This window comes from Pantherophis guttatus, chromosome 1, assembly GCF_059756535.1.
Source record: "Pantherophis guttatus breed Tessera chromosome 1, ASM5975653v1, whole genome shotgun sequence".
In the NCBI taxonomy this organism is placed as follows: domain Eukaryota; kingdom Metazoa; phylum Chordata; class Lepidosauria; order Squamata; family Colubridae; genus Pantherophis; species Pantherophis guttatus.
Window position 1 is genome coordinate 10190854 of NC_142063.1, and position 104897 is coordinate 10295750.

At 45.9% G+C, this 104897-nt stretch overlaps 1 protein-coding gene and 2 non-coding genes across 7 annotated transcripts; 1 reads left to right on the plus strand and 2 right to left on the minus strand.

The window, feature by feature from the left end:
* Positions 1–1614: 1614 nt before the first annotated feature.
* DPP9 (dipeptidyl peptidase 9) lies at positions 1615–82512 on the minus strand. Of its 5 annotated transcripts, XM_087895230.1 has the most exons (27): positions 82224–82485; positions 78950–79039; positions 67097–67353; positions 65387–65499; positions 64462–64635; positions 63013–63181; positions 59535–59648; positions 58275–58403; positions 56628–56689; positions 55386–55486; positions 54022–54199; positions 52775–52940; positions 48453–48532; positions 47009–47161; positions 44862–44997; positions 39732–39877; positions 38474–38620; positions 35867–36019; positions 31070–31212; positions 26539–26660; positions 15624–15754; positions 14705–14827; positions 12658–12816; positions 10063–10287; positions 5687–5855; positions 2889–3003; positions 1615–1952 (listed from the first exon to the last, which is right to left on the minus strand). In XM_087895230.1, the coding sequence occupies exons 2-27, from the start codon at positions 79003–79005 to the stop codon at positions 1853–1855; spliced, it is 3621 nt and encodes a 1206-aa protein (XP_087751356.1). In that variant the 5' UTR covers positions 79006–79039; positions 82224–82485; the 3' UTR covers positions 1615–1852. The 5 variants fall into 5 exon arrangements, with proteins under 5 accessions (XP_087751356.1, XP_087751327.1, XP_060537590.2 ...); XM_060681607.2 differs by lacking the exons at positions 1615–1952; positions 2889–3003; positions 5687–5855; ... (2 more) ...; positions 14705–14827; positions 15624–15754 and adding an exon at positions 24485–26129 and having other exon boundaries at positions 26549–26660; positions 82224–82512; XM_087895116.1 differs by lacking the exons at positions 1615–1952; positions 2889–3003; positions 5687–5855; ... (3 more) ...; positions 15624–15754; positions 82224–82485 and adding exons at positions 24485–26129; positions 81788–82142 and having other exon boundaries at positions 26549–26660.
* Positions 82513–83268: 756 nt separating this feature from the next.
* Positions 83269–83340, plus strand: TRNAG-UCC (transfer RNA glycine (anticodon UCC)). The gene has a single exon. It is a non-coding gene; the product is annotated as a tRNA-Gly (tRNA).
* Positions 83341–83760: 420 nt separating this feature from the next.
* Positions 83761–83833, minus strand: TRNAV-CAC (transfer RNA valine (anticodon CAC)). The gene has a single exon. It is a non-coding gene; the product is annotated as a tRNA-Val (tRNA).
* Positions 83834–104897: the final 21064 nt, after the last annotated feature.

A 104897-nucleotide genomic window follows, 5' to 3' on the forward strand; every position in this document is an offset into this window, starting at 1 on the left:
GACCAATAAAAAATTCTATTTTGTTCTGTTCTGTTCTGTGTTCTGTTCTGTTCCGTTCCACTCCATTATTCTGTTCTGTTCTGTTTTGTTCTGTGTTCTGTGTTCTGTTCCGTTCCACTCCATTATTCTATTCTGTTCTGTTCCACTCCATTATTCTATTCTGTTCTGTTCTGCGTTCTGCGTTCTGTTCCGTTCCATTCCATTATTCTATTCTGTTCTGTTCTGCGTTCTGCATTCTGTTCCATTCCACTCCATTATTCTGTTCTGTTTTGTTCTGTGTTCTGTTCCATTCCACTCCATTATTCTATTCTGTTCCGTTCTGTGTTCTGTTCTGTTCTGTTCCATTCCTTTCCACTCCACTCCATTATCCTATCCTATCCTATCCTATCCTATCCTATCCTATCCTATCCTATCCTATCCTATTTCAGTATTCTATTCTATTCCATTCCATTCCATTCCATTCCATTCCATTCCATTCCATTCCATTCCATTCCTTCTATTCTATTCCATTCCATTCCATTCCATTCCATTCCATTCCTTCTATTCTATTCTATTCTATTCTATTCTATTCTATTCTATTCTATTCTATTCTATTCTATTCCATTCCATTCCATTCCATTCCATTCCATTCCTTCTATTCTATTCCATTCCATTCCATTCCATTCCATTCCTTCTATTCTATTCCATTCCATTCCATTCCATTCCATTCCTTTGAGACAACTATGACCTGGATGACTGAGACTCCACACAGACATTTTGCCTAAATTAAGATAATTAACAATCAACCAGTGGAACAACTTTCCTCCAGAAGTTCTGGGTGCCCCCATCACTGGAGAGTTTTAAGAAGAGACTGGACAGCCACTTCGGAATGGTATAAGGTCTCCTGTTTGAGCAGGAGATTGGACTGGAAGACCTCTGAGACTCCTTCCAGCTCTGTGATTCTATAAGCTGGTTTATCTAAAAGTCATACAAATATCAGGAACAATGCTATTGGCATGATCTGCATCCTTATTCTAAAAGAGGACAACCCTAAAAAAGGGGTTTTTTTTGCCAAATATCACCTTCTCGGACTGCAACATTAGTTAAGTTTTAATTGGGTTTTAATTGAACTGTTTTAAATTGGGCCAGTTATGTAATTCTTTTAATAATTTTAAATTTTGTATTGGTATGTGTTTTAGTTCTGGCTGTGCACCGCCCTGAGTCCACTAGGAGAAGGGCGGTATACAAACTGAATAAAATAAATAAATAAATAAAATAAGTGTGAAAAATGGTCATAAGTGACTTTTTTTAGTGCCTTTGAACGGTCACTAAACGAAGGGTTGTAAGTCAAGGACTATCTATACTATATATAAACAGGGAGCAAATCCCACACTCACTAGTACTGATGATGTTGCCTAGCTGGGTCACGAAACGTCTGGAAGAAAACCACCAAGTTGAACGAGCACCAAGGACCACACAGTTCAACCCTGAGCTACAAATATTCTCTTCTATTGGTACTCACACTTATGTAAAAAAAAGAGAGAAAGAAAGAGGGGGGGGGAGGGAGGGAGAGGGAGAGAGATGGGGGGGGGGGAATAAAGGAAAGATGTAGGAATCACACCATTAGGCACTGGATAAGCTCAAGAGAACATTTATTAAAACTTGCGTACTGCAGACCACTCATCATAAGATCCAGGAAGCTGTTAACAACAGCCGAGCACTCTTCACACCGTAGAGAAACTAGGATCGGAAACCAGGAAGAAATAAACTTTTAACCCAATCTGGAGCGACGATGCCGGCAAAAGGAGAGCTCAGTTGGAAAGGTTGAAACTCCGAAGCGGAGAAGATTTGGGGTGAACCAATGCTGGATCCATTACATAATTGGATAACAAGCTTGATTGGCTACACCACAATGGTTATCATATCCTTTCACCAATCGCATGTAGCCCTGCTCGCCCCACTTCTCGGTCCAGCTGGGAAAGAGGAGAAAGGGAGATTAATAGGTGGATAGTTGATGGTGCACGGCAAAAGCTATGGCTCTTTGTGAGAAATTCTGTTTATATAAAGCACCACCAGAACAAAGAGTACAATCACCATGTGCTTTACTGCTCAACTATATAACTATAACAGGACACAGGAAACTCTACTTAGAACAAAAGAGCATACAGTTTATACCATAGAGCCAAACTTGTAAATACTGCCATCTACTGGCTGAATACTACCGCAGTTGCATAAAAATACATTCCAACAATGAATTCCAACACTCTTGAACCGATCAAGAGGTTCTACTGTATCCCTTCTACAGCTGCCCCGGAATCTCCTTGGTGCTGAGGTTGAACTGCTTTTTTTTAAAAAAAAAATATCTGCACGAAATAAAAATTGTGCAATGGATGTAATTCACATATAAGAGAGGGAGTTTGATCAACTTAAGGCCCCAGGCTAGAAAGTAAGAGATTGGGAGTTCTAGTCCTACCTTAGGCATGAAAGCTGGCTGGGTGATCTTGGGCCAATCACCAGGAGACACTGAGTTCTAGTGTGGCCTTAGGTATAAAACAGCTAGTGATCTTGGGCCAATCATCAGGAGACAGTGAGTTCTAGTCCTGGCTTAGGTATGAAAGCCAAGTGGGTGACTTTGGTCCAATCACCAGGAGATGGTGAGTTCTAGTCCCACTTTAGGCATGAAAGCCAGATGTCAGACTCTGGGCCAATCACCAGGAGACGGGGAGTTCTTAGGCATAAAAAGCCAGCTGAGCCAATCTTCCCAAGGCTGAGAAACCCTGATCTAACAAATAGCCCCTCATTCTTTCTTATCTAAACCAGATGATAAGATAAATGAGATTTAACTTTGACCCAGGAATTGATTTTCGATGCCCTTCCTCTTCATCCTGTGCCGTATCCTCTTAAATCACCTGTTCTTTAGGATCCAATAATTTGTGGTCTTGTTATCCTCCTGCTCAGCGCCGTAGCCCACAGCCAGCATGGCGTGGTTGACGTGATGGGTGCACCAACTGCTTGCAAAGATACCTGGGCAGAAAAGAACAGAGGAGAGAGAGAGAGAGAGAGAGAGAAAGAGAGAGAGAGAGGACTCTCAGAAACCATTAGTAGGCAGTCTTTTGAAGACATAATTCACTGTCTGTGTTCAGCAAAAGAAACATGGGCTGATCTTCAGCAGGCTAGCCTTGTTTTAATAATTTGACTTTATCATTGAGGGGTCTTTGGTGCTCTCTGACCTTGGTGGTTTTCTTGCACATTTCATGACCCAGCTAGGTAACATCATCAGTGCTAGAAGGGAGTGGGTTTTGCTCTCTGTTTATTAACAGTATAGAAGTGCTTTGCCCTGTCAGCGTTGGTGGGAGTGTTCTTGGTGATTCTTTGATTAGATAGATTAGACAGACAGACAGACAGACAGACAGACAGACAGACACTTGGATGGATGGATGGATGGATGGGGATAGATAGACAGACAGACAGACAGACACTTGGATGGATGGATGGATGGATGGATGGATGGATGGATGGGGATAGATAGACAGACAGACAGACAGATAATAGATGAATGGCTAGATAGATAGGTAGATAAATGACAGACAGATGGATGGATGGATGGATGGATGGATGGATGGATGGATGGATGGAGATAGGTAGGTAGGTAGGTAGGCAGGCAGGCAGGCAGGCAGGCAGACAGAATTGGATGGATGGATGGATGGATGGATGGACAGATAGATAGAATTGGATGGATGGATGGATAGATGGATAGATAGATAGATAGATAGATAGATAGATAGATAGATAGATAGATATGAATGGATAGATATGAATGGATAGAATGAAGCCTGAGTGGTGTAGGAGGCTAATGCCTCCTACTAAGGCAGCATTTAACATCCAGCTGCCTGCAATTACTGCGAGTTCAATTCTCAGCAGGCTCAAGGTTGACTCAGCCTTCCATCCTTTCTAAGGTAGGTGAAATGAGGACCCAGTTTGTGGGGGCAATAAGCTGACTTTGTAAAAATATACAAAAGTATGAAGGCTATTGCTTAACGCATTGTAAGCCGCCCTGAGTCTCCGGAGAAGGGCTGCATATAAATCAAATTAAAAAAAAAAATAGATGGATAGGTAGATAGATGACAGACAGATGATGGATGGATGGATGGATGGATGGAGATAGATGATAGACAGACAGATAGACAGGCAGGCAGGCAGGCATGCAGGCAGGCAGACAGATAGAAAGATAGACAGACTAAAGAAATACACTACCTTATATTGCATATATTGACTGCAGCACGTATTGTATACGCACAATATTGGAAGAAGGAAACACTACCAACGGAAGAGGATTTAATTAAAAAAATTCTAGAATGTGCAGAATTAGATAAATTAACTAAAGAAATGAAGGGGAAAAGAAGAATCAAAGTATTGTAAGGTTTGGAGTAGATGGTATGAATGGTTGAAACATAAGGAAATAAGTTAAATGAATGAAGAAAGAAGGGGGAAAATGTGTATGATCTTTTGTTAGTAAAGAAGAAATGATATAAAGTAGAAAATGAACGTCAAATAAGTTTATACTTAAATATTTGTAAATATTGATGTATAGAAAGAGCAGACCGCTGGGTATAGCTGAAAAGAAAAGTGATATTTTTCTTTTTTGTGTTATTTTTTGTTGTATGCATGTTTGATTTTTAATGTGTTTTTAATGTGTTTAAAATAAAAAACTTTTTTTAAAAAAAAAAAGAAGAAAGATAGACAGACTGACTGACAGATGTGAGACTCTTGGTGCTCTCTGAGCTTAATAAAATGAATAAAATAAATAAATAATGGTTTTCTTGCAGACGTTTCATGAGCCAACTAGGTAACATCATCAGTGTTGGAAGGGAGTGTTAATATGCAAGTGCTTTGTCCTGTCCTTGTTGGTGGGAGTGTTCTCAACGGTTCCTTGATTAGGCTGTTGTTTACCATTTGATTGTTTGTCTGAATCTGTTTTGCCACTAGTATATAAACAGAGAGCAAACCCCACTCCCTTGTAGCACTGATGATGTTACCTAATTGGGTCATAAAATGTCTGCAAGAAAACAACTAGCGGTATGTAAATATAAGCAGGGAGCAAACCTCGCTCCCTTCTAGAACTGAAGATTTTACCCAAGCCCAATAGAGGTCGTCCTTGTTCAGCCAGCAAAACTGGCACCAGTGACTTGGTCATTAAGCGGAGCAGTCGCTCAATGAAAGCATCCTGTGCTCCCGATCCGACTTTCTTTTGCTTTACGGAGCTATAAAGCCCTTCAAGACAACGATGGCTCACAAAGTGACTTTTTCATGAGCGTCGTAACTGTGAACTGTCTGGGGCAGTCACTAAATGAGGACTGCCCTTATTTAGCCCCGAAATCTATCTTACAGCAATCACACACTCCCCAGCAAGGGTGTCAAATTTCAATTTCATTGAGGGCTGCATTAGGGCTGTGGTTGACCTCAGGGGGGCGGGGGCAGGTGTGGTCAACTGGGCAGGTATGGCTGACTGGGTGGGTGTGGCCGAGTGGGTGGGCGTGGCCAGCTTGACACCACGCCCCAAACTGTTGGCATGTTTCCTCTTCGCATTGGGTAGACCAGGACGGCCACATGGGACGGATACGATCACATCGCAGCCCAAATCCGGCCCGTTGGCCTTCAGTTTGACACCCCTGCTCTACAGATTCCCAATTACCTCAGTTCTCCTTACCCGACTTATAGAAATGGAACTGGAAACTGTGAGCGTCCACAGCCAAGGATATTGGTCCCATCGTGGCTACCGCTTGCTCCAGAGCCGTCTCGTTCTCTGGCGGAATCATCACTAAGGACGTGCAGTTGCCCACCCGAGTTTCCGGGTTGTAGTGACAGTTGAACTCGTCCTGCAGAGATGGGATAAGAAGATGCAGGGAAAATTTAGCAGCCCCCTTTTCAGACCGACAACTAGAACCTTGGTGGTGCAGCGGACTAAAGTGCTGTTAAAGTAGCACTTAGCTGCCAGCTGCCTGCAATTACTGCGAGTTCGAATCTCACCAGGCTCAAGGTTGACTCAGCCTTCCATCCTTTTGAGGTAGGTAAAATGAGGACACGGATTGTGGGGGCAATAAGCTGACTTTGTATAAAAAAGAACACCGCTCAGGGGGGGCCAAAAAGCCCTACTAAGCAGGAATATACAAAAGTATGAAGGCTATTGCTTAATGCATTGTAAGCCGCCCTGAGTCTCCGGATAAGGGCGGCATATAAATTGAACCAATAAATAAATAAATAGAACACAGAATCGTAAGGACTGGAAGGGACCTTGGAGGTCTTCTAGTCCAACCCCCTGCTCAGACAGAAGACTCATATACCATTCTTGGACAAATGGCTCTCCAAACTCTTCTTAAAAACCTCCAGTGATGAAGTACCCACAACGTCCTCTCCTGAGCAGTGTCTCTCAACCTCAACAACTAGACTGCGTTGTTTCTCTGTACCATATATGTGGGTATATATGCATAATTTTGTATGTATTTATTTATTTTATCATGTTTATGGAGTGTATATTGGAGGTGGTGACCAGGGGTGGGTTCTAAAATTTTTTACTACTGGTTCAGTGGGCATGGCTTATTTTGTGGGCGTGGCTTGATGGTCATGTGACAGTGGGCGTGGCTTGATGGTCATGTGACTGGGTAGGCGTGGTCAACTCAATGTCACTCACGTCAAGGGGAGTCATAGTTTTTTGACCACGCCCCTTGTTCCTTCCTCTCAGGCCCAGTTTTGACTCAGTCGGTCGGAGAGAAACATCTCTAGCAGATCTGGCTTTCAGCCATTGTCTGTTCGATTATCTCAGAGTCACTGTGAGTTTTTTGACCAAACAATTCTTTACGATTTAACAGAAGTACTGGTCTACCAGGCTTTTAACTGCTTGCAGAGCCGTACCGGTCTACCCATTTGTTTTTTGAGCATTCCAATCTACCCATCTGTTTTTGGAGCGCACTGGTCTACCATCACACTGCCTTTTACCACTGATCAGCTGCAGGGCAGTCCTTTGAAGCGCCGTAGCAAGAGTTTAAACAGTTTTTTGCCGCTCTACCACCACCAAGAGCATCGGAAACCGCTTTCAGGCAGCTTGGCCTCAATTTATTTATTTATTATTTATTTATTAATCAAATTTCTATACCGCCCTACTCCCGAAGGACTCAGGGCGGTGAACAGCCAAGATAAAATACAGATAATCCAAATATTAAAAAAGTTCCTTAAAATTATTAAATATTTCGGCCGAAACACAGATTAAAACACCCAATTTATAAAATCACAAATTAAAAAATTTAAAAAATTTAAAAGATGGGAGTTAGGCCAGGCCAGCTTGCTGAAATAGAAAAGTTTTGAGAGCACGACGAAACGTGCGCAGGTCCGGGATCTTCCGTATCTCTGGGGGGAGCTCGTTCCAGATGGTAGGTGCCCCCACAGAGAAGGCTCTCCCCCTGGGGGCCGCCAGTCGACACTGTTTGGCCGACGGCACCCTGAGGAGCCCCTCTCTATGGGAGCGTACTGGTCGGTGAGAGGCTATTGGTAGCAGAAGGCGGTCTCGTAGATACCCCGGTCCGATGCCATGGAGCGCTCTAAAGGTGGTAACCAAAACCTTGAAGCGCACCCGGAAGACCACCGGGAGCCAGTGCAGCTCGCGCAGGAGGGGGGGTCACATGGGAGCGCCATGTTGCTCCCATAACCACCCGCGCGGCCGCATTCTGGACCAGCTGGAGCCTCCGGGTGCTCCTCAAGGGGAGCCCCATGTAGAGAGCATTGCAGTAGTCCAAGCGGGAAGTAACGAGAGCATGAGTGACCGTATTTAATGAGTCCCGATCCAGAAAGGGACGCAACTGGCGAATCAGGCGGACCTGATAAAAAGTCCCCCTGGCCACGGCCGTCATGTGCTCTTCTAAAGACAGCCGTGAGTCCAGGAGGACACCCAAGTTGCGAACCCTCTCCGTGGGGGCCAGTGACTCGCCCCCAATAGTCAGCGATGGCACCAACTGACTATATCGGGATGTCGGAAACCACAGCCACTCGGTCTTGGATGGGTTGAGCCTGAGTCTGTTTCTCCCCATCCAGATCCGCACGGCCTCCAGGCACCGGGACATCACTTCAAGGGCGTCATTGGGGTGGTCCGGGGTGGAGATGTACAGCTGAGTATCATCAGCGTACTGGTGGTACTTCACCCCGAAACCATGGATGATCTCACCCAGCGGCTTCACATAAATGTTGAACAGAAGGGGCGAGAGGACCAACCCTTGTGGCACCCCACATACAAGGGGCCTCGGGGTCGACCTCTGCCCCCCTGTCAACACAGACTGTGACCGGTCAGAGAGAAAGGAGGAGAACCACCGTAGAACGGTGCCCCCCACCCCTAACTCCTCTAGCCGGTGCAGCATGATACCATGGTCGATGGTATCAAAAGCCGCTGAGAGGTCTAATAGGACCAGGACAGAGGAACAGCCCCTGTCCCGAGCCCTCTAGAGATCATCAACCAATGCGACCAATGCCGTTTCCGTGCTGTACCCAGGCCTGAAGCCCGACTGGAATGGATCCAGATACGACGATTCATCCAGGTACTGGGGGAGCTGTCGCGCTACCACACTCTCAACAACCTTCGCAACGAAGCGAAGGTTGGAGACTGGACGATAATTTGCCAACGCTGCCGGGTCCAGGGAAGGTTTCTTGAGGAGAGGCCTCACCACCGCCTCTTTCAAGGCGGCAGGGAAGACACCCTCACTCAAGGAAGCATTTATAATCCCCTGGAGCCAGCCTTGTGTAACCTCCCGAGAGGCCAGCACCAACCAGGAGGGACACGGATCCAGTAAACATGCCAATCTACCACCACTGAGCGGTTTACAAGGAGCAGATCGGTTCTAGCCGATCAGTTGGGAGGCTTCTTGGCTTCTCAATTTAAAGCGACAGTGTCTTCTTTTTTCTCTCTCTCTCTCTTCTTTGTCAAGTGAGCCCTGATTGTTCCTTTCTAGCCAATCAGCTGGGACTCGGGAGGCAGCGAATAGATTGGGGGCAGGGCCAGGCAGAAGTGGTATTTACCGGTTCTCCGAACTACTCAAAATTTCCTCTACTGGTTCGCAAGAACCGGGGAGAACCGGTAGCAACCCACCACTGGTGGTGACCCTTTGAGAGCTGTATGCAATGAAATTTCATTGTAATGTATGCCGATGAGTGTACATTCACAGTGACAATAAAGTTATTCTAAGTCTAAGTCAACTTTAAGATATGTGGACTTCAACTCCCAGAATTCTCTAGCCTACTTTTCTCTGAAACACCAGAAGGCCGGACAAGAAGCAACAGATGGAAAGTAATCACGGAGGGATAATAAAATACAAGTAGTCCTCGACCTACGACTCCAAATTTCTGTTGCTAAGTGGGACATTTGTTAAGTCAATTTTGCCCCATTCAGGCCACATTTGTTAAGTGAATCGCTGCAGTTGTTAAGTTGGTAACATGTTTGTTAAGTGAATCTGGCTTCCCCATTGACTTTGCTCGTCAGAAAGTTACAAAAGGGGATCACACTGCAACCGTCATAAGTATGAGTCAGTTGCCAAGTGTCTGAATTTTGATCACATGACCATGGGGTTGGCGCAATGGTCGTAAATGTGAACCAACGGTCCTAAGTCACTTTTTTCAGTGCCGTTGTAACTTTGAATGGTCACGAAATGAACTGTTGCAAGGGGAGGAGATCCTGTAAAGTATGATCTCTTAGCAAAAAAGATCATCGGCAAAAATGGCCAGTAAATAGAGGAATAATAACCACAAACAGAGAGCTCCAAAATGCAAGGGCTGTACAATCTTGGGCCGTGCTTGGTAGTCTCAAAACTTGGTTCTTTCCTTACAGACATTTCATGACCCAACTAGGTAACATCATCAGTGCTGGAAAGGAGTGGGCTTCTCCCTTCTAGCACTGATGATGTTACCTAGTATGTAATGAGATGTCTGCAAGAAAAGCACCAAGCTCAGAGAGCACCCAGGACCCCACAGTTCAACTCTGAGCAACAAATAGTCTCTTCCATCCATATTTTATGCCTTGCCCGCATCCGCCTCGTTTCCCTCTCTCACCTTCTCCTGGTAAGGATAATCCTGCTCCGAATTGATGCCTCCGTTTTGCCGAACGTACTCAAAGGCGTGGCTGATGTAGCCCCCATGACAGCCCTTGTTGCCCAGCTTCCAGGAGCAATCCATGAGGTTCTGCTCGCTCAGGGACACCAGCTTGCCGGTCTTCTTGAAGAGCAGCCCTTCCAGAGCCCCCGTGGCACTGAAGGCCCAGCAGGAGCCACAATGTCCCTGTGGAGAAAAGCAAGAGGCTTGGAGGAGCTCCAAGGAGGACCAGGAGGCCGAAGCTGGCTGGCTGGGTTCCATATTGAATTGAGGAAGAGGAGGAGCAGGAGGAAGAGAGAGATGGAGATAGAGAAAGAAAAGGAGAAGGAAAATGAAGAGAAGGTAGAAGGGGAAGGGGGAGGAGGAGGAGGAGGAAGAGAAGAGGAGGAGGAGGAGGAGGGGAAGGAGTGGTAGAGAGGAAGAGAAATGGAGGAGGAGGAGGAGGAGAAATGGAGAAGGAGGAAGAGAGAAGAAGGGGAAGGGGAAGGAAGGAGGAGGAGAAATGGAGGAGGAGGAGGAGGGGGACAAGGAGGAGGAGGTCAGCAGAAGGAGAGGGAGGAGAATTGGAGAAGGAGAGAAGGGGAAGGGGAAGAAATGGAGGAGGAGGAGAAATGGAGGAGGAGAAGGAGGAGAAGAGAAGGGGAAGAAGAAGGGAAAGGGGAAGGTGTGGTAAAGAGGAAGGAGGAGGAGAAATGGAAGAGGAGGAGAAATGGAGAAGGAGAAGGAGGGGAAGAGAAGGGGGAAAGGGGAAGGTGTGGTAAAGAGGGAGGAGGAGGAGAAGAAGAAGAGAAGGGGAAGAAGAAGGGAAAGGGGAAGGTGTGGTAAAGAGGAAGGAGGAGGAGAAATGGAGGAGGAGGAGGGGGACAAGGAGAAGGAGGTTAGCAGAAGGAGTGGGAGGAGAAAAAGAAAGAGGAGGAAGAGATAGGTAAGGAGAAGAAAGAGGACAAGAAGAAGGAGAAGACAGGAAGAAAGTGAAGAGAAGAAGAAACAAAAAGGAAGATGAAGATGATCCCCAAAAGCTAGCCTGTATGTATCCAAGTTTGCAACCTAAGTGTTGGAGATGCGAATGTGATGATGCCACGTATTATCATATATGGTGGACGTGTAAAAAAATTAAGGCATTTTGGATAAAAATATGGTGGATTATCCAAAATATTCTCAAAAAGAAGATAAAATTTACTCCACAGTTCTTTTTGTTAGGTATAATTACAGATTGTACTGTTATAGAGACTAAGTTGATTTTAAATTTAATAACAGCAGCCAAACTCTTGGTGGCGCAGTACTGGAAGAAGGAAGACTTGCCTACTATTGAAGAATGGACGCTAAAAGTAGTAAACTTGGCAGAGATGGCTAAAATCTCAGCATATTTGAAGGACCATTCAAACGAAAGATATATATCGGAATGGAGAAGATGGATTGACTATATTCAAAACAAATATCGGACTAAAAAGTTCCAAATAGCTTATGAATGAAACCAATATTTTCTTTTTGAATTATGTTTTGTTAGTTGAAAGGGGAGTTAAAGAGCAAGAGGGAGTTTGGGAACTACAGAAAATTAGCATATTTTAGTTTATGTTTGTTAAATGTTACACCCTGTATTTGCTCTGGGAAGTCCAGGGTGGGGAGGGGGATTGGAGGGAAAGGGGGGAGGAGGGATGGGAAAAATTGCTGTAATACTTGTTAAAACTTTTTAATAAAAAAAAAAGGAAGATGAAGAGAAAAAGGAGGGGATAAGGAGGAGAGAAGGAGAAGGAGAAGAAGGAAGAGGAGGATCAGAGAAAGAGGAGAAGAAAGAGAAGGAGGACATCAAGAAGAAGAAGATAGGAAGAAGGAGAAGATAGGAAGAAAGTGAAGAGAGAGGAAGAAAGAAAAAGGAAGGTGAAGGTGAAGAGAAGAGGGAGAAGGAGGAGAGAAGGAGAAGGAGAAGAAGGAAGAGAAGGATCGGAGAAAGAGGAGAAGAAAGAGAAGGAGGACATCAAGAAGGAGAAGATAGGAAGAAGGAGAAGATAGGAAAAAGGAGAAGAGAGAGGAAGAAAGAAAAAGGAAGGTGAAGGTGAAGAGAAGAGGGAGAAGGAGGAGAGAAGGAGAAGGTGAAGAAGGAAGAGAAGGATCGGAGAAAGAGGAGAAGAAAGAGAAGGAGGACATCAAGAAGGAGAAGATAGGAAGAAGGAGAAGAGAGAGGAAGAAAGAAAAAGGAAGGTGAAGGTGAAGAGAAGAGGGAGAAGGAGGAGAGAAGGAGAAGGTGAAGAAGGAAGAGAAGGATCGGAGAAAGAGGAGAAGAAAGAGAAGGAGGACATCAAGAAGGAGAAGATAGGAAGAAGGAGAAAGATAGGAAGAAAGTGAAGAGAGAGGAAGAAAGAAAAAGGAAGGTGAAGGTGAAGAGAAGAGGGAGGAGGAGGAGAGAAGGAGAAGAAGGAAGAGAAGCTGGTTTTCTTGGTCCCATATCATTGCAGGAGGAGGAGGAGGAGGAGGAGGAAGAGGAGGATATTTTAGGTATGCAGGTAAATGTGGAAAAAAGAAAAATTCTAGCTGGACTGCAAAATCTCCAGGACTCACCTGATTTTTTACAGGAGTAACGTAACCCTGCGTACGCCAGTCCACCTGCTTGGGTGTCTCCTCCGTGGCTGATTCTTGGAAGTAAGCGTCACCCTCTTCGTACTGCTCGGCTTGATTGGGCTGGAAACGGTTCAGCATCTGGTTAAACTCCTCATCTGTCTGGAGAAGAAATCAGGAATTTCGTCTCCCGCTTGTGAGCCTTAAACTTTTCAGCAGGACAGCAGAGCAAGCCGCAGGAGAAACCGAGGCAGAGAAGGTGCAGATGGAAATTGGAGCTACTTGTAAGGTTGTCATCGAAGGGAGGCCAACGTCTGTAGCCCTCTAGAGCACCGTTTCTCATTCTTGGCAACTTTAAGGTAGGTGGACTTCAACTCCCAGAATTCCCCAGCCAGCATTTCTGGACTTCAACTCCCAGAATTCCCCAGCCAGCATCTGTGGACTTCAACTCCCAGAATTCCCCAGCCAGCATTTCTGGACTTCAACTCCCAGAATTCCCCAGCCAGCATCTGTGGACTTCAACTCCCAGAATTCCCCAGCCAGCATCTGTTAATTTCAACTCCCAGAATTCCCCAGCCAGCATCTGTGGATCTCAATTCCCAGAATCCCCCAGCCAGCATTTCTGGACTTCAACTCCCAGAATTCCCCAGCCAGCTTCTGTTAACTTCAACTCCCAGAATTCCCCAGCCAGCATCTGTTAATTTCAACTCCCAGAATCCCCCAGTCAGCAAGCGCCACTATGAGTTCTAGCTCTAACTGTATTGTCAGGTTACATTAACAGAATCTTACAAAACTTAAAAGTAGTCCTTGACTTACAACCATTCGTTCAGTGACCATTTGAAGTTGTAACTGCACTGCAAAAAGTGACTTACGATCGTTTCTCACACTTACGACTTGCAGCATGCCCATGGTCACATGATTTAAATTTGGGTGCTTGGCAACTGGCTTATATTTATGACGGTCGCAGTGTCCCAGGGTCACGTGATGACAAGCAAAGTCAACGGGGAAGCCAGATTCGCTTAACAACCGGGTTACTAACTTGACAACTGCGGTGATTCACTTAACAACTGTGTGGCACAAAAGGTTGTAAAATAGGGCAAAACTCATTGAACAGATGTCTCACTTTGCCACAGAAATTTGGGGCTCCATTGTGGTTGTAAGGCGAGGACTACCTTTACTTTGGCGACCCAATGTGAAGAGAGGACTCATTGGAGAAGATCCCGATGTTGGGAAAGACGGAAGGCAAAAGAGAAGGGGACGGCAGAGGATGAGATGGCTGGATAGAGTCATCGACACAACCAACGTGAATTTGGCAAAATTTGGGAGACAATGGAGGACAGAGGGACCTGGTGTGCTGTCGTCCATGGGGGTCACAAAGATCAGACACAACTGAGCAACTGAACCAGTGGTGGAATTCAGCCGGTTCGGGCTGGTTTGGGTGAAGCGGTTATTTAAATTGCTGGCTGGCCCCGCCCCTCCACACCCCGCCCCTTCTAGGAGTTCTCAAGCGCCCCGTTTTGGCTCCCAATAAGTGCAGGGATGCCTAGTAGGCCAGGGGTGAAATCCAATTTTTTTTACTACCGGTTCTGTGGGCGTGGCTTGTTGGGCGTAGTGTGGTGTGGCTTAATGAGTGTGGCTTGATGGGCGTGGCATTCCCTCCCCACTCCTGAGGGAAGGATATTGCAAAATCTCCATTCCCAACCCACTCTGGGGCCAGCCAGAGGTAGCATTTACCGGTTCTCTGAACTACTCAAAATTTCCGCTACCAGTTCTCCAGAACCTGTCAGAACCTGCTGGATTTCACCCCTGTAGTAGGCCCAAAATTGAGTGTGGGGGGTGTAGTGCGCCCCCCGCCCCCCCCCGTGGCCCATTCTTGCTCCTGGGGGGGTGCAGGAGACCGAGTGCTGCTTGTCACACACTCCTGGCCACGCCCATCATGGCCACGCCCACCCAGCCGGTCATTAGGACAAAGAACCGGTTGTTAAATGATTCGAAACCCACCACTGAACTGAAATGCAACCCCCACCCCTTCCAGAGTTGGCCTGTTTACCAGATCACCCAAGTGGTTCATGGCCAGTTGGAAACTGTGTTTGCCGCGAGCGGCTTCCAAATTGTGCTGTTCAATTCTCCACAGGTTCTTCTCCCAGACCGTCCGACGAAAAGCTTCTTCCTCCTGTAACGACACAAAGGACCCGTCACAAACTGAGACAAGCCCAAGATCGCCCCAAGGAAAAAAAAAACCCCCAAATTTAAAGAACATTTTAATTTAAGCTTCGTTTCAGGGAGACACCAGGATCCAGCAGCCTGATAAAAGGAGCAATAACAGATCTCGAGACAGGTAGTCCTCGACTTACGACCACAATTGAGCCCGTCATTTTTGTTGCTAAGCGAGACAGTTGTTAAGTGTTAAGTTTTGCCCCATTTTACAGCCTTTCTGGCCATAGTTGTTAAGTGAATCAAGGCAGTTGTTAAGTTAGTAACGAGGTTATTAAGGAGAATCTGGCTTCCCCATTGACTTTGCTGGCTAGAAGGCCACAAAAAGGGACCACATGACCCCGGGACAGGGCAACCGTCATACATATGAGCCAGTTGCCAAGCGTCTGAATTTGATCATGTGTCCACGAGGATGCTGCAACGGTCATAAGTGTGAAAAGTTGACATCCACCCATCTTAAAGCATGCTAACTGGGGAACTCTGGGAGCTGAAGTCCACCCATCTTAAAGCCTGCTGACTGGGGAATTCTGGGAATTGAAGTCCACCCATCTTAAAGCATGCTGACTGGGGAATTCTGGGAATTGAAGTCCACCCATCTTAAAGCATGCTGACTGGGGAATTCTGGGAGTTGAAGTCCACCTATCTCAAAGCTGCCGAAGTTGAGAACCCTTGATGTAACCTTACAATACAGTAGAATTAGGTTTTCTGTGCAGCCTTCCCACCTGGACTACCTTGCAAGGCTCACACAAACTCACCTCCAGGTAGTCCTTGGTGTGTGTTTCTTTCCATCCCTTCCATGCTCCTTCTAGGGCCAGATCTACGGGGCTGCAGGACACCTTCAGGAAGACCAGCGTCGTCACGGTGAGCCGAAAAAATGACAACATGTCTCTGTCTTGGTGGAAATGAAGATATCCTGAGGGTTAAGGATGCTCAAAGCTGGGGACCCTTTGTCCCCTGTGATTTTATCCACCCCCTCAATTGATTGATTTCTCTTCTGAATAGAAAACTTTGCATTTGTACCAGTTAAATTTCAGTCTGTTGTTTTATAGGTGGTACCTGACTCAATAGTAGTAACCGTAAAAGGCGAAAGATTTATACGATCTGAAGAGAAACCAGAGTTCCCTATAAGGAGAATACATATAAAATGCTGTATAGATGGCACCTCCCTCCGGCTAGATTATCGAAGATGTTCCCGAGAACCTCCCCGGTTTGTTGGAAATGCAAGGCTGCTCTGGGAACTTATTTTCATACTTGGTGGACCTGTCCCAGAGCAAGAGAAGATTGGGATAGAATCCAAAAATGGATTTTTGAAATCATAGGGTGTAGGATAAAATTGAACCCGGAAACGTTTTTATTAGGCATGAAACCAGATAATTTAAATAAATTTAATTGGTATCTTGCTCTCCACATCATCATTGCAACCAGGATCGTGTTTGCTCAAGAATGGAAATCCAAAAATATACCATCGGAGGCTATGTTAATCACAAAGATCATGGGTTGTGCAGAGGCAGACAAACTTACTGGTCTCTTATGAGATAGACAAGAATCAGGGATGTATATGAATTGGGACCGGTGGTATGCTTGGCTGCAAGAAAGAAATCTTAAGAAGTATGTAAAATAATAATCTCAATATGATTGTGGGTAAATATTTATAGGAATATTGTATGGTAGTTGGGAATTCTCTCTCCTGGATATGCCTTCTATTTTGATGATTTTGTCTTAATGTATTATGTTACTCTCTGCAATTCTATCCATATTGCTATATTTTTCTTTTGTATTTTTTAAATAATTTTCAATAAAAATTTAAATAAAAAAAAATAGTAGTAACTGTGAGGGGGATCTTGGAATCCTAATGGGCAACCATTTAAATATGAGTCAGCCGTGTGCAGCAGCTGCCGAAAAAGCCAACACAGTTCTGGGCTGCATCAACAGGGGGATAGAATCCAGATCATGTGAAGTGTTAATACCACTTTATAAAGCCTTGGTAAAGCCACACTTGGAATAATGCATTCACTTTTGGTTGCCATGATGTAAAAAAAAACATTGAGACTCTAGAAAGAGTGCAGAGAAGAGCAATAAAGATGATTAGGGGACTGGAGGATAAAACATATGAAGAACGGTTGCAGGAACTGGGTATGTCTAGTTTAATGGAAAGAAGGACTAGGGGAGACATGATAGCAGTCTTCCAATATCTCAGGGGTTGCCACAAAGAAGAGGGGGGTCAACTTATTCTCCAAAGCACCTGAGGGCAGGAGAAGAAACAATGGATGGAAACTAATAGAGGAGAGAGAAGCAACCTGGAATTAAGGAGAAACTTCCTGACAGTGAGAAACAATTAACCAGTGGAGTGCTTTTACAGCCCTCCCTAAGCAGTTTACAGAGTCAGCCTCTGGCCCCCGACAATCTGGGTCCTCATTTTACCCACCTCAGAAGGACAGAAGGCTGAGTCAACTTTGAGCCGGTGAGACTTGAACTGCCAAACTGCAGGCAGCTGGCAGTCCGCAGAAGTAGCCTGCAGTACTGCACTCTAACCACTGCGCTAGCATGGCTCCCCTGCTTCAGGGTGTGGTCGGGGCAATTGAACATTTACTGGCTGGATGCCCTTCCTGACGCCTACGTGGAGTGTGCAGAAGTTACCATACTTTTCGGAGTATAAGACACAGTCTCCTTCCCCCAAAAGAGGGTGGAAATGTCGGTGCTTCTTATACATCGAATATGGCCATTTTTGGCCTCCCGAAATCCTGCCTCGCGTGTCCCGTTTTTGGCAAAAACGGGATGCACTGATGGTTTGGGATGCCTGTTCCTGGGGGCTGGGAAGGGCGAAAATGGCACGCGTGGTGGGTTTGGGAGGCCAAAAATAGGCCTGTTTTTCAAGAAAACAGGGCACACAGAGAGTTTGGGAGGCCTGCAGAATGCTCCTGGGGGCCGAGGAGTGCAAAAACGGGATGCGTGGGGGGTTCAGGAGGCCAAAAATGGGCCCATTTTTCGTAAAAACGGGATGCGCAGAAGGTTTGGGAGGCCTGCAGAGTGCTCCTGGGGGCCCGGGGAGGGCAAAAACCAGACGCGTGGAGGCCAAAAACTTTTTTTTTTTCTTGTTTTCCTCTTCAAAATCTTGGTACGTCTTATCTCGGGTACATCTTATCGTCCGAAAAATACAGTGTTTTTCTTTTTGTGCCCTGAAAGAGAAACTCCTCTTGCTGCCTAGGATCAAACTCTCAACCTTCCGAGTAGGAGCTGAGAGTCCTCACCTCTAGGCCACCATGCCACTCTATTGTTACTTTACAATAAAGTAGAATTAATTAATCAGTCTGCGCAAGACTTCATAAGTCTAGCAAGCCCATTCTGGCTCCCTTCCCATTGGTGGCTGTTTCTGTACTTCTGCTCCCCTATACACAGCCACACCCCACACGCATACACACCCACACACAAACGTGAGTGCACCCGCGTGCACAGAGGAAGCAAACCTTGCCTCATCGAGATTGCAGCATTTCTGGGAAAACTAGAAGAGAACCTTTCTGCAAAACATCCCGTTTCCAAAAGTTATGCCGTTTAAAAATAAATACAGGGTTAGTGATTGAGGAGAATTTAGGATTTAGGTTGCAGGAATGTTTTTTTCCAAATCCACCCACCCCTTCCCCAAGGGGTCTTCATGCTGTGTCCATCGCTACACCTTTTTACAATATTTTGGGCAGTGACGACTTCTTGATTTTTGCAGCTAAGATTTTGCAGCCACACCATATGCCAGGGGTGGGCAACTGTGGCCCTTTTACACCCTGTGGACTTCAACTCCCAGAATTCCTGAGACAGGCAAGCTTGGCTGTCTCAGGAATTCTGGGAGTTGAAGTCCACAGGTGTGTAAAAGGGCCACAGTTGCCCACCCCTGCCATATGCGATTCATTAATTCCGGGTCTCGTCCTTTTGAGTCCTTCGTCCGACTTCGACAACTCGTCTTCTTCTCACGTTCTGTGTTCCTTCTTCATTCACAGGACTCTAATCTGGGGAAAAGCCCCATCTACTTTCATAAAGAAATACCACTACCCCACCACCCCATTCTGCCATTTTTCCAGTTTGGCAGTTCGAGTCTCACCGGCTCAAGGTGGACTCAGGCTTCCATCCTTCGGAGGTGGCTAAAATGAGGAGCCAGATTGTTTGGGGGCAAGAGGCTGACTCTGTAAAGCGCTCGGAGAGGGTTGTAAAAACACTGTAAAAGCGGTATATACAGTAAGTCTAAATGCTCTTAATGTGAATGATGTAGGAATAGTACAGAGTCAGCTATATGAACACTGAAGGACCCTCTTTACTCGCATTATTATAAGAAAGAAATGTGCTTGTTTAGAGATTACACTAAATCAGCTAAATTCCATTCTTGGTAATATATATTTTCTGAGGGGCCTAGCTGTCAAGGATGCAAGGACATCCATATGAAACAAAAGTTACTTATTATCCAAAACAGCCATGAATCTACGCATCAGCAATCACAGAACTGAGGAAGGTTGTTTAGCTAAGATAATCTTACGAACTAGAAAATAACGAAGGAATTTAGTAATTAGAAAGTGTCAATTATAATGTAACAAATGTATGTTAACCATATATGGAAAACTGCTGTGCTCACAAAATCCTTTGCCTTGGAGATGTATAAAAGCAGTTGTATCAGAGCTCTTCTGAGTTCAGAATTGCAGATACAAATCTGATTCTGAAACTGCGCAATAAACTGTCTCTGGCTGACCAGGAATGTTGTTTAGTCTCTGGTCTCATCATTCCATAACACTCTTGCTATCTTCCTATCAATTTATAATAGAATAACAGGGTTGGAAGGGACCTTGGAGGTCTTCTAGTCCAACCCCCTGCTCAGGCAGGAGATCCTATCCTATTTCAGACAAATGGCTGTCCAGTCTCTTCTTAAAAACCTCCAATATTGGAGCACCCACAATTTCTGAAGGAAAGCTATTCCACTGGTTAATTGTTTTTCACTGTCAGGAAGTTTCTCCTTAATTCCAGGTTGCTTCTCTCTCCTCGATTAGTTTCCATCCATTGTTTTTTCTCCTGCCTTCAGGTGTTTTGGAGAATAGGTTGACCCCCCTCTTCTTTGTGGCAGCCCCTCAAATAATGGAAGACTGCTATCATGTCTCCCCTAGTCCTTCTTTTCCTCAAACTAGACACACCCAATTCCAGCAACCATTCTTCATATGTTTTAGCCTCCAGTCCCCTAATCCTCTTTGTTGCTCTTCTCTGCACTCTTTCCAGAGACTCCACATCTTTTTTACATCATGGCGACCAAAACTGGATGCCGTATTCCAAGTGTGGCCTTATCAAGGCATTATAAAGTGATATTAAGACTTCACGTGATCTTGATTCTATCCCTCTGTTAATGCAGCCTAGGACCGTGTTAGCTTTTCTGACAGCTGCAGCTGCCAAAAAAACTGATAATTAAGTTATAACTCTTAAAACTTATACAGTCCGCACCAACAACAATCTACACAGCTGCCTCTCCTCACGTGTCTATTGGACCACATAAAAGGTGTGTGCAGTGGTGGGATTCAAGCAATTTAACAACCGGTTCTCTGCCCTAATGATTTCATCCAACAACCAGTTTGTGAAACTGCTCAGAAAGTTAACAACCGGTTCTCCCGAAGTGATGCGAACTGGCTGAATCCCACCACTGTGTGTGTGTGTGTGTTTGTCTGTGATCAAATGAGATGACATGAAAGGGGCACAAGCATCTTAGGCACATGACCAAGATATTCCTGGCTGCAGGATGGTGAAGCGGAGCTTCCAGAGGCTGGGGCAGTCTACCTTAAAAAAACAACCACCAAGCATTCCCTAGGATCTTGAGTGCAGCTCCCTGTTTTAATGGGCGATGGCTGACATTCCCCTTACCAAAACGGGAGTTCTATCCCCGATTTATGACCTGTTTCTCCCAACTGCACTTACCAATTTCCCGCAGAAAAGGCTAGGAAAAGAGATGCCTCCTGCCTTGCCCGTCTCTCTGCAACGGCAAAAGTTCTCAGATCTCTTGAACCTTCTCTTCCCCCCCAGTTTCCTTTCACTGGCCCTGCCTCCACCTGCTGGGTTTTGCAAAGCCACAATTTTGTCACGCGAGCCCAGCTTCTACATAGCCCCCAGCAGTAGCCCTCCAGTGCAACAGAGGATGTGGTTTCCTTGCGGTGATCCGGAACTCGGTGCTTGATAACTCAAGTTATCTCGTGAGGTTCGAAGAAGAGAAGTAGGTACAAGTGCATGAAAAATAGTACAGTCGTGGCCAAAATTGTGGAAACCTTTTGGGAAAAGCGTATTTTCTAAAACTAGCTAATAACACCACTTTTTTTTTTTTTTTTTTTAGAGTAGTAACCATAAAATTATGCATCAATGGAAAGATAATTTAATCAAGAATGTAATGCAAAAACTTTTATGAAGGATTTGCTATTAGAATAGCAGTTACAGTAGAAAGAAGAAAGGTTGAAACGCGTAGAAAAAAATGAGATATACAAAAATTATTACCGTAGAAAAAAACAAGATACACAAAAATGATCCCCATGCCAGTTAATACTTAGTTGGGTAACCTTTAGCATGAATTACGGCCTTACGACGTCTTCCCATGGAGTGAACCAGGTCTTTTAGTTTTGCAGCTGTTATCATGTGAAACCAAGATTGAATGATGGCTTCTATTAACTGGGTTTCATTGCTGGGTCGCTTCTGACTAACAAGTTTCTTTAGTCGGCTCCCTAGATTTTCAATTGGGTTAAGGCAGTGGTGAAATCTAAAATGTGTTACTACCGGTTCTGTGGGCACAGCTTGGTGGGGGTGGGGGTAATGTGACTGAGTGGGCGTGGCCAACTTTTTTCTTTTTACTTTTAAAACCATTTTTTCTACAACCTCTTCAGCCGAAGAGGTTGTAAAAAAATGCTTTTAAAAGCCTCTGACGATCCCAGCTGAGTTGCCTGATCGTCAGAGGCTTTTTTTTCTTTTAACATTTTTTCAACCAGAGGTTGTAGAAAAAATGCTTTTAAAAATAATAAAAAAAAAGCTTGATGATCACGCGGCTCAGCTGGGCATTGGGGGGGGGCATGGATTTTTGCTACCGGTTCTCCGAATCACCCACTGCCATCGCTACCAGATCACCCAGGGATGAAATGCTCCCGGTTCAGACCGGATCAGGCGATCCAGTCCGAACCGGGAGCATTTCACCCCTGGGTTAAGATCTGGGCTATTCCCAGGCCATTCCAGCAGCAGAATATGATTATTTTGAAAATCCCTCCAAAAATGGTGTTATTAGCTATCAAACCTCAAAAAATACACTTTTCCCAAAAGGTTTCCACAATTTTGGCCACCACTGTAAATGCACGGGACCGGGAAGAGAACTTCCCTAGGGGTGCAGGGGAAAAGGATGAGGGATCCTTTCCGGCAGTGAAAAAAGGTCAAGGTAATTTTCGGAAACGATGCTTCCGACACAGAGCAGAGCAAACGCCGCTGAGCTCTCGGTCATTCCAGTTCTGAACACCTCCTCAAATCTACACCCCACTTTAGAAGAGACAGGGAGAAGCTGTCAGACAGAAGAGATGAGATAACTTGCTCATTTTTTAAGAGCTCTAGATAGTCAATCAGAATCAGAATAGAGCTGGAAAGGACCTGGGAGGTCATCTAGTCCAGCCCCGTTCAAGCAGGAGACCCTACACCATTTCAGACAAGTGAAGGTTTTAAAAACCTTCAGTGATGGAGCATGAACTTCTGGAGGCGGGTAGTTTCACTGGTTAATTGTTCTGTTAGGAAGATTCTCAATTCCAGGTTGCTTCTCTCCTTTGTTAGTTTCCATCTGTTGTTTCTTGTCCTGCCCTCGGATGCTTTGGAGAATAATGGACCCCCCTCTTCTCGGTGGCAGCCCCTCAAATACCGGGAGACTGCTCTCATGTCCCCTAGTTCTCGACTTACGACATTTGAGCCCAACATTTCCATGGCTGAGCGAGACAAGTTGCTAAGTGATTTTGCTCCATTTTAAAACCACCTTTCTTGCCACGGTCGTTAAGTGCATTAAGTGCAGCCGTTAAGCGAGTTAACAGGGTTCTTAAAATGAATCTGGCTTTCCCCACTGACTTTGTTGGTCGGGAGGTCGCAAAAGGAGATGATGTGACTCCGGGACATTGCAACCGTCATAAATATGAGCCGGTAGTCAAGGGTCTGAATTTTGATCGTGGGGACGCTGCAAGGAAGGGTCGTAAGTGTGAAAAATGGCCATAAGTCACTTTTTTTCAGCGCTGTTGTGAACTTTGGTTATTGAATGTATGTGAGTCGAAGACCACAACTCAACAACAGAAATGTGATAATAAGTCAAGGACTATCTGTAGCTTGGAAAAGTTTGATCTAGAGCAGGGGACTCCAACCTTGGCAACTTTAAGCCTGGAGGACTTCAACTCACTCATGCCCTCGTCACCTCTCGCCTGGACTACGGCAACGCTCTCTACATGGGGCTCCCCTTGAAGAGCACCCGGAGACTTCAGCTGGTCCAGAATGCGGCCGCGCAGGTAGTGACGGGAGCTGCATGGCGCTCCCACATAACACCTCTCCTGCGTGAGCTGCACTGGCTCCCAGTGGTCTTCCGGGTGCGCTTCAAGGTGTTGGTTATCACCTTTAAAGCGCTCCATGGCATAGGACCTGGATACCTTCGAGACCGTCTGCTGCCACCGACGACCTCCCACCGACCGGTGCGCTCCCACAGAGAGGGTCTCCTCAGAGTGCCATCGGCCAAGCAATGTAGACTGGTGGCCCCCAGGGGGAGGGCCTTCTCTGTGGGGGCACCTGCCCTCTGGAATCAACTGCCCCCAGAGATACGAAGAATTCAAGACCTCAGTGCCTTCCGCCGTGCCCTGAAGACCTTCCTTTTTCAGCAAGCCGGGCTGGCTTAATGCTTTTTAAATGTTTTTAATATCGTTTTTTAACTTTGGGGCCAAACTTATATATATCTTTTTAAATTGTTTTTAATGTATCTATGTTTTTTACTTTGGCTGTACACCGCCCTGAGTCCTTTGGGAGAAAGGCGGTCTATAAATTTGATAATAAATAAATAAATAAATAAATAAATAAATAAATAAAATAAACTCCCAGAATTCCCCAGCAGCTGGCTGGGGAATTCTGGGAGTTGAAGTCCTCCAGGCTTAAAGTTGCCAAGGTTGGAGACCCCTGATCTAGAGCAGGGGTGTCAAACTCGATTTCATTGAGGGCCACATCAGGGTTGTGTTTGACCTCGGGGGGGCCGGGGTGGGCATGGCCAGCTCGACATCGCATGTGCCACAAGCGGCCCTCCTGAGCTCCGTTTTCGCTGGCGGAGGCACCACAGGCCAGTTCTTCCATTCTTTCCAGGATGGCCCCAGATCTAAGCATCAATTGTGGTCGTAAGTCGAGGACTACCCATAGTGGTTTTATTTTTTGGTCATTCCTGCAATCCCAGTAAGTCAAAGACTAGGGGAGGGAAAAAAAAAACCCAGCTCCCAAACATCTTCGGTCTAGACCCTCAATTAGCCCAATTCATTTCCCCGACAGGCGATTCTGCAAAAGTTTAAAAGACAAAATAAAAAAAATAAAAACCAAAACAAACAAAAACCACACCAGGCGGGAAGCAACAGGGTGCCTCGTTCCAATAGTTTAATGAGTCACTACATCTTACCACTCATAATTATAAAAGAATAAGAATCCATAAAAATATTTTCTTTTCATAATACGCACTTAAAGATACTGGGGAGGAGGAGAGTTGGGGGTTTGTTTGTTTTTTGTGTGTGTGTGTGTGTGGTTCAAATTTTCCTTCTCCCCCCCCCTCGTGTTGTGGGCAGGTCGACGTTTCCTTCTCGCTTTCCATTTCACCCCACCCAGGGGGAAGCAGAAGCAGACGGTCGGGCCGGGTGGGTGGGAAAAGGGAGGCAGGAGAGCAAGCCGGCCGAGAGTTTCTCCAGAGGGGCGACCGCGAGACGAAGCCTCCCCCCCCTTTCAGATCTCTTCCCGGATCGCCGTTTATGTTGAGTGGGTGCAACGGGGGAGACGGAGGGGAGAGTGCTACCGCAAAGAGAAGAACAAACAAGCGACATCCGTTGGAACTGGGGGGGAGGGGGGAGGAGGGGCGGGGGGACCAAAAAATTACAGTCGCTGACCGGCAGAGAACTGAAGCCATGCCTAACTTACCGGGGCCCCTCCCTCAATGGAGACAGGACAAGGAGGGAGATTAGGACACAACCAGAAAGAGGGGGAGGAAGAAAAAAAGAAAAAAGAAAAAAAGACGTCCATAAATAATCTCACGAAGGCTAAAGAAAAGCTAATTTTGTTAAAAGAAAAAAGAATAAAATAAAAATAAAATCCCAAACCAAACTCGGCCACCGTTATGCCTGGTTTCCAGATAGGTAAACAAGGATGGCTCGCACCTTTCAAACATGCTGGGGGCGTGGGGGAGGGGAGAAAGGGGTGGGTCAGGATGGGGGGAGATCCAAGACAGCAGCACCACATGCTTATAAATAGAGCCCCCTTACAATCCACCCCCCCCCCGAGTTCCTGTTCCAGTCAATTTCCCTCTCTCTTTCCCTCTCTCCATTTCCTCTTCCTTCCCCTTTTCCCTTGCCTGTTGAGCCCACCTAGTCAGAAAAAGGGTCTCCTCCTGCATCCGAGGCGGGGGAAGCGGGGGGGAGCCAAGCCAGCAACAAGGTGGAAGGTCAGGGGACGGACGGACGGACGGGGAGACACACACAGAACTCTTAGCAGGTAGAGAGACAGACAGACAGACAGACAGCCGAAGGGGTGAGGTGGGATGAGGGGAAAAACTGCCCGTCTTTTATTTCCAGCACAAAGAAAGTAGCAGCAAATACTTGGGGGAAGGGGGACACGGGTGGGGGAGGTTGTGGGTGGCTGGGTGGGGGGACAGAATAAGAAAAAGCCCTAAGAGAGGCTGGAAAAAAAACAAAGGTTAGAGCTGCGCCATCTGGAAAGCAGAAGGGCCTCCCTAGGGCCCAGCGCGAGGAGAGATGGGCCTCCCCCCCCCTCCTCCTCCCGAGGCGGTTTTTGTGCTCTGCGTTCGAAGGCTGCCCCGTGGCTGAAAAGAAGCAGCGGGAGCAGAGCGCGGGAACCATGTTGGCGTCCACGGCGGAGGTGGAGGTGTGTGGGGGGGGAAGCAGGAGGGGAAGGGCCCGTCCGCCCTCTCAGAGGTATTCTTGAAGAAAGTGCAGCAGCGTGATTTCGTAGTGCTCCCCGGACTCAGGGCAACGAATACTGTGTCGTTCGTTTGGATAGATCTGCGGGGACGAAGGGAGGGAAGAAAACGGTGTTAAAAGAGTCTAGGAACGGGCACCACGGAGGAGGGCAGGGGGGCCCCTTGGACCTAGGTACAAGGCTGGGGGGTACAACTAAGACCACAGAGGCCTCTGTTCTCTCGTCACCCTCAGTCGTTGTCGTACTTGTCCTCCTTCTGCCCCTCTCCCTCCTCCTTTCTGCAAACTCCATCCCCTTCTAGCACTGATAATGTTACCTAGTCAGGTCATGAAATGTCTGCAAGAAAACCACCAAGCTCAGAGAGCACCAAGGAACCCCCTCAATAAAAATAAATAATTACCAGTACCTTAGCTGGCAGGGGCCTGCACCTTACCAACTGCAATAGTCCTCTGTTCCCAGTGGGCAGGATGGTGCCCTCTTTATTTCCAGCACTCTCACCTACCTGTAGCTGATACGGTTTCCCAGCCCGGATTAATTGGGAGATCAAGAAACTGGTGTGGAAAAAGTGCACGTTTTCATCCAGAAACCCGTGGAGGATCAGCAAGCGGTTGGGCCTGGGAAGTAGGGAGAGGAAAAATGATCCAGGGTTTAAGTGTCAACCGTCCCTACTTGGTCAGTTAGGAAAGAAAGAAAGACTCCTGGCCCACGACTAGACAAAAAAATATACTTTACTAAAGCCAAAGTAGCTACAGAAGGGGCAAAGCTGGATCTGAGATTTTCACGCGCAAAACATACAATTAACATTTCCTTTTCAGCAGAGAAAATCCCTACAGAGGGAGAAGTAATTAAGAAAATATTGGAATGTGCAGAAATGAATAGATTGACATTGGCAATTAAAGAAAAAGAAAAATCTGAGTATTTTAAGGTATGGGGGCAATTTTATCAATGGTTACAGAAGAAATATATATGAAAATCAATATAATTAAAATTTTTGGGAGAAATGTAATGAATGAAGATGTAAAAGCAAGATAGAAATGTAGTAAGAAAAATGGGGAGAAAGGAGGCATAAAATGAATTAATATAAACGTAAGGAATTTGGAAAGAATGTTGTAACAAATTACCGTATTTTTCGGAGTATAAGACGCACCTTTCCCCCCCCTAAAAGGGGATGAAAATTTAGGTGCGTCTTATACACTGAATGTAGCCCCGCCCACCCACTGGCCCCCACCCTTTGGCCTCTGCCTCCCAGCAGTTTAACTCCTTGCAGCAAACAGCAAGAAAAAACAGCTCCTTTCAGCTTCAGCACAGCCTAATTAGCACAAGTTGATTGGATCGGCCTCCCGACTCTCAGCTGTTTTACTCTCAGCTGTTTTGCCAGGGCCTCTGCTGCTTGCTGCAAGGAGGTAAATTGCTGGAGCAGATTTTTTTTCCCCCTTGTGCTAATCAAGCTATGCTGAAAACGAAAATGAAAGTAAAGCAGGCTATTTGCTGTTTATTTATTTATTTATTTTATTTATTTAATTTATATACCACCCTTCTCCCAGAAGGACTCAGGGCGGTGTACAGCCAAAATAAAACACACAGATATAAAATTTAAAAAACAATTTAAGAAATATTAAATAATTTGGCCCATATCTAATTAAAATAAAACTACCCATTTTGGACATTTAAAAGTTAAAAGTTAACGATAAAAATTTAAAAATTAGGCCAGCCCGGCTTGTTGGAATAAAAGTGTCTTGAAGGCCTGGCAGAAGGTGCGTAAGTCGGGAATCCTCCGCATCTCGGGGGGCAATTCGTTCCAGAGGGCAGGAGCCCCCACAGAGAAGGCTCTCCCCCTGGGGGTTGCCAGCCGACATTGTTTGGCCGACGGCACCTGGAGGAGCCCCTCTCTGTGGGAGCGAATTGGCCGGTGGGAGGCTATTGGTAGCAGAAGGCGGTCTTGTAAATACCCAAGTCCTAAGCCAAGGAGCGCTCTGAAGGTGGTAACCAATACTTTGAATCACACCCGGAGGACCACCGGAAGCCAGTGCAGCTCGCGCAGGAGAGGTGTTACATGGGAGCGCCATGACGCTCCCATAATCACCCGCGCGGCCGCACTCTGCGCCAATTGGAGCCTCCGGGTGCTCTTCAAGGGGAGCCCCATTTAGAGAGCATTGCAGTAGTCCAGGCGGGAAGTGACGAGGGCATGAGTGACCGTGCATAGGGAGTCCCAATCCAGAAAGGGACGCAACTGGCGGATCAGGCGAACCTGATAAAGCGCCCCCCTGGCCACGGCCATCACATGTTCTTCTAAGGACAGCCGTGCATCCAGGACACCTAAGTTGCGAGCCCTCCCCGTGGGGGCCAACGACTCGCCCCCAATAGTCAGAGATGGCACCACCTGACTATATCGGGACGCCAGGAGCCATAGCCACTCAGCCTTGGACGGGTTGAGCTTGAGCCTGTTTCTCCCCATTCAGATCCGCACAGTCTCCAGGCACCGGGACATCACTTCAAGGGCATCGTTGGGGTGGTCCGGGGTGGAGATGTACAGCTGAGTGTCATCAGCGTACTGGTGGAACTCCACCCCGAAACCACGGATGATCTCACCCAGCGGCTTCACATGAATGTTGAACAGAAGGGGCGAGAGGACCGACCCTTGCGGCACTCCACACACAAGGTGCCTCGAGGTCGACCTCTGGCCCCGTCAACACAAACTGCGACCGGTCAGAGAGAAAGGAGGAGAACCACCGCACACTGCCTCCCACGCCTAACCCCTTTAACCGGCGCAGCATGATACCATGGTCGATGGTATCAAAAGCTGCTGAGAGATCTAATAGGACTAGGACAGAGGAAAAGTCCCTGTCCCGAGCCCTCCAGAGATCATCAACCAATGCGACCAATGCCGTTTCTGTGCTGTACCCAGGTCTGAAACTTGACTGGAAAGGATCAAGATAGACCGCTTCATCCACATACTGGGGGAACTATCGCGCCACCACATTCTCAACAACCTTCGCCACAAAGTGGAGGTTGGAGACTGGACAATAATTCGCTAAAACAGCTGGGTCCAGGGAGGGCTTCTTGAGGAGGGGCCTCACCACCGCCTCTTTCAAGGCAGCGGGAAAGCAACCCTCACTCAAAGAAGTGTTGATAATCCTCTGGAGCCAGCCTCGTGTACCCTCCCGGGAAGCCAGTACCAGCCAGGAGGGACACGGGTCCAATAAACATGTGGCCGCGCTAAGTCTACCCAGAATCCTGTCCACGTCTTCGGGAGTCACCGGGTCAAACTCTCCCAGATAACACTCTCAAGTCCTTCCTCCATCACCCCGTCTGAACCTACCCCGTCAAGAGTCCAAACCTTCCCGAATTTGAGTGATTTTGTCATGCAGATACTGTACAAAATCCTCAGCTCTACCCTCCAAGGGGTCTTCCCGCGCTCCCAGATGGAGCAGGGAGCGGGTCACCCTAATCAGGGCGGCTGGGCGGTTATCTGCAGACGCGATAAGAGCGGAAAAGTAGTCAGACTTTGCCGCTCGTATCGCCACTAGGTAGGTCTTAATATGAGACCTCACCAGTGTTCGGTCAGATTCGGACCGGCTGGCCCTCCAACCGCTCTCTAGGTATCTTTTCCGGCGCTTTATTTCCCTCAGCTCCTCGGAAAACCAGGGAGCCACCTGGGATCGGCACCGGGTCAGAGGCCGCAAAGGCACGACGCGGTCCAAAGCTCCAGCAGCCGCCCTATCCCAGGCGGCCACCAGGTCTTCAGCCGCGTCATGAGCCAGAACCTCAGGCTCCAACCTATCTGGGTCCATCAGGTGCCTGGGGTGGAACCACCTAGTCGGTTCCGCCTCCCTGCAGCGAGGTGTAGCGGTTTGAAGGTCAAGTTGAAGGAGAGAATGATCTGACCATGACAAGGGCTCGATCACAATATCCCCTATATCAAAACCATTCAGCCACTGGCCAGAGACAAAAACCAAGTCCAGAGTGTGTCCCCCTGTGTAAGTGGGCCCATGAACTAACTGGGTCAGGTCCATGGCCATCATGGAAACCATGAACTTCCGAGCCGCCTCAGACCTTTCACTGATAGATGGCAGGTTGAAATCCCCCATGACCATAAGCCTGGGGGTATCAACCGCCACCCCGGCTATCACGTTGAGCAGCTCAGGCAAGGCCGCTGCCACGTGGCAGGGAGCCAGGTACGCGATCAGCAAGCCCATCTGCCCCCCACGGCCCCACTTCACAAGGAGGGACTCACATCCAGCTATCTGAGGCACAGAGGCCTCCCTCGGACCAAGACCTTCCTTTATAACAACCGCCACGCCCCCGCCCCTCCCCTGAGACCTCGGCTGATGGAATGCGCGGAAACCTGGTGGGCACATTTCAACGAGGGGGACCCCCCCCTTCCAGGCCCAACCAGGTCTTCGTAATACCCGCCAGGTCCGTTCCCCCCTCCTGAACGAGATCACAAATGAGGGGGGCTTTATTTACCACGGACCTGGCGTTGCACAACATCAACCGAAGGCCCGGGCCCTGAGGATCTGCGCAACCCAGGAAACAAGAAGAGCATTGAGGGCGCAATCGCTCGAACACTATGGCTGAGAAAACCTCCAAACTACCTTCCAACTCTGTTATTCTGACTTTGCTTGTCTGAAGGTCGCAAAAGGGGATCACATGACCCCGAGACGCTGCAACCGTCATAAATACGAGTCAGTTGCCAAGCGTCTGAATTTTGATCATATGACCTGTGAGGTTGTTGAAATGGTCGTAAGTGTGAAAAACGGTCCTACAGTCCCTTTTTTCAGTGCCAGTTGTAACTCTGAATGGTCACTTAATGACCTGTTGTAAGTCGAGGACTACCGAAATGTGTGCGAGCAGCCAAGACAAGCTACCGTCTGCCACTTAACGTCGTGCTTTTTGCATAACCTCGCCTGACTGTCCATCTCAATGTGGAGACGTTGTGAATTTTGCTGAGGGGGCCTCGTCCTTGGACCCCTTCCTCTACGCGCCCCTCCCACCCCATCGGATATCCTCCCATAATACTCACTCGTTAGGGAGTTTCTCGACATGCAGGGCCACTGAGCCCGCTTCGTAGCCTTGCTGGTTGTTCTCCGGGACGTCCATGTACCGCTCCGTGTATCCGGTATCGTAAGCCATCCAGACGGTGACGGGGGCTCCTGCTATGGCGACCTACGGGAGGAGAACGAAAGAGGATAAATCTAGAGCGGAGTCTTCCTGCCTCCAACACGAACACACACACACACACACACACACACACACACACACACACAAAGAACCAGCCTCCTGCTGCACACATTTGGCCAAACAGGAACCCTGTGTTTGATAAAATTCATCCATGAATTTTATCACGGTTGTTAAGTGAATCTGGCTTCCCCACTGACTTTGCTTGTCAGAAAAAATGGCCAGTGGAACAAAAGCCATCCACTGGTTAATTGTTCTCCCAGTTTGTTCTGCCTCAGCTACGGACCCCAAAGAACGCAGCACACACCAAGTCTGTACAAAACTTAATTTACTAAAATAACTCAGTCTTTTTCAAAACAAAGGCTGTTAATAAACTTTCTTAACAGCCTACAAGAAACCAAAGATAAGGTAATCACAATCTTACTAAGGTTGGCAGAAAGCCCAGAAGCAATTTGCAGAGAATCCAGACGCGAAATAGAGTGAACTAAAGTTGTTCCCTACCGCTTGTTTCAATCGGCGTTCCTCCTTAAATAGGCTAAGGGAGTGGCCAATTAGCCCCAAGCCTTACTCTCGAGGAGACCTCCTCCTGAGGAGCCACTCCTGCCTTTTGGCCGCTCTACGCACCCGTGCATTGAGAAGAGGCTCCTCCTCTTTGTCCTCTTCACTTAAAGGAGCTTCGGGAGGTTCTGAAGGCCCTGGCTGAATCACTGTCACAGCCTCCTCACTGTCCGACTCGAGCGCCAGCTGCACAGGCTGCTGGCGCAGCACCACACCAGCTTCCTCATTGTCGGAATCAGCTACACAGGCCGCTGGCGGGCCACAACACAGTTAGGAAGTTTCGCCTTAGTTCCAGGTTGCTTCTCTTCTTGATCAGTTGTCATCTGTTGCTTTTTTGTCCTGCCTTCAAGTGCTTTGGAGAATAGGTTGACCCACCCCACCTCTTCTTTGGGGCAGCCCCTCAAATACTGGAAGACTGCTATCGTGCCACTCCTGGTCCTTCTCTTCGTTAAGACTAGACATACCCAAATCCTGCAACCGTGTTTCGTATGTTTTAGTCCCCGGGCCTTTAAATATCCTAGTTCAGGGGTGTCAAACTCACGGGCCAGATGCATCACGCGCTGGCCACCCCCCAGTCCCATTTTAGCGAAGGGGGGAAAAGTCACAATGTCACGTGACGTTGACACTCCTGTCCTAGTTGTTTATATAAACATTTTTCTTGTTAAATAAGGATGAGAAAGTAGCTACCGTATTTTTCACTCTGTAAGACGCAGTCTGTCCCCCCGTAAAGTGGGTGGAAATGTCTGTGTTTTATGGAATATTGCGGCAAGGGGAGAGGGGGGTTGGTGCGGTGGTGGCCTGTCACTGCCACCATTCACCGCCACCAGGAAACGCTGGAGCCTTCGCTCCCGAGCAGCTGATTGATGGTTGGATCGGCCTCCCAGAATACCGCCGAGCAGCCATTCGGCGGCGGCGGCGATCGGTGGCAGTGACGATCCCCACCACCTAGGACAGCTGATCGACGATATTCTGGGAGGCTGATCCAACCGCCAATCAGCTGTTCGGCAGCGAAGGCTCCAGCGTTCCTGGCGGAGGCAGCAGACATGGAGGAGGCAGCAATGGCAGCGTTTCCAATCAGCCAGCCCACTGATCGGCGGGGCTACAGGAGGCTGGGATCCAGCTGTCGTTTAGCTGACCGGTGGTGGGCGCAACAGAGCAGAGCCCTGCCGAGCCACGTTTTGGGGCTGTGATTATTATTATTTATTGAATTTCTATAATATATATATTTATATATATATATATAAACAGTAAATAATAAATTGAGTCAACTTGGTGTATCTGCTAAGATCTTGGCACAGAATTTAGATGTTTATGCTAGCCCTGCTTGTTGAAACAGAAAGGTCTTCAGGGCACGTCGGAAAGTGTGAAGATCTGGGATTATTCGTATTCCAGAGGGTATTTTGTTCCAAAGAGTAGGTGCCCCCACAGAGAAGGCTCTCTCCCTTGGAACTACTAGACGACATTGTTTTAATGATGGTACTATGAGTAGGCCTACTCTGTGAGAGCGTATTGGTTGGTGGGAGGTTATCGGTTGCAGCAGGTGGTCTCGTAAATACTCAGGTCCTAAGCCATGGAGCACTTTAAAGGTAAGAACCAACACCTTGAAGCGCACTCGGAAGGCCATTGGAAGCCAGTGCAGCTCGCGTAGAAGAGGTGTTACATGTGAGTGCCATGTTGCTCCCATAATTACTCGCGTGGCCGCATTCTGGACCAGTTGGAGCTTCTGGGTGCACTTCAAGGGGAGCCCCATGTAGAGAGCATTGCAGTAGTCAAGTCGGGAAGTGATAACGTGCTGAAGCTGACCAGGCTGTTTGCTGCAAGGACGGTAGCCAGATGAATACCGGATGGATGCTGGGAGACAGAGGCAGATTTTCACCCCCTCGTTTTCCTCCTCTAAAGCTAATGTGCGTCTTATGGTCTGGTGCGTCTTATAGCGCGAAAAACACAGTATTTGCAGACCCATTGCGTAAGGGCAGGAGAATTTATCAAGTTTTTTAGTTCTTTTTTTGGATACTGGAGGTTTGTGTCATTTTTCCCCTCTTTTCTTGTAAACAATTTTTTGTTGTTGTTACTGTTGGATGTATGTTTTTCCTGATCTTTTTCTGTTTTGTATATTATTCCCATTGATAAAACATAATATATTTTTTAAAAAAGAAAGCATGCCAAATGCAAGTAGATAAATAGGTATCGCTTCGATGGGAAGGTAACAATGTTCCAGGCGCCTTTGGCATGCAGCCATGCCAGCCACATGACCAGGGAAGCGTCTTCAGACAACACTGGTTCCTTCGGCTAGCAAAAGGAGATGAGCAGCGGTTCCTAGAGTCAGGCACAGCTGGACAGCGGAAACCAGTTGGGTCTATGACAACTTGTCACAGCCAAGTTGTGGGGCCAACTCGCTGTACAACAACTCCCCACAGCCAACTCGCTGCAGGACAAGAGTTAAGCTAATAACTGTGTTTCCCCAAAAATAAGACCGGGTCTTATATTAATTTTTTCTCCAAAAGACCCATTAGGGCTTATTTTCTGGTTAGGTCTTATTTTTGGGGAAATATGGTACTAAATGCATCCACTGGCTGACAACCTTAACTGGGGCTTATTTTGGGGGTAGGGCTTATATTACGAGCATCCTGAAAAATCATGCTAGGATTTATTTTCCCGTTGGGTCTTATTTTCAGGGAAACAGGTTATCAAACAAATAGTGGAATAGAATCATTAAAGAAAGGATGTAAAAGGACAGACAAAATGAAATGTGAATGGCAAAAATTAAAAATAATTTTTTTGTTCATTTTAAATAATTAAATAGAATTTATTTGTACCCTATGACTATCATTAAGTGTTGTACCTTATGATTCTTGATGAACGTGTCTTTTCTTTTATGTACACTGAGAGCGTATGCACCAAAGACAAATTCCTTGTGTGTCCAGTCACACTTGGCCGATAAAAAAATTCTATTCTGTTCTGTTCCGTTCCGTTCCCTTCCCTTCCCTTCCCTTCCACTCTGTATTCTATTCTATTATTCTATTCTATTCTATTCTATTCTATTCTATTCTATTCTATTCTATTCTATTCTATTCTATTCTATTCTTTCTATTCTATTCTACTCTACTTTCTATTCTATTCTATTCTATTCTATTCTATTCTATTCTATTCTATTCTTTCTATTCTACTCTACTCTACTTTCTATTCCATTCCATTCCATTCCATTTCATTCCATTCTTTTTCTCTTCTCTTCTCTTCTCTTCTCTTCTCTTCTCTCCTCTATTCTATTCTACTCTACTCTTTCTATTCTATTCCATTCCACTCCATTCTTTCTCTCCTCCTCTCCTCTCCTCTCCTCTCCCCTCCCCTCTCCTCCCCTCCATTCTATTCCATTCTATTCTATTCTATTCTATTCTATTCTATTCTATTCTATTCTACTCTACTTTCTATTCCATTCCATTCCATTCTTCTTCTCTTCTCTTCTCTTCTCTTCTTCTCTCCTCTCCTCTCCTCTTCTCTCCCCTCCCCTCCCCTCCCCTCCGTTCCGTTCCATTCCATTCCATTCTATTCTATTCTACTCTTTCTAATCCATTCCATTCCATTCTTCTCTCTTCTCTTCTCTCCCCTCCCCTCCCCTCCATTCTATTCTACTCTACTCTTTCTATTCCATTCCATTCCATTCTTCTTCTCTTCTCTCCTCTCCCCTCCCCTCTATTCTATTCTACTCTTTCTATTCCATTCCATTCCATTCCATTCCATTCCATTCCATTCCATTCCATTCTTCTCTTCTCTTCTCTTCTCTTCTCTTCTCTTCTCGTCTCGTCTCTTCTCTTCTATTGTTCTGTTCTGTTCTGTTCTGTTCTGTTCTGTTCTGTTGTTCCGTTCCGTTCCGTTCCGTTCCGTTCCATTATCCTATCCTATCCTATCCTATCCTATCCTATCCTATCCTATCCTATCCTATCCTATCCTATCCTATCCTATCCTATTCATTGTCAAATTGTGCCACAGCAAGTGGTTGGCCGTGGCGAGGTGTCCTGCTGCGAGCTGGCCAATGGTGAGTTGGCCCATTCCAAAAATCTTTACCGTTTCAGGCAGCCAGGCTCACCTTGAAAACGTGGGGCTTGTAAATGAGCCCCACCAGGGAAAGGAAACCTCCGTACGACCAGCCATGGATGGCCACGCGGCTGAGGTCGACGAACCCGTATTTCTCCGCGACGTAATGTAAACCTTCCACCTGATCCTCGATCTCCACCTGGCCCTGAAAAGGGGATTGCAGAGGAAAAGAAAGAATTAGCAAGAGTTGGAAGGGACCTTAGGTGGACATCTAGTCCAGCCTCCTACTCAAGCAGGAAACCCTATACAGGTAGTCCTCGACATACAACTGTTCATTTAGTGACTGTTCAAAGTTACGACGGCACTTTAAAAAGTGACTTACGGCTGCAGCACGCCCGCGGTCATGTGATTTACATTTGGAGGCTGACAACAGCCCCCCCCCTTTTCTAGCTTTTTTAGTTTTTTAAATTGTCAATGGGTTTTAGTTTGAATGTTTTAAATTTTGGGGCCAAAGTCATGAAATTCTGTTAAAAATTTTAAATTTTGTATTGGTATGTGTTTTAGTTTTGGCTGTGCAACCGCCCTGAGTCCACTAGGAGAAGGGCGGTTTACAAATTGAATAAAATAAATAAATAAATAAAGAGTTATGATGGTCGCAGTGTCCCAGAGTCATGTGATCCACTATTGCGACCTTCTGACAAGTAACGACATTGGGGAAAAACCAGATTCACTTAACAACCGGGATCCTCATTTAACAACTGCAGTACCATACTTTTCGGAGTATAAGATGCACCTTTTTCCCCCAAAAAAGAGGGTGAAAATCTGGGTGCGTCTTATACTCCGAATGTAGCCCCGCCCAGCTTCTCAAACGGAGGTTTCAGAGGCTGAAAAAAGCATCAGAAATGAAGCTTCAGAAAAGAAGCCCCCAAACAGAGCTTCAGAGGCTTTTTTTTTTCCTGAAGCTCTGTTTCAGAGGCTTTCAGAGGCAGGGCAAAAAGTTTTTTCTGAATCGGAGTTTCAGAAGTTTCAGAGACAGACAAAAAAGCAAAAAAAAAAAAGCCAGGCACAGAGCTCACAACCAAGGAACCTGTTGTTAAAATTCACCTCTGGTGAATTTTTTCTTATTTTCCTCCCTAAAAACTAAGGTGCGTCTTATACACCGAAAAATATGGTAATTCATTTCACAAATGTGGAGAGAAAAGCCGTAAAATGGGACAAACTCACTTAACAAATTTCTCACTTAGCAACGTCAATTGTGGGCGTAAATCGAGGACTGCCTGTACCGAAAGGCACATATAAGGAAAGGAAAGAGAGTTTGGAATAATTTTTATCTATCATCATCGTCGTTTTCCCCGTTTCCCGACAGCCATGGAGCAAAAATCTATGGAGGTACAGGTAGTCCTCGACTTATGACCACAGCTGAGCCCCAAGTTTCGGTTGTTAAGAGACACTTGTTAAGTGAATTTTGCCCCATTTTATGAAAGGAAGAAGGGAAGGGAGTCCTGGACTTATAACAGTTCATTTAGTGACTATTCATAGTTACAATGGCACTGAAAAGGGACAACCATTTTTCCCACTTATAACCGCTGCAGCATTCCCATGGTCATGGGATCAAAATCTGACCGCTTGGCAACTGGCTCGTATTTATGACGGTCGCAGAGTCCCGAGATCATAAGGTCCCCCCTTTTGCGGACTTCTGACAAGCCAAGTCAATGGAGAAGCCAGATTCACTTAACAACCATGCAACTAACTTAACAACTGCGGTGACTGACTTAACCCCTGGGGCAAGAAAGGTTGTAAATTGGAGCAGAATTCACTTAACAACCGTCTCACTCAGCGGCAAGAGATACTGGGTTCCGTTTTGGTCGTAAAGCCGAGGACTGCCTGTAACTCAGTGGAAAAAGGAAGCAGGGAATGGCGGCTAACAGCGTAGGAAATATTTATTTTAGGAAATAAATATTTTTTTTTATTTATTTGTTGAATTTATTTGCTGAGTATCTCACCGTGAGGCTACGCTAGGAGGCTTAGAATAAAAAGGAAGAAAATGAAACGAGCATCAAGAGAACAGGAGTAAAAATACAGGTGGTCCTCAATTTAAAGAGTTCATTCAGGGACCATTCAAAGTTACAACGGAACAGGAAAAAGTGACTTATGACGATTTCCCACACTTACGACCTTTGTTGCGGCCCCATAATCATGTGATCAAACTTCAGATGCTTGGCAATATGAATCATTTGCCAAGCATCTGAAAGTTTGATCACGGGTTCATACTTATGACCGTTGCTGTGTCCCAAGCTCACGTGATCCCGTTGCGACCAGCAAAGTCAACGGGGAACCCAGATTCGCTTAACGGCCGTGTGGCTAACTGAACAACTACAGGGATTCACTTAACAACTCTGGGGAAAAAAGGCTGTAAAAGGGGGGGGCAAACCTCACTTAACAAATGTCTCACTTAACAACACAGTATTGGGCTCGATTGTGATCGAGGACTGCCTGTAACCGCAGGATAAAATAAACAAGGAAAAAGAACGCAACGAGAATATAGATCAATAGGATAACATAACATTTACTGATATAATAATAATGTAATATTTTAACCGGTCTGAATTGCAAAATAAGAGGCCAGATCCACTGGCTGGAGATAACGACAGGAACTTACCATCTGATTCTTAAGAGCTCCTTCGAACTTAAGGCCTCTCTGGCATGAGCCTCGCCCGTCTATCACCACCACGGCGTAGCCGAGGGACGCCAGCGTGTTCAGCCGCAGGTACTTGATCCCTTTGAAGGAATTATTCACTAGTTGGACCTAGGAGACGAGCAGAGGAAAAGGGACGGGGACAAGGCACCCATCTGTTAACGGAAGCAGCTCTTTGGGGGGATCCAACTTCCTGTGCAATCCGGATTTTGAAAATGTTGCCCCAAAGGTGCTTCCCCCTCCCAGAGGCAATTTGGGGACTTTCTGGTTTTTCCTTTGAAGATGTTTTGCTTCTCATCCGAGAGGCTTCTTCAGCTCTGGCTGGATGGTGGGGAATGGAAGGGTTTATACCCCTTGCAGACAGCTGGTCATTTGCATTCTTTTTAGAGCAAGCCCTATCTGATGTGGTCAGATCCGGCCCGCAGGGACATCCTGGAAAATGTTAAGCGGCCCATCCTATCTATCCAATGCAAAGAGGAAACATGGGGCCAGCGTGGCTTCGGCCTGGTCTACCCAATGCAAAGAGGAAACTGAGCCTTGATAGTACAGTGGTCTACGCACCCTGTTATTAACACAGCTGCCTGCAATTTCTGCTGGTTCGAATCTCGCCAAGGCTCAAGGTTGACTCAGCCTTCCATCCTTTCTAAGGTAGGTGAAATGAGGACCCAGTTTGTGGGGGCAATAAGCTGACTTTGTATAAAATATACAAAAGAATGAAGGCTATTGCTTAACGCATTGTAAGCCGCCCTGAGTCTCCGGAGAAGGGCGGCATATAAATCAAATTTAAAAAACAAAACAAAACATGCCAGCAGTTTAGGGAGTGGTGTCATGCAGGCCACGCCCACCCAGTTGGCCACACCCAGTGAGGGGTGTCAAGCTGGCCATGCCCACCCAGTTGCTCCCCCCCATAAAGTCAACCACAACCCTGATGCAGCCCTCAATGAAATTGAGTTTGACACCCCTGTTTTAGAGAGTCCCTGAGGGTTATTATTTGTGCCCTAAATTGAGTCAACCTCCAAGTGGCCTCAATGACTCTCTGAAAGGATGCAAATGACCAGCTATCTGCAAGGAGTATAAATCCTTCCATTTCCCCGCCATCCAGTCAGAGCTGAAGAAGCTTCTTGGATGAGAAGCAAAACGTCTTCAGAAAGTCCAGTTTCCTCTTGCAAAAAAAGCATCGTTGTGGCAACCATGATCTGGATGACTTGAGAATCTCGCTTACCTGAGGCCCCCCGTAGACAAAGAGCACCGTGGGATGCTTCTTGCCAGGTTGGAGGTCGTGTGGCTTGTACACCATCCCGTAAAGCTCGACATCCGACTGGGTGCGGAAATGAAAGATTTCAGGGGGGATGTAATCCGCAGGACAGCCTGCAAAACACAGGAAGCAGAGTAGGGGGAGAGTCACATCGGCTCATCCTCACACGGTGCCTTCTCACTAATGAAGATGACCAGGACATGCAACGTTGCCATTGTGGCCTATCGGCCACTAGCGCCTCCAGCAGCCGAATCAGAGGAGGAGGAGGAGGAGGAGGAGGCGTGGGAGTCAGGGTCAGCATCAGGGCAAACTGGGGGCTCCGAGGGGGAAGTGGGAATGTAGCTGTCAGAGATAGAGACAGAGGTGGAGCCTGGGCCGTCCATCAGCCCTCAGATGGAGAGTCAACAGCCTCCAGGTCCGGAGGTGGCTGAAGAGGAAGAGGAGGAGCAGCTGGGTCCAGTGCCTGATGCGCAGAAGGCAGAGGAGAGGAGAGCAGTGGAAATCTATGGACTGGTCCTTGGGATGGAAGAGCAACCCTAGCTCTGGGGATAAAAGGCAGGGGACAGAGATGAATAGAATAGAATAGAATAGAATAGAATAGAATAGAATAGAATAGAATAGAATAGAATAGAATAGAATAGAATAGAATAGAATAGAATAGAATAATGGAAAATAGAATAGAATGGAATGGAATAGAATAGAATAATTTATTTATTTATTACATGTATTTATATGCCGCCATTCTCCTGAAGGACACAGAATAGAATAGAATAGAATAGAATAGAATAGAATAGAATAGAATAGAATAGAATAGAATAGAATAGAATAGAATAGAATAGAACAGAATAGAATAATGGAAAATAGAATGGAATGGAATGGAATGGAATGGAATGGAATGGAATGGAATGGAATAGAATAGAATAGAACAGAATAGAACAGAATAGAATAATGGAAAATAGAATGGAATGGAATGGAATGGAATAGAATAGAATAGAATAGAATAGAATAGAATAGAATAGAATAGAATAGAATAGAATAGAATAGAATAGAATAGAATAGAATAGAATAGAATAGAATAGAATAGAATAGAATAGAATAATGGAAAATAGAATGGAATGGAATGGAATGGAATAGAATAGAATAGAATAGAATAGAATAGAATAGAATAGAATAGAATAGAATAGAATAGAATAGAATAGAATAGAATAGAATAGAATAGAATAGAATAGAATAGAATAGAATAGAATAGAATAGAACAGAACAGAACAGAATAGAATAATGGAAAATAGAATGGAATGGAATGGAATGGAATGGAATGGAATGGAATGGAATGGAATAGAATAGAATAGAACAGAATAGAACAGAATAGAATAGAATAGAATAGAATAGAATAATGGAAAATAGAATGGAATGGAATGGAATGGAATGGAATGGAATAGAATAGAATAGAATAGAATAGAATAGAATAGAATAGAATAGAATAGAATAGAACAGAACAGAATAGAATAATGGAAAATAGAATGGAATGGAATGGAATGGAATGGAATGGAATAGAATAGAATAGAATAGAATAGAATAGAATAGAATAGAATAGAATAGAATAGAATAGAATAGAATAATGGAAAATAGAATGGAATGGAATGGAATGGAATGGAATGGAATGGAATAGAATAGAATAGAATAGAATAGAATAGAATAGAATAGAATAGAATAGAATAATGGAAAATAGAATGGAATGGAATGGAATGGAATGGAATGGAATAGAATAGAATAGAATAGAATAGAATAGAATAGAATAGAATAGAATAGAATAGAATAGGGAATGTACATAAAAGAAAAGACAGATTCGTCAAGAATCATAAAGTACAACACTTAATGATAGTCAGAGGTGTGGCAGACAACTATTCATCTCCCCTGCCTGACGGACTTGTTAGCCTGCTGTGTGTGAGAGAGAGATTTTTTGCTGGCGCTCCTAATAAAGGAAATATTTAGCTAACTACAGAGGGTTTGTCGTGTTTGGGAGCCAGGTCAGAACCGTTTCTCTGTGAACGGCCCTGCATAAAACAGGTTCTCATTTTTTGAATACAGAGAGTCTTTGACTTACGACCACAACTGAGCCCAGAATTTATTTATCTTGCCAAGGGAGACATTGGTTAAGTGAGTTTTGCCTCATTTTATGACATTCCTTGCCACAGTTGTGAAGCAAGTTGCTGCAGTCGTTAAGTGAGTAACATGGTCGTTAAGTGAGAAACATGGTTGTTAAGTGAATCCGGCCTCCCCATTGACTTTGCTTGTCAGAAGGTCGCCCAAGGGGATGAGGTGACCCCAGGACGCTGTGACCGTCATAAATACGAACCAGTTGCCAAACAGCCAAATTCTGATCACATGACCATGTTGTGGGTAATACTGCAGGGGTCGCAAGTATAAAAAAATGGCCATAAGTCACTTTTTTCAGTGCCGTTGTAAGTTTGAATCGTCACTAAATGAACTGCTATAAGTTGAGGACTAACTGCATTCTGCAGGCATGAAAAGAGAAGGAACTTCTAAGGAAGATGTAGATTTGGGTTCTTCGAGCCAAAATGCTCGAGTTGTTCTCCCAATACAGGTAGTCCTCGACTTGCAACAGTTCATTTAGTGACCGTTCAGAGTTACAGCAGCACTGAAAAGTGATATTTGTGACTGTTTTTCACACCTATGACCGTTGCAACATCCCCATGGTCACATGATTTTTCCATTTCAGATGCTTGACAACTGACTCACATTTATGACCGTTGCCGCTTCCCCATGGTCACATAATCAAAATTTGGATGCTTGGCAACTGACTCACATTTATGACCGTTGCTGCTTCCCGGGGGTCACATGATCCCCCTGTGCGCCTTTCTGACAAGCAAAGTCAAGGGGGAAGCCGGATTCACTTAACGACCATGTTACTAACGTCACAATTGCGGTGTTCATTTAACAACGGTGGCACAAAAGTTCGTAAAATGAGGCAAAACTCACTCAACAAATGTTTCGCCGAGCAACAAAAATGTGGGGCTTAATTGTGGCCGTAAGTCAAGGACTGCCTGTAAATACTGCCACGCAAAGGAGGCCTTCTCGGTGGTGGCTCCTTCTTTATGGAACTAGGGTTGGCCTCCATCCTGGATCTGGATGGGGAGAAACAAGCTCAGGCTCAACCCCTCCAAGACTGAGTGGCTGTGGTTCCCGGCATCCCGTCACTGTCAGTTGGTTCCATCGCTGACTATTGGGGGTGAATCTCTGCCCCCCACAGAGAGGGCTTGCAACTTGGGCGTCCTCCTGGACTCACGGCTGTCTTTAGAAGAGCATATGACGGCTGTGGCCAGGGGGGCTTTTTATCAGGTTCGCCTGATTCACCAGTTGCGTCCCTTTCTGGACCGGGACGCCTTGCGCACGGTCACTCACGCCCTCATCACTTCCCGCCTGGACTACTGTAATGCTCTCTACATGGGGCTCCCCTTGAAGAACACCCGGAGGCTCCAACTGGTCCAGAATGCGGCCGTGCGGGTGATATGTGGCAACTCAGTGCTCCCATGTGACTCCTCTCCTGCGCGAGCTGCACTGGCTCCCAGTGGTCTTCCGGGTGCGATTCAAGGTGTTGGTTACCACCTTTAAAGCGCTCCATGGCTCAGGACCTGGATATCTACGAGACCACCTTCTGCCTCCGATAGCCTCCCACTGACCAGTACACTCCCACAGAGAGGGTCTCCTCAGGGTGCCGTCGGTTAGACAGTGTTGACTGGCGACCCCCAGGGGAAGAGCCTTCTCTGTGGGGGCACTTGCCCTCTGGAACGAGCTGCCCCCGGAGATTCGTCGGATTTCCTTCCTCCGTACCTTTCACCACGCCCTTAAAATGCTACTATTCCATCAAGCAGGGCTGGCCTAAATATTTTTAATGGGTTATTGTATTTTAGATGATCGGCCAAAACTATTTAATAATTTTAAATTGTTTTTAACTTTTATACTGTGGGTTTTATCTTGGCTGTACACCGCCCTGAGTCTCCCGGGAGAAGGGCGGTATAAAAATTTAATAAAACTGAAACTGAAACTGTTGCTTTTCTGCTAAGGCCCTAAAAACGTGGTTTTCCTAGCGGGTCTGGGGGCTACGAAAAGAAGGAGCACATTGAGTGGTTGATTTGTGTCACAGAGGGTGTGTGTGTGTGTGTGTGTGTGTGTGTGTGTGTGTGTGTGTGTGTGTGTGAGAGAGAGAGAGAGAGAGAGAGAGAGAGAGAGAGAAAGAAAGAGAGAGAGAGAGAAAGGGGGAAGAGAAAGGGAACCAGAAATACAGCTCTGGTGGCTCAGCAGACTAATTAACATCCACTTACATCAACTGCCTGCAATTACTGCAAGTTCAAATCTCACCAGGCTCAAGGTTGACTCAGCCTTCCATCCTTTCTAAGGTAGGTAAAATGAGGACCCAGATTATGGGGGCAATAAGATGATTTTGTATAAATATACAAAAGGATGAAGGCTATTGCTTAACGCATTGTAAGCCGCCCTGAGTCTCCGGAGAAGGGCGGCATATAAATCAAATTTAAAAAAAAAGAGAGAGAGAGAAAAGGAGAGAGAGAGAAAGAGAAAGAAAGGGAATGAGAAAGAAAGGGAAAGAAAGAGAGAGAGAAAGGTGAAAGGGAGAGAAAGAGAAAGAAAGGGAATGAGAAAGGGAGAGAGAGAAAGAGAAAAAGGGAAAGAGAGAGAGTAAGAGAGCAAGGGGGAAGGGAGAGAAAGGGAGAGAAAGAGAAAAAAAGTGAATGAGAAAGAGAGAAAGGGAGCAACAGAAAGAGAGAGAAAGGAAGGAAGAGGGTGGAGCTGGGGTTTTTATGTGGTGAATTTTTAAAGCCACCTGGAGTCACCGATGTGTGAGTTGGGTAGCAATATATATCTTTATATCAATTTAATTTAATGAATTAATTAATGTCCATCAAGTAGAAAGGGTGGGACGGATCCAGTCAATCCCAAATTTCCCCCCAGTTCCATAGAGAAGCTGGCTCACCCCTTATCCCTAAGACTGCAAGGCAAAGATTGGCCACCTCTGTGCGCTGTGGCTGAATGTGGACGCCGGGCCCAAATTTTACTCACTGGCTGCTTCCATCATGCTGGCCCAAAACTTTGGCTGCTTGTGAAGAGGGTCTTCGTCTGAGCCGCTGAGCTTGTAAACGTGCACACAGGGAGGGGTCCTGACGCTACTGTAGTGACTGATGAACATATCGAAGTTCTGCGAGAGAAGAGGGAGTAATAACTTTAGTGTCACTTTGAATACATAAGTAAATAAATACGAAATTATGCATATACCCACAGATATTATATGGCACAGAGAAACAACGCAGTAGTTTGGATGTATACATAGACATGGCGAGAGAAACGAATCTCGAGTTTGCCAGACGGATGGCATAGAGAATCAAAGGTGCTCCAGAATTTACTAGTCCTGCTAGAAATTCTTTGAAACCTCCTCCCAGAGGGGAGCAACAAAAACAGACCATAAAGTGGGTGTGTGGGGTCTCTAACAATCCTTTGAGCTCTAAGCACGTAATGCTTATAGGCAGCATCCTGAATAACGGGAAGTGAGCTTCCTATGATCTTCTCCACTGTCCTCACCACTCTCTGTAGGGACTTTCTATCACTTAGAAAGATGAAGAAGAAAGGCTAAAGATTACAGCGCTCAGGATCCAGCCTTGATGACTTTTAAGACTTGTGGACTTCAACTCCCAGAATCCCCCAAAACTTCAACACCCAGAATACCCTGGAGCCTGAACTCGAAAGGATCAGGTTGCTGGTGACATGCAAGTTTATTCTGGAAAGAATTTGCTGGTCAGAATACAGGTAGTCCTCGACTTCCAACAGTTCATTTACTGGAAAATGGAAGGGCGTCTTATACACAGGAGGCCGAGAGGAGAAAGAGTGGCCCATCCCCGTCCTCCAGCTCTGCCGCACATGCTGACGAGCCTCTACCTTATATGCAGTTCTATCATTCCTCTCTATTGTAGTTGTTTCCTGTATCACATTGCCACTCTAAGTTTCATCTCTATTGTTCCTGTGATGCATTTCCTGTTCTTGTATTACTCTCTAATAAGTTGGCTTCTGCACAGGGATGGCTTGTAGTGCGCTTATTTACTTACTCTGTATCAGTGGTTGGTTGCTCCTGGTTCGCACCGGTTCGCAAGAATCAGTAGTAAAATTTTTTAGTAGTTCGGAGAACCGGTAATAACATTGGCTGGCCACACCCCCAAACTGGTCCCCAGCCTGGTCGCCGCTCACTTACCCCACAAAACCTCATCAGAGGCTTTTTTTTTTTTTTTTTTTTTTACTTTTCAAAGCATTTTTTCTACAACTTCTTTGGCTGAAAAAATGCTTTTAAAAGTAAAAAAAGTAAAAAAGTAAAAAAAGCCTCTGATGATCGCACGGCTTAGCTGGGATCGTCAGAGGCTTTTCAAAGCATTTTTTCTACAACCTCTTCAGCCGAAGAGGTTGCAGGGAAAAAAAAAAAAAACCTCCTTTAAAAGCCTCTGGCGATCCCAGCTGAGTTGCCTGATCGTCAGTGGCTTCTAAAAGCATTTTTTTCGGCAACCTCTTAAGGTTTTAAAAGTAAAAAAAAAAGAAAAAAAGTTGGCCATGCCCAGTCACATTACCCCCCCCACCAAGCCACGCCCACAAAATAAGCCACGCCCACAGAACCGGTAGTAAAAAAATTTTAGAACCCACCCCTGCTCTACATGAAACATGGGGGCATCTTATAGACGGAAAAATACGGTATATTCATTCGCCTTCGTTCAAGGAAGAAAGTCCAGCTGCCTTTTGAAAAAGCAACTTTAGGGACAACCGTTAAGATGGATGACTGAGAAACCCCCCCCCCAACACCTAGCTACGGAGGATCCTGGTTCTGCGCACCTTCCGCCGTGCTCTTAAGACCCTCTTATTCCAGAAAGCCGGCCTGGCCTAATTTTTCTCCCCTTTTTAAAATTTTAAATTGAAATTTTAATTGGTTTTAAATTTATTGGGATTTTAATTGTCGTGGGCCAATATTATTTAATTTGGTTTTAAATTGTTTTAACTTTTGTATTTCTGTATTTTATCTTGGGCCTGTTCACCGCCCTGAGTCCTTTGGGAGTAGGGCGGTATACAAATTTAATAAAACTAAACTAAACTAAACTACCAAGGTGTTGTGGGTTTCATTTTAACCCGGATGGACTGGTTCCAAGAGGTCGGCTTTCAGACGCAGGGGAACTGACCTGACTCATGGAACAGCTATGGGAGAAGCCCAGGGTGGTGAGTCGCACGACCTCGCCAGGAGATTCGTAGCTGACCACGTAGAGGTGATGTTCCAAAGGGGTATCCTTCGTGCCCTGGAAATACACCAGCTTCGTTTCTTCGTTGACCCAAATCTGGAGACAAAAGAGACGGAGAGAGAGAGAGGATGAAAGGGGCCGAGCGCACGTGAAAAATGAAGAATAATGGGAGGCAGAACCCGCGCGATCATTTCAGCCACACATCTTTAAGCTTCGACGGTTATCTGCACCGTTGGGTTGAAAACGGCAGTGGTGGTGTCATCTTGAAAGCTCAGGACCAGTTTTGATCACGGCCAAAAACTGGCTTTTTGGGAACCTGCCCTGTGGACACCCCCCCCCCCCGCTTAGCTTAATTGCAAAAAGATCCCAGAGTCTGCAAATTATAAATAAATCCTGCAATTAACGGTAATTCTGCCCAAGGCACTTCTTCGGCAAAAGGGTTACCAATTAGAAAAGTCTGCTAAAGTAAAATGGTATTTGTGTGTGTGTGTGTGTGTGTGTGTGTGTGTGTGTGAGAGAGAGAGAGAGAGCCTTTGAGTCAGTTTTTGTCTCCTCATGACTGCCTGAACGAGTCCCTGCAGTTGTCTTGACAAAGTTTTTTTTTTAAAGGGCGTTTGTCCTTGCCACCTTCCTTGGGGTGAGAGAGAGTGACTGGCCCAAAATCACCAGCTGGCTTTCATGCCCAAGGTGGGACTAGAACTCACCATCCCCTGGTGATTGGCCCAAAATCACCCAGCAAGACTTTGTGCCTAAGGCATAACTAGAACTCATAGTTTCTTGGTGATTGGCCCAAAGTCTCCCAGCTGACTTTCATATCTAAGGCGGGACTAGAACTCACTGTCTCCTGGTGACTGGCCCAAAATCACCCAGCTGGCTTTCATGCCTAAGGTGGGACTAGAACTCACCATCCCCTGGTGATTGGCCCAAAGTCACCCAGCCAGATTTTGTGCCTAAGGCATAACTAGAACTCACAATCTCCTGGTGATTGGCTCAAAGTCACCCAGCTGACTTTCATGCCTAAGGCGGGACTAGAACTCACCGTCTCCTGGTGATTGGCCCAAAGTCACCCAGCTGACCTTCATGCCTAAGGCGGGACTAGAACTCACCGTCTCCTGGTGATTGGCCCAAAGTCACCTAGCTGACTTTCATGCCTAAGGCGGGACTAGAACTCACCGTCTCCTGGTGACTGGCCCAAAGTCACCAGTCTACTTTCATGCCTAAGGCAGAACTAGAACTCAGCGACTCCTGGGATCTATCCTGGCACCTTAACCACTACACTAATCTGTCTCTCTAATTGCTGCAGTAGGAGACTATCAATCAGAAACCAGAGAAGCGACGGCAAAGACCTGAAATGGAGTTTTCACTGCGGGAGGAAGAGACTTCGTACCTTGTACCCATGTCGGGCCAGAACTTCCCATTCTCCATTCGTGAGGGCCACTTCTTCCTTCAGAGGGCATTTGAAGTCACCTGAAAAGGCAGAACAGCATTGGACATGGTGGCCCAATTTCACAGCTGCTTCCTGAAATCAGCTGCGAGGGCAACGCACCAGCCGCAATTGGCTGGACCGACTCCAGTTTCCATCATCCCATCTTCCAAAGACCTACGGAGACCTCTGGATTTGTCCCACCTCAAGCCGAAGCCGAAGGGAGCAGAACACTTGGGAGTGTCCATCTTCCCGTTTGTGACCCCCCCACTTATAACAGGACAGGATGCTTTGCTCCCCGTGGGTCTAAAATGAAGTGGGAACACTTCCCGTTTCTGAAAGGAGAAATTCTTGGTGCTCCCTGAGCTTGATTATTTTCCTGCAGACGTTTCCTGACCCAGCTAGGTAACATCATCAGTGCTAGAAAAGAGTGGGATTGGCTCTCTGTTTGTACACAAGTGGCTTGCCCTGTCAGTGTTGGTGAGTGTGTGGTTTTCTCATTAGCAGTTCCTCAATTAAGCTGCTGTTTACTATTTGATTGACGGTCTGAGCTGGTGGTGCATATATGTCAACCCTGAAGCTGACCTGACCGAAGCCATTTTTGACCACTTCAGTGTCGCCATACTGGAGCTGAGGGATAGGGAGGGGGGGATTTGAGATAGAGGGGGATTCTGTAGTCAAAACAAAATACTTTCTCTTGGGAGCCAAGGACTTTCTCACACCTGGTCAGAGGAAGGCAGAGTGATGCCACCTGCCTGCCAGTCCACACCGTGATTGGACCATGCGACGGATTGTTTTGAGAAAGTAGAAAAACTTTTACTTTTAATTCGGTGAAAGCTGCGGGAGACTTCAGAGTCCGTTTTCACCAGGTATGGGCCAATATAATTCCAATAAAATTATTCTTTGAGGAGTCTACCTGCCTCGGAGTTTTGTTTGCTATGGATTTATTACTTGGAACCTTGACAATATAGAGAGCGAACAGCACAATCCCCTCTTAGCACTGATCATGTTACCTAGTTGGGTGATGAAATGTCTGCAAGGAAACAGCCAAGCTCACAGAGCAGCAGAGATCCCACAGTTGTCATTGTGGTCCTGCACCTTTCCTTCTCCTCCACTCCACAAACCCCGCTCCCTTCTAACACTGATGATGTTACATACTTGGGTCGTGAAACATCTGTAAGAAAGCAACCAACCTCAAAGAGCATCAAGGACCCCCGTCTTCCTCCTCTTCTCCACAAAACCCATTGCCTTCTAGCACTGATGATGTTACAGAGTTGGGTGGTGAAACATTTGCAGGAAAACCACCAAGCTCAGGGGACATATCAAGGACCCTTCATCTCAACCCGGAGCTACAAATATTCTCCTTTTTCTGAAAGGCTCAGGAGGGGGATAGCTGTTCTGACCTAGGCTTCACCAAATCACGAAACAGACTCCTTATCCCCCCAAAAAACCCCTTTTTATTTGGCTAATGTGAATTCCTAGCATTCACATCCAGCAAAGTCCCGGCAAACAGTCTTTCAAGGGTGAATTGCAACTACAGACCTTATCAGTCTTTGGATAGTTGCTAGTCCGATAGGCGCAACTGCTGTACAATGAAATGCTTGGCAAGGGGTCTCAGTGAGGCACAGACTGAGATAAGCAAATCTTCACACTAATAAACTAATTGTCTCCTGCAAACACCGCTGCCCTTTTGGTCCTATTTATTTATTTGATTGATTTGATTTGATTTGATTTCTATACCGCCCTACTCCCGAAGGACTCAGGGCGGTGCACAGCCAAACAATAAAATACATACATACAAAATTTAAAAGTGGAATTAAAATCAAATTAAATAGTTTTGGCCCAGACAAATTAAAAGCCCAATCAATTTAAAACCAATTTTAAAATTTGAATATATAAAATACTAAAAAATATTAAAAATTAAAAATCTTTTATAAAAGAGGGAGAAAATTAGGCCAGGCCCGCCTGGTGAAATAAAAAAGTCTTTAAAGCGCGGTGGAAGGTGCGCAGATCCGGGATCCTCCGTATCTCCGGGGGGAGCTCGTTCCAGATAGTAGGTGCCCCCACAGAGAAGTCTCTCCCTTTATTCCCTATGGGAGGGGCCATTCAACATCCCCTTGTGCCTTTACTCCGAAGTCGACCTGTTCCTTAATTGTTCCCTTCTCCTGACAGCTCTGCGCATGCGCACATCGGTAACAGGTTCAGCTGTTCTTCTGCCCCACTTATCTCCGACTCCAAAGGTAGCTGTTAACTGTTGGACGGCCATGGCCCCCTCTCTGCCTCTGACGCAGAGCCCTCATCAGAGCCTTACCCAGACTCCAGGACTGGCCCATGTTCCTCCCCAACCTCCTCACTGTCCTGAGTCTGCTGGCCAGCTCTGCTGGCTGCTGGTGGGCCACAACACTAGCAAGAGGAAACCTCGTGAGCTAGAAAGAGACAACAAACACCGATCGAGAAGTATTTCCGCCAGATCACAACATTCATGCAATCCCAGAAAGAGGATTTTGCAAGTGCGCGTTTTGCAACAGTGCTGGCAAAACATCTTCACATTGTTGTTTTCTCGTTCTCAACTGATGCTATTTCGCTTGCCACTTTTAAAAAACTGTACTTAATGGCTTTTATTCTTGTTAAATGACTGGTCACTTAGTGACTGTTTGAAGTTATTATGGACAGGGTGGATTTGATTTAAATCGAGTTGATTTAAATCACAATTTAAATCATGATTTAAATCACTAGTAAAAAGGCTTGATTTAAATCAACTCAATTTAAATCATAATTTTTAAAGAGCAACTGTCATCTCTGCTACTCCTTTGACCCACTGTTGACTCACCGATAGTCCCAGGGTTGCAGAATATACAGCCTCCTGCTACCTAACTAAGCTCCATTTCATGCTGAATAAACTAAATTATTTATGTATCTTAAATAGAAAACTATCTTACGATAGATTTTTACCCCAAAAGTTTTTTATTAAAATAAATTCGATAAAAATAAAAAAAATCCGATTTAAATCAAAAAAATCTGATTTTTTTTATTTAAAAAAAAAATCATTGATTTTTATCCACCCTGATTATGGACACACACATCAAAAAATGTACTTTTCAGTTTCAATCAGACTAGAGGCGGAAGGAACCTTGGAGGTCTTCTAGTCCAACCCCTCGCAATTCCGAAATTTCAACGGCCACACAACTCCCCGCATTGTCACAAGATTGTATTTTAGGTGCTTGGCAACAGGCTCACGTTTACAGCCATTGGCAACATCCCGTAAGTCGCATGACGGGATTTTTGGCACTTTTTTTCCCAGCAAAAAATGCCTATTGGGTATAATGGATTCGTTTTACATTCACTTAATGACTGCCACAAAAATTTGTAAAATCAGGCAGTCATGTGGTGACTCAATAAATGACCACAATTCTAAGTTCAATTAAGAGTTGTAAGTAGAGTAATGCATGTTTGTGTGTATGTGTATATGTTAAGTGTATATATGTATATATGTACCATATTTTTCAGAGTATAAGACGCAGCTTAGTTTTTGGGGAGAAAAATAGGGGGAAAAAAATCTGCCTACCAAGTATTCATCTGGCTAGCGTCCTTAGTCTGGTCGGCTTCAGCACATTAGTTTGACTGGTTTTTTTATCCCCTGCTTGGGGATAAAAAACAGCTTCTAAGGCACAGCTGAGAGGAAGCAGCAATGAGAAAAGCAGGCAAAGCACGGAGGGAGATCGCTTCACTCCTAGTTAGGGCCTAGTTAGGGCTGGAAAAAAGCTTTGAAAAAGCTACATTCGGAGTATAAGACGCACCCAAATTTTCAGCCTCTTTTAGGGGGTAAAAAGGTGCGTCTTATACTTTGAAAAATACGGTATATACATACACAAAATGTTCAGCATCTATTGAAATCAATTTGTTAAAAAAAAAACAAGCAAGAATGAAAAAAAAACCACTTCTTTCAATGAGTCAATGTAAACAAAGCTTTGTAAGGAAGTGATGGTATATTAATATATTCAAGACTGGGATCAGTGCTCTTTGAGCTTGGTTATTTTCTTACAGACGTTTCATGACCCAACTAGGTATCATCATCAGCGTTACAAGGGAGTGGGATTTGCAGAGAGGAGGAGGAGGAGAGGACGACTATGGGGTCCTTGGTGCTCTCTGAGCTTGGTCATTTTCTTGCAGACGTTTCATGACCCAACTAGGAAATACCATCAGTGCTAGAAAGGAGTGGGATGTTCATCCTTTCCACATCCCAAGAATTACATGGGAAGGAAGGTCCAAGCGCTTCCAGCTCTCACCTTTGCTAGGCACGTACGGCTGAGTCCAGTCGTACATCTTGCGCTGCAGGATGGCTGTGACTCTGTACAGGTGGCAGAAGCCCGTCCTGCATTCATTCGCCCGGAGAAAAGTCAGCTCGTCCTCTTTCTCCTCTGACTGGGCGAAAGGGTAGAAGATGTCATGGACCTGCCCGGGGAGACAAAAACGACAGAAGGTGCTGAGTACCATCTGTTTAAACATGCCGTGATCGGGAGGAGGGGGGCAACAGTTGTTGGGTGAGCTTTGCCCCATATTACGACCTATCTTGCCATCGTCGTTCAGCGAACCAGTGCAGTTGTTAAGTGAGTCACATGGTTGTTGAGTGAATCCGGCTTCACACGTCTTCTCAAGACGGGGATCCCAGAGGTGCTTCTTTTTCAGGAGGCAACTGGACTTTACTTGTTTACTTACTTTACTTACTTTACTTACTTTACTTTACTTACTTTTTCGTTTTTCCTTTTGAAGACGTTTCGCTTCTCATCCAAGAAGCTTCTTCGGCTCTGACCGGATGGTGGGGAACGGAAGGATTTGTACTTCTTGCAGACAGCTGGACATTTCCATCTTTTCAGAGGGTCGTTGAGGCCACTTGGAGGCTTATCTCTGTCCCTCAGAGTTTTCTGCTCTGTGTTCCTGCAGAATCCTGTGCTTTCTGCAGAACATCCTGTGTTCTGTGGTGCTGCAGGAGCCCTCCGTCCCGTCTTGTCTCCCCCCCACCCATCCCCACCCTGGCGGCTGGCCCGCAGAGAACCACAATGCTGGTCTGGCCCTTGAAGAAATCCAGTTTGACACTCCTTCTCTAAAAGGATGCAGACGACCAGCTGTCTGGAAGGAATGGTGTGGGAGTAGGAATGGATTTCCAGAGGGAAAAAATTGCAGACCACAGGAACCAGGAGCACCACTCAGGTGACCCTGAGGACACAGAGAAACCTCCAGGTGGCCTCAACGACCCTCTGAAAGGATGGAAATGTCCAACTGTCTGCAAGGAGTACAAATCCTTCCGTTCCCCACCATCCAGTCAGAGCTGAAGAAGCTTCTTGGATGAGAAGCGAAACGTCTTCAAAAGGAAAAACGAAAAAGTCCAGTTGCCTCCTGAAAGAAAGCACCATTGGGACAACTGTGACCTGGGATGACTGAGAATCTCTACAGGCAAGAATGGGGAGCATGAGAAAATCTGGGGGAGGGGAAGGATTGTAAGTGAGAAAAGGCCCCATATCTGAGCCCGCCTTACGTTGATCCAGACATTGGTGACTTCTTCGTAGACGATGAAGGGATGGGTGTCCTCGGGCACGGCTTTGGCAAATTCCAGGCGCTGTTCCTCGTTTTCCGGTACCGGGATGAAGAGGGCGGGAGGGAAGAGGACTAGCTGGAGCTGCTGCTGAGGTCTGTCGAGGAACATGGCCCATGCGCTGCGGGGAAGAGGGAGAAGGAGGGAAAAGAGCCTTGGTGGCACAGCAGACTAAAGTGCTGTTAAATAGCACCAGCTGCCTGCAATTACTGCAAGTTCAAATCTCACCAGGTTCAAGGTTGACTCAGCCTTCCATCCTTCTGAGGTAGGTAAAATGAGGACCCGGTTTGTGGGGGCAATATGCTGACTTTGTATAAAAAAAGAACACCGCTTCGGGGGGCCAAAAGCCCTACTAAGCAGGTATATACAAAAGTATGAAGGCTATTGCTTAACGCATTGTAAGCCGTCCTGAGTCTCCGGAGAAGGGCGTCATATAAATCGAACCAATAAATAAATAAATAAATAAATAAAGGAAAGGTTGTGAGCAGGAAAAACCAATGGGAGCAATTGCACACCGATCCTTAGGAGCACGGCCGAGGAATGCCGTGAACCATGGGAGCCTCCAAATGTGGCAACTTTTAAGGTTTTGTGGACTTCAACTCCCAGAATTCTGGGAGTTGAAGTCCACAGGCCTCAAAGTTAACAAGTTTGGGGATCCTTGTAATAAACTGAACTCAGGGTTTACGTCTCAAATTCCTCTGGCACAGCTTTTCCCTTTTTTTAAAAAAAAAAATTCAACTTTCCGCATCTTTAATCACTAGCATCTGAAATTCAAAAGGCAGGCAGCTTGGGAGCAGGGCAGGACGGAGCAGCCACAGATGTCGGGAAACCATGATCCAGACACCCAAAATGTTGATGAAGGAGAATATTTGTAGCTCAGGGTGGCAATGAGGGATCCTTGGTGCTCTCTTGAGTTTGGTGGTTTTCTTGCAGACATTTCATTACCCAACTAAGTAACATTATCAGTGCTAGAAGGGAGCAGGGTGTGTGGAGAGGAAAGGAAGGGAGGAGGAAGAAGAAGAGGAAGAAGGAGAAGAGGAAGGCATCAAGGACTGTGGGGTCTTTGATGCTTTCTGAGCTTGGTGGTTTTCTTGTAGACATTTCATTACCCAACTAGGTAACAATATCAGTGCTTCTCCTCTTATTAACCTAGTTTAGATAATGAAACATCTGCAAAAAAAAAAAACCCCACCAAACTCACAGAGGAACCAAGGACCCCCTTACTCAGATATTGATCGAAATGCACAAATACTCTAACCTGGGATAAGGTAGCAAGCTGTCTCCATCTCAACTACACAGATACTTACTATTTGCCATCTCGGGTCCAACCCGCTCGCGCAATATACTCCACGTTGGGGAACATGGTAGCAAAGGGGTGGACCAGCTCCATGTCGCTGGCATGAACGATCTGCAAATATTCGGGGGGGGGGGGGGAGGTTGAAAATGTAACCTGAGAAAGTTATGGATATCGCAAAAAGTACACATCTTTGCAAGAAAGTTATCACCAAAGCAGAAACAACATGCACATTTCCACCGGGGTTGGGTAACTTCTATAAATCCAACTTAATTAAATGACTGATTCAAGCAAATTACTTAGTTTTTTTAAAAAAATTAAAACAATAACTTCCTTTTCATTCCTTCATTGATGAAGGCACTTTCGTTTTTATTTGGTTATTATTTTACGAAGTCGCTTTTATAAGCCATCCAACTCCATAAGTACTTCGGGTGACACAAAATATACAATTAAAAGCATACGCAATTAAAATAATAAAGGCGGAATGCAAATGAATACATTCCAACTGCGAAAAGAAAACCCAATACAGTAAAAAGAACATCTAGAGAAAACAATTGTTATCATCATCCGGATAGTTGTAGTTAATTTTATTTAATGATTTAATTTTTTTAAAAAAAAGGAAGATGGAAAATTTGCCCAAAGAAACTAACCAAATGAGATCTGAGGTTGTTTTGGTGTTTTGTTTTTTTAATTTTTAAATGACACAAGCAGAGTTACAGCCCCAATTTTCTCCCTAAAACACACTGAAAAAGGCAGGGGGAGAAGCCAGGATGCAAGATTCAATATTAATCAATATTCACCAAAAGCCACTAAGAAAGGGACTTGGTGGGCGTGGCAGGGGAAGGATACTGTAAAATCTCCATTCTGTCCTCAATCCAGGGGAAGGTTACTGCAAAATCCCCATTCCCTCCTGATCAGCTGGGACTTGGGAGGCAGAGAATAGATGGGGGCGGGGCCAGTCAGAATTTTTACTACCGGTTCTCCGAGCTACTCAAAATTTCCGCTACCGGTTCTCCAGAACTGGTCAGAACCTGCTGAAACCCACCTCTGTCCAGGATGGTATAAAAGGCTTCCTTCCTTGGCTAAGGAGCTGGACTAGAAGACCTCCAAGGTCCCTTCCAGCCCTATTTTGACTCTATGATTCTCTGTCCTAGTCTCTATTTTTTAAAGAGTTGGTTGGAAAAAGTCAAGCAGGGCCTAAGATAAACTGTAAATATCAAAGCTTCCATATCGGAGCCAAACAGGTTATACTCACCTTTCCTTGGCTGTCAGTTTGAAACTCTGCCAGTTTTAACGAGATTTTGGGATTTTTGCTGCCTGAAATGGAGATATAATAAAGAGATGCAAAATATAGTGATTTGAAGCTTTGACATCTGCATTTAGGTGGGGGGGGGGGGGTTTCCCCCATCAAGGGAGAAAAAAAAAAAAAGTTCTACTCACTCAGATTAATTTCTTTGCCCCTGACAAGGGGGCCCCTAAGTAGATAATCCAATTTTATCCACAATCCTATCTGGTGCACAATATGATGTCTTAACTGTATGCTCCTCCCTCCTCACAATACTCAGTTAAGGGTACCACGTCCCACCATGGAAAAGCCATGATTAAAGGTAAAGGTTCCCCTCGCACGTATGTGCTAGTCGTTCCTGACTCTAGGGGGCGTTACTCATCTCCGTTTCAAAGCCGAAGAGCCAGCGCTGTCCGAAGACGTCTTCTTGGTCATGTGGCCAGCATGACTCAACGCCAAAGGCGCACAGAACGCTGTTACCTTCCCACCAAAGGTGGTCCCTATTTTTCTACTTGCATTTTTTACCTGCTTTCGAACTGCTAGGTTGGCAGAAGCTGGGACAAGTCACGGGAGCTCATCCCGCTACGCGGCACTAGGGATTCGAACTACTGAACTGCCAACCTTCTGATCGACAAGCTCAGCGTCTTAGCCACTGAGCCACCCCGTCCCTATAAGCCATGGTTAGATTACTCCAAATTGGTGAGGGTCACAAAGGCATAAGAGCCTGATGGCGCAGTGGACTAAACTGCTGCTGTTAAAATAGAACTTAGCTGCCAGCTGCCTGCAATTACTGCGAGTTCAATTCTCACCAGGCTCAAGGTTGACTCAGCCTTCCATCCTTTCGAGGTAGGTAAAAGGAGGGCCCGGTTTGTGGGGGCAATAAGCTGACTTTGTATAAAATAGAACACCGCTTGGGGGCCCCCAAAAAGCCCTACTAAGCAGGTATATACAAAAGTATGAAGGCTATTACTTAATGCATTGTAAGCCGCCCTGAGTCTCCGGAGAAGGGCGGCATATATAAATCGAACTAATAAATAAATAACAAAAAAGATGTTGAGGCTCTAGAAATATTTCAGACACCCACAAGCAGATTAGGGGATTGGAGGCTAAACTCTATGATGAATGGTTGCAGGAACTAGGTATGCCAACTCTATCCAAGACAAAAATTAGGGATGACATGATAGAAAATGTTCCAACATTTGAGGGGCTGCCCCAAAGAAGAAGGGGGTCAACCTGTTCTCCAAAGCACCTGAAGGCAGGACAAGAAGCAAAGGATGGAAACTAATCAAGGAGAGAAGCAACCCGGAATTAAGGAGAAGCTTCCTAATAGGTAGAATAATTAATCAGTGGAATAAATTGCTTCCAGAAATTGTGAATGCTACAACACTGGAGGTTTTGAAGAAGAGACTGGACAACCATTTGTCTGAAATGGTATAAGTCTCCTGCTTGAGCAGGGGGTTGGACTAGAAGACCTCCAAGGTCCCTTCTGACTCTTTTATTCTATGTTCTATATGTCAGCCTGCATACAGACTGCATGTGGACATATAGACATCCCTTCCAGTTCTGTTAGGCTTAACTATAACTTTCTTCTCCTTCCATCCATCATCCCCCACTGACCTGTTCTGGGATACCGGTATGTGTCCGTTTTCCTTTCTTCCAGGGCCGGTGAAGGGACGTGAATCACCTCCACCTCAGATTCATCGACTTCCTCGTACAGAATTCGCAATGTCTTCCAGCCTTCGGGTCCTAAATGGAAATCAGCCAAGTAGGAGGATTAGGAGGAAGGTTATTAGATAAGGGAAAATATAAAGTTTATTGTCATTTTCTCTGGGTACATAATGGCACATATTAAAATGAAAATACAATGCCTGCTCTCAAACTATATAGACATACACATGCCCATATACATATTACCTATATATATATTTAGATACATCTGGTGTGCATGTGTATACAAATACATACATAGAAACACAAGATGTATATACATCTTGTACATACACACACACACAGGGACCCAGATTATTAGAAGAGAAGATGATTGGAAATGATGATAAAATTGTGAAATATAAAATGAAAAGAAATTTAAATGAAATGGAAGATAGGTTTATGATTGGATATAATGATATAAATTGTGAAATATAAAATGATTTATTTAGAAGGGATTTATTTAGAAGGTGAAATGGAAATTTGAGTGAAATTGAAATGGAATAAGGTATTTTTATTTTAAAAAGATGAGGTGGGAAGCAAATTTGAAGAAATATATTGTTAAAATGATAAAATGATTAATACGGAAATAAGACATGATAACCTGGCCCATCTTTAGAAAACAATGGAGATTAAGAAATAAGTGTGAAATATTAAAAAAAAGGATTGTGTGTAAATTATAGGGTTTCAATAGAATAAAGAAATATTGAAAAAGATATGTGATAAAGGGAGAAATAAAAGAATGAAATGAAATAAGATTAAGATGGCGGATGGTAATATTGATTATATATTAAATATAAAATAGAGATGAAAAAGGGAAAAGTAGAAAAGGAATACAATGGCAGAAACTGAAATATATTAATCAAATTTGGGGAAAATAAGCTGTATGAATTTTGACTCGGTCAATACTCTATTCAGAAAAAATGTATGTTTGTCTTAAAAAAAAATAAAAAAAAATTTACAAAAGAAAAAAAAAGGACCCAGATTATGGGGGCAAGAGGCTGACGTCATTGTAACCTTAAATGGTCATTAAATGAACCATTATAAATCGAGGAATACCTGTAAAGCCCTACCAAGTAGCTTTGACACGTGGTTGTGGGGATCATTCAGATCTTAATTCAGTGGTGAGAAGAAAGCAGCTGCTTGGAGGGGGCAGCCTGGACCACGTACCTTCTTGGCAAGACGTTGGACACCACCAGTAACCTGTAAAGCGATCAAATTCTTCTTGGATGACGAAAGTGGCCACACCGGCTGACTTAGGATCGTCTAGCACACTGGATAAACCTGGGAAAAAAAATAACTGTGAGGCTCCTTAGATCAAGTGCCTTAAAACCCTCAACTAGGTTAAGCTACCCAAATATTGTTGCCTTCTAGAGGTAGTCCTCAAATTACAGCAATCTCCTCTGATATCAAAGGCAGGCGGCTGTTAAGTGAGGTCTGCTCCATTTTACGACCTTCCTAGGAACAGGTGTTAACGGCATCCGTAAGGTTAAGCGAGTAACACCGTTGTTAAGTGAATCTGGCTTCGCCATTGACTTTTGCTGTTCAAAAGGCGAGCCCAGGACCCCGGGATGCTGCCAAAGTCGTAAATACGTGTCAGTTGTCAAAGCGTCTGAATTTTGATCGTGCGACCATGGGGATATTGCAATGGTCCTTAAGTGTGAGAAAGAGTCCTAAACCACTGTTTTCAGTGCCGTTCTTAACTCCAAATGGTCACTAAATGAACTGTCGTTAGCTCGAGGACCACCTGTGTTTATTCAGAGATTATGGGAGCCCTGGGAAAAAGTGCGCCAAAGCTTCAAACCGTGTCTCAGAATCATAAGAATTTGCTATTTACCGAGGAAATAAAATATTTAATCTTACACATTATAACAGCGGCCCGTATGGTATATGCACAAAATTGGAAAAAAGAAAATATACCAACAGAAGAAGAGTTGATAAAAAAAAACTTAGAATGTGCCGAGATGGATAAATTAACAAAAGAGCTTAAAGAAAAAGAGGATACGGAATATTATATAATCTGGCACAAATGGTATAAAGTGGCTGGAGGATAGGAATAGAAATAACGGAGAAGAAAAATAGGGGTGAAATGTAAAAAAGGAAATGATTATGTCAATGTATAGAAAATATAAAGTTAATAGGGGTCTTAATAAATGCACTGTAATTAAAAGAGAGGGGACAAGAAGAAACTGGAATAATCTAAAGGGAAAAGGGAGAAAGTACAGGGGTTTAGTGCACCCTGTTATTAACACAGCTGCCTGCAATTTCTGCTGGTTCGAATCTCTCCAAGGCTCAAGGTTGACTCAGCCTTCCATCCTTTCTAAGGTAGGTTAAATGAGGACCCAGTTTGTGGGGGCAATAAGCTGACTTTGTATAAAATATACAAAGAATGAAGGCTATTGCTTAACGCATTGTAAGCCCCTCTGAGTCTCAGGAGAAGGGCGGCATATAAATCAAATTAAAAAAAAACAAAAAAACAAAAAAAACCCTAGATCATCATCACGAAATAGCTGTTAAGAGAGTGTGTATATATATATATATATATATGTTTTTCTTCTAGCCAGGTTTTCCCTACGTAGCCAAGGTTTTTTTGTAGCTCCAGCTCAGTAGAATCTCATCTACTCGGTTCTGGGCTTTTTTCTTTTCTAACACCTAGCAAGCTCTCACTCTCACTCTCCCACCTAGCAGTGAGAGCTTGCTAGGTGTTAGAAAAGAAAAAAGCCCAGAACCGAGTAGATGAGATTCTACTGAGCTGGAGCTACAAAAAAACCTTGGCTACGTAGGGAAAACCTGGCTAGAAGAAAAACACACATAAACCCTACGAAGAAGTAAGAAAATATATATATATATATGTATGTATGTATGTATGTATGTATGTATGTATGTATGTAAATGTATGTCTTGTAATGTCATTTTGAAAAGAATTTGCTATTTAAGCGGCTGTTGTGTCATGTTGTATTGTTGTTGGTCATTCCCAGCTTCCCATCGGCTCAGCTTGAGAGATTGTATGCACTTTTGGCATACGGGCAGCGGTGGGTTTCACCAGTTTGCTGTGCGCGTACATGCCCGCTTTGCGCATATGCCTTCCCGCGCATGCGACCGGCCTCAAAAACATCCCTAAATAGGACGACATAGAGCCAGGGCGGAAGGGGGGGGGCAGCCCCACCCGCGATCTCCGCTACCGGTTCACACAAACTGGTACGAACCAGCAGAATACCACCTCTACATGCAGGTAATCTACTCTGCAGGGCATCTGAGTTGGAAAGTAAACCCAGGTTCAGTGTGAAGGTTAGCCATGAGGTCCCACCTACAGGTCAGATAAAAGTCTCAAAGGGATACAGTACTTAAAAGGGAGGAAGAACCAAAATTGTCCTTTTGTTTTGGAGGGGTGCATGTAAACAAGGTATTTAATTCGTACACACCTCCACAAAGTGTGCCTCGGTCCTCGGTCTCTGGCACAGAAAAGCTTCCCCTTCCCCTTTAGCAATCAATCAAATCTCTCACAATCTTTCTCTCAATCAATTATTCTATCATCTATCATCTAACCTCTAATTCCTTTATCTATGCATCTCTACGCTATCATCTCTATCCATCTAGCCCCATGATGGCGAACCTATGGCACGCGTGCCATATCAGTGGGCACGCCAGGTCAGCTCTGGCGCACATGCGCGTGCCAGCCAGCTGATTTTCGGGCTTTCTGGGCCCACCAGAAGTAAGGAAACAGGCTGTTTCCTGCCTCCAGAGGGCCTCGGGGGGGCGTTTTTCTTTCTCACTTGGCTCCAGACCCTTTCTATGCATCTGGGGAGGGCGAAAACAGCCTTCCCCACCCGCTCGGAGGCCCGAAACGGCCCGTTTCTCAACTTCCGGTTGGATAGGAAGTGACGTTTTTTGCTGTCCCCAGCCTCCTGAGACTCCTACAGAGGCGCATAGAATTATGGGTGTGGGCACACACACGCATAAACCTCCCCCGCCCCCTCCTCCTGGCACGCGATGGCAAAAAGGTTAGCTATCATTGATCTAGCCAATCAACCATCCATCCATCCACCTATCTCTGTCTATCTGCCCATCCATCCATCCATCCTGATTTTAATTCCTTTATTACTTTATAATAATTCAAAGTGGCACACATACTTTCCACCTTTTATTTTCCCTACAACAACAATCTTGTGAGGTGGGTTGGGCTGTGAGAAAGGGACTGGCCCAAAGTCACTCAGCCAGCTTTCATAACCAAGGCAGGACTAGAATTCACTGTCTCCTGATGATTAGCCCAAAATCACCCAGCCAGATTTCATGTCTAAGGCGGGACTAGAACTCACCGTCTCCTGGTGATTGGCCCAAAGTCACCCAGCCGGATTTCATGCCTAAGACAGTACTAGAACTCACCTGCTCCTGTTTTTAGCCTGGTGCCTTAACCACTAGACCAAATTGGCACTCTTATATTATGGGGGTACTTTATATTGTTGCTTATAAATTGTTGTTATGTATGGATCTATACACATTTCCTAAATAAATAAAACAATCCCCGGAAGGCTTCAGAGAAACAAGACGCCATCCGGTGTGAACTATTTTTGCGCATCCACGCACTGAAACCAAAGCTTCCGTTGCCTTCCGGGTGAGGAAACATCCTGCCAAGGCCTGGACAGCGTACCTTTCTGGCAGAAAGTCAGGCGCCGCTCTTCCCCCGTCTCGATGTTCGCCACCCACAGATCGTTGTTGTTGATGAACGAGAAGAAGGAAGGGTCCGCTGAGCAGATTTTGGGGTCCATCCTGGGTCCCGAGCATTGCGTCTGGATTTCCAGCGGCTTCATAGGAGAGACCTGGAGCCAAATAAATTGCCTGTTTAACTGATCATTTATAGATACTCCTGAACTTACAACCATTTGTTTAACGGCTGTTAAGTTATAAAGAGTGTCTTTTTTATGACTGGTCGTCACATTTACAATGATTAGAGCATCCCCACGGTCACATGATCATCAACATTCGGGCACTTTGCAATAAGATTTTCAAGAGCTGTGGTGGCGCAGCGGTTAGAAAGCAGCATTGCAGGCTAATTCTGCCGACTGCCAGAAATTCGATCCTGACTGGCTCAAGGTTGAGTCAGCCTTCTGTCCTTCTGAGGTAGGTAAAATGAGGACCCAGATTGTTGGGGGCAAATATGCTGACTCTGCTTAGAGAGGGCTGTAAAGCACCGTAAAGCGGTATATCTCCTTCCTTCTTTCCTCCCTCCCTCCCTCCCAAGAGTCCTGGTGGCACAGTGGTAAGAATGCAGTTTGATTCTGACTGGCTCAAGGTTGACTCAGCCTTCCATCCTTCCGAGGTCAGTAAACTGAGGACCCAGACTGTTGGGGGCAATAGGCTGACTCTGTAAACTGCTTAGAGAGGTCTGTAAAAGCACCGTAAAGTGGTATATAAGTCTCCTTCCTTCCTTCCTTCCTTCCTTCCTTCCTTCCTTCCTTCCTTCCTTCCTTCCTCCCTTCCCTTCCCTTCCCTTCCCTTCCCTTCCCTTCCCTTCCCTTCCCCTCTCAAGAGTCCTGGTGGCACAGTGGTAAGAATGCAGCATTGCAGGTTGACTCTGCCCACTGCCAGGAGTTTGATCCTGACCGGCTCAAGGTTGACTCAGTCTTCCATCCTTCCGAGGTCGGTAAAATGAGGACCCAGATTGTTGGGGCCATAGGCTGACTCTGTAAACTGCTTAGAGAGGTCTGTAAAAGCACCGTAAAGTGGTATATAAGTCTCCTTCCTTCCTTCCTTCCTTCCTTCCTTCCTTCCTTCCTTCCTTCCTTCCTTCCCCCCCCTTCCCTTCCCTTCCCTTCCCTTCCTTCCTCTCTCAAGAGTCCTGGTGGCACAGTGGTAAGAATGCAGCATTGCAGGTTGATTCTGCCCACTGCCAGGAGTTCAATCCTGACCGGCTCAAGATTGACTCAGCCTTCCGTCCTTCCGAGGTCGGTAAAATGAGGACCCTGATTGTTGGGGGCAAAATATGCTGACTCTGTAAACCGCTTAGAGAGAGAGAGAGAGGCTGTAAAATCCCCGTGAAGCGATATAGAAGTCTAAGGGCTGTTAAGGAAGGGAATATCCTGCCGGTGGAAACGCTCACCATGAAGCCATTTTGGCCTCCGTCTCGACAGTAGAAGAGGCTGTTGCTGGCCTGGAAGAGGAAGAGGCCGCTCTCTCGGTGGAAGTCGTAGGAGGTGATCCCGAAAACCCCGAGGCGCTTCCGTTCCCTCAGCAGCTCTTCCTCCCTGGAGTACATCCCGTGGTGTGGAGTCGCCTGGGGCGGAGAGAAAGAACCGGCAGGGTGAAGGAAAGGAGCCCTGGCGTGGATTCAGAGGGGGCCAAGAAATTAAAGCATTTCCCTTTCAAATAAAGGACATTACAGGTAGTCCTCGCTTCACGGCGGTCCTGTTTAGTGTCTTTTCCAAGTTGTTGCCTGGGTGAGAGGGGAAAAAACTGGTGGGACGAAGGAATGGGGCTCTGGTGTGGATTCAGAGGGGCCCAAGCAATAAATGTATTTCCCTTTAAGTAAAGGACAATCCAGGTAGTCCTCACTTAACGATGGTTCTGATTAGTGACCACTCCAAGTTGTTGCCTGGGGAAGATGGGAAAGAATTGGTGGGATGAAAAAACGGAGGGCCTCCTGTGAATTTAGGGTGGCCACAAAAATATAAATTCCGTTTTCATTTAAGTAAAGGACCGTACAGGTAGTCCTCACTTAATGATGGTCCTATTTAGCGACCACAGCTACAAAGTAACTTTCCCACGGTCACGTGATCTCCTTTTGCATGCTTGTTAAGCAGCTTCTGTTAAGCAGAGTCAATGCAGAAACCGATGGTTTGCTTAATGACCATGGAAAAAAGTAACATTGTTAAGTTTGCGACAGTCACGTGATGCCTTGTTTAATGACTATGTTGCTTAGCAACGGAGTTGCAGATCCCAAAAGTGGTCGTTAAGCGAGGACTACCTGTGTCCCGAGTCCTGATTTGGCTGAAACACCCGAGGGCCACCCGCGCAGGTGTTCTCACCTGGAAATGATCCAGCATCTGCTTCCATGACAACAGCAGGAGGGCTTCCTTCCGTACCTTTTTGGGAATCTCCGAATATAGGAGAGAATTTTCCCGGCTTCCATACGGCATTCCTATTGAGGAAAGTCAGATTGACAGAAAAGAAGCCATTTATTTAAACTCATAGATGAGAAGTCAGTCACTTCCTGGCTCTTTGTAATTTCCCTTATTTATTTTATTTATTTATTTAATTTAATTTATATACTCCCCTTCTCCCGAAGGACTCAGGGCGGTGAACAGCCATAATAAAAACAATGTACAAAAGTAGAATTTAAGCGCAGATTAAAATAATTAAATCATGGGCCAAATTTAAAACTCTCATTTTAAAACCAATTTTAAAACCCCATTAAGACCAAATTAAAATCATTTATCCCATCAGAGCGGCTTGCTGGAATAACAGGGTCTTCACTGCACGACGGAAGGCGCGGAGGTCGGGGATCCTTCGTATGTCCGGGGGTAATTCATTCCAGAGGGCAGGGGCCCCCACAGAGAAGGCTCTCCCCCTTAGAAGTTTAAACACTTGAAGTTTTTCTTTTTAAATTCTGTTGACCAAATAAAGACACAATCTGGAAGACTCTGCATTCTAGTCCCCAACCTTAGGCATGAAAGCTGGCTGGGCGACTTTGGAATAATCACCAGGAGATGGTGAGTCCTAGTCCCGCCTTAGACATGAAAACCACCTGGGAGGCTTTGGCCCAGTAGCCAGGAGATGGTGAGTTCTAGTCCTGCCTTAAGCATGAAAGCCAGCTGGGAAATTTTAAAATTTTAAAAGAATTACAATTTTATTTTACTAAGCTTTCGTCAGCCATCTGCTGACAACGTCAGAGTATTAAACTACCGTTACAGAGATCTCTGCTTTTATATGCCATTAATCAATTTGGCCCTTGCGCGTGTAATAGGCTCTTCCAGCTGTCTCCCACTTGTAATCAGCTGTGTTGTTTCTTTACTAATATACCTGGAACTCGTATTTTTAGAATAGTTTGTAAAATATATTAAAAATAAATAAATGGCTGAAAACAAATAGACATGAGATTATAACTGGCAGCCTAATGGCAGCCTGGTCTTAAGAGAACGATTGTTTTTGAAACAGAAGACACACATGTAGGAAATATATATAACAGTGAAAATGGAGGGAGGGAGGGAGGGAGAAGGAGAAGGAGGAAAGGAGGGTCGGAGGAAGGAAGGAGATGGAGAGGGAGGGGGCAAGGAGAAGTAGGAAGAGAAGTAGGAAGGAAGGAGAAGGGGAAGAAGGGAGGGAGGGATCAAAGGAAGGAAGGAAGGAAGGAAGGAAGGAAGGAAGGAAGGAAGGAAGGAAGGAAGGAAGGAAGGAAAAAGCTGAGCCTCCTACATAAATCCAATTTCTCTTTAAAGCTGGTTCAGAATTCTAATCCTGCAGTGGCTCTTGCTCTATGGCAGAGGTCTCCAACCTTGGCAACTTTAAAACTTGTGGACTTCAACTCCCAGAATTTGCCGAAGCTGGCTGAGGAATTCTGGGAGTTGAAGTCCACAAGTCTTAAAAGTTGCCAAGGTTGGAGACCACTGCTCTATGGAACATCCTCCCTTTGGAGAAATAAACGGCCAAATCCAGCCTGAACCTCTTGACGTTGCGACCAACCGTAACGACGACTTTCTGGTGGCTTCTAAGTCCTGCCAACCAACATGAGGTCATACCCAGGTAATATAGCCGATGGGAGTGAGGGCTCGATTCTTCTGTTTTACGGACGAATTGGAAGTCGTGGGGGGCCTTGTTCACGATCATTCCTGTGTACTTCCGGCTGCCGTGAATGATGTCACGCAGCCCCTCCCACGAGTGTTTCTCCACCTGGAACTGGGACGTGGAGGCGTCCTCCATCTCTACTGCCTCGGCGCTGTCGGACAGAGCGTCCACCGCGGTCATCTTCAGCCTTCCTCCAGAACTGGTCAAGGAACTAGGAGAAAAAGGGCAGAAAACAATTGACAGGAAGGAGAAGAGAGGAACGCAAGAATCTGCCTTTATAAAGCCTTGGTAAGGCCACACCCGGTACACTGCATCCAGTTTTGGACACCACGCGACAAAAAAAGATGTTGAGGCTTTGGAAAAAAATGTGCAAAGAGGAGCAACTAAGACGATTAAAGGCCTGGAGACTAAAACATAGGAAGAAGGGCTGCAGGATTTGGGTTTGGCTAGTCCCATAATGGCGATCCTAAGGCACGCGTGCCGGAAGTGGCACGCAGAGTCATCTCTCCGGGCACGCCAGACGTCCCCTGTTGCTCTTCCGGGTTCCGGGGCGCACGTCCAGCTGGTCTTCGTGCACCCAGGAGCACCAGAAACCGGAAGAGCAGCTTCCTGGTGCTCATGTGTGCCCCAGGAAGCTGAGCTTCCGGTTTCCGGCATGCATGCTGGTCTTCGTGCGCGCATGTGCGCCAGAAACCGGGGTACTAGGTGACCAGCACGCCGGAAACCAGAAGCTCAGCTTCCCGGTGCGAACATGCGCGCCAGGGAACTGTTCTTCCAGTTTCCCGTGCTCGCGTCCGCACACGCGCTCCTGTTTTAGCACTCAAATTGCAAAAAGATTCACCAACATTGGGCCAGTCTAATGAAAAGAAGGACTAGGGGAGACATGAGAGCAGTATTCCAGTATTTGAGAGGCTGCCATAAAGAGGGGAGGGGGTGTCAATCTACTGTATTTTTCGGAGTATAAGACGCACCTTCCCCCCCCCCCCTCTGAAAGAGGTTGAAAATTTGGGTGCGTCTTACACTACGAATGTCGCTTTTCCAAAGTTTTGTTTCAGCCCTAACAAGGCACTATTGAGTGAAGCGATCTCCATGCTTTGCTCTGACTCTCAGCTGTTCTTTAGAAGCTTTTTCCAGCCCTAACTAGGCGCTAGCAGAGTGAAGCGATCTCCCCCCCGTGCTTTGCCTGCTTTTCTCATTTATTTATTTATTTATTATATTTCTATACCGCCTTTCTCCCGTAGGACTCAAGGCGGTGTACAGTCAAGAAAAATATAGACAAACAAACATCATAAAATTGCTAATTAAAATTATTACTTAGTTTGCTGCTTCCTCTCAGCTGTGCCTTAGAAGCTGTTTTTTATCCCCAAGCAGCGGATAAAAAAACCAACAAACTAATGTGCTGAAGCTGACCAGACTAAGGACGCTAGCCAGATGAATACCTGGTAGGCAGATTTTTTCCCCCTATTTTCCTCCCCCAAAACTAAGCTGCGTCTTATACTCCGGTGCGTTTTATACTCCGAAAAATACGGTATTTTCCAAAGCACCAGAGGGCAGGACAAGAAACAATGGATGGAAGCTCATCAAGGAGAGAAGCAACCTGGAATCAAAGAGAAACTTCCTAACAGTGAGGACAATGAACCAGTGGAACCGCTTGCCACCAGAAGTTGTGGGTGCTCCATCACTGAAAGCTTTTAAGAAGAGACTGGACAACCATTTGTACGGAATGGGATACGGTCTTCTGCTTGAGCAGGGGGCTGGACTAGAAGACCTCCAAGGTCCCTTCGAGCTCTATTCTGATTGACTGATTGGTTGCCTCTTTGGGATTGAGGGCAGAACGGGTTTGCTCCTCCTTGAATGCACCCAACTGGCAATACAGGCAGTCCTCAATTTACAACAGTTCAACTTAGTGACTGTTCGAAGTTACGATGACATGGAAAAAAATGATTCTCTCTCATCTATCTATCTATCTATCTATCTATCTATCTATCTATCTATCTATCTATCTCTCCATCCATCCATCCATCCATCCATCTATCTACCTACCTACAATCTCTCTCTTGTTGGGGGCAAAAGGCTGACTGCTTAGAGAGGGCTGTAAAGCAGTATACAAGTGCTGTTGCTATTTATGGCTGATTGCATCATCCCATGGTCATGTGATCACAATTTACAATGTTTTAGCGGGAAACTAGCATTTTCAGCCACTCACGTCACAAGATGGGCAGCGAACAGATTTGATAATAGCAATAATAATTTGCTTCCACTTTTCAGCAAACACCCCTGATATCAAGCAATACCCCGCAGATCCATTTTAACCACACAGTGAATCGCTTAAGATCCTTAAAACAAGGGTCGTAAAATTGAGTTCTTCATGCAGTGGCACGTCTTACGACAATCACCACCATAAGTCGAGGACTACCTGTGCTAAAGTTACCAAAGAAGCTTGCTTACTATCAGGCCTGGTTCACACCAGTCTTCTCCAAGCTGCTGATCTACAGGACCATCACACCCCTTGTCAACATGGCCGTCTCGCATCGGATGGCCGAATAGGGGGGAGTCCTTGACTTATGACCACAATTGAGCCCAGCGTTTACATGGCTAAGCGAGACGATTTGGGAAGTGAGTTTTGGGCCACTTTATGACCTTTCTTGCCGAAGTGGCTAAGGGAATCACGGCAGTGATTCAGTTAGTTAAGTGAATCTGGTTTCCCAGTTGACTTTGGCTTGTCAGAAGATCGCAAAAAGGGATCACCTGACCCCGGGATTCTGCAACCGTTACAAATACGAGTCAGCTGCCAAGTGTATGAACCAAGAGCCTTGGTGGCGCAGCAGACTAAAGTGCTGTTAAATAGCACCAGCTGTCTGCAATTACTGTAAGTTCGAATCTCGCCAAGGCTCAAGGTTGACTCAGCCTTCCATCCTTTCGAAGGTAGGTGAAATGAGGACTCGGATTGTGGGGGCAATAAGCTGACTTTGTATAAAAAAGAACACCACTTGGGGGGGGGGCGGGCGAAAGCCCTACTAAGAGGGTATATACAAAAGTATAAAGACTATTGCTTAATGCATTGTAAGCCACCCTGAGTCTCCGGAGAAGGGCGGCATATAAATCGAACCAATAAATAAATAAATAAATTGAATGAATGAATATTCATTGGGATGCTGCAACGGTCGTAAATGTGAAAAATGTTCATAAGAGACTTTTTTTCAATGCCAGTGTAACTTTGAAGTGTCACTAAATGTTGTAGATCAAGGTCTACCCGTATGCAGCCATGCTACCTGAAGGTAAGAAGTTGAAGAAAACAGCTTTTGATATGAGTGCTTTCAAGATATGCTTGAAAGGAAGACAAGGGACCTGGGTAGAAATTTTAGAAATTAGGCAGTGGAAGAGGGTAGAGGTGGGAGGAATACCTAGATTGAACATCCAAGAAGCAGACATAGACAGAGATAAAGATTTAAGAGAGGAATTTGGGAGGCAAGTCAAAAAAAAAAAAAAAGCATAGCACTTAAAGTATTGAAGCGGGCAAGAGATGATGGATAGATGATTTTGTTGTTGTTGTTGTTTTGATTTGCTTTTCCTTTTTCCTATCTTTATTTTAAAGCATAACAATTGAAGTATTGAAGCGGGCAAGAGATGATGGAGAGATGATTTTGTTGTTGTTTTGATTTGCTTTTCCTTTTTCCTATCTTTCTTTTAAAGCATAGCATTAAAGTATTGAAGCGGGCAAGAGATGATGGATGGATGGATTTCTCTTTTTTGTTGTTGTTCTGAGTTGCTTTTCCTTTTCTCTCTCTTTCTTTTCTTTTTTTTAGGTAGGTGACACGATTAGAAGTTAGATAGGAAAGAAAGAAAAAGTCTCTTAATAAAGGTTGATATGATTAAAAGTTAGAATAAGTGATAGAAACAAGAGAAGGGGGAATATTAGTGTATACATTTTTATATCATAAAATGAAAGTAATAACAAGAGAAAACGTGGAATAATTGAATAATGATAGACTATAACTTAATTCAAGTGTGTATTATTATTATTAGAAATACATAAGCGGATTGAATATAATGATTATGATTAACCTGATTAGTATTTGCATTAGAATGCATGACACCCAGTTGCCACACTGTTCGCGCATCGATTTGTTATCTTTATAAAAAATAAAAAAAGAAAAAACTTGAAAAAAAAGAGAAAGAAAAGAAACAGCACTTGGTGGAATTAATCTGAGTGGTCTAATCCCTCAACCCGTCAACCTTTGACTTTTACAGAACATCAAAAACAATTCTGAGGAATGTACAAAAGACAGAAAAAATACTTTCCATTTTGGGTATGAAAAGCTGTACAAATTGTCCAGCAAGGGTCGAGGTAGCTGAGAAGACATTTTTTTAATATTGCTTGGAAAAACTAAAACAAACTTCTCAAAGCCTTCCCAGACTCGCAAGAAACCTGGGTAATGTTTGGATAATGAAATATGGACGTGAAAACAATCCAGCTCAGATAGCACCAAGGACCCCTTGTTAAAAATCTTTTTAAAAACAACAATCACCCTCTCCCAAACAACTGTGCAAAACCGATCTCGAACTGACTTGGCCTCCCTCTCCTCTGGGAAAAATCCAAACCAATGCTGATGCAACTTTCTGCAGCCTCTCACCCAATTCCTGACATTGTCTCCCGGGCCAGGTGTGGCTGCGTTCAAACACCAGGACTGTGTCTCTGTCTCAAGGCCAAATAAGGGTGGGGGGGAGATTTTTTTTCATTATTTGTGCATTCCTGTACCAAGGGATACGACAATCACCCAACTAGGAAGTATCCCCTTAGGACCGTGATGGCAAACCTATGCGCGCTGGCCAGCTGGTCTTCTTGTGGGCATGTGCCAGAAACTGGAAGACTAGGTGGCCGGTGCGCATGCGCGCGTCAGAAACCAGAACATCATCTTCCCGGCACATGTATGCACACCGGACAGCTGCTCTTCTGGTTTCCACTTGGTGCCAAAAAGGTTTGCCAATACTGCTTTAGGACCTGTTGTAATCCACCAGCGGCCTGTGGAGCTGGCAGAGGAGTCGGACAGTGAGGAGGCTGGGGAGGAACATGGGCCAGTCCTGGAGGCTGGGGAAGGCCCGGCTGAGGGCTCTGCGTCTGAGGCAGAGATGGGGCCAGGGCCATAGGGATGCACGGACTCCGGGGCCTCCAGAGGCTGACAGTAGAGAGGCAGAGGAACAGGAGGAGCCTGTTCCTAGTGCACGTATGAGAAGAGCTGCCAGAAGGCAAGAGCAGCTAAAGCAGAGAGGACGACTCAGGAGTAAGGCCAAGAGATGATTGGCCCCTCCCATAAGGCTTAAAAGACCAGCAACGGCTCTTGGCCTCTTTGCCGGAAAACAACGTTGATAGACTTGTTCTTGTCTTGCTGCACTTATCTCTGGTCGGCATCTTCTATTTTATTTATTTTATTTTTATTTTATTTTTCATATTTGTATACCGCCCTACTCCCGAAGGACTCAGGGCGGTGAACAGCCATAATAAATACAAATACATATAGAAGTTAAAAACTATTTAGAAACAGATTAAGTAATTTAGGCTCAAAGATTAAAAACATCCAAATTTATCTAAAGAGGTTTAAAACCCAATTTAAAAGCCAGTTTAAAAGCCAATTAAAAAGGGAGAGTTAGGCCAGACCAGCTTGTTGGAATAAAAACGTTTTTAGGGCATGGCGGAATATGCGTAAGTCTTGGATGTTTCGTAACTCCGGGGGAAGCCCGTTCCAGATGGTAGGTGCCCCCACAGAAAAGGCTCTCCCCCTGGGGGCCGTCAGTCGACATTGTTTGGCCGACGGCACCCTGAGGAGTCCCTCTCTATGGGAGCGAACTGGTCGGTGAGAGGCTATTGGTGGCAGGAGGCGGTCTCGTAAGTACCCTGGTCCTGAGCCATGGAGCGCTCTAAAGATAGTAACCAAAACCTTGAAGCACACCCGGAAGACCACTGGGAGCCAGTGCAGCTCGCGCAGGAGGGGGGTTACATGAGAGCACCACATTGCTCCCATTACCACCCGCGCGGCCGCATTCTGGACCAGTTGGAGCCTTCGGGTGCTTCTCAAGGGGAGCCCCATGTAGAGAGCATTACAATAATCCAGGCGTGAGGTGACAAGGGCGTGAGTGACCGTGCGTAACGAATCCCGATCCAGAAAGGGATGCAACTGGCGAATCAGGCGAACCTGATAAAAAGTCCTCCTGGCTACGGCCGTCATATGCTCTTCAAAAGACAGCCGTGAGTCCAGGAGGATGCCCAAGTTGCGAACCCCATCTGTGGGGGCCAACGACTCGCCCCCAATAGTCAGAGATGGCGCCAACTGACTATATCGGGATGACGGAAACCACAGCCACTCGGTCTTGGATGGGTTGAGTCTGAGTTTGTTCCTCCCCATCCAGATCCGTACGGCCTCCAGGCACTGGGACATCACCTCGAGGGCATCATTGGGGTGGTCTGGGGTGGAGATGTACAGCTGGGTGTCATCAGCGTACTGATGGTACTTCACCCCAAAACCACGGATGATCTCACCCAGCGGCTTCACATAAATGTTGAATAGAAGGGGCGAGAGGACCGATCCTTGTGGCACCCCACATATAAGGGGCCTCGGGGTTGACCTCTGCCCCCCTGTCAACACAGACTGCGACCGGTCAGAGAGAAAGGAGGAGAACCACTGTAGAACAGTGCCCCCCACCCCCAACCCTTCCAACCGGTGCAGCATGATATCATGATCGATGGTATCAAAAGCCGCTGAGAGGTCTAGTAGGACCAGGACAGAGGAGCAACCCCTGTCCCGAGCCCTCCAGAGATCATCAACCAATGCGACCAATGCTGTCTCTGTGCTGTACCCGGGCCTGAATCCTGACTGGAACGGATCTAGATAATTCGATTCATCCAGGTACTGAGGCAGTTGTCGTGCAACCACACTCTCAACAACCTTTGCAACAAAGCGAAGGTTGGAGACAGGACGATAATTTGCTAACACAGCTGGGTCCAGGGAGGGCTTCTTGAGGAGGGGCCTCACCACCGCCTCTTTCAAGACGGTGGGAAAGACACCCTCACTCAAAGAAGCATTTATAATCTCCTGGAGCCAGCCTCGCGTCACCTCCCGGGAGGCCAGTACCAACCAGGATGGACACGGGTCCAATAAACATGTGGTCGCATTTAGTCTGTTCAGTATCCTGTCCACGCTTTCGGGAGTCACAGGATCAAACTCTTCCCAAATAATATTCTCAGGACCTGCCCCTGTCATCTCCTCTGGATCAATCCAGTCAGAGTCTAGCTGTTCACGAATCTGAGCAATTTTGTCATACAGATATTGTACAAAATCCTCAGCTCTACCCTCCAAGGGGTCTTCCCGCGTCTCTTGATGGAGCAGAGAGCGGGTCACCCTAAATAGGGCGGCTGGGCGATTATCTGATGACGCAATAAGAGTAGAAAAGTAGTTACTCTTCTCTACTCTTATCGCCACTAGGTAATTCTTAATATGAGATCTTACCAGTGTTCGGTTGGATTCAGAACGACTAGCCCTCCAACTGCTCTCTAGGCGTCTTTTCCGGCGCTTCATCTCCCTCAGCTCCTCAGTATACCAAGGAACCAGGTGAGACCGGCGCCAGGTCAGAGGCCGCAAAGGCACGACTCGGCCTAAAGCATCAGCCGCCGCCCTATCCCAGGCGGCCACTAAGTCCTCAGCCGAGTCGTGTGCTAGAACCTCAGGAAATGGCCCAAGCTCCATCTGGAATCTCTCAGGATCCATCAGGCGCCTGGGACGGAACTACCTGGTCGGTTCCGCCTCCCTGCGGCGGGGTGTGACGGTTCGAAGGTCCAGGCGAAGGAGGGAGTGATCTGACCATGACAAGGGTTCAATCACTATATCCCCTATCTCGAGATCACTCAACCACTGTCCAGAGACAAAAACAAGGTCCAGTGTGTGTCCCCCCCATGTGAGTAGAGCCATAAATTAACTGGGTCAGGTCCATAGCCGTCATGGAAGCCATGAACTCCCGAGCCACCTCAGATGTCTCGCCAACTGATGACAGGTTAAAATCCCCCATGACCATAAGCCTGGGGGTGTCAACAGCCACCGCGGCTATAACATCAAGCAGCTCAGGCAGGGCTGCTGCCACATGGCAGGGAGCCAGGTACGTGACTAGCAAGCCCAACTGCACCCTATGACCCCACTTCACAAGAAGGGACTCACATCCAGCCGTCTGAGGAACAGTGGCCTCCCTTGGTCCAAGACCTTCGTTAATAACAACCGCCACCCCTCCGCCCCTCCCCTGAGACCAGAAGATCTGCTTCTGAACTTTTGCTAAGAGAAGCCTTTGGCAGTTTGCCTAATTACACCAAGGTTGGTGATTAGACTGAAGAATTTGTGTTAAGAAGAATTTGTTTTGATTTAGTTTGGACTAGCCTGAGAATGAGTTAATTTTCAGCTGCTCTAATAAAGTCTGTTTGTTTTGGAACTGTTTGCGTCTAATACTACCTACTTCGGCCTGGGTCACAACAGGACCGTCATTCGGGTGGAATTGAATCAATGATACGAAAACTGATGTGGAGACCCTGAAAAGTGTGCAGAGAATAGCAACAAAGATGATCAAAGGTCTGGAGGCTAAATCGTATGATAGACAGCTGAGGGAGCTAGGGATGTGTCGCCTATCAAAGAGAAGTCTATGGAGAGTCTCAGGCATCCAGGTCATGGTTGTCCCAAAGGTGCTCCCCCCACCCCCCTTCAAGAGGCAACTGGACTTTCGGGTTTTTCTTTGAAGACGTTTCGCTTCTCATTCAAGAAGCTTCTTCAGCTCCGATTGGATGGTGGGGAACGGACGGATTTATACTCCTTGCAGACAGCTGGTCCTTTGCATCCTTTGAGAGAGTCGTTGAGGCCACTTGGAGGCTTATCTCTGTCCCTCAGAGTTTTCTGCTCTGGGTTCCTGCAGAATCCTGTGCTTTCTGCAGAACATCCAGAAGGCACAGCAGTTCCGAGAAGGATCCACACTCAGGTGACCCTGAGGACACAGATAAACCTCCAAGTGCCCTCAACGATTGTCTAAAAGGATGCAAATGACCAGCTGTCTGCAAGGAGTATAAATCCTTCCACTCCCCACCATCCAGTCAGAGCTGAAGAAGCTTCTTGGAGGAGAAGCAAAACATCTTCAAAAAACCAAAGTCCAATTGTCTCTTGAAAAAAAAGCACCTTTGGGACTATCAAAGAGAAGGATTAAAGGGTGGGGGGGACACACACAGACATGATAACTATCTTCTAGTACTTGAGGGAAATTACTTTTAAGAAATTAAAAGCTGCTTACTCCTGGGAAGGAAAGCTATGGAAAATCTAGACAGCATACTAAAAAGCAGAGACATCAACAAAGTGTGCATAGTTAAGGTTATGGTTTTCCCAGTTGCAATATAGGGCTGTGAAAGTTGGACCATAAGGAAGGCTGAGCGCCAAAGAATTGAGGCCTTTGAATTTTGGTGCTGGAGAAGACTCCTGCGAGTCCCTTGGACTGCAAGGCAACCAAACCGGTGAGTCCTAGAGGAGATCAACCCTGATTGCTCTTTAGAAGGCCAGATGCTGAAGAGGAAATTCAAATACTTTGGCCACCTAATGAGAAGGAAGGACTCCCTGGAGAAGAGCCTAATGCTGGGAAAGATTGAGGGCAAAAGAAGGAGACGGCAGAGACCAAGGTGGCTGGATGGAGACACTGAAGCAGTCGGCGTGAGCTTAAATGGACTCCAGAGGATGGTAGAGGACAGGAAGGCCTGGAGGAACGTTGCCCATGGTTCAACGTCGGGTCGCGATGGGTTGGACACGACTTCGCAACTAACAACAAAGTACTTGAGGGGCTGCCACAAAGAAGAGCGTCTCAACCGATTTTCCAGAGCACCTCAAGGCAGGGCAAGAAGCAACGAATGGGTAGAAGCTCATTAAAGAGTGATACAACTAAGAAATAAGGAGAAATTTCCTGAGAACAATTTTATCAGTGGAATAGCTTGCCTCCAGGAGTTGTGGGGGTTAAAAACACTGGACGTTTTTAAAAATAAGACTGGGTGACCATTTGACCAGGATGGTATAAAACAGGGGTGCCCAAGGCCTGGGCTGCGACCCACTAGCAGGCCGTGGCCTTTTCAAAACCGGGCTGCGCGGGAGATGGGAAAACAAGTGGGTGAAGCTCCACATGCGCGAGCCGAGGATGCTTGCCCTTGCACGCGAATGGATTTCAGCGTGAGGGCCCTTCGCTCATGCGAGGGAAGCTTCAAGTGTGAGCACAAATGCCTGCCACTTGTGTGAGTGGAGCTTTGCGCGTTGAGCCCAAGTATCTTCCGCTCACACACGAAGCTCCATTTGTGCAAAGTGAAAGGCAAGCACGCCTGTCCCTCACACAAATGGATTTGTGTGCCAGCTAGCTCCTGACACACACACACACACACACACGTGCCAGGCAGGGCAGCTGGAAAAGCGTGGGGACCGCTGGTGTAAGGTCTCCTGCTTTGGGTTGGACTAGAAGACCTCTTAAGTCCCTTTCAGCACTCTGATTCTATGTTCTGAAAAAGGAACATCCAACTCACAGGAAAGGGAAATCAGTATCGAAGGAGGGAAGGCGTGTCCAAACTGCCCCCTTGAAGTTGACTTAGAAAAAAAATAATAAACTCAAATCTTCAACTCAAAATAAATCTTCACGGGCAACTATAAAATCCTGTTTGAAGAATTCTACCCCCTACCCATTCCAGGGAATGGCACCTTGATTTCAACATCTCCAAGACCTAATAAATAGCCTTTTTAAAATGCCTCCACAGCTCTGTAAGAAATTTTGGAAGACAAAGAGTTTTTATTTTCTCCGGGATTTTTTTTTAAAAAAAACAAAAACAAAATGTCCACGTTAAAAAAACCGGGCCCAAACTGCACAACCTAGGGCGATGAGGAACTAAAGAAACCCACATTAAAAAGGAAAGGGAAAGAGCTCCTATGGATGAAGCCATAGCTTATTTTAAGGCAGAGTTATATTTTGAAGGTCAGTTTAAGAGAGAGAGAGTCATAAATGATCTAACCCCCTGCTGATTAAATATGGCAAACTGCCTTCCTCATTTTCAAAGTCAAACCTCACCACACATACACAAACTAAGTCATCATGTCCCTTGCTTAGGTGATTACGGGGGACAAAACAGCAAACATTTTCCGAAGGACGCAGAGATTTAAAGATAGTCTAAGCATCTACATGATTTTGTCTTGGGTTGAGATGCATATAAACAAAGAACTAGAAAAAAAAACAACCAAGCTCAGAGAGCATCAGGGACCCCAACAGCCAGCCTCCAACTCCCACTCTCTTCTAGCACTGATGATGTTACCTAGTAGGGTAATGAGAAGTCTGCAAGAAAACAACCAAGCTCAGAGAGCACCAAGGACCCCATAGGGAGAAATATTAAACAGTATGGAGTTGTGGGCATGCCATTGCTGGAGGTTTTCAAGAAAATATTGGAATGGTTGTCTCTGGTGGTATAAAGACTTTGCCTTCGGCAGAGGGTTGGACTAGAAGACCTCCAAGATCCCTTCTAAAACTCTAGGATTCTATGAAAGCGCCCAGTTTCAAATTCAAAGCACCACGTTTGCAAAACTACCTGCACAAGTGTCGAGCGAGCTTTCTAATTTGAGAGCAAAACGCCACCTTTTCCCCATCCAAAAGTAAATATTATGACCAGCAACATGGAACAACCTGCTATAAGCTGTGGCTGCCTGTTCTTACGTTGCAGAAATGGACAATTCCTGCTTCCTGAAAGAGAAAACAGGCCTCCTAAAGAAAGTTACCTTCTCCAACTTCCTGTGCTTTCGTTTTCCAGCCGAGCCCTCTTTATTTTCTGCATCAACTGCTAAGCGAGCCTTAGACGGGATAAGAAACTGTGTGGAAGAAAAAAGAAAAACAAGAGCGTGAGAGAGGCCACTAATTAAACAGTTTAGCTAAAAGGCATTTTACTTCACCCATAAAATCTGAATCAAAATAATTTCTTTGAGTTAAGAGTGCCCAACTCATAACTCCCCCCACCCACCAGCCTTAGGCAAGATCCAACCACTTATTATTGCAATTTTAAAGGCAACATTAAAGGAAAAATACTAAACAATGGCAAGCAATTCCATAAACTGTATGCAATTAATTTAAATCAATTGTAGGTTTGGGTCCTGATCCATCCGAACATATTGTGAAATTATGTGGCCCATAAAGGATTCTGTATTGCAGAATAGCAGGCAACTACCTTTTAAACATTTCAGTAACCCAGAACTAAGGAGAAATTTCCTGACGGTTAGGACAATTAGTAAGTAGAACGATGAATTGCCTCCAGAAGTTGTGGATGCTCCCAACACTGGAAGTTTTTAAGAAGAGATTGGATCACCATTTGTCTGGAATGGTAATTTCCTGCCTGGACTAGAAGACCTCCCAAGATCTCTTCCAACTCTGCAATTCTGTTGTTTTCCTCAAACGTTACAGGGCAGCACCAAGCGCTGAATCGGAGAGCTTCCGCATGTTAATTCTGGAATCTGCTAGCAATCGCAAGAATGAAAGTGAACGGTCTGTAGATTCTTTTTTAAGGGGGGGGAAAAACCCTCCATTCTGAAAAATGTTTATTAGAAGATCTAGCATTTTCACGGAAGAGAACAAAAGTGCCCATCCGCATGCATAATTATCTAGCTCCTAAATGAAAGACCCCCACACAAGTGGATTGCATGCCAAATTGTATGCTGAGGCTGCAATACGGTAGATAAGGTTTATAACTTTTATAATTGACATGACTCAGGAATCCCAGGCCTATTACATTAGCGTTCACCTGTCAAAATAAAGGTTGGCCTGATCGTTGATGCTCTGAGCTTGTGTGGGGTTCCCCCCCCCAGACAAAAACAGAGAGGGCATCAATGACCCCACAGATCAGGCAAGCTTAGCTTTCATAAATAGAATTTTTTTTGAATTTGAAAATGAATGTTAATGTAATAGGCCTGGAGTTTTTGCTTGAAATGTCTGCAAAAGAGACAACAACAAAGCTCAGAGAACATCCAGGGCCTCACAATTCAGCCCTGAGTAATAATCTCTCCTCTATTGGCCTGATTTTTCCCATCACTAGTTTGATAACATGTTTTAATTCAAATTTAGCCAGAAAGGACTACCGTAATCAAGGGTCTTGCGATGTTGCAGACCTGACTCCCACCTTAATTTACCAAACTCGCCCTCTGGACTGGATACAAAGACCATGTCCAACCCTGCTTAATCCAATATAATTGCTGGGCTCGCACAACCACCTTTAAAACTTAAAAATAAATTACTGCATTTTGTTATTGCTTCACATGACAGCAGCCCGATCCATACAACTGCGACCTTCTTGGTAATGATATTACCTGGTTGGGCTGTGAAACGCCTGCAAGAAAACCACCAAGCTCAGAGAGCACCAAGGACCCCACCATCCTCCTCCTCTCCACAAACCCCACTCCCTTCTAGCACTGATGATGTTACCTAGCTGGGTCATGAAACGCCTGCAAGAAAACCACCAAGTTCAAAGAGCACTAAGTATCCCAAAGTCGTTTTCTTCCTCCTCCTCTTCTCCCCAACCCCTCCTTGCACTGAAGATTTTACCTAGCTTGGAGATGAAACCTCTGCAAGAAAACCATCAAGCTCAGAGAACACCAAGGACCCCACAATCCTTCTCATCCTCCTCTCTGCAAACCCCCGGTTCCTTCCGGCACTGACGATGTTCCCTAGATTTAACAGATTAACAGAGTTGGAAGGGACCTGGTAGGTCATCTAGTCCAACCCCCACACCCGCCCAAGCAGGAGACCCTACACCAGTGGGTCTCAACCTTCCTAATGCCGCGACCCTTTAATCCAGTTCCTCATGTTGCGGTGACCCCCAACCATAAAATTATTCCTAAAACCATTGAAAATATGTCTTTTCTGGTCTTAGGTGACCCCTGTGAAAGGGTTATTCGACCCCCAACCCACAGATTGAGAACCACTGCCCTACACCATGTCTGACAAATGGCAGCCCAGTCTCTTCTTGAAAGTCTCACGTGACGAAGACGGGTCACGAAACACCTGCAAAAGAAAACCCACCACCCCGCTCCGAGAGAGCACCCCAGGGACCCCGCAATCCAACCCCCAGCTGCCAAGGTACGGATTCGTAACAACAGGCTTTGCCATGCAATCAAGAAAAGAAATGAAAGACAACACCCTACAACCACAGCCATTCTATTACACACACACACAAAACCACAATTCCCCCTCCACCCATTTGATGCGAGTCTAGTGGAACTCCAGCTGATAAAACAAGGGGGGGGCAAGCAAATGGTTGCAGGAGAACCCAGTTAAAGAGGCAGCCCAAGAAGGTTTATTCCATTCCAGGGTGCATTATCTCCCTTCTTCCTCCAAAGGTCACCTCCCTGAAGCATCCACCTTCCACCCAGAGCCAATAGAGCTAATTCTCTCTATCTTGGCAGCTTTCAGATGGGAGGAGACTACAACTCCCAGAATTCCCCAGGCAGCTTTGCTGCCTGGGGAATTCTGGGAGTTGCAGTCCGCCCCCCCCATCTGAAAGCAGCCCAGGTGGAGAAGCCCTGCAGAGGAGAAGCCATGAATGAATCCCTCGCTACCCTTTTTTTTCTCACGCTGCAGCTCCAGCCCAGGGCAAGCGAGGGCAATCCCGGGCCAGGCCGGCTCCGCAGCTCCCCATCACCCTCCGGAACCCCCAAACGCCTCCAGGCGCTGCCCGGGCTCGCCTCCTCTCCGGCCCCGGCGCGCGCATCACGTGAGTCCAGGGTCCGAGGGGCGTGGCCACGCTCCCTGGAGGGCGGCCGCAAGATGGCGTGGCCTCGCTCTCCCTCCCCACCCCGCGGAGGGCGTGGCCACAAGCCCCGCCCACCCGTGCCAGCACGCGAGCTGCCGCCGTTGGGAACCAACAACCTCCCCCCACCACACACACATATATATATATATACAGCCTTACGTCCTCCGCAAGGGCGTGGCCAGGCCGCGCGTTCCCTGGGGGCGTGGCCAGCGCTCCTCAAGGGCGGGGCTTCCTCCCCACCCACCCATCCACCTTACCACTCACGACGTGGCTGAGCCGGCCTCCCCCAAGGCCGTGGTTTGTCCGCTGTGGGGGGGAAAAGGGGGGAGGGAGGGGTCGGGAGGTCCCGCGGCGGCGTCACTCCCGCTCCATTTCCTTTCCTGTGGACTCAGGAGGTCCCGGAAACGGGGGAAGGAGGGGGGGGAAGGGAAACCGCCGGCCACTTCGAGCCTCCCACCGCGACCTTTCGCCCGGAAACGGAAGTTGGTATCGGCCTCCCTCGGGATGCTGCGTCATCTCGCGAGAAGGACGGGAGTGGGGGGAGAACTGAGGGAGGGAGGGATTCTTTCTAAGTTCTCGCGAGAGGTGAGGGTGCATAAAACTCCGGTGAGGCATGATCTCGCGAGAATTAGGGAGGAAAATAAAAAGGCGCGGAGTCCCAGTTCGGAGATAGATGGGCGGGGACCATTTCATTGAAAATATCAACGGGAGGGGGGGGATTTTGGAAGGAACCATTCGGTAAAATTGGGAGGGAGAATAGCGTGGCTGAGAGAAAAGGATTGGAGGTGCTAGGAAATAAAAACACGAATGAGAATTACAAAACTGTCGCTTTTTGGCTTTTCGCGCTCCGTATCTGCCGTCCCGTAACTAACTCCTGAGGATTGCAGACGGGAACCCTATAAACGATATTACAGTTTTGTGTAAAAAGGAAAATAAAATAAGGGTGTGTAAGCCTTGCTTTGGACGGAACGATTCCCGAAAGAGGGGAATGGCGGCGTTGGGCCGCGTTGCCATGGCAGCGGCCGGCGTTGCCAAGGTCACCAGTGGGGTGGATCCCGGCACCTGAGGTGGAAGAAACCATTTCCTTAAACAAAGGAGGGACGGAGGTTGTGCCTCCCAGGAAAAGAAAATAGACCGACCCAGCCAAATAGCTGTTTCTCTCTTGTTCCCTGCCGAGGATTTTAAAAAATCTTTCGGGTGAACGACATTTAATGCAGAAAAACAATATTCATTTTCAGAAATGGTATCGCCCGTATCAAATGAAACTTTGAATGGATCTAAAACGAAACCGAAAACGAAGCGGCGTTGGTGGTATAGTGGTTAGCATAGCTGCCTTCCAAGCAGTTGACCCGGGTTCGATTCCCGGCCAACGCAAAGTTGTTTTTACTATTTACTTACCTATAAACCAACTTTGCTTATATTTACTAGAAATGATACCCCCAGATTGCCATCAAGCACCCCCGGGTTGAAATCCTCTCTGAAGCCCCTGAATCCCCCTTCCACCCTTTTCCCCATCCTGTTCCTCCCCCAATTCCTGCAAACCCACCAATGCAGCGTCCCTTGGCAAAGAAATCCGTCTTTATTTCGGGGGGAGGGGGGGTCTTGACTGCTGCAATTTTAATTTTTGTTTCTCTGATTGCTTTGCACCATGCAAGAACGAGGCTGATTCGATTAAAGTGACCCATTCATTGAAAAAGGAGGAAAAAGAAACTTGGAAACTCTTTTAAGCCAGTGCAATTCTGAATTGCAACTTGAATGCAAACAATAACAATAAATTAAATTTTTTTAAAAAAATGTTTCCGCCCGGGATTGAACCGGGGACCTTTCGCGTGTGAGGCGAACGTGATAACCGCTACACTACGGAAACCCTCCTATAAGAAAGCTTTTTATTCTTCCTTCATATTAAATACTTTGGATATTCCTGCAAAAAAATAAAAAAAAGGTTTCTATTCTATTTCTGAAATATCCCTGGGTTCTTCTTCCTTTTATCCCTGTGCATCTCTCGAAGCAAAAGTCCTGCTTATAAACTTTTGATTTAGGTTAATTTCAACCCTTCTCTCAATTGGATTCATGCAGGGATATTTTCCAGAATTTGTTTTTCTGGGCTGTGGATCCCACTGAATGAAATAAAACGAAGGGTGGCCTCAATGTGTAGCCCTTTTTGAGGTACCACGGGATTCTACAGCCAGAGTGGACTTCGACTCCCAGAATTCCCTATCCAGGATGGATTTTATCTCCCAGAATTCCCTGGCCAGGGTGAACTTCAACTTCCAGATATCCCCAGCCAGGTTGGACTTTGATTCCCAGAATTCCCAAACCAGGGTTGACTTTGATTCCCAGAATTCCCAAACCAGGGTTGACTTTGATTCCCAGAATTCCCAAACCAGGGTTGACTTTGATTCCCAGAATTCGCGAACCAGGGTTGACTTCAACTCCCAGAATCCCCAGCCAGGGTGAACTTCAACTCCAAGAATTCCCCATCCAGGGTGGCCTTTGACTCCCAGAATTAACCCACCCAGGGGGGATTTCAACCCCCAGAATTCCCTGGCTAGAGTGAACTTCGATTCCCAGAATTCCCCAGCCAGGGTTGACTTCGATTCCCAGAATTCCCCAGCCAGGATGAACTTCATCTCCCAGAATTCCCTGGCCATGGTGAACTTCGAGAATTCCTCAGTCAAGGTGGCCTTTGATTCCCAGAATTCCCCAGCCAGGGTTGACTTCGATTCCCAGAATTCCCCAGCCAGGGTGAACTTCATTTCCCAGAATTCCCCACCCAGGGGGGACTTCAACTCCCAGCATTCCCTGGCTAGGGTGAACTTCGACTTCCAGATATCCCAAGGCAGGATTGACTTCAATTCCCAGAATTCCCTAGCCAGGGTGAACTTCATCTCCCAGAATTCCCTATCCAGGGTGGCCTTTGACTCCCAGAATTCCCCAGTCAGGATGGATTTCATCTCCCAGAATTCCCCAGCCAGGGTGAAGTTCGACTTCCAGTTATCCTCAGTCAAGGTGGCCTTCAACTCCCAGAATTCCCCAGCCAAAATGGGCTATGAAATGCAACAAATTGTGAAATTCACTGCAACCAGGTGTGATTGTACTTCCTCGCTGGGTCTTGGGTCCCCTTGGATCTTCCTCGCTGGTGTGTTTATACAATAGTATTTTTTTTAGAGTTTGGTTGTACAGCTAATCCTCAATTTACAAGTATTTGTTTAGCAACTGTTCAAAGTTACCACTTTTAGCATAGAAAAAAGTGACTCCCAAATGGTCCTCGCACTTACGACCGTTGCGGCATTCCCACAGTCACGGGATCAAAATACCAGCATGTATTTTCAATGGTTGCAAGTGTCCTGAGGTGACGTGATCCCCATTTATTACTTTCCCAGCCCAGCCCGTTTCCAACAAGCGAAGTCAACGGAGGAAGCCGGATTCGCTTAACGACTGGGTGATTCACTTAACAACTTCAGTGATTCGCTTAACAACCGTGACAAAAATAGGTTGTAAAATTGGGCATGACTTACTTAACAAGAGTAAGTAGTAATGGAAATTGTGGTTGGAAATGAAGGAACTGATTACTCATAACACTTGGCTTGGATTTTTCCCTTCAGAGTAACTCCTCAATTCAGTGTTTCCTTCACGTTGGAAAATTTGCCAGCAGAGGTCAGAACCCACACAAATATCAAAATCTATCTTTCTACACCCAGAGAAATTAAACAGTGGCAAAAAGATAAAACTTCAGAAATACCATTTATTGACCAATACTTATTTTATACACTTTCTAATCAAAATTTCTCTTTTTTAAAAAATGAAATCTAACAAACCATTTTTTTTTATTTATTTATATGCCGCCCTTCTCCGGAGACTCAGGGCGGCTTACAGTGCGTTAAGCAATAGCCTTCATCCTTTTGTATATTTATACAAAGTCAGCTTATTGCCCCCACAACTGGGTCCTCAATTTACCTACCTTAGAAAGGATGGAAGGCTGAGTCAACCTTGAGCCTGGCGAGATTCGAACTTACAGTAATTGCAGGCAGCTGAATGTTAATAACAGGCTATTAGTCTGCTGCGCCACCAGGCTCTTAATTTTCAAGGATTGCTTTGAAATCCTCCACCTCATTGATAGGAAGTCATTGGAAATTAAGCGTAATAATAACACCGATATTGCTACAGCCTTTCTAAAAAGCACACATTAAAAACGATTTTAAAAACGAAAGTACTGTATTAATGTTTAAAGTACAGGCAAAGCAACACAGATTTAAGCAAGTGTTAAATTGTTCAGGTCAATAGTGTAGATCAATCTTGCCAATTTAAAAATGCATGGTCTCTGATTCCCAGAATTCCCCAGCGGCCATGCTTTAAGAAGGGTGGACTCCAATTCCCAGAATTCCTCAGCGGCCATGTTTTAAGGTGGACTCCAATTCCCAGAATTCCCCAGCCAGATTGAGAAACAATGTGAGCTTCTTTACTGATTTCTAACAAGCCAAATCTGTAGCAAAGGTAGCCAGTTTGGTACAGTGGTTAAGGCACCAGGCTAAAAAGAAGGAGACTGTGAGTTCTAGTTCTGCCTTAGGCAAGAAAATTGACTGGGTGACTTTGGGCCAATCACCAGGAGACCAGGAATTCTAATTCCACTTTAGGTATGAAAGCTGGCTGGGTAACTTTGGGCCAATCACCAGGAGACCAGGAGTTCTAGTTCCACCTTAGGTATGAAAGCCGGCTGACAATCACCAGGAGTCCAGGAGTTCTAGTTCCACCTTAGGTATGAAAGGTGGCTGGGTGACTTTGGGCCAATCATCAGGAGACCAGGAGTTCTAGTTCCACCTTAGGTATGAAAGGCGGCTGGCCAATCACCAGGAGACCAGGAGTTCTAGTTCCACCTTAGGTATGAAAGCCGGCTGACAATCACCAGGAGTCCAGGAGTTCTAGTTCCACCTTAGGTATGAAAGGCAGCTGGGTGACTTTGGGCCAATCACTAAGAGACCAGGAGTTTTAGTTCCACCTTAGGTATGAAAGCCGGCTGACAATCACCAGGAGTCCAGGAGTTCTAGTTCCACCTTAGGTATGAAAGGCGGCTGGGTGACTTTGGGCCAATCACCAGGAGACCAGGAGTTCTAGTTCCACCTTAGGTATGAAAGCCAGCTGACAATCACCAGGAGACCAGGAATTCTAGTTCCACCTTAGGTATGAAAGGCGGCTGACAATCACCAGGAGACCAGGAGTTCTAGTTCCACCTTAGGTATGAAAGCCGGCTGACAATCACCAGGAGTCCAGGAGTTCTAGTTCCACCTTAGGTATGAAAGGCGGCTGGGTGACTTTGGGCCAATCACCAGGAGACCAGGAGTTCTAGTTCCACCTTAGGTATGAAAGGCGGCTGGCCAATCACCAGGAGACCAGGAGTTTTAGTTCCACCTTAGGTATGAAAGGCGGCTGGGTGACTTTGGGCCAATCACCAGGAGACCAGGATTCTAGTTCCACCTTAGGTATGAAAGTCGGCTGACAATCACCAGGAGTCCAGGAGTTCTAGTTCCACCTTAGGTATGAAAGGCGGCTGGGTGACTTTGGGCCAATCACCAGGAGACCAGGAGTTCTAGTTCCACCTTAGGTATGAAAGCCGGCTGACAATCACCAGGAGTCCAGGAGTTCTAGTTCCACCTTAGGTATGAAAGGCGGCTGACAATCACCAGGAGACCAGGAGTTCTAGTTCCACCTTAGGTATGAAAGGCGGCTGGGTGACTTTGGGCCAATCACCAGGAGACCAGGAATTCTAGTTCCACCTTAGGTATGAAAGCCGGCTGACAATCACCAGGAGTCCAGGAGTTCTAGTTCCACCTTAGGTATGAAAGGCGGCTGGGTGACTTTGGGCCAATCACCAGGAGACCAGGAGTTCTAGTTCCACCTTAGGTATGAAAGGCGGCTGGCCAATCACCAGGAGACCAGGAGTTTTAGTTCCACCTTAGGTATGAAAGGCGGCTGGGTGACTTTGGGCCAATCACCAGGAGACCAGGATTCTAGTTCCACCTTAGGTATGAAAGTCGGCTGACAATCACCAGGAGACCAGGAATTCTAGTTCCACCTTAGGTATGAAAGCCAGCTGGCCAATCACCAGGAGTTCTAGTTCCACCTTAGGTATGAAAGCCAGCTGGCCAATCACCAGGAGACCAGGAGTTCTAGTTCCACCTTAGGTATGAAAGCCAGCTGGCCAATCACCAGGAGACCAGGAGTTCTAGTTCCACCTTAGGTATGAAAGCCAGCTGGCCAATCACCAGGAGACCAGGAATTCTAGTTCCACCTTAGGTATGAAAGCCAGCTGGCCAATTACCAGGAGACCAGGAGTTCTAGTTCCACCTTAGGTATGAAAGCCGGCTAACAATCACCAGGAGACCAGGAGTTCTAGTTCCACCTTAGGTATGAAAGGCGGCTGGGTGACTTTAGGCCAATCACCAGGAGACGGTGAGTTCTAACCCCGTTTTAGACACAAAAGTCAGCTTGGGTGACTTTGGCCCAATTACCAGGCGACTTGGGAGTTCTAGCCTCGTCTTAGATATGAAAGCCATCGAGGTGATGCGGCCAATCTCTCTCTCTCCAGACTCCAGAGCTATCACCTCACAGGGGTTGCTGTGGGGAAAATAGGAGCAGGAAGGCATATTAGATATGTTCGGTGTCTTGAGCTATTTGTAAAACTAATAAAAGGCAAAATAAAATGCAAAGTAAATAAAGTAAATAAAACAAAAGACGACGGAGAGCAAAATCTTTTCCCTTTACTCCTTTTATTACAAGGACATCGGCCTTGGTATCAAGCGAGACAAACCCCAAAACCCCTTTCCAGCGATGCTGGCAACTTGATGAATCTTTCCCACTCTCGTTTCATGTCCCTGGTTCTCCCTAATGAATCTAGCCGGATTGCGAAAAGTTCCTCGTTTTTTTTTCAAACGTTCAGGATGATTGGCGCTAGCTGGGTTGAGGCAGCCTCTGGGATTCGGCTGATTGTGGACGGCTGTCCCCCGAGGCAGAGGCCTCCTCGCCGTCCGTGCCCTCCGCGGACTCCCTCCCATTAGGCGCCGAGGCCTCTCCTTCTCCGGAGATGCTGAGGGGTTGTCGAAAAGCACAAACTGGAGATGCAAGACCGAGGATGCACAAACCGTCCGTTTGTGCTGCGGTTCCTTCCACCGACATGGCTTCCGTTGCACGGACTTTAATTGGCTTTATTGGATGGTCGGTTGCCTTGCCAAAATGGTTTCTCGGCGCTAGGAGTTTGAAGATACCCTGGGAAGCAGTAGTGGGATTCAAGTAATTTAACAACCGGTTCTCTGCCCTAATGAGTTCTTCCAACGATCAGTTTGCCAAACTGCTCAGAAAGTTAACAACCGGTTCTCCCGAAGTGGTGCGAACCGGCTGAATCCCATCACTGCTGGGAAGGTTTACACGGGGGGGGGGGGTGTCAAACATCAAGTTTGGCATGGCTTTCCTCAGTAGGCACCCATAGATGATCGGGGTTGGGATTTACAATAGTCGTCGACTTAACAACCGTTTGTTTAGTGAGGGTTCAGCGTTACAACGGCACTGGGGGAAAAAAAGGAATTTTACATTGGTTTTTCATACTTACGACCATTTCAGCATCCCCGTGTTCATGTGATAAAAATTCAGCCGCTCGGCAGCTGGCTCGTATTGGCGGTTGCAGTGTCCCACAGTTTACGGGATCCGCTTTTGCGACCTTCTGACAAGCAAAATCAACAGGGAAGCCGGATTCACTTAACAACATCTGCGGCAGAGGTGGGTTTCAGCAGGTTCTGACCAGTTCTGGCGAACCGGCTGCGGAAATTCTGAGTCGTTCGGAGAACCGGTAGTAAAAATTCTGACTGGCCCCGCCCCCATCTATTCTCTGCCTCCCAAGTCCCAGCTGATCAGGAGGAAATGGGGATTTTGCAGTAACCTTCCCCTGGATTGGGGAGGGAATGGAGATTTTGCAGTATCCTTACCCTGCCACGCCCACCAAGCCATGCCACACCCACCAAACCACACCCACAGAACCGGTAGTAAAAAAATTTTGAAACCCACCACTGATCTGCGGTGAAGAAGGGTCTGGTTGTTTTTGATTTTTTTTCAGGGTTCAGTTGGCTGCGCTACTCCATTTACACCACAATGTTAATGAAGACTCTCCCTGTTAATGAAGGTCACTTCTTGTAAGCTGTTTCCATTAAGAGTAAGCCAGTAAAATAAATGAAGCCAAGGGAGATCATCAGAATAACGAAGTTGGAAGGGAACTCAGAGGTCTTCTACTCCAACCCCCTCCTCAGGCAGGAGACTCTATACCAGTGATGGCGAATCTTTTCGGCACCGAGTGCCAAAAAGGTCACACGGAAACGTCACGCGCGTGCACACTGATCAGGGCTGCGCTCCGGAAAAGCTGAACTTCCGGGTCCTAGCGCACATGCGGGCCTGACGATCAGCTGGCCGTCACGCATGCACAGGCCAGTTTTCGGCACTGCCGCGCATGTAAAGTTATCGCGCGGCGGAAAAGCTGAACTTCCGGGTTCTGGTACGCATGTGCAGCCAACAAACAGCTGGCCGGCGTGCATGCACACACTGGTTTTGGCACTGCCGCGCACACAAAGGACAGCTGATTGTCATGCCCGCAGGTGCGTCAGAAACCCGGAAGACAAACAGGCAAGGCTGGGTGTGCCGGGCGACATGGCTTTACGTGCCACTTTGGCCACACGTGCCATAGGTTCGCCATCACGGCTCTATACCATTTCAGACAAATTGTTGTCCAATCTCTTCTTGAAAACCTCCAGTGATAGAGCACCCATAACTTCTGGAGGCAAGTCATTAATTGTTCTAAGTGTCAGGAAGTTTCTCCTTAATTCCAGGTTGCTTCTCTCCTTGATTAATTTCCACCCATTGCTTCTTGTTCTGCCTTCAGGGGCTTTGGAGAATAGGTGGACCCCCTCGTCTTTGGGGCAGCCCCTCAAATATTGGAAAACTGCTATCATGTCCCTCCTAGTCCTTCTTTTCTCTAGACTGGCCATATCCAATTCCTGCAACCGTTCTTTGTATGTTTTAGCCTCCAGCCCAGGGGTGGGTTCTAAATTTTTGTTACTACCGGTTCTGTGGGCGTGGCTTATTTTGTGGGTGTGGCTTGGAGGTCATGTGACTAGGTGGGCGTGGCTAGCTGGTCAGAGTCATTTCTGGAAGGTCCTCGCACTTACGACCCGACTCATTTGTTTGCTTTTAACACTGATCAGCTGTAGGACGGCCCTTTGAAGCCCCCCGGCAAGAGTTTAAACAGTTTTTTTTCCCTCTAGTCATCAGCTGGGACTCAGAAGGCAGCAATAAATTGGGGGTGGGACCAAATAAAAGGTAAGAATAACGTGGGGGGTGAGAGGGCAGGGGGGGAGAACCGGTTCGGTGACGTCATATTGTCACTGCTACCGGCTCGGCCGAACCGGACCGAACCGGGAGGAACCCACTACTGCTCCAGCCCCCTAATCATCGTTGTTGCTCTTCTCTGCACTCTTTCTGGAGTCTTTTTTTTTATCATATGGTGACCCAAACTGGATGCAGTATTCCAAGAGTGGGCTTACCAAAGGCATTGTAAAGTTGTATTAACACTACATGTGATCTTGAGTCTATCCGTCTGTTAATGCAACCTAGCTTTTTCGGCTGCTGCCACACACTGTTGGCTCATACTTAAGTGATTGTGATTAAGTCAAGGTTGACTCAGCCTTCCATCCTTCCAAGGTAGGTAAAATGAGGACCCGGTTTGTGGGGGCAATAAGCAGACTTTGTATAAAATAGAACACCGCTTGGGGGGGGGCAAAAGCCCTACTAAGCAGGTATATACAAAAGTATGAAGGCTATTGCTTAAAAGCATTGTAAGCTGCCCTGAGTCTCCGGAGAAGGGCGGCATATAAATCAAACTAATAAATAAATAAATAAATAATAAATAAATAAATAAATAAATTGTCCACTAGGACTCCAAGGTCCCTCTTGCAGTGAAGACTGCTGAGCTAGGTTTATCAATTTTCATAATTCTGATTTTCTTCACGGAGTTAGCCTGAGTTCATGGCCAAAGCGAGACACGACCCTAATGAACTGGGAACAGGAGGGGCTGGGGTCAGTGGTGAAATCTAAAATTTGTTACTACCGGTTCTGTGGGCGTGGCTTGGTGGTGGTGGTGGTGGTAATGTGACTGGGTGGGCGTGGCCAACTTTTTTTTTTTTTTACTTTTAAAACCATTTTTTCTACAACCTCTTCAGCGAAGAGGTTGTAAAAAACTGCTTTCAAAAGGCTCTGACGATCCCAGCTGAGTTACCTGATCGGCAGAGGCTTTTTTTTCTTTTAAAAGCCTCTGTCGATCAGGCAACTCAGCTGGGATCGTCAGAGGCACTTAAAAGAAAAAAAGCCTCTGCCGATCAGGCAACTCAGCTTGGATCGTCAGAGGCACTTAAAAGAAAAAAAGCCTCTGCCGATCAGGCAACTCAGCTGGGATCGTCAGAGGCATTTAAAAGAAAAAAAGCCTCTGCCAATCAGGCAACTCAGCTTGGATCGTCAGAGGCATTTAAAAGAAAAAAGCCTCTGCCAATCAGGCAACTCAGCTTGGATCGTCAGAGGCACTTAAAAGAAAAAAAGCCTCTGCCGATCAGGCAACTCAGCTTGGATAGTCAGAGGCACTTAAAAGAAAAAAAGCCTCTGCCGATCAGGCAACTCAGCTTGGATCGTCAGAGGCACTTAAAAGAAAAAAAGCCTCTGCCGATCAGGCAACTCAGCTTGGATCGTCAGAGGCATTTAAAAGAAAAAAGCCTCTGCCGATCAGGCAACTCAGCTTGGATCGTCAGAGGCACTTAAAAGAAAAAAAGCCTCTGCCGATCAGGCAACTCAGCTGGGATCGTCAGAGGCATTTAAAAGAAAAAAAGCCTCTGCCAATCAGGCAACTCAGCTTGGATCGTCAGAGGCATTTAAAAGAAAAAAGCCTCTGCCAATCAGGCAACTCAGCTTGGATCGTCAGAGGCACTTAAAAGAAAAAAAGCCTCTGCCGATCAGGCAACTCAGCTTGGATAGTCAGAGGCACTTAAAAGAAAAAAAGCCTCTGCCGATCAGGCAACTCAGCTGGGATCGTCAGAGGCACTTAAAAGAAAAAAAGCCTCTGCCGATCAGGCAACTCAGCTGGGATCGTCAGAGGCACTTAAAAGAAAAAAAGCCTCTGCCGATCAGGCAACTCAGCTTGGATCGTCAGAGGCTTTTAAAAGCATTTTTTCTACAACCTCTGGTTGTAGAAAAAATGCTTTTAAAAGCCTCTGATGATCCCAGCCGAGCCGCGTGATCATCAGAGGCTTTTTTTTTTAACTTTTAAAAGCATTTTTTCGGCCGAAGAGGTTGTAGAAAAAATGCTTTTCAAAACTAAAAAAAAAAAGCCTCTGATGATTGTGTGGCTCATCTGGGCATGGGATGGGGGGGCAAAGGGATTTTTGCTACGGGTTCTCCGAACCACCCGCCTCCATCCGCTACCGGATCTGGATCATTTCACCTCTGGGCTGGGTGGGATGTAGCTGTGAGTGTGTTTCATAAAAATTACCATCACAGCAGTCCCACGGTCCCATGACCAAAAGCTTGGCGCTTGGCATCCGCCATACATTTATAATGTATAATGTCGGGACCAGAAGACTTGGCTGTTCAAGCAAATAGGCTGACTCTGATTCCGGGTTTTATTATTTAGTAGTTATTTGGTTTAAAATGGGATTTTATTGTACATGTTTCTTAACTTGTGTTCACCGCCCTGAGTCCTTCGGGAGAATGGCGGCATATAAATACATGTAATAAATAAATAAATAATAAATAAATAATTAATTAATTAATTAATTAATTAATTAATAATGGCTGCCGCATACTGGGTCATGTGATCACGGTTTGTGACTTTCCTTGCCAGCTTCCGACAAGCAAAGTCTAGGGGGGAAGGGCTGGGCTAGATGATCCTTGAGGACCCTTCCGACTGAACGGCTCTCTGCAGAGGAATCGATAGCCCTGATAAAGAAATGCAAGATGGATGCGGCAACTTTAGGATGAGGGAGCATGAAAAAGAGAGACTCAAAACTATGGTTTAGTAGTTAAGGCACCACTCTGGTTCTAGAAGCACCTTCGGCGTGAAAGCCAGCTAGGTGACATTGGGCCTATCCTCAGGAGATGGGGAGTTCTAGTTCAATCTTGGGCATGGAAGCCAGCTGGGTGACTTTGGCCCAATGACTGGGAGATAGTGAGTTATACTCCCATTTTAGGCATGAAAGCTGGCTGAGAGACTTTGGGCCAATCAGCAGGAGATGGTGAGTTCTAGTCCTGCCTTGGACATGAAAGGCAACTGGGAGACATTGGGCCAATCACCAGGAGATGGTGAGTTCTAGTCCTGCCTTGGACATGAAAGCCAGCTGGATAACTTTGAGCCAATCATCAGGAGATGGGGAGTTCTAGTTCAATCTTGGGCATGAAAGCCAACCGGGAGACTTTGGGCCAATCACTAGGAGATGAGGAATTCTAGTCCTACCTTATTGATGAAAGATAGCTGGGAGACTTTGGGCCAATCACTAGGAGATGGGGAATTCTAGTCCTACCTTCGTGATGAAAGGTAGCTGGGAGACTTTATGCCAATCACCAGGAGATGTGGAATTCTAGTCCTACCTTAGTGATGAAAGGTAGCTGGGAGACTTTGGGCCAATCACCAGGAGATGGGGAATTCTAGTCCTACCTTAGTGATGAAAGGTAGCTGGGGGACTTTGGGCCAATCACCAGGAGATGAGGAATTCTAGTCCTACCTTAGTGATGAAAGATAGCTGGGAGACTTTAGGCCAATCACTAGGAGATGGGGAATTCTAGTCCTACCTTAGTGATGAAAGGTAGCTGGGAGACTTTAGGCCAATCACCAGGAGATGGGGAATTCTAGTCCTACCTTAGTGATGAAAGGTAGCTGGGAGACTTTGGGCCAATCACCAGGAGATGGGGAGTTCTAGCGCCACATTAGGCATGAAAGCCAGATGGTTGACTTTTTTGGCCAATCACCAGGAGGCGATGATCTCACTGGGCGCTAGATCTGAACTAGACATAGAAGATTCCCCGGGATTGGCCAGCTATTTCTTTGAAGCTTAGAATCACCGGTGAGTAGACGCAACTCCTTGTCCCCAGCTCATATTATTGCTATATTAATTTCGTCTCCTCTTATTCTTTCTCCAGATCTGGATCAACCGTTTTATTCTGCAGGATTTGATCCATGAATTTTGCAAGGGGGATTAGCAATCTGCAACGGCAATTCCTGCCCTGGATGGATCCGTTGTTTCCCACACTGACTCATAAACGCTGTTCTTGTAAAACTATTGACAACTTTCCAAGGCAGATAGTCCTCGACTTACGATTCATTTTAGTCACCATTCAAAGTTACAACGGCACTGTAAAATGTGACTTATGACCGTTTTTCACACTTACAACCGTTGCAGCATCTCCGTGGTCACGTGATCAAAATTCAAATGCTTTTGCAACTGATTCACATTTATGACGGTTGCAGCAGTGGTGAAATCTATTTTTTTTTTTACTACCGGTTCTGTGGGAGTGGCTTGGTGGGCATGGTGTGGCTTGGTGGGCGTGGCAGGGGAAGGATACTGCAAAATCTCCATTCCCACCCCACTCTAGGGGAAGGATACTGCAAAATCTCCATTCCCACCCCACTCTGAGGCCAGCCAGAGGTGGTATTTGCCGGTTCGCCGAACTACTCCAAATTTCTGCTACCGGTTCTCCAGAACCTGTCAGAACCTGCTGGATTTCACCCTTGATGCGATCCTCTTGTGTGACCACCTGATGAGCAAAGTCCACGGGGAAGCCAGATTCACTTAACAACTATATTACTAACTTAACAACTGCAGTGATTCATTTAACAACCTTGGCACCAAAGGTCGTAAAATGGGGCAAAATTCACTTAACATACGTTTCACTTAGCAACATAAATTTTGGGCTCAGTCGTGGTGGTAAGTCGAGGGACCATCTGTAAACTCAACCAGCATTCAAGAGGCTGGGATGGGAAAGCTGAAACAAAATGTTTTATTATTTTGTTTTATGAATTATGAATTATGAATTAATTATGAATTATTTTTATGAGTTTTTGTTAATGTTTTTGCTTTGAATTTTCAGGCTTGACTTTCTCCCAAGGAAGACAGTAAAAGATGGAACGTTTTTCATTCTGCGTTCTCGTTTTATACAAATGCTGCGATGTTGTTTTAGAATGAATGCCGGGTTGAAACGGGGCCATGATTCCCAGACTGGGCTCCGAGATCCGAGCTTTCTCTGAGGGTGCAATTGGGGACCCAGGGTTGATTCCCAGCAAATAGCCCCAGATAAATGCTGCTCTCAAAAACTAGGAACCCCATTTTTTCAGAGGCCAGACAGAAAATAATTATGGGCCTCAGAGGAGATGACTCAAATTCCATTTATTTCTAAGGTTTCCAGCCGCTTCTGGGGGAAACGGCACTTGGATGCTCTCAGGCACACGCTATCTTCATAATCCAAAGGGCAAAAATAATAAGAGGCGTCCATTTACAATGTATCAGCAAAAGGTGAGGATTTTATAGAAGGCAGGGACGCGGGGGTGGGGGTTGAAAGGGGGAGGGGGAGGGGAAGGAAGGACAGTAGAAAAGGGTTCCAGAAGAGGGAGGGAGGGAGGGAAGGAGAAGGAAGAAAATGGAGAAAAAGAGGAAAGAAGGAAGGAGAAAGGAGAAAGGGAGAAAGAAAGAAAAGGGGAAAAAGGGAGGGAAGAAGGAAGAGAAAGACAAAAAGGCAGAAAGAAAGGGAAAGAAAGAAAGAAAGAATTAAGAAAGAAAAAGAAAGAAAGAAAGAGGAGGAAGGAGAAGGAAGACAATGGAGAAAAACAGGAAGGAAAAAGGAAGGAAGAAAATAGGGGAAAGAGGGAGGGAGAGAGGAAGAGAAAGACAAAAAGGCAGAACAACAGAAAGAAAGAAAGAAAGAAAGAAAGAAAGAACAAAAGAAAGAAAGAAAGAAAGAAGAAAGAAAGAAAGAAAGAAAGAAAGAAAGAAAGAGGAGGAAGGAGAAGGAAGGAAATGGAGAAAAAGAGGAAGGAAAAAAGGAAGGAGGGAGAAAGGGCAAAAGCAAGAAAAGAGGGGAAGGAGGGAGGAAGGAAGGAAGACAGAAAGGCAAAACAACAGATGGAAAGAAAGAAGGAAGTAAGGAAAGGAAGGAAGAAAAAGAAAGGAAAGAAGGAAGGGGAGGGAGGGAATGGAGGGAGAGAGGAAGGAAAGGAAGGAAAAAAGGAAGGAAGGAGGAAGAAAGAAAATGGAGAAAGAGGAAGGGAGGGCGGAAGGAAGGAAGAAGAGAGCGAGAAAGGAAATGGAGGAAAGCAGGAAGGAAGGAAGGAAGGAAGGAAGGAAGGAAGGAAGGAAGGAAGGAAGGAAGGAAGGACAACAAGAAAGGGAGGTAGGGAGGAAACAAAAGGGAAAATAATTTTTGTCCTGTAAAGATTTTAGAGCCACTTAAGCAAATATTTGCATTCATTTCCCTTTTACCATCTAAGGAAACTAACAATAAAAATTGTTTTTAGTACGCCTGGAACTTCAAAAAAAAAAAAAAAAACCACAAGATTCTTTGTTTTAATATGAACGTTCAACCGATCCGTTTATAGGCCTACCCCTCCAAAAATTTCTTTTTCTTGGTTAACTTCACAGATCGAAAGAGCGCAACGGAGCAAAAGTCCAAAATAATTGAACAACAACAAAAGATGCCAGGTGAGGAAAAACTCACCATCACAACCCTCTTCCCTCCCCCCCCCACACCAACACAAACTGTGCAGCCAGCCTGGAGCTCAGCTACTTTTAACTCTCCAACCCCTTAATGCTTAACTAGGCTGGGACCTATAGGTCTTGTAGTCCCCAAACCCTGGATATTAGTTTCTCCAGCCCACTCCAAGTGAATGAAACCGTGAGGCTGAGATTTAATTGTGTTTGTGTATGTGTGTGTGTGTGTGTGTGTGTGTGTGTGTGTATGTGTATGTGTATGTGTATGTGTATGTGTATGTGTATGTGTATATAGACCAGGTGTCTTGATAGAAAAACACTTAATCTCTCCCCTGGCTTAAACTGATGCAGGGAGGAGAACTTGTGGCTCAGAGGTTAATACAACTGCCTAACATGCAGGCAGCCCAAATTCGAATCCAAGTAAGGGTATGGCTAGCTGATGAGAGCTAAATAACTTGAAATAGATCTAGACTAGCCTCCCTTTATTTCTTTGTCAGCGAAATATAAATTTGGTATAAATTGGTTTGTCGTGAATGCGACTGCTTGAGGGCTCCTGGATTGGAGCGGAAAGGCGAAAGGGATGCAGTATGCTCCCTCCCACGTGGTGGGTTGACCAGGTGTCTCGATAGAAAAACATATATATATATATATATATATATGTTTTCTGAGGTTTTCGCGGGTGTTTGTATGTAGGTCTTTGGTTATTCGGGTTTTCTCCCGTGTAAAATTGGAGGTTTCTTGGCAACGTTTCGATATATATATATATATACACAGTTTGCCCATAAGCACCAAACGGAGAACATCAGCCAGAAGATGACGAATGCGATTTTGTCGAAACGTTACTACTACCCTTTTAAGGATATGTTTACAATTACATGGGAAGGAACCTAAGATATTAACTGTGTGTATGTATGTATGTATGTACGTATGTGTGTATATATATATATATATATATATATATAGAGAGAGAGAGAGAGAGAGAGAGAGAGAGAGAGAGAGAGAGAGATCTGTAATAGTAGTTTAATACTCTGAAGATGTCAGCAGATGGCTGACGAAAGCTTAGTAAAATAAAATTTTAATTATTTTAAAATTTTAAAATTTTAAGTTCCGGAGCTCGCAGGATGTATGCTTCTTTCTTTACTAATATACCTGGAACTCGTATTTTTAGAATAGTTTGTAATATATATATATATATATATATATATATATATATATATATATATATATATATATATATATATATATATATATATATATATATATATATATTACAAAAGACAATATAGATAGATAGATGATAGACAGACAGACAGACAGACAGACAGACAGACAGACAGACAGACAGACAGACAGACAGATTGATATAGATATAGATATAGATATAGATATAGATATAGATATAGATATAGATAATATATATAAAATAAATAGCTGGAAGATCAGGGGGATTTCTCCAAAGATTGTTGGGGGGAAAAAATCTTAATTTTGGAGCGTTTGAGCAAAAGATTGAGTGTCTCTCTCTCTCACACACACATACACACACACACACACACAGGCACAAATACACACATACACACAGAGAGAGAGCCTCTCCGTCTCCCTGGCTTGGCTAATGCTACCTTTTCACTGGCAGTTCTCAGGTAGGTCCTGAGGCGGTTCCCTTGGCAACCTGAAAACCTCAGCAACAGGTTGCTAGCTGCCATCACGTGTGCTGGAGAATTAATCAGTCCCTTTGCAAAAAAAACAACAAAAAAAACAGGTCAGGGCGAAGTCCGGAAGCTCCTAACGTACAACAGCTTTACTCACACATGAAACTCCCCCCCCCCCGCTCTCCTGCTTCGGTTGCTAATTACACACACACACACACACACACACACACACACACACAAAGCAGCCGCCAAGGTTGGAAAAACAGCTCCCAAATAATTAAACGTTCAACCCTGACCTTTCCCTGTCTGTGGCTCTCACCTGCCTCCATGTCCCCGTCGTCGTCCCCCCCACACCTCAGGATCGGGCCACCTCCCAACCCTTCGACAGCCACTCGAAAAACAAACGTGGCCGCCGCTAGCCAAAGGCCACGGCGATGCAAAAACGGAGAATTAAAAGCAAAGATAAAAACAGATCAATCATTCTTTAATTGGGGGGAAAATTTTAAAAAGAGAGAGAGAGAGAGAAAGAGTGTGTTGTTTGCTCGCCAGCATTAGGCAGAAACTTAAATCCCGCAATTTTGGTGCGCTGCGTCTCCCGCAGGCCCTTTTCCAGAGAAATAAAAAATAAGTTTCTAGTCCTCAGGGTGCTGAATTAAAGGGACGCTGGAGATTGGCTGCTCTTGTTTTGAAATTGGCTGCTCTCGTGTAGTCCTCTAGTTCAGAGGTCTCAGAATGTGGCCACTTTATGATTTTTGGGCTTCAACTCCCAGAATTCCTAAACCAGCCACGCTGGGAATTAAAGTCCGCAAGTCTTAAAGTCTCCAAGTTTGGAGACCCTGGCTCTAGTTAAAGAAACTTTGTTTGGGGATAAGTGACCCGTCCGATTGCAGTTTCAGAAGAAGACAAGACAGCAAGCTAGCTCAGGGGTCTCCAACCTTGGCAACTTTAAGACTTGTGGACTTCAACTCCCAGAATTCCTCAGCCAGCTGGTTGAGGAATTCTGGGAGTTGAAGTCCCCAAGTCTTAAAGTCTGGTGGCTCAGCAGACTAAAAGCATTGTGATTAACACCAGCTGTCTGCAATTACTGTAAGATCGAATCTCACCAGGCTCAAGGTTGACTCAGCCTTCCATCCTTTCTAAGGTAGGTAAATTGAGGACCCAGATTGTGGGGGCAATAAGCTGACTTTGTATAAATATACAAAAAGTATGAAGGCTATTGCTTAACGCACTGTAAGCCGCCCTGAGTCTCCGGAGAAGGGCGGCATATAAATCAAATTTTTTTTTAAAAAAAATGTTGCCAAGGTTTGAGACCCCTGAGCTAGATGAGAGATCTGTAGCTCCTTGGCGAACCCACTTCCCAAATATGGCTAGTCCTTGACTTACAACCATTCACTTAGTGACTGTTCGAAGTAACGGCACTGGAAAAAAGGGGTATAGGTCAGAGGTGGGTTTCAGCAGGTTCTGACCAATTCTGGAGAACCGCTAGCGGAAATTTTGAGTAGTTCGGAGAACCGTTAGTAAAAATTCTGAATGGCCCCACCCCCATCTATTCTCTGCCTCCCGAGTCCCAGCTGATCGGGAGGAAATGGGGATTTTGCAGTATCCTTCCCGTGGAGTGGGGTGGGAATGGAGATTTTACATTATCCTTCCCCTGGAGTGGGGTGGGAATAGGGATTTTACATTATCCTTCCCCTGGAGTGGAGTGGGAATGGAGATTTTATATTATCCTTCCCCTGGAGTGGGGTGGGAATGGAGATTTTATATTATCCTTCCCCTGGAGAGAGGTGGGAATGGAGATTTTACAGTATCCTTCCCCTGCCACGCCCACCAAGCCTTGGAGGTCTTCTGGTCCAACCGCTTGCTCAGGAAGGAGGCCTTATACCCGTGATGGCGAACCTATGGCTAAGCGTGCCACAGATGGCACGCGTAGCCATATTGGTCGGCACGCGAGTTCGGCTCTCTGGCATGGCCAGCTGATTTTCAGGCCTTCTGGGCCCACAAGAAGTAGGGAAACAGGCTGTTTCCTGCCTCCAGAGGGCCTCGGTGGATGGTGGGGAAAGCCGCTTTTTCTCTCTCCCCAACCTCCAGAACCTTTCTAGGAGTCTGGGGAGGGCAAAAACGGCCTTCCCCATCCCTCTGGAGGCCTTCCAGGAGCCGGAAGCAGCCCGTTTGCCAACTTCCGGTGGGACTGGAAGGCCCGTTTTTTGCTTTCCCCAGCCTCCAGAGCCTTTCTAGGAGTCTAGGAAGGCCATTTTTGCCCTCCCCAGACTCCTAGAAAGGCTCTGGAGGCTGGGGAGAGCAAAAAACAGGCCTACCATGCCATTGCGTGCCAGGAGCGTGGGGAGCATGGGGGGATTGCAAGTGTATGCGCGGGGGCAGGGGGCATAGAATTATAGGTGTGGGCACACATGCGCGCGCCCCCCCCCACTCTTGGCACGCGACGGCAAAAAGGTTAGCTATCACCGCCTTATACCATTTCAGACAAATGGTTGTCTAATCTCTTCTTGAAAGCGTCCGGTGTTGGGGCACCCACAAACTTCTGAAGGCAAGTTGTTCTATTGGATACCGTAATTGTCCTCACTGTTAGGAAATTTCTCCTTAGTTCCAGGTTGCTTCTCTCCTTGATGAGTTTCCATCTGTTGCTTCTTTTCCTGCCCTCAGGTGCTTTGGAGAATAGCTTGACTCCCTCTTCTTTGGGGCAGCCCCTCAAATATTGGAAGACTGCTATCATGTCACGCCTAGTTCTTCATTTCATACCCAATTTCTGCAACCGATCATTGAATGCTCTAGCTTCCAGCCCCCTGATCATCTTAGTTGCTCTTCTCTGCACACTTTCTAGAGTCTCAACATCTAATAAATGCACAAATAAATACATAGATAAACAAGCATCTAATAAACACACAAATAAAAAAACGAACATTGAATAAATACATGAAGAAATAAACTAACATCTCATAAATACATAAAGAAATAAACATCTAATAAATACATAAACAACTAATTCCCACAACACTGTCAAATTAACTACTAGGATGTGTTACTATTCTTCTCATCCTTACTAGCACCTATCTCTTCCCACTTATGGCTGTATCCATGTTGCTTGTATCTCTACAACTTATATTGTTTTTATTGTTTCCCAGTATGATTTGATTGCTTATTAGTATCTTATGACTATCACTAAGTTGTTGTATCTTATGATTCTTGACGAATATATTTTATTATTTCTTTATGTACACTGAGAGCATATGCACCAAAGACAAATTCCTTATGTGTCCAATCACACTTGGCCAATAAAGAATTCTATTCTATTCTGTTCCATTCCGTTCCATTATATTCTAAATAAATAAACTAACATTTAATAAATGCATAAATAAACTAATATCTAATAAATACATGAATAAATAATCATCTATGGCTGTGGTAGGTTTCAAAATTTTTTACTACCGGTTCTGTGGGCATGGTGTGGTGGGCGTGGCAGGGGAAGGTTACTGTAAAATCTCCATTCCCACCCCACTCCAAGGAAAGGATACTGTAAAATCTCCATTCCCTCTCCAATCCAGGGGAAGGTTACTGCAAAATCCCCATTTCCTTCCGATCAGCTGGGACTCAGGAGGCAGAGAATAGTTGGGGGCGGGGCCAGTCAGAATTTTTACTACTGGTTCTCCGAACCACTCAAAATTTCCGCTACGGGTTCTCCAGAACTGGTCAGAACCTGCTGAAACCCACCTCTGATCTATGGTAATAAAATAAACATACATACATACCTTGAAGATGCCTTGGTGGCGCAGCAGACTAAAAAGCACTGTTAAGTAACACCAGCTGCCTGCAATTACTGCAAGTTCAAATCTCACCAGGCTCAAAGTTGACACAGCCTTCCATCTTTTCGAGGTAGGTAAAATGAGGACCCGGACTGTGGGGGCAATAAGCTGACTTTGTATAAAAAAAAGAACACCGCTTAGGGGGGGCCGAAAGCCCTACTAAACAGGTATATACAAAAGTATGAAGGCTATTGCTTAACGCATTGTAAGCCGCCCTGAGTCTCCGGAGAAGGGCGGCATATAAATCGAACCAATAAATAAATAAATAAATAAATAAATACCTTGTTTCCCCAAAAACAAGACCCAACTGGAAAATAAGTCCTAGCGTGATTTTTCAGGATGCTCGTAATATAAGCCCTACCCCCCAAAATGAGTTAAGATTGTCAGCCAGATGGGTACATTTAGCACCGTATTTCCCCAAAAATAAGACCTAACCAGAAAATAAGCCCTAATGCAAAATTAATATAAGACCCGGTCTTATTTTCAGGAAACACTTTACATACATTCATATATACCTAACTACCAAACTAACCAACTGAAGAAATAACAAATAATATATAACTAGAAAGAGTGCAGAGAGTAAGATCGGAGAAAGGAATGGGGTAGAAACAGTTCAGTCTTAACCCTGTCTTGGTCCCACCGAGGTCTTTCAGCCTGGAAGACGAAAAGGCTCACAAAACACAGAATTTGGGGTTCTTTAAAAAAACCTCCATAGCCTAGAAACGTTGGAGACAGAGGCTGTTCTGCCTCCCCTCGTTTCCCACCCTTTCTTCTTGATCTGAGCGGATTTTAATCCTCCCCCTGAATGATTATCGTCTACGTTAGCAGCATCTTCCAACTCGAAATGAGACGGGATGCAACATCGGGCTTAGAGACGGAAAAGGCAAGACAAAACAAAGAAGAAGAAGAAGGAAAAAAAAAAAAACCAGGCGATCAGAGAGAGGAAAGAAAAATAGAGAGATCAGCTTCTGGAAGGCCGGAATAAATATAAGGACGGGTAAGTCCTCGACCACAATTGAAAACCAACATTTCTGTCGCTAAGCGAGACGGTTGTTCGCTGAGTTTTGCGCCGTGTTACGATCGCTCTCGCCGCAGTTGTTAAGGGAAACACTGCAGTGGTTCAGTGAGCAACACGGTTGTTAAGTGAATCTTGCTTCCCCATTGACTTTGTCCATCCAGAAGGTCATAAAAGAGGATCACATGACCCCAAGAACAGTCCCCAAATATTTCTGGGCAGATCTACAACCTAGATTCAAAGTTATGACCGTTGCCCCGCCTGCTGTCTGCTGACTGCACTTTGGACACTCGGCAATCTGGCCTCTCAATTTGGCTTGCCAGACGCTCCCTTGAGAAGGTTGTAAATGACAATGCCAGGACCCTGGGATGTTGTTTATATAAAGGTGTATACACGGAGAGCAAACCCTACTCCCTTCTAGCACTGATGATGTTACATAGTTGGGTAATGAAACATCTACAAGAAAAGCTTGTAGATCAAGCTCAGAGAGCACCAAGGACCCTACAGTTCTTCCTCTTCTCCTCCTCCTCCTCTTCTTCTTCTTCCTCCTCCTCCTCTTCTTCTTCTTCTTCTTCCTCCTCCTCCTCTTCTTCTTCTTCCTCTTCCTCTTCTTCCTCTTCTCCTCCTCCTCCTTCTTCTTCCTCTTCCTCTTCTTCCTCTTCTCCTCCTCCTCCTC

What these genes read in the sequence shown, in the direction of transcription:
- DPP9 (XM_087895230.1), bottom strand. Translation starts at nt 79,005, where the DNA reads ATGCAGAAAATAAAGAGGGCTCGGCTGGAAAACGAAAGCACAGGAAGT. An exon ending in CAGCATGATGGAAGCAGCCA is followed by an intron (nt 39,878 to 44,861) that starts GTGAGTAAAATT and finishes TGTGTTTTGCAG; the next exon opens with GCTGTCCTGCGGATTACATC. An exon ending in GAGCTCTTAAGAATCAGATG is followed by an intron (nt 36,020 to 38,473) that starts GTAAGTTCCTGT and finishes TCCCCTTTTCAG; the next exon opens with GGCCAGGTGGAGATCGAGGA.